The following is a 144,179-nucleotide window of genomic DNA, read 5'->3' as shown; positions in this document are numbered from 1 at the left end:
CAAACCAGTCATTTCATAATTTGCCAGGACAGACTCATAGCCCCACATTGTCTCTCTCTCTCTGTCAATACATCTCGATCTCAATTTGTGCTCGTCCACACTGGTATTTTTTTCCCCTCTGGAAACTTTTGGAAGGTTATAATTCTGCCGGTAGTTCTAGATCCAATCTCAAGGGGGACAATGTCACTCATTTAAAGCACAAACAGCTGTTTGTCACATTGCCCTTTGGGAAGGGATTTCCAGGATTTTAATGACCCAGTGACACCCAGTGATACATTTCTGAGTCAAGATGCTGAGTGGTTTGGAGGGGAATTTAGAGGATTGTGTTTCCATGTATCTGCTGCCTTTGTGCTTTGAGATTGTAGAGGTTGCAGGTTTAGAAGGGGCTGTGGAAGGAACCTGAATGAGCCACTGCATCTTGTAGAATGGACACACCACTACCACTGTGACTTCTTGGAGGTGGTGAACAGACAGATGGCTGCGCTGTGGAATCTTGCTGTTCACAGAATTGGCCACATCCCTTCCTCCAATACAACAGTGACTTTCCTTCGAAAGTGATTGATTGTCTGTAAATCATTTTGGGATGTATCGAATATTGTGTAAGGTAATGGTTCTGAAGGGAAGTCGATAAAGAGTGGAGATGGGAAAAGCACAGCATCAGAGGAGCCGGGGGAGTTGGCCCCTACCTGACCTGCTGTACTTTCTCCAGCTCCACACTTTATCAACTCTGACTTTCCAGCATCTGCAGTGCTCACTATCTCCAATGGGTTCTGAAGGGGTTAATGTTCGAGTTACACAGGCTCCTCCCATTTTCCTGAGCTCTCTCACAATCTGTGGGTGGAGACAAGGAGTTTGACTTGTGCCATTGGAAGGAGCAGGTGTATCAGTAGCAGCTCCCTAAGGTACCAATCATTATACCTAGCCAAATATAATTGTGCTTTTGCTATCATATATAGAACATAGAACATAGAAAAATACAGCACAGTACAGACCCTTCGGCCCTCGATGTTGCGCCGACCGAAGCCTACCTAACCTACACTAGCCCAATAACCTCCATATGCTTATCCAATGCCCGCTTGAATGACCATAAAGAGGGAGAGTCCACCACTGATGCTGGCAGGGCATTCCATGAACTCACAACATGCTGAGTAAAAAATCTACCCCTAACATCTGTCCTATACCAACCTCCCCTTAATTTATAGCTGTGTCCCCTAGTAACAGCTGACTCCATACGCGGAAAAAGGTTCTCACTGTCAACCCTATCTAAACCCCTAATCATCTTGTACACCTCTATCAAATCTCCCCTAAACCTTCTTTTCTCCAATGAGAACAGCCCCATCTAAACCCCTAATCATCTTGTACACCTCTATCAAATCTCCCCTAAACCTTCTTTTCTCCAATGAGAACAGCCCCAAGTGCCTCAGCCTTTCCTCATACGATCTTCCTACATGCCAGGCAACATCCTGGTAAACCTCCTCTGCACCCGTTCCAGTGTCTCCACGTCCTTCCTATAGTATGGCGACCAAAACTGCACACAACACTCCAGATGAGGCCGCACCAGAGTCTCATACAACTGCAACATGACCTCAGGACTCCGGAACTCAATTCCTCTACCAATAAAGCCCAGTATACCATATGCCTTCTTCACAGCACTATTTACCTGGGTGGCAACTTTCAGAGATCTGTGTACATGGACGTCAAGATCCCTCTGCTCATCCACACTACCAAGTAGCCTACCATTAGCCCAGTAATCCATCTTCTTGTTACTCCTACCAAAGTGAATGACTTCACACTTAGCTACGTTGAACTCCATCATGTAACAAACCTTCTTGTTATCTCTCAGAACAACCCTTCAATATCGCAGTGTATCCTTTACCACTAATCCATAGATAGACCCAAGATAAAGCAAAGACAAATGAGGATTGTTGGCAGTGAATGATCTCTAACAACACTCACCCGTTGCCACAGACTGATTCAGGTGGCAAATGTAACAAGGTACCAGAAGTGGTCATCTGGGAAAATATCATGCTGAGGATGTGAAAGGTGTGTGATAAATGCAAGCATCTTTACATGAGAAATCAGTGGAATGTTCTGGCATTCCCAAAAAGATTAATCGCGAGGCTTTCATTGTGTCCAGTTCACTTCCTCTTCATTTCGTTCCCTCCAGAATTTTCCGTGATATCAGAAAAGAGTCACTCACAATTCATTTCAAATCTAAATCTTTATTCAAGTTCAGGAATTACACAGCACAGAAAAAGCCCAAACAGTCTTTGCTGGTGTTTTTTTGTTCCACATGAGTTTCCTCCCAGGAAAGAGACAATGAGTTTTATTTTTCATTCCCAGCTTTCATCAATCATTCCTTTCCCAGATTCCCAGAGGCTCCTCCTCATCCATCCCTTGTCCCAGCGTTCCCAGTTATCACACTGGTACAAGGGTTGGGAGAGAGGGAGCCAGGGTCGGGGTCATGACCTTTGTCTCACCAAGTGGTGCCAGGATTTTTTCAGCAGTTTTTCCCATCGGAAAGGGGATGGAAGGCTACGGGAAAGGTTGGGTCAGGGGTGGATTTGGATTGGAAATTTGCCATTACCAATGGACTCACAGGGTAGAAAGAGCCCCAAAGCCATTTGAAGTTGAACAACAGGCAGGGACCGTGTTCTGATGCTCCATTTACGCAGTCAGCACCAAGACTGGACTATGGGCTGCCCTTAGTGGACTCGAGCAGACCAGGTCGCAGTGAGAGAATGATTTAGTCACCAGGAGCCCACATTATTCATGTTAATCTTTCGATTCAGTATCTGCAACTAAGAGCTGGACGAAAGAGGGACTGTGTGAACAAACACCCTCTATCCACCACAAACCTATTTATGTGGTGGGTTTTCAATTTGATTGCATCCGACACCCCCTGCAAATAGTGACCACTCCCTGGGGACCCCCTGTAAATAATGGCACACTCCCCAAAACCCCTGTAAATACTGACACACTTCTCCCTGAACTCCTGTAAATACTGACACATTCCCCAAGGACCCCCTGAAAATATTGACACATTGCCCCAGGATCCCTTGTCAATGCTGACACTCAGGAAAAATTAAGGTGCTCGCCTGGTTTGTGAAAACTTTGTTGTGCAGTTTTCATTGATCTGCTCTGCTATCTGGTGGTGTATATGCGGCATTACAGATTTACCATGGTGCCGCAGATTTATTCACTTTTGCTCATCTGAGGACCTCGTGTGGCGGTGAGCAATAGTGCGGGGTCGTAATTCCCAGGTTGACCTTAGCAAAATAAACATGAAAATAAGGATCTGAATTTTTTTTTTAAAAAACGTTTTCTTCTTCCGCCCAATTGATCTTTATCCCCTTCTACGTCAATTAGCTCTCCTAGTTATTTCAGCTATTTCCGACCTCTGAAATACGTTTAGATAAAGGGTTTGGTAGATTTTAAATCCGTATCTTTTATCAGAAAATGAGAGGGTAATTTTCCATGGACTATGATAAAACCATCAGCCAACAGATGGGAAACAAACTAACCAGTCACTTCTTGCTTTTTCTGCGATCTTGCTATGCACATAGTGGCCGCTGCACTAGCCTGCAACGCGAAAATCACTCGACTTAATCACAGTATTTGTGAAGTCGTGTAACAAACACCTCCCTGAAAGTCTTACTAAATGTCCTGCTAAATTATTTTGCTCAAAAGAACACAATGGAGGATGAACTGTCCCAGAATGCCTAGAAACAGGGAATACCCTCCATTAAACCTACAGTCCCCATAGATTTAATAGAGGGCTTTCACCATCCCAATGAATGATGGGATGGCTTCCCCTCCATAGCTATTGCCTGCTTTCTGTTAAACTCCAGTGAGCAGCAGCAAGAAAAATGCTTGTAAGTTCTACATAATTTCAATAAAAACAGATTTGTTTCAAAAGAAAAACGAGGGTAGGAAAGAGAAACAGAAATAAAGACCATGAAAATGAAAAGTTCACAATTTGACGACCAGTGACACCTGTGAGCCTTCCCCTATGTTTTGGTTTTTATCACTCTCTCAGGTGTTAAAATGTTACAAAGGAATTTATCCAAACTTGCCAAGAGCTGTTGCTGGACACTGATTCTTCAGAAACCTTTGCCCAGATATTGAATGTTACTTCCTTTCAAACTCCCACTTCTTTCCCAGGCTGGATAGCTTCTTGTCTCACAACGTATCAGCTCTCCTTTCAAATCACTAATTTCTCTATCTCCCTTCCCTCCCATGTGGTCACATTATTGCTATCTGTGGTCAGTTCTTTTACATCCTTGCTTTGTTCCTCCTTAAATCCAGAAAATTAGACCTACAGAACATGGATACAAAAAAAAATGAAAAAGACTAGTGGAATATAGTTACCATTAAAAAGTATAAAAATATACAAGCATATGGTACTGAACAAGGTCATTAGGCCCAACATGTCTGTACGAACTCTCTCCAAGGGATATCCATTAATCCCAATTATCCCAGATATCTGCAATGTTTTGCCCTTCAAGCATTTATACACTTCCTTTTGGAAAGCTCTTTTTGAATCAAAAGAAAACAAAGGACTTTCTTCTTATTCTTTCATAGGATGTGAGCATCATTGGTTAGATCAGCATTTTTTCCCCATTTCTAAATACCCATAAATGGATTGGCTTCCTTTGTCAGTTCACAGAGCAGTCAATAGCCAACAACATGTGGGCCTGGAATCACATGCAGGCCAGACTAGGCAAGGATGGAAGATTTCCTTCCCTAATAGGCATTAGTGAGCCAGATGGAATTTTAAAATCACAGTTAATAGTTATCTCACTAGTACTGAGGCTAGTTTTCAATTTGAAATGTTTTAATTAATTTAACTTAAATCCACCAACTGCTACGTTGAGATTGTACCCAGGTCCCCAGAGCATTAGCCTGGCCCTCTGAATTAATTGCTCATGGAAATTACACAATCTCCTCATTCCTCAAATTTCATAATCAAACCTCATCTTGAGTATTTGTGTTCAGGAATGGGTACAATTGCAGACTCAGAATTGTACCGGTGCGGAAAGGGTTAAATTAGGATGAGTCAATTGGTTAGGAGAGGCTTGTGAACAGATGGTAGGATGATTAAGTTGTAGTGTGTATGGTGACTAAAACGTTTCACAGGGTTGAGAGGGAGAAAGAGAAAAACATAGAGAGATAGATAGCTGGAGCAAGGCAGATTCAGGTGCAATGTCAAGAGGTACTTCTTCAGTTCACACTTCACACTGAGGGGAAATCTGAAAATTTGTCCCCTCAGGTAACTGATGAGGCTGAAGTTCAAATGAAAATTCAAAACCTGAAGTCTATAGACTTTTGTTTGTTAAGTGTTTAAGAGGTAAGGAAGCAAATGAAGGTGCATGGAGTTAGGATTTAATCTAATTAGAGGGTGCAACAGGCTTATGAGCTATGCTCTGACACATCTGATCATGAGAATCCTCCCTCATAGGGCTTACATTAATGTCCTTCCAGGAAGGAAACTTGCTATCCTTACCTGGTCTGGCCTACATGTGACTCCAGACACACAGCATTGGGGTTGGTTCCTAACCACTCTCTGAAATGGTCAAGTAAGACACTCAGTTCAGAAGCAAATAAGGATATGCAACAAATTTTGTCCTTGCCATTAATATCCCTAATATTTAGAAATCCACTGATCACTGTCTTGAACATACTCAGTGACTCAGCCTCCACAGTCCTCTGTGGTAGAGAATTATAACGACACCCTTGGACTATAGATTTCCTTCTCATCTCAATCCTAAATCACCTCGCTCCTACTCTGAGGCTCTATCTCCTTATTCCAGACTCCCTACCTGGCATGGGAAACATCTATCCTGCATCTAACCAGTTGAGCCCTGTAAGAATTTTGTTTCAAGGAGATCACCATTCATTCTTCTAAATCCTGAAGGACACAGGTCCATTCTCCCCAATCCCTCAAAGGAGGTGATGATGAAGAGAGAGAGAGAGGGAGAAAGAGAGAGCGAGCAAGCGCTGATGGAAGGTACAGGTGACAGGAGATTCCGTGACCAATTGAACCGACCAATTTGTGTATTCGAACCAGGACCAAGGCAAGTGTTAGCATATTCCTGGCAAATGGGGAAAAGATTCAGATCAGGAATCCGGCAATTTTTGGGACCACTCGGAATTACTCCAACATCCGATCAGCATCACAGGTAGCTGCAATGTCCTGAGCCCTCTCCAGAATGCAACAGCTGTATAAAAAGATAATTAAAACAAATTGAGATATTTTGTTTTAAATGTGAAAATTCCAGTTCCGGTATTAAGCCAGTGAATGAAGACAACGCCCAGTTCTTCCTCCATGGAAGTTGCTCAATCTTCAGAGGGTTTTCTGTATGAGCTTTGTTTGACGCTCCTGAATGAGTAACTAACAGACTGGGTTGATTTTAAGGTTGCCAGTCCTCCCAGATTGCCCTGAATTCTCTGGGACACTGGTATCAACAGACTGGGAGAAAAAGAATCATGTCATTGAAAACAAAGAACTGCATTTTGTTTTTTGATTGTTTTTGGAACACTTCTTTATTAGCTACATAATTTTGGGAAAGAGGGAAGAAGATAAGGTGGATAGCTGACATCTTTTCCCCAGGTAGGGGAGTCTAAAAGTATCTTAGCCTGCCACTCTCCTCATTCCTGATGAAGGGCTCTGGCCCGAAACGTCGAATTTCCTGTTCCTTGGATGCTGCCTGACCTGCTGTGCTTTAACCAGCAACACATTTTCAGCTCTGATCTCAGCATCTGCAGACTTCACATCTAAAAGTAGATGGCATAGGTTTAAGATGAGAGCGGAGTGATACAAAAGGTCCAGGGGCATTTTTTTCACACAGAGAGTGGTGAATGTCTGAAACAGGCTGCCAGAGATAGTGGTACAGACAAGTATAATTTCAAAATTTAAGAAATATTTAGACAGGTACTTGGATGGGATAGATATGGAGGGATATGGACCAAATGCAGGCAAATGGGACTAGATTAAATGATGAAAACTGGGTGGCATGGAAAAGTTGGGCCAAAGGGTCTGTTTCCATGCTATAGCCCTCTATGACTCTAAAAGGCTTCGGTGGTCCAAGCCAGGACTCAGGTCCAGGTAGAGTTAGCAATGCAAATCAGGTTGGTGATAGGTTAGCTAATTCATTTGCTGAACAAAGAAACATACAGTCAAAAGTTTTGTTTTGCACTCATCAGGACAGTCACAAGAATACCAAATTTCAAATGGAATGATAACTGATATTACATGGGAATTGTTCCTTTGAAATTTGACATTCTTGCACCTTTGAAATTTGGCATCATAACATTTAGCCAAACAAAACTGAAAGAGTAATTCACACGTGTGCACAGAATAGAACTGAGCTTAAATGTTGCTGAGAAACAGAGATGCACTGATGAACAGAAGCAAGAATGCCAAATTTCAAAGAGACTATAAATTATTGTTCCCTTTCAGTATTCCTGCATCTGCTGATGAGTCCAAAATGAAAAGCTTCATTTGTATATCTCTCTTTTTCAGCAATACTGAAGCTCTGTACTATTCTGAGTACTTATGACTTATTCTTTCAATGTTTTTTTGTAAAAAGCAACATTACTCAATTTTGCTTTTTTAGGAAATTAATGTTCAACAACTCATTAACTATTATGTATTCTGTTTTATGTCCATTGATTATTGATCATATTCTGTACATAATTTACAAATCGTCACATTTTACATGATAATTAATCATGTAAATTAAAACGATTATAATGGGCTGCATAGTCCATTTGATTGATTATGGTTATTACATTTTATATCATTAAATAATGCTCATAGAGTTTACTTCATTTTGATCCAAATCCAATTTGTGAATCCAAATGCATTAATTATTGGTCATTATATTTATGTAGTTATTGATTAATATATTATACAGATTTTATTGCCATTATATTTTCTATAATGCAATTATAGATCAGAGCTTTTACATTATTTAAATATTAGTCATTTTCTATGGACATCTTTGGCTAGGCCAGAATTTATTATCCAAACTTTATTGCCCAGATGGTAGTTAAGAGTCAGCAACATTGCTGTGGGTTTGGAGTCACATGAAGGGCAGATTGAGTAAGGACAATAGGTTTCCTTCCCTAAAAGACTTTAGTTGGGTTTTACAAGAACCCCACAGTGGTTACATGGTTACCACTAAGCCAACAATTTTCTTACCAATTCCAGACTTTTAGTGAATCTAGATTTCACCTTGTGCTAAATCCCCAGGCATTGGCCTGGGTCTCTGGATGTGACTAGTTGCCTGACATACTCATTTCACCACCATCTCTCCTAAATTGGCTTCTCTCACTAATTGTATAGCTTTGCATGTGAATTCTATATCATTAGATCTGAAATATTGGAAATGCTATCCATCAATATGATATTGTGCTTAGTCCCATCACAGTAGTCCCTGCCAGTAGTTCCAAATCAGGTTGGCCTGATTTGTAAAACAAGTGTAATCAATCCATTTGCCGACCACTGGGACCTCAGCCCTGACTATTCTGAACCTTGAGCAACTGCTCTCAATCTGAAAGCCTTACATTAGTGGCTAAGAGCTCAAGGTATCTGAGTCTTTTTTATTCATTGGCGGGCAACACCAAATTGTCCTTGAGATAGGGGTAACTTTGGCAGACATTGGTGTAGCGGTAATGTCACTTGACTACAAAGCCTAGAGGGCTGGGCTACTATTCAGGTGACATGGGTTTTGAATCCCACCAGGAGAGCTGGTGGCATTTAAATTCAAGTAACAACCTTGGAATAACTGTGACTATGGCAACTGTCATTGATTGTTGTAAAAATCCATTTGATTTATTAATGTCCTTGAGGAAAGGAAACCTCCCATTTTGACCTAATGAGGCCTACACGTCACTCCAGATCCAAAGAAACATTTGTGACTCTTAAATGTCTTCTGAAATTATCCAGCAAGCCAATCAGGTCAAGGGAAATTAGGGACAGTAAAGGTTGGCCTAGCCACACATGCCACAGTCAAATAAAGGAAAAGCTGCCTTCCTGAATACAACTTAGCACTTTCCGCTCCAGGAGACACATGGCACATGTAGGCGTGACCAGGCAAGGATGGCAAATTTCTTTCCCATTAGTGAACCAGATAGGATTTCTATGACACACACAACCTTAAGTTCACTCAACCAGTGAATATTCAGTGTCACTGTCCAGCGAAGCACAGGATCACCACATCCGAGTCATTGTATAGGCCACTTCCTCCACCTCAGCAATGCAAATATAGCTCCTGGTCAAGAGGCAATTTGACTGCAAGGACAACACATTCGAATCCAATCCTGAACTGAGTGTTCACATATATAACTTATTTTGAACACCATGAATAAGCGTAATTCTATTTGTGTCTCTCTCTTTACTCTGGGGAGTTGATCCCACACGTGGTCCTATCTAGCCCACTGCAGGCTGAGATCAATCAGCCTCACAGAAGCTGAAAACCAGTCCAAACCAGCTCACATGTTTGCAGGTGAAGAGATCTTTGAAGAGTACGTATTGAGAGGGTAATTAGAAAGCAATGTGGGATCTTGGGCTTTCTATATGGAGACCAATTCGTAGAAGCAGTGAGGTTATGTTGAACCATTATAATAGTCTGGTAAGATGAGAAGATGGAGGAGCAGAAATAGTCCATTCAGCCCATTGAGGCTGCGCTGCCATTGATGATAGCCTGGCTGATCTGATGAACTTAGCTCCACTTTCCTGCCTAATCCCATAATTGGATTTTCTTACAAATTAATAATCTATCTCAGCCTTGAAAATGTTTACTAACCCACCTTCTACATTAACAATTCCATGGATTCACTACTATTCGACAGAAGGATTTCCTCCTCATCTCTGTCTTAAATGGGTGAGCCCTTGCACTGAGATTAAGCTGCCAGAGGAAGTGGGAAAGGTTGGTACAACTGCAACATTTAAGAGGCATTTGGATGGGTATATGAATAGGAAGGGATATGGGCCGGGTGCTGGCAGGTGGGACTAAATTGGGTTGGGATACTGGTCGGCACAGCCAGGTTGGACTGAAGGGTCTGTTTTCATGCTGTACATCTCTATGACTCTATGACTATGACACTGGACCTAGACTCTCCCATAAGGGGAAGCAATCTCTCTGCTTCTTTCTTGTCAAGCTTCACTACTTTTTAAAAAATTCATTAGATTTTGGCATGACCCTGGGCACAGTTATGAATCACATAGGCCTGACTGGGTAAGGACAGCAAATTTCTTTCCGTGGAGGGCATAAGTGAACTAGATGGGCTTTTAACAACAACTTACAGTGGTTGCATTGTCACCATTAGGCTAAGGTTTTAGATGTCTGATTTTTATTGAATTCAAATTTCACCAACTGTGGGATTTGAATCCACATTAGCAAAGCATGAGCCTGGGCCTCTGGTTTACAATTCCAATAGACAATAGACAATAGGTGCAGGAGTTGGCCATTCAGCCCTTCGAGCCTGCACCGCCATTATTCCAATGACAATATTGTTCGGTCACCACCTCCTCATGAATCTTGTAGGTTTCAATAAGATTGCGTCTGATTTTTCTAACCTCTGTTGAGTGCAGGCCCAATCTACACAACCTCTTCTTATAAGGAAATCCTATCTTACCCAGGACCGACCTAATGAACCTTCACTGGGCTGCCTCCAAAGCCAATATATATTTCATTAGATAAAGAACCAAAACTGTTCATTGTATTCTAGGCATGATCTAAATAGCACCTTGCGTAGTTTTAGCAAGGTCTCTCTATTGGAGTATTTCATTCCTTTGAAATAAATGACACTCCATTTGCTTCCCGATTATCTGTTGAATGTAGATACTTGATTTTTGTGCGAGGACCCCTCCTTTGATACAGCTTTCTGCTGTCTTTCCACATTTAAATAATATTTAGTTTCTCCATTTTGCTGCTCTCCTCACATTATATTCGATCTGCCAAGTTTTTTTTTGCTCAGTCACATAATCTATCTCTATCTTTTATTACGTTTTTGTGTCATTGTCACCACTTGTCTTCCCATTGCCTTTTATTTTTCTATGTGCTCAACTATTGCATTCTTTATAACAGGCTCTATCACTTTCCCAGTAACAGAAGTTAGTCCAACTGCCCTACAGTTCTTGTCTCTTTCCCTTTTTAACTAAGGGTATTACATTGAGGGTGGCACGGTGGCACAGTGGTTAGCACTGCTGCCTCACAGGGACCTGGGTTCAATTCCCGCCTCAGGCGACTGACTGTGTGGAGTTTGCACATCCTCCCCGTGTCTGCGTGGGTTTCCTCCAGGTGCTCCGGTTTCCTCCCACAGTCCAAAGATGTGCAGGTCAGGTGAATTGGCCATGCTAAATTGCCCGTAGTGTAAGGTAAGGGGTATGTGTAGGGGTATGGGTGGGTTGCGCTTCGGCGGATCGGTGTGGACTTGTTGGGCCGAATGGCCTGTTTCCACACTGTAAGTAATCTAATCTAAAAAAAAATTGGCAGTTTTCCAATCCATTGGGACTTTTCCACAATCTAAGTTTTCTTGGAAGATTACCACCAGTGCATCCATAATCCCTGTAAGTACTTATTTTACATTCCTGGGATGTAATATCCAATTTCCAAGCCAATAACTCGAGTATTGTGTCCAGTTCTGTTCACCATTCATGAAGAAGGTTGCGAGGTTCACTGAGAATGGTAACAGAGATGGAGGGTTATGGTGACAAGGTTATATGGAGAATATCAGGGTTGTTTTCCTTGGACCAAAAAAGATTGAGGAGAGATCTAACAGATCTAATAAGATTCCCACAGGTTCAGATGAAAGGTAGACAAGGACAACTTCTTCTCATTAGCTAGTTGTCTAAGCATTAGGAGACACAGATTTAAGGGTTTGGACAGGAGATGCAGGGGTGAGTATAAGAATGAACATATTTAACACAATCTAAATAATGACCTGGACTGGCTGCCAAAGAGGATGGTGGAAGTTGATACAATCGGCGATTTGAAATGGAAGTTGGAAAGGCATTTGAGGGAAATTAACTTCTGACTTATGGAGCTAGAACAGGAGAAATAGGACTGACTGAATTGCTCTACAGAGAGTGAGCTGTAATGAATTTGTGGCCTCTCTGTGTCCATAGTTAGTCGATGATATTTCTATTTGCAAACTAAAAGTTAGTTTGTCCAGAAAATGATTTTGGAATATCAAACAATTGCCTGAACATCCCTGGGCTTCAGTTCACAGAATCACTGGAGTGTTACAGCACAGTAGTCGGCCATTTTGCCTACATTGGTGCTAGGGGGAGAGAACCAATCTTCTCTGCCTTTTCCCCATATCATTGCATGCCATTTCTATCCAAATAATCATCTAATGTTCCCTTGAATGCTTCAGTTATGCCCACAGTTCCATGCAGTATATTCCATGACAACACTATTGTTCTTTGACCAGTGAATTCCTCATCCTGCTGCATTTCTCCTTGAGGAGAGTGTGCACCATTTTATTGGCATTGAGAAAAGAGCTACATGGACTGAGAAACCCATAGAACTGGGAACTCCAACCAAACCAGCCAACAAGGAAGCCTAGGGATGGGGTACATCACATGATTGAGGGTCAGCTGAAGCCCCTGCATGATCAGAGGTTACACAGAGCCATCAGGGAACTGAAGATCGGGAGAACAAGCTCAAAACCCGCATGTTCCCCTCCAACCCACTCACCATCCTGACCCTCCCTTACACAATCCGTGGGTCTGCCTACAGCACATGGACTGCAGCGGTTAAAGAAGGCAGCTCATCAAGACCTTCTCAAGGGGCAACTAGGGGCGGGCAATAAATATTGAGACCAGTCAGCAAAGCCCGTGCCCCAGAAGTAAATTTACAAAAACCCTTATCAACCAAGGACCCAACTCAACCTTGAACATAGTCAATGAGCCAGTCACCGCTGCTCAAAATCAATGATCCTCAGAGGAAAAAAGGTATCTACTCACCTTCGTATTAAATGGGAAGCACTATGGCCCTAGTTCTAGACTACCTCATGAGGGGTATCGACTTCTCAATATCTCCGCTATCAAGGCCCCTCAGAACCTTCTATGTTTCATTAAGATCAGCTTTCATTTTCTAAACTCCACTGAGTATTGGACCAATCCACTCAACCTTTCCTCATCACTCCAGAGAATTAGCTGAGTGACCTTTCTCTGAACTGCCTCCAATACATGGCTATACCTCACTACATAAGGAGATCAAACCTAATCTGGAGATGTGACCAAACCCCTTTCTCTGTCCTCCCCTCCCGGTGGCAGGGACAGTGTGCAGCCCAGCTGGGTTCAGAACCAGGAGCAGCCACTAAAATGTGTTGTTTGATTGAGTGTCTGAATAGAACTTTTTCAATCTCCTGTCAGGCAGTTGGTTGGCTTGGTTGGCTGATTTGCAATGCAGAGCGACGTCAATGGTGTGGGTTCAATTCCTGTCCTGGCTGAAATCACTATGTAGATTCTAATTCTTGACATCATCTCTTGCCTGAGGTGTGGTTACAATTCACCATCCAGTGTCTTCCCGCAATGAGAGAACAAGTCTAGGGTAGGAGCTGCTGTCACTAATCTCATCAGGGGATCTGCTGACAGGGTCGATCTTGCTCCATGAAGTCATACAGCATGGAAACACACCCTTCGGTCCAACTCATCCATGCAACTGGTATTCGAAACTGAACCAGGTCCATTTGCCTGCGTTTGACCATTTTCCCTTCCTATCTATGCACCTGTCCAAATGTCTTTTGAAAGTTGCAACTGTACCCACCGCTACCACTTAACACACTATAGCTGAAACAGACTTTGCCTCTTGTTTTTTTTCTGACCTATGGTTACAGTCAAAAGGTGTGGTGTTGGAAAATGCACAGCAGGTCAGGCAGCATCCGAGTGACAGGAGAGTCGACGTTTTGGGAGTCAGGAATTAACCCTTCATCACTTTCCTGATGAAGGGCTAATGCCAAAACCTTGATTCTCCTTCTCCTCAGATGCTGCCTGGTCTGCTGTGCTGTTCCAGTGCCACACTTTTCAACTCGGAGTCTCCAGCATGTGCAGTCTTCCCTTTTTCCTGACCTAAGGCGATGCTGTGTATAGCTGTGTTGTAACTTTTTTTGCTTCATTTCTCCGTTCAGTACCTAAGGCCTGTACCTTGGTGCTCTGTACCTAAGGTAGTCCCATGTGGTGGTCACACTGTTATACTGTAACTAATCTTGTAACATAAAAAGCTGCACCTAGGTACCATTAGGTGATGACTTTTAAAATTTTCACTGCACTCATTTGAGTTCATGTGACAATAAAGCTAATTCAATTCAAGAAATTGCTGGAGAAACTCAGCAGGTCTGGCAGCATCTGTGGGGAGAAAACAGAGTCAACAGAAGAAGTGTAACTGAACTCAAAATGTTAATTCTGCTTTCTCACTCCTCAAATACTGCCACCCCTGTTGTGTTTCCCCAGCAATTGCTGTTTTTATCTCAGATCTCCAGCACTATTTGCTTCACTTAACCCCTCTCTGGCTTGTCTGGAACCACCCGATCCAATTATACCCAGGTTCACCCTTCTTCCTGCTGCCCTTGGCTGCAAGAAATCCCCAGGAGAAAGTGAGGATTGCAGAGGCTGGAGATCAGGGTGGAGAGTGTGGTGCTGGGAAAGCACAGCCGGTCAGGTAGCATCCAAGGAGCGGGAGAATCGACGTTTCAGGCAAAAGCCCTTCATCAGGAAATAGCCATTCCTGATGAAGGGCTTATGCCCGAAATGTCGATTCTCCTGCTCCTCGGATGCTGCCTGACCTGCTGTGCTTTTCCAGCACCACACTCTTTGATACAAAGATACAAGAAATATACAAAAATTGATACAAGGAATCTCTGCCATTGTTCAGCTTTGGTCAAATAGTCAAAATATTGACTTTGGCCATCCCATTCCATCTCAAGAGTTTTTTTTTCTAACTTCAAGTACCCCTCTCCACCTTTCTTTTGTCTGTCTATTGAGCGTGTGTCTTAACATCTATATTACAAAGACTTCTACTTTGTTTCACTTGTTATTTTCTCTATTTACTACTCTTATTTCTGAGTTAAAAATCACACAACACCAGGTTATAGTCCAACAGGTCTAATTGGAAGCATACTAGCTTTCAGAGCGACGCTCCTTCATCAGGTGATAGTGGACGCAGGCTAGCAAATAACATTTTGTGAGATTTTATTCTTGCCATTAGTTTGAGTCCTTCCTCTTGTCAATGTCTCCAAGAAACTGCAGCCAGTCGAAGTGCAGGAATAAATCTCAAGTTAGCAAAAAACGCACAATCAAGTTCCAACTTTTCACCGATAAACACCTTCATCTGAATGATTGGAACCTTCAAAGTTCCTCAGGCAAAACTCTGAAAGTGCCTTGCCTTGTTTAAATCAAATTGTGGGACTTTAAAAAAATAAGAAAACATCAGGCCTTAAATTTCTCACAAGGTTTCAAAACAAAACCAGCTCTTGTGTCAGTTCAAAGAGCATTTCTCCCTCCCCAACCCAGCTCTCCCTCATAGTTACACACTCAGAAATTTCTGAAGGAGCTTAGCAGATCTGGCAGCATCTGTGGAGAGAAATCAGAGTTAACGTTTCGGGTCCAGTGACCCTTCCTCAGAACTAATTATACCGGGATCTGATTTATCCTATCATTGTATTTAAAGAGAAAAAAAGTCTTATTACCTGAGTCTGGTGTTTTGCTGCAAGTTCACCCACTGATGTAAAGGGGTTGTTCTTTTTTAAAAAAAGTCTCAGCTTTATCCACGCCTAGAGCTTGAGGTAGGAGACATCTCTTATAAATATATTTTTAAAAGACGCAGTGAGAAAACAAGTCAGACTCGGTGGTAAAGAGCGAGTAAGAGGGAGATGTCAGGAAGCGGTACACTTGAACGCTTCCTGCCTTCAGCGCCCGAGAAAGGAAAGGGGCAGAAACACAAATCCGGCTAAGAGCTGTGGGCAGATGTTTATTCTGAAAATCAAGAGAAAAAAATACAGGCATACAAACTGTTCCGCGCTCATAACAGGAAACCTCTCAGGTCGCACAGGGGTCACCCTTTCCTAATCTAATTAAAATCACTGTTCAACGCTCTGCTGTCCTGAAGTGGCTGTGTCGTCCAGGTTCCTTTCCCCCTGCCCCGTTACAGAAATGTACTTTGCCGTTTTTGAGATTAAATTTAATTTAAAAAAACATTTGCTTTTCTTTCACTGGCAAAGCCAGAAATTGTAGCCTCATCCCCAATTACTCTTTGCATTGGGCGGTACGGTGGTTAGCACTGCTGCCTCACAGCGCCAGAGACCCAGGTTCAATTCCCGACTCAGGTGACTGACTGTGTGGAGTTTGCACGTTCTCCCCATGTCTGCGTGGGTTTCCTCCCACAGTCCAAAGATGTGCAGATCAGGTGAATTGGCCATGCTAAATTGCCCGTAGTGTTAGGTAAGGGGTATAGGTGGGTTGCGCTTCAGTGGGTCGGTGTGGACTTGTTGGGCCGAAGGGCCTGTTTCCACACTGTAAGTAATCTAATCTTATGGTCAGCCCCTTTGTCCCTTCTTACAGTGGGTCTGGAGTCACATGTAGGCCAGAGCTGGTACGGACGGCAGATTTCTGTCCCCAAAGGGCATTGCTGAAACAGTCTTTGAAAAAAATATTAATTCCTGTATCAACCTATCAAGAGGGGGTATGATAGCCTAGTAGTGTTACCACTGGACTATTCATCCAGAGAAAAACCGGAAGAACTACGGCTGGTAGAAACCAAAAACCAAAACAGGAATTGCTGGAAAATTTCAGCAGGTCTGGCAACATCTATGGAGAGAAATCAGAGTTAACATTTCAGGTCGAGTAACCCTTCCTCGGGGCGGCTCTGTGGCTAGCACTGCTGTCTCACAGCACCAGGGACCCGGGTTTGATTCTGTGTGGAGTTTGCACATTCTCCCCGTGTCTGCGTGGGTTTCTTCTGGGTGCTCCGGTTTCCTCCCACAGTCCAAAGATGTGCAGGTTAGGTGAATTGGCCATGCTAAATTGCCAATAGTGTTAGGTGCGTCAGTCAGGGGTAAATATGGGGTAGGGGAATGGGTCTGAGTGGGTTACTCTTTGAAGGGTCGGTGTGGACTTGTTGGGCTGAAGGGCCTGTTTCTCTACTGTAGGGATTCTAATCTATTGATTTGACTCCGATCATGTCTGGGGACTTGGATTTGAATCCTTTGTTTGCAGATGGTGGAATATAAATTCAATAAAACTCTGGAATTAAGTGTCTAATTGTGATGTGACAGTATTGTCATGTGGCGGCTGTACAGGATGTTGGTTAGGCCACTTTTGGAATATTGCATGCAATTCTGGTCTCCTTCCTATAGGAAGGCTGTTGTGAAACTTGAAAGGGTTCAGAAAAGATTTACAAGGATGTTGCCAGGGTTGGAGGATTTGAGCTATAGGGAGAAGTTGAATAGGCTGGGGCTGTTTTCCCTGGAGCATCGGAGGCTGAGGGGTGACCTTATAGAGGTTTATAAAATCATGAGGGGCATGGATAGGATAAATAGACAAAGTCTCTTCTCTGGGGTCGGGGAGTCCAGAACTAGAGGGCATAGGTTTAGGGTGACAGGGGAAAGATATAAAAGAGACCTAAGGGGCAACTTCTTCATGCAGAGGTTGGTGTGTGTATGGAATGAGCAGCCAGAGGAAGTGGTGAGGCTGGTACAATTGAAACATTTAAAAGGCATCTGGATGAGTATATGAATAGGAAGGGTTTGGAGGGATATGGGCCGGGTGCTGGCAGGTGGGACTAGATTGGGTTAGGATATCTGGTTGGCATGGACAAGTTGGACCAAAGGGTCTGTTTTTGTGCTGTACATCTTTATGACTCTATGACTGTAATAGTTGGAAAACCACATCTGGTTCACCAAATGTCCTTCAGGGAAGGACATCTACCATCCTGACCTGTTCTGAACTATATCTGACTCAAGACCCACAATAATGTGGTTAACTCTTAATCACCCTCTGGACAATTAGGGATGGGCAATAAATGCTGGGCTTGCCAGTGACGCTCACATCTGTGAATGAATAAAAAGAAAAAGACACACCTTGTAGCAGTTGAGATTTGAACCCAGGCCTCCTAGCTCAGAGACAGAGACGCTATCACAGTGCCACAAAACCCCTTACCCAATGGGCTAATGCAACTATCAATGATGGTTGTTGTATGTTAGTATTCCAGGCTCAATAATTTAATTTTAAATCGCACTAATGGGGTCTGACTTCTTGTCGTCAGAGCATTAACCAGCTACTAAGTAGTAACCTGGAGTCCCAGGTTAATGCACTGAGGACAAGAGTTCAAATCCCAGTCGTGCTATTTAAAATGTAATGTAACCACCGCAGCTAGAATATCACACTCACAGCAGACCCTTCTGACCTCAGTGTGTTTCAAAGCAATTTGCAACCAATGAGATATCTCTTAAAATGCACACAGCAAGCTCCTATAAACAGCAGTGTACTGATGACATAATATTTTTTTTTTGGTGATTATGTTGAGGCGTTAATGTTGACCTGGACCCTAAGGAGAAGATTACCATGAAATCGTTTTGTTATGTGCACTAGTGTGGGCGGAGAAAACCCTCATTTGAAACACCACCCCTCTGACAATGCAGCATTTGCTCAGCACTGCACCAGCATATTAGTCAAGGTTTCATGTTCAACAAATGCACTTTTCCCTCCCTTTTGAGGTGAGAAGTGAGGCAAGTATGTGGGAAATTGGCATTGCTGATTGAGCATGACCATCTAGCCTACCCAAGCCCAAACTTCACCTGTTTCAAAACCTTATAAGGTCATCCCTCAACCTTCTCCAGTGAAAATGTCCCCAACCTATCCAGTTTCTCCCTATCACTCCAGCCTTCCATTCCCAGCAATATCCTGGAAATTCTTGCCTGAACCCTCTCCAGCTTAATAATATCATTCCTGTAACAGGAAGACCAGTACGCCAGAAGTGGTCTCACTAACATCTTGGCGAAAGTGAGGACTGCAGATGCTGGAAGTTGGAGTCAAGGTTATAGTGGTGCGGCATCCGAGGAGCAGGAAAATCAACGTTTCGGACAGGAGCCCTTCATCAGGAATGGTGAAGGGCAGGATGAAGAGCTCCTGCCCGAAATCTTGATTTTCCTGCTGCTCGGATGCTGCCTGACCTGTTGTGCTTTTTCAGCACCACTCTAATCTTGACTCACCAACATCCTGTACAAGTTGAACATGATGTCCCAACTCCTGTACTCAAAGGTCTGAGCAATGAAGGCACGGGGTGCTAAATGCCTTCTTAGCCACCCTGTCTACATGTGACACAAATTTCAAAGAATTATGTACCTGAACTGCTAAGTCTCTCTGTTCTACATCAGTACCCAAGCTACCCTACTTTCATTGTCACTGTTCACTATACCAACTAACACGTTTGTGAGGCATTGATATCAGTCGACTGCTCCACACGTGATGAGTTGTCATGACCTCACTTGATCCAGACGTCAGGATCTAAGTGAAAGCTTAAAATCCAACCCCCGGGTCTCTGGAATGTTATTTGAACGCACAACACTCTGCTCACTGGGCTGCAGCTGACTGGATATCAAGCTTCATTCTGTCCAATACCTGTCACATAGAGTCATAGAGATGTACAACATAGAAACAGACCCTTCAGCCAACTCATCCTTGCCAACCAGATATTCTAAGCTAATGTAGTCCCATTTGCCAGCACTTGACCCATATCCCTCTAAACCCTTCCTTTTCATGCGCCTAACCTTTTAAATGCTGTAATTGTACCAGCCTCCGCCACTTCCTCTGGCAGCTCATTCTATATAAGCACCACCCTCTGCGTGAAAAAGCTGCACCTGAGATCCCTGTTATAACTTTCCCCTCTCACCCTAAATCTATGCCCTCTAGTTCTGGACTCCCCGACCCCAGGGAAAAGACTCGTCTATTTACCCTATCCATGCCCCTCATGATTTTGTAAACCTCTATAAGGTGACCCCTTCAGCCTCCAGGGAAAACAGCCCCAGCCTATTCAACCTCTCCCTACAGCTCAAATCCTCCAACCCTGGCAACATCCTTGCAAATCTTTTCTGAACCCTTTCAAGTTTCACAACATCCTTCCAATAGGAAGGAGACCGGAATTGCAAGCAATATTCCCAAAAGTGGCCTAACCAATGTCCTGTACAGCCGTAACATGACCTCCCGACTCCTGTACTCAATTTGTGACCAATAAAGGAAAGCATACCAAACGTGTTCTTCACTATCCTATCTACCTGCAACTCCACTTTCAAGGAGCAATGAATCTGCACTCCAAGGTCTCTTTGTTCAGCAACACTCCCTTGGACCTTACTATTAAGTGTATACATCCTCCTCTGATTTTCTTTTCCAAAATGCAGTACCTTGTTTTTATCTAAATTAAACTCCATCTGCCACTCCTCAGCCCATTGGCCCCTCTGATCAAAATCCTGTTGTAATTTGAGGTAACCTTATTCACTGTTCACTACACCTCCAATTTTGGTATCATTTACAAACTTACTAACTATACCTCTTATGCTCACACCCAAATCATTTATATAAATGATGAAAAGTAGTGGACCAGCACTGATCCTTGTGGCACTCCACTGGTCACAGGCCTCCAGTCTGAAAAACAACCCTCCACCACCACCTTCTGTCTTCTACCTTTGAGCCAGTTCTGTATCCAAGTGGCTAGTTCTCCCTGTATTCCATGAGATCTAACCTTGCTAATCAGTCTCCCATGTAGAACTTTGTCGAACGCTTTACTGAAGCCCATATAGATCACATCTTCCGCTCTGCCCTCATCAATCCTCTTTGTTATTTCTTCAAAAAAACTCAATCAAGTTTGTGAGACATGATTTCCCATGCACAAAGCCATGCTGGCAATCCCTCATCAGCCCTTACCTTTCCAAATACATGTAAATCCTGTCCCTCAAGATTCCCTCCAACAACTTGCCCACCACCAAAGTCAGACTCACCAATCTATACTTCCCAGGCTTTTCCTTACCACCTTTCTTAAATAGTGGCACCATGTTAGCCAACCTCCAGTCCTCTGGCACTTCACCTGTGACAGGACAGTAAGCCAGTGTGCTCTTGGCTCCCCAGCCCTGTGTCCCCATCTCATCAGGGGAGCTCAGACCCCACCTGTTCCCAGCAACCCCATTCTTGCCCTAACAGAGGTCAGATTATGTACCGTCAGCTTACCATGACACCACACCACACTGGATATGGTTCATGTGAGCACCACCAAAGGATTCACAACTACGGTGTCAGTTTACAGCAAACATTTGCCAAAGAAAACATCTCATAATTGTGTGCCAATCCTTCAACTAACCCTCCTGAAATAACTCCACAGAGGCTGGTATCCCATCATCCTTTATTTCCAAGTGCATAGTATTTCACACTGGTCTGGCTTCGTCAGAGTGAGCAGAACTTCCGACATTTCTTTTTATATCTGTCAGCTAGGGCTCCCTGATTGGACCAGGTTAACAGCCCCAATCAGGGAACTCATATTCTATGAGGTCCACCTGGCTGACCTCATTCCAATCACTATGCCCCCTGCTGGTACCAACCCATAAGATGCTGTGTGCAACTCCATCTCCTCATTTCACCACCTCCAGCCCTAACCTTGAATTCTGTCCTCACTAGCCCGCCCCGGATCCAGTTATAATGGAGGTTTAATTGCCTTTTCCTTTTTGTCTCCCAAACTTTTCTCTCGCTGCCAATGCCTACCCCACCTTCCTCCCACCGGTCCCTCCTGGGATCTGTAAGCCACTACCTCAGACCCTGACCCCCCCATCCCACCAAGGTCCTTACCCAAGCCATCTCTGTCTGCAGCACCAGTTCCAGGTTTGTGTCGATAGAGGCCGCAATGTGAAACAACTGAGCGGAACCGAGGTTCTGGGAGCTGTCTCCACCTCAGCACAAGCCGAAAACAATCTTCACCTAAACATGAACATAACAGGAAGCAAAAAGTTAATGTTATATCTGAGAGTCAGATTAGATGTCAAGCAACCACAGAAAGAGACATGCATCAGACAGTGCTTAGAGAACCAGCTTCAAGTCCCAAATAAGTGGAACAAAGACCTGTATTTATCTAGCGCCTTTCTACCAAGCTCCAAGGCACTTCACAGTGAATGACGTGCTCTCTGAAGAGTAGTCTCCTTTATAGGAAACAAAGCAGCCATATTTTTTAATACTCATTCACAGGATGTGAGTATCATTGGCTAGGTCAGCATTTATTGCCAACCTTCATGCCCAGAGGGCAGTTATGGGTCAACAAGGCCAGACTTGCCTTTCCTTGAAGGACAGATGGGGTTTCTTTTCTTCTTTATTCATTTGTGGGACGTGGGTGTCGCTGACTAGGCCCAGCAGTTTGTTGTCCGTCCCTAGTTGCCCCTTGAGAAGGTGGTGGTGAGCTGCAGTCCACCTGCTGTGGGTTGATCCACAATGCCTTTAGAGAGGGTATTCCAAGAGTTTGACCCAGTGACAGTAAAGGAATGGCAATTTATTTCAAAGTCAGGGTGGTGAGGGGCTTGGAGGGGAACTTGAAAGGCCATGTATCTTATGCCCATGTCCTTCTAGATGGAAGCGGCCATGGGTTTGGAAGGTGTTGTCTCAGGATCTTTGGTGAATTTCTGACAGTTTCATGGTCATCATTAGACCCTTAATTCCAGACTTTTAATTGATTCCAAATTCCACCATTTGCCATGGTAGGATTTTATACCCAAGTCCCTAGAACATTACCTGGATCTCTGGATTAATAGCAATGATGCCACCATGATATCACCTCCCCTGCAGTTGTGCACAGCAAACTGCAATTATAAATGACAATGTGATAATGACAAGATCATCTGTATCTGTGATGTTCAAAGATAAAATTGCCCAGAACCCTAGAGGAATAGAGGGAGATGGGTCAGGGAGCTAAGAGATGTCGGAGGATCCATGTGGGGAGATATGGAGGAATTTTCCTGCTCTTCATTATAACATTATCATAGGATAGGATCTTTGACTTGAGAAGAAAGATTGTTCTTCAGTTTATCATCTTGCTTCAGCCTCTGTGAAGGTGCAGCACTCTCTTGTCGTCATTGGTGTGCTCCTAAGGTCTCCGAACTGGCAGAGGCGTGTCTATTCTGCTGAGGTAATTCTTACAGGCGATTACAATGTCACAGGTGAAGCAATCTCTCTCCCTTTCACTCTCCTTGCCATAGTCTGAGAGAGATGTGTAGAGACATTGATGCCAATGTTGGTATGGGGAGGGGATGTGCAGTGGGTTGGAGCCAGAGAAAGAGAGCTCAGGGTGGGGAAGGCAGAATAGATGGACTGAAGGAGATTAGGAGGGTCAGAGCCAAAAAGGGAATTAAATGCCAAGCAGAGAATTTTAGATTGTCAATGAGCAAGAGCCAAGAAGCACATTTGAGCAGTTAAAAACCTTGAGAGTTTCGGATCAGTCAACATTGACAAAATTTTGGAGAATGGGGCCCACAGCCATGAGAGGAGCTAGAAACATCAAGATGGGATCATAGCTGTCTTAATGATGGAGAGAATATGGAGGCTGAACAGGGCACCACAGAAACATTCCTGATGAAGGGCTCTGGCCCGAAACGTCGAATTTCCTATTCCTTGGATGCTGCCTAACCTGCTGTGCTTTAACCAGCAACACATTTTCACCACAGAAACAGCCTAGGGGTTTGAATGGGAGTTTGAAGTTAAGATTGTGACTAGTAGTGAAGGTGAGGGTATGTTTTTTGTGACGGTGGTCCATGGTAACATTTTGAGCTGCTCCCAGACAGCCTGGCACCCCTGCAGTCAGCTGAAGGCTTTCACCCTGACACACTAGCTCAGTGCTAGATTAGATTACTTATAGTGTGGAAACAGGCCCTTCGGCCCAACAAGTCCACACCAACCCACCGAAGCGCAACCACCCATACTCCTACATTTACCCCTTACCTAACACTACGGGCAATTTTTAGCATGGCCAATTCACCTGGCCCGCACATCTTTGGACTGTGAGAGGAAACCGGAGCACCCTGAGGAAACCCACGCAGACACGGGGAGAACGTGCAAACTCCACACAGACAGTTGCCTGAGGTGGGAATTGAACCCAGGTCTCTGGAGCTGTGAGGCAGCAGTGCTAACCACTGTGCCACCGTGCCACCCCAATGTCTCTGCAGATTTCCAGTTTCATGCTATTCAACAGCACCGACTCACTGAGAATGCAGCCCAGAACCTCCACTGCATCTGTTCAACTGCTGACCTCAAAGGTCAAGAACAAAGCACGGAAGCAGAGTCAAGCTCCATTCTTGCATTTACTCCAAAGTTGGCAATGGCACCTTTTCTTGCTGAGGCTCTGAGCTCTGGAATTCCCTTCCAAAACCTGTCCGCCTTTAAGATGCTCCATAAAACCTATTATTTAGAGGAGCCGGTGTTGGACTGGGGTGTACAAAGTTAAAAATCAGGAGAGGACTGCAGATGCTGGAAATCAGAGTCGAGAGTGTGTTGCTGGAAAAGCACAGCAGGTCAGGCAGCATCCAAAGAGCAGGAGAATCAATGTTGTGGGCCGGAGGCCTGATGAAGGCTAAAAATCACACAACACCAGGTTATAGTCCAACAGGTTTATTTGGAAGCACTAGCTTTCGGACCGCTGCTCCTTCATTGGGTGGTTGTGGAATATAAGATCTTAACACACAGAATTTATTTCAAAAGTTTAGTGTGAAGTAACTGAAATGGTAAATTGAAAAAGACCTGGATTGTTTGTTAAGTCTCTCATCTTTTAGAATGAACATGTTGGTTTCAGTTCTTTCATATGTAAATCGCAGAACATTTTGAAAGTTCCATTCTCAAGTGAACTATAACAATTGGTGTCATGTTGACCCAGATAATACATTTAAGGTGTGAGGTGCCCTGTGTGAGACTGTCTGTGCCACGATGGTCAGTCTGATTCTAATCTAAAAAACAAATTTACAGAATCTTACATGGATTTTGAGCAAAATAAAATGTAATTCTGCAAGTACAAATTCACCCCACAAACTTACATGGGTGTGTGTGCGCGCGGTGGGAGTGTGGTTATGAGTGTCGGTGAGAGAGTGTGTGACCTCAGACCTGAAGGTGACCATCCTCCAAGTCTGACTTCAGGACAGGTAACAGCGCAAAGTGGGCGAGCAGAGCCTGATAGCCAAATTCAGTACCCATGGGCACAGCCTCAACCGGGACCTTGGGTTCATGTCACACTACAGGTGACCCTACTACACACACACACACACACACACACACACACACACACACACACACACACACACACACACACACACACACACACACACACACACACACTCTTTCACAGATCCTCATAACCCCTCCCCCCGCCACATGTGCACACACCCATATAAGTTTGTGGGGTGAATTTATACTTGCAGGATTACATTTTATTTTGTTCAAAAACTGCATGAATCCTCATACAACCTTCTATATCTCAGATTAAGTGTTGTTTTTGAATGATCCTGTGAATATTTTACCACGTTAAAGACACTCAACAAAAGAAGGCTGTTTATCCATTTGCAAATAGTTTCTAAATTAAATCAGACCTGTAATTCTCTGGAGTGGAACTGACTTCTGACTCAGAGACACAATACTCACTAAACCTTGTACTGACTTAGGTTGATGATTATCCCAGTCATCTGGATTTTGATCCTTTCTGCTCTTAGGTTGCTAGCCTGATAGACTCGAACAGATCTGTGTCCTGTGGACATTTTGGGGCTGTACTCATTGGAGTTTCAAAGAAGAAGAGGTGATTTTATTGTAATATGGAAGATCTTGAGAGAAATTGACTGAGAAAGTGACACATCTCCTCACTCTCCAACACCCTTTAACTCCTCCCCCCCCCACTCCACCTCCCTCCACTACTCAATGTCCTGGGGAATACTTATCTTTGAACATCACTTATACAGGTAATCTTGCCATTTATAATGTATAATGCTTCCTCTTATGAGAGATACTGGAACTAGGAAGTACAGCACAAAAATAAGGGGTCTCGCATTGAAGACAGGGATAAGAGTTGTTTTCTCTCAGAAGGTTGTGAGTCTGTGGAATTCTCCTCCCCAGGCAGCGATGGAAGCTGGGTTATTGGATACTTCTTAAAATTAGAAAAGAAAGTCTCGATTGGGAATTGTCAAAGGATACAGGGAATGGACAGGAGAATCAAGTTGAGGCCTCTATCAGAATCTTATCTGGTACAATATAAATGTAAGTTTTTCTTTTACATAGCCAGTTACAGAGGTGGCAGTAAATGTCAATACTGACATAAATATAGAGAGAGAAAGGAAGCCAGCAGAGAGCCAGGAAAAGTGTTTAATAAGTGAATTTAAAAACACCACAATAGTTATGTTGGGATTTGAGCCTATAGCATTAACTTCTAGATCATGAACCCAGTGATATTACTATCCTCTCCTTGTTGAGTCACATGAGCTCCAACAACTCCAAATGGGCGGCACGGTGGCACAGTGGTTAGCACTGCTGCCTCACAGTGCCAGAGACCCAGGTTCAATTCCCGCCTCAGGCGAGTGACTGTGTGGAGTTTGCACGTTCTCCCCGTGTCTGCGTGGGTTTCGTCCGGGTGCTCTGGTTTCCTCCCACAGTCACAAAGATGTGCAGGTCAGGTGAATTGGCCATGCTAAATTGCCCGTAGTGTTAGGTAAGGCGTAAATGTAGGGGTAGGGGTATGGGTGGGTTGCGCTTCGGCGGGTCGGTGTGGACTTGTTGGGCCGAAGGGCCTGTTTCCACACTGTAAGTAATCTAAAAAAAACTGTGTGAGTAAGAAGAAGGAAGCTTGGCCTAGCAATATATTTGAAAGACTGGACCTTTAGTAGTGTAGCTGTTTCTCAGCACCGCACTGGAGTGTCCATTTTGTTTCAAATGTTGAAGTCCTGGACTGAGATCTGAACCCAGAACCTTATGTGAGTGTGCTGCAGACAAGCCACAGCAGAGACATGAGGAGAGTGTGTAGTTCCCATAGTCGAGAAGCAAAAATGACTGTCATGCCAGGGCTGGTAGTGTATGCACATGGAGACATTGTAACTTCAACAGATCTTTTAATTCCAGCCAATGAACCAAGATTTCTCAGTTCCCTCTTCAAGTTTCATTACAGCCCATTAAATATACAAATACATCTCGGTGCTGCTGGTCATTTTGTATCAACTAGAGACTTTTGCCTTAAAAATTAATCATTTAAAAATACAACAAAGGCTCGTGACCAAAGAACTTGGCATAAACAGAAACAACTGTTTATTATTATTATTACAGTTTACTTTGCTTCTCTGAACTGAAGGAAAAGATTTACATCAAAGTTACTTATTGAGTTAATTGTCAACACCCTGTTTTTCCAACTTCCATAACATTCCTTGACTTTGCCCCTGTCTAAACTCAACTGCTGCTGAAACCCTCAATCATGCCTTCATTACCTCTAGGGTTGTCCAACTCCAGCATATTCCTGGCTGGATCTCCCATCCACTCCCCTCCATAAACCTGAGCTCATCGAAAACTCAACCATCTATGTCTTAACTCGCAGCAGTTTCTGTGATTGCTGACCTACACTGGCAACCAATCAAGCAAAATCTTGCTTTCAAGATGTTTATCTCAGTTTGCAAATCCCTCTATCAATTATCCCTCCAACCTCATATCCCTCATGTGACCATCCCTCCAAACCCACATCCCTCACTCAACTATTTCTCCAACCTCACATCCTGCTTTCAATTATCCATCCAATCCCACATTTCATCCTCAATTATCCCTCAAATACCACATCCCTCACTCAACTATTTCTCCACTGAACACAACCCTCCCTCAGTCATCTCTGCAACATCACATCCCTCACTCAATTATCCCTTCAACCCTACTTCCTTCCCTCAACTATCCTTCCAACTGTACATCCCACCCTCAACTATCCAACCTCACATCCCTCCCTCAATTTCATCTGTTCTCCTCTAATTCTGGCCCCTTGGGAAAACAAGAATATGATTGCTTTCCCATATGTCAGCCACAACTTCAATTACTTAGGTCCTGAGCTCTGGAATTCTCTCTCTAAGCCTTTCTGCTTATAACTCACTAACTTCCTTTAGATAACGCTCTTTAAAACCTTAAACTCTTTGACCAAGCATCTGTAGCTCCACAGAAAAACTAGTAAAATGGGCAAAGGAAACACCATCGTTTGACTAATTTTGTACGAAATACGTCTATCCTGTACATACATTTCCAAATATTACTCATTTTTCCTTCTGGGATCAACATCTTACCTGGTTTTGATAATTTCCCGAAAGAACCTTTGGACATTTCTTTGCAGTAAAGGGACTATATAAACATAAATTATTGTTGTTGTCCTTTGCAGTCAGACTTGACCTCCAATTATCATTACCTCGCCAATAAAAGCAAAATACTGCAAATGCTGGAAATCTGAAAATCACACACAGAAAACGCTGGAGGATCTCAGCAGCTCTGACAGCATCTGTGGAGACAGAAACAGAGTTAATGTTGTGAGTTCAGTATGACTGGAGTTCTTTAGTTCTGAAGAAGAAACTTGAAACATTAGTTTCTGTAACCTTTTCTGTGTTCGCTCCAATTACCATTACCTCTCCTGTAACAGTAGGACAGTACAGGGTAGGGATCTTTCATTTTAGTCCCAACTTATGTTGATCCTCCAAAGACACCCTGGTCCTCGTGTGGGTTGTCATGCAGTGGAAAGGGGACAGTCGATTGAAATTCTGCTGCTTTCTGATAAAATCACAAGAGCTATAATCCAGTAACACACAGCTTGATAGGAGATCTGAGGCCTGTATAGTGGCAAACTGGTTTGAAATAGAAATATAGCAACTCCCGTGGAGTGACATCAACTTTAAAGTCCTGTCCCTCCTCTGCATCCCTTCCCCACAGTGCAATTGATGAAGGTTTTTGTAAGGCAGATACTGTTGACTAACTAGGGAGTTAGACGTTATCAGCGCGGGATAGGTATGGATTTGGGTTGGAGGCCACAATTATATCTGCCTTGGTCTTTTCCATTCCTTTATTCATTCACGGGATGTGGGCATCGCTGGCTAGGCCAGCATTTATTGCCCAGCCCTAATTGCCCAGAGGGCAGTTAAAAGTCACCAGCATTGACTGTGGGTCTGGAGTCACATGTAGGCCAGAACAGGGAAGGATGTCACTTTCCTTCCCTCAAAGATCAGTAAACCATATGGGTTTTGCCCAAAAATCAACAACATTTACGATTCTTAATTTCAGGATTTTATTAATTTCAATTTCTACCATCATCCATACTGTGTTTGGAACAAGCTCTCCTGAATATTACCTGGGTCTCTTGAATAAAAGTCTAGCAATAATATGACTCAACCATCACCTCCCCTTATTGAATGGCAGAGCAGGCTAGAGGAGATAATTCCTGCTCCTAACTCATATATTTGCATGCAAAGCTGAAAGATTTACTGAAACATGATTTAAACCAGTTAAATCCTTTATATCTGACAAAATCCCATCAGGTCTGGCAGCATCTGTGGAGAGAAATCTGATCAAGAACTCTCCAGATTTGAGGAAGGGTCATTGGACCCGAAATGTTAATTCTGATTTCTCTCCACTGATGCCACCAGACCTGCTGAACTTTTGCTGTAATTTCTGTTTTTGCTTCTGGTTTCAGCTTTCAATTCTTTATATCTTACTGGGTACGGTGCTAGACACAGGATGCCTGAGCGACAGGCAACATTAAAAGAAGAAACAGTGAGGAGAAAGTGATGTTGGAGATCAGAGCTGAAAATGTGTTGCTGGAAAAGCGCAGCAGGTCAGGCAGCATCCAAGGAACATGAGATTCGACGTTTCGGGCATAAACCCTTCTTCAGGAAAGGGCTGAAGCCATTCCTGAAGAAGGGCTTATGCCCGAAACGTCGATTCCTGAAGAAGGGCTTATGCCCGAAACGTCGAATCTCCTGTTCCTTGGATGCTGCCTGACCTGCTGCGCTTTTCCAGCAACACATTTTCAGCCAGGAAGAAACAGTGCCAACATAAGGATATTTACACTGAAACTGCCCCGTGACTACAACAGATGATCAACCACAGTTCACAAGATAACACATATGAATAAAATGTATAAAGATCCTTACCTGCTACATGAAACATTCTCAGAGGCAGGAGGCTGGAAGAACACAGCAAGCCAGGCAGCATCAGGAGGTGGAGAAGTCGACATTTCAGGTGAAACCCTTCTTCAGGACTGGTATACGAAACCTTCTCAGCTCGAACATGAATGGAATACACCAATACCCATCACACTAATGTATTGCTTAGGCTGGATCAGTGGTGCTGGAAGAGCACAACAGTTCAGGCAGCATCCAACGAGCAGCGAAATCGACGTTCCGGGCAAAAGCCGTTCATCAGGCTTTTGCCCGAAATGTCGATTTCGCTGCTCGTTGGATGCTGCCTGAATTGCTGTGCTCTTCCAGCACCACTGATCCAGAATCTGGTTTCCAGCATCTGCAGTCATTGTTTTTACCTTATTGCTGAGGCTGACTACTGAGAAAGAAACCCTTTCCAAAAGAAGAGAATAATAATAATGGGTTCATAATCCAAGGGTTAATGCTCTGAAAGCACTGGAGGTGTTCCTACACCCCAAGGACTGCAGCTCTTAACCATTCATTGTGTTTTCATCAGAACATAAGAATAAGGAGTAGGTACAGGCAATTCAGCCTCTCAGGCCTGTACACCATTCAGTATGATCATGGCTGAGCTCATCACAGCCTCAACTCCAGTTTCCTGCCTACTCCCCATTACCCGTTACTAATTAAATATTAGTCTATTTTCTCCTTAAACATATTCAGTATCCCAGCCCACACTCTGAACTTGGAATTTATAACCCTTTAAAAGAAACAATTCCTCCTCACCTCTGTTTTAAATCTGCCCCCACCCTGAAGCTATAATGTCTTGGCCTAGACTTCCCCACAAAGGGAAACACTCTCTATTTTGTTAATCCCCTTCAGTGTCTTATATACCTCAATTAGATCGTCTGTCATCCTTCTGAACTGCAGTGAGCATGTGTCAAAATTACTCAATCTGTCCTCATAAAATAACAGACAATCTATTTTTCAATGTATAATTTCAGTTACATCACACTGTAAATTTTTGCTATAAATTCTGTGTTACGATCGAGCCCTCCACAATCACCTGATGAAGGAGCGTCACTCCGAAAGCTAGTGTGCTTCCAATTAAACCTGTTGGACTATAACCTGGTGTTGTGTGATTTTTAACCTCGTAAAATAAGCCTTTCATCTTTAAAAAACACACAACACCAGGTTATGGTCCAACTGGGTTTAATTGGAAACATTAGCTTTCAGAGCACTGCTCCTTGTTGCAACTACCTGAGGAAGGAACAGTGCTCTGAAAGTTAATGCTTCCAATTAAACCCTGTTGACCTATAACCTAGTGTTGCGTGATTTTGTTTTTAACTTTGTACACCCCAGTCCAATCCCAGCATCTCCAAACCATGCCTTTCATCTTTGGAATTAAGCCAGTGAACCTTCCCTGAACTGCCTCCAATGCAGTTACATCGCTCTTTAAGCAATCCCTGAAACTTTCACCCACTACTCCTGTACCATTAGCCAATGAGAGGTTGCTTTCTTGTCTACCTCATTTTAACCTGTAGACCTCTATCAATCATTTTTTTGTTTCAACAAAAACAACCCTAGGTTCTCCAGTCCAACTTTGTAGCTAAAATCCTCCACCCCTGGAACCATTCTGGTCAATCTTTTCCGCACCCTCTCAAAGACTCTCACTTCCTTCAGAGGATATACCCAATAGTTCACTTGGGGCCACTGATCAGAGCTTTATATGCATTCAGCATAACCTTAAAATAAAACAAATAACTGTGGCTTCTGAAGATCGGAAACAAAACAGGAATTGCTGGAAGAACTCAGCAGGTCTGTCAGCATCTGTGGAGAGAAAGCAGAATTAATTTTTCGACTCCAATTACCCTTCTTCCTCAGTTCTGAAGAAAGGTCACTGGACTCAAAATGTTAACTCTGCTCTCTATTGGTTTCACTATGCATCACAAACCAGCCGTCCAGCCAAGTGAGCTAACCACTCCCCAAGTATGCTGCAGTGTATCTTGTAAATAGCACACACTGCTGCCACTGTGCATCAGTGCTGAGAGGAATGAATGCAGAAGGTGATAGTTGGAGCACCAGATAAATGGGCTGGTTTGTTGAGCTTCGCTAGCGTTGTTGGAGCTGCACTCATCCAGGCAAGAGTGGAGTGATCAGTTACACTCATGATTTGAGCCACGTTGATGGTAGACAGGCTTTGGAGAGACAGGAGATGCTCTACATCAAAGTTTTTGGCCTCTGACCCACTTTTGTAGATGATATTTATATGGTTAGTCCCATTGAGTTTCTGGTCAATGGTAACCCCCAGGATGTTTGTAGTGGGGGATTCAGCAATGGTAATGCAATTGAATATCAAGCTCTCTTCTTGGAGCTATCCACTCTTACCACGGTTGGGTCAGTGGTTAGCACTGCTGCCTCACAATTCCAACCCCAAGTGAGTGACTGTGTGGAGTTTACACAATCTCCCCGTGTCTGCTCTAGTTTCCTTCCGCAGTCCAAAGATGTGCAGGTTAGATGGATTGGCCATGATAAGTTGCCTCACTTTCTCCAAGTTGCCTATAGTGTCCTGGGGGGTTTGTAGACTAAATAGACAAGTCATGGGAAATGCAGGGGGCGGGGGGGATTGTTCTTTGGAGGATTGGTGTGGACTCAATGAGCTGAATGGCCTGCTTCCACTTTGTAGGGATTGTATGACACCATGTTCTATTACACTCTCATTTCCTAATTGTGATCTTTAAGATAAAGTGATGGAATGAAAAGCTAAACTTCCTAAGGGTTGTTTCGGGCAGCATGGTGGCTCAGTAGTTAGCCTTGCTGCCTCATAGTGCCAGGCGCTTGGGTTCGATTCCCACCTCGGGCAACTGTCTGTGTGGAGTTTGGACATTCTCCCTGTGTCTGTGTGGGTTTGCTCTGGTTTCCTCCCACAATCCAAATATGTGCAGGTCAGGTGAATTGGTAATGCCAAATTGCCCGTAGTGTTTGGTGCATAAGTCAGGGATAAATATAAGTTAGGGGTCTGGGTGGGTTACTCTTCAGAGGGTCGGTGTTGACTGGTTGAGCCAAACGGCCTGTTTCCATCTTTTTTTTTTCTTTCTTTTTTTCTTTTTTTTTCTATTTTTTTAAATTTTTTTTTTATGCTGTGTGAAACATTCCTGTTTATTTATTTATTTATTTATTTTCTTTTTTTCTTTTACCCCCACACTACCGCCTAACTGCGGTAGTGCTTATTTTCCCCAGCACCCATGGTGTGTGTGAGTGTAGTTTGTGAGACACAGTGAGAGACGCAAAGTGCACAAATCTTTACTCAATATCCACCACCAGAAAAAGTAGGAAAACACCCGAGTGGCCTGTGACAAGCAGTGCCCTTCACATCAAAAGGGCAATGCTGTGTGAACAAACAGTGAAGGGGAGGGCAGGGACTAAATCAAAATAGAGTTGGAGGGGGAAATGATGCACTCCAATCCCTGCGGCGCCCACCTCTCCCTGAACAACTCCAGGGTGTTGGTGGACACCGCGTGCTCCTTCTCCAAGGACACCCGGGCCCTAACGTAACCGCGGAAGAGGGGCAGGCAGTCGGCCCTAACGACCCCCTCCACGGCCCGCTGCCTGGACCTGTTTATGGCCAGTTTGGCCAGGCCCAGGAGCAGACCCACGAGGAGGTCTTCAGACCTGCCCTCCCTCCTCCGCACCGGGTGCAACGGCCTGTTTCCATACTGTGGGGAATCGAATCAAATTATAAATGATGCAGCTAACCTCCACCTAACCCCATATCCAACTACAGGGAGAATGCGGGTAAGTGGAGTTGAAATGCCCATCAGCCATGATTGAATGGCGGAGTGGACTCGATGGGCCGAATGGCCTTACTTCCACTCCTATGTCTTATGGTCTTATGGTCCAACATCTCCCGGAGCCATATTGGCTCCTGGTCTGAAAACAACTGAGTTTTACAATTTTCATCCTTGTTTTTAAATCCCTCCATGGCCTCACCCCTCTGTCTGTAATCTCCTCCAGTCTCTCAAATCCCTGCAAGGGTCTCATCTAATTCTGACTTCTTGAGCATCCCCACTTTAAACCACACCACCACTAGTGCTAGCATCTTCAGATGAGCCCCTAATCTCTGGAATGTCTTTATTTTCACAGCCATTTATTTCATCCCTCCTTTGTGTTGAATTTGTGCAGAAAATTTTGGAGACCAGCTGTATGCATTGTTGCATGCCAGTTAAATCTTCTTGCCTCAGGGCTTACTATGTTAAAGGCACTACCTAAACACAGGTTACCTGAATTAAAGGCAATATATGAATACAAGATTTTGTTTTGTAGTTTCACATGAAGGTAAGAAATGGAAACTCCTAAGGGGAAAATGATCCATTTTGTTATCGACTGGACTCCGACTGTTTTATTCATTTTAAAACTTGGGACAAAAGCAATTTCAATCTGGCTACCCCCTAGGACATCAGCAGTCATCGCAACCCTCAGCGGTGACCCACATACCTGATCTCGACTGCCTCTCACTCGAGGTTCCCTGAATTCCCATTTTCGTGTTAGACACCCCGTGGTGAGTCTGCAGCTGCAGCTCCCGAGTCAAGCTGAGTCGGTAATGAAAAATAAATAAACAACACAAGCAGGTGGCGGGGAACAGGAGGCTGTGGGTTACTCGGAAGAGAAAAATGTTTGTCTGAGTCTCTGCTGTTTTGTTCGAATGCTTCTGGGACAGAAAGCTCATTAGGTTCCTCGGTGATCGACTAGATTAATACTCCAGTAGATACTACAACCTTTATGGACACAAAAACAGAAATTGCTGGAAAAGCTCAGCAGGTCTGGCAGCAGCTGTGGAGAGAAATCAGAGTTAACATTTTGAATCCAAGGAAGCTTCCTCAGGACTTTTATTGAGGCATGATTTGGAGATGCCTGTGTTGGACTGGGGTGAACAAGGTTAAAAATCCCACGACACCAGGTTATAGTGATGAAGGAGCGACCTGATGAAGGAGCGACGCTCCAAAAGCTAGTGTGCTTCCAATTAAACCTGTTGGACTATAACCTGATGTTGTGTGGTTTTTAAGTTTGTTGAGGCATCAATTTAAATGCCTACCTGCTAAGTACTGTCGACCATAAACAGTCTTCCATAGATATAGCACCCTGTATTGCCTCCCTATGTCTCTAAGTATATTACACTGAAGTGCAGCGTTTTTACTCGTTTGTTAGTAGGATGTGGCATTATAGGCTAGGCCAGCATTTATTGCTCATCCCTAACTGCTCTTGAGAAGGTGGGGGTAAGTTTCCTTCTGCAGTCCATTCGGTGCAGTTACACCTTCAATGCTATCAAATGGGTAAGTTATATTAAGGTTGTACAGTACTTTGGTGAGGCCTCTTTTGGAGTACTGTATCCAGTTCTGGTCTCCATATTGTAGAAAGGATATTGTGAGGCTGTAGAGGGTTCAGAAGAGATTTACCAGGACATCATCAGGAATGGAGCGTTTGAGTTGTCCCGAGAGGTTGGATAGGCTGGGACATTTTTCTCTGGAATGTAGGAGGCTGTTAGTGATCTTATAGAGGTTCATAAAGTAATGAGGGCTATAGGTAGCTATGGTGAATGTCAGGCATCTTTTTCCTAGAGTGGGGAGGAGAGAGATTGAAAAAGGATATGAAGGGCAATTTTTTTTACACAGATAGTGGTTTGCGTGTGGAATGAATTTCCAGAGGAAGTGGTGGATGTGGGTACAGTACAACATTTAAAAGATATTTAGATAAGTATATGAATAAGAAATGTGTAGAGGAATATGAGCCAAGCGCAGGCAGGTGGGACTAACTTAACTTCAGCATGGACTGGTTGGATTGTATGATTCTGTAATGATAGTGAAGGAACAATGATATATTTCCAAGTCATGATGGTGTGCGGCTTGGAGGGGAACTTACATCTGCTGCCATTTGTACATCCAGGTGGTAGAGGTCGCAAGTTTGGAAGGTGCTGTCTTGGCAAGTTGTTGCAATGCATCTTAATGTAGATGGGGCACACTGTTCGCACTGTGCATTGGTGATGGAGGGGGCAAAAGTTTATGGTGATGGATGTGGTGCCAATCAAGCGAGTTGCTTTGTCCTGGATGGTATCAGGCTTCTTGAGTGTTGTTGGAGCTGCACCCATCCAGGCAAGTGGGGAGTATTCCATCACACTCCTGACTTGTGCCTTGTAGATGGTGGACAGGCTTTGGGGCTGTAGTCTCTGTTGGAATGCAAGAAATTCAGCAGTCAATGTGTGCACAGCAAGATCCCACAAACAGCATTATGAAAACAGTCAGATCATCTGTTCTAGGGGTGCTGACTGAAGGATAAATGTTGTCCAAGACATCAGGGTATTCCCCTCCACCTCCATGACACAGTTGCTGTTGGATCTTTCACCTGCACCTGAGATGGAATTTCACTCCAATATCTCATCTGAAAGACAGCACCTCCAATAGTGCAGAGTTCCCTCTGAACTGCACAGAGATTGTTAGCCTCAAGCTGCAGTGGATTTCAGTTCTGTTTCTGTATCTCAGAACGGTGAAAGATCAGAAAGGTCACCACCCAGTATAAGCATGGAACATCGCAAATAACAAAAAAGAAACTTCCTTTTTCTACTGCAACTGTAAACTGCCACAAGTTCAGCCACACATCCATCGTAAAGCACAGCAAGCTCTCACTAATGAGAAGAAAAACGTGCATTCGCTATCCCAGACCTACAGCCAACAATGTAGTTTTACATTTGAAGTATAGTTGCATGGTGGTTCAATGGTCAGCACTGCTGCCTCACAGCACCAGGGACCCTGACTCGATTCCACCCCCTGGGCGACTATCTCTGTGTGGAGTTTGCACGTTCTCTCCGTGCCTGCATGGGTTTCCTCCAAGGGTGCTATGATTTCCTCCCACAGTCCAAAGATGTGCAGATTAGGTGGAATGGCCATGCTAAATTATCCAGGAATGTGCAGGTTAGGTGGGTAAGCCATGGGAAATGCAGGGTGATGGGGTGAGCATGGGTGAGATGTTCTTTGGAGTGTCAGTGTGGACTCAATGGGCTGAATGGCCTGCTCCCACATGGTAGGGTTTCTATGAATCACTGTTGCTGTGTAAGGAATAAGTGCCAATTTGCATGCAGCAAGCTTCCACAATGACCACATAATTTGTTTTTTCTGACGTCGAATGAGGGATACATTTTGGCTGGTCCAACATCAGGGAGAATACTTTTGCTCTTTACATCTATATACCACCGTGGAATCTCTGACAGGGCAGGCACAAGCTTGTTTTAAGACTCGTCTGAATGGCAGTACAGCTAACACTACAGTACACCTTCCACACAGCACTGGATCATCAGTTTGGCTTGTTGCACTGAATGCCCACAGCAGGACTTGAACACATGACTTCCTGGCTCAGACCATACGAGGTGATCAAATGTGCTGTGTGGCCACAAAAGCTGCTGCCCAAGGTGTGCCAGGGTGACACCATGCTATGAAAAAGGCCACAGAATGGCCAGGGGCTGGGAAAATTGCCTCAAGTTGAGCAAGACCCTCTTTACTGGGTATTGCTAAAGAAGCAGTAGTCCAGTGTCAGATTTATCAACAGATAATGAATAAAAAGAGAGACTGACGGACGTGGAGAGAGAAAATGGCACAAGCCTCTCGCTCCTTAGAAACTATTAAAAGTGTTGAAACATGCTCAGACACATATCCCTTCCAGACTATATACAAGGAAGTGCATTACGTTACCTTTTTGAACAGCTCCATTAACCTAATTCAGAAACAAAAAAGTTGCATTCATAAAGCACCTTCGATACAGTGCAAATCCCAAAGCATTTCACAGGAGCCTTATTAATTAATATTTGACAATGAGTCACAAAAGGGGACATTAGCACAAGTGTCCAACTGTTTGTTCATTAGAGATACCTTTCTGAGGAGCTTCTTAGAGGGGAAGAGGGATGTGGAAGATATTTTGGGAGTAGGTTCCAGAGCAGGACGACCACAATGCCCAAAAAGCCAGATTTGGAGGTGAGTGGATCTCTCATAGGTCAAATGGAGTGGAGGGCAATACGGAAACAGAGAAGATGTGGGACCTTAAAGGTATTTGCATAAAGGAGTGAAGGCTTTAACGTCAAGGTATAGTCCACAGGAGCTGAAAATGTGTTGCTGGAAAAGCGCAGCAGGTCAGGCAGCATCCAAGGAGCAGGAGATTCGACGTTTCGGACATCAGCCCTTCTTCAGGAATCAGTAGAGGGAGGAAGAGAGCTTCTTCAAGGAAGGCATCCTTGCCAGAGGATTCGCAGTAGGTTAAAATCTTCTAGGAGAAAGTGAGGACTGCAGATGTCGGAGATCAGAGCTGAAAATGTGTTGCTGGAAAAGCGCAGCAGGTCAGGCAGCATCCAAGGAACAGGGGATGATTCCTGAAGAAGGGCTCATGCCCGAAACGTCGAATCTCCTGTTCCTTGGATGCTGCCTGACCTGCTGCGCTTTTCCAGCAACACATTTTCAGCTCTGATCTCCAGCATCTGCAGACCTCACTTCCTCAAAATCCACAGGAGTCCATGCTTGTTTAGGAAATGCAGACAGTATTTTGCTTCATTTGTTTGTTGCAGGCACAGCCAGTCAGGCTGGAGATTATGAGATTAGATTAGATTCCCGACAGTACGGAAACAGGCCATTTGGCCCAACAAATCGACACCAACCCTCCAAAGAGCAACCCACCCACACCCATTCCCCTCCCTGATATTTACCCCTAACACTATGGGCAATTTAGCATGACCAGTTCACCTAATTTGCACATCTTTGGACTGTGGGAGGAAACTGGAGCACCCAGATGAAATTCACATAGATAAGGGGAAAATGTGCAAACCCCCAGACAGACAGTCACCCAAGGCTGGAATCGAACCCGGGTCCCTGGCTCTGTGAGGCAGCAGTGCTAACCACTGAGCCACCATGCCACCCCAAAGGGAGTTGCTATGCAAAGGGAAGTTGAGTAGATACTTTGCACACCCCCCCCCCCTCCCCAATGTGGTCCCAGTGCATTAGGTGCAACAGTGAAGGTTGGGAGCATTCACATTAGAAACCTTTCACAAAATTCACTTCAGCAAGGAGATGAGAGGGGTGCACTGAGCTGCACGTCTATTCCACACTTTAAGGTAAGGCTGTGTCTCTGCCTGACTCTCGCTCTTTCTGTCTGTCTCAAACTCTCACCAGAACCCATCGCAAGACCAGCCATTGGGAGCACAGCGAAAGAGAATCATTACAGCATGTTAAATTTAGAAACTTCTACGTGAATCCTGGCCACAAGTAAGAAGGTATGTGCAGAACGCTTTGACTCTCTCATGAAATATTTATATCAGTTGTTATCTCTGGTGAGTGCCAGCGAAAGCCTGAGCTCCCAGTGGAAGAAGCTTTTAATTGCTTTCCTGTTTTGTTGTTGATTTGAACTAAAGGCTTCCCATGTTATCACAAGCTTTGGAAACCCTTTTCGCTGGTCCAGCAAAAAAGCAGATAATAGGAGATCAGCAGTATTTTACTCAACAAAGTGACACTGAATGGCACTGGGCAATGTGTCTCTCTTGCTCCTTGAGTACAGATTGTGTGTCTATGCTCCGGGTCTGCATGCTCAGAATTACTTTCACACCGTGATGCTGAGGGAGTGCTGTATAGTTGGAGGTGGTGTCTTTGGATGAGACCTTTATGGTCAGATACAGTGAGATTTCTGTGGCACTATTTCGAGGAAGGGCAGGGGACTTCTCCCTAGTCAAGTTATCCGTTGGTCAGCATCACTAAAACAGATCGGATCATTATCGGGTGGCTCTCTGTGGGATCTTCCTGAGCACAAGCCTCCAGCTGGGTTTCCTACCTTACAGCAATTCGACAATTCAGATTATGTCATTGCCTGTCAGGTGCTTTGGGAATGCCCTGAGGTTAAGAAAGGTGCTATATAAATGCAAGTCCTTTCTTTCTCACTATCCAGTGCAATGGCACACTATACTGAGAAAAGCAGCATCCATAAGTTGATTTTCTGTCACCTAGTGGCTGGGTGCTACAGTTTGAAAGGATGGAGTGTTGGAAGTGGGGTGGAAATGAGGCAGAAGGGTGTGGTTAAACCAAAAGTTCAGATTTTGTTCACTATCCAGTGACCTTCAGGAACTATAGCATTGATGTAAGGTGAAAGGTGGGAGGCATAGAGTTTAAGAGCATGTTAGGCTGAAGCTATATAAAACGTTGGAAATTCGTGATGAAGGACTCCTGCCCGAAACATCGATTTTCCTGCTCCTCGGATGCTGCCCGACCTGCTGCACATTTCCAGCACCACTCTAATCTTATTCCAGCATCTGCAGTCCACACGTTCGCCTATATAAAACATTGGTTGTTCCACAGCGAGAGAATTGTGTGCATTTCTGGAATCCACATTATCAGCAGGATGTGGTTGCACTGGAGAGGATGCGGAGAAGATTCACCAGGAAGTTGTCTGGGTTGGAGGGTTGTAATTACGAAAACTGATTGGATAGACTGAGTTTGTTCTCCTTGGAACAGAGGAGACTGAAACAGAGGAACATGATTGAGATGTATTCAATTACGAGAAACACAGGGTGGGATAGACAAAAAGAAATGCTTCCCAATGTTGGGAGATTTTAATGACCAGGGACATAGATTTAAAATAAGAGGTTTCAAGGAGTTGTGAGAATTCTTTTTCACTCTGAGGGTGTGAGTATCTTGATCTCACTGTCTGAAAATGTGGCAGAAACTGAAACCCTCATAATGTTTAACAAGTATTTAGACATGCACTTGCAATGTCAAGATATGCAAGGTTATGGGTCAAGTGCTGGAAAATGGGAATCCAGTAGTTTGGTGGCCATTTTTGACCGGTGTAGAATCGATGGGCTGAAGGGTGTTTTTCTGTACTGCAGATCTCTGTGATTCTATGAATCTAAATGATGGTCAGATGAGGCCAGTTTGGGATCACCTATAAAACGTATCCTGATCAAATGGTTTGCTGATCCCAATGGGCTAGGATCACACACAAAGAATGGACACTTACACAATCTCTCTGAAGGTTGGACAATGCCCCTATGTCTGGATCCCCAATGCCATCACTCCTGGTCAAACTGAGGGAAAGAACATCGAGTTATGGTGCACCTTCAGCCCTAGCAGTGGAAGGGAATTTGAACTACGTGCATTGTAAAGTACCTGAAGATTAAATTCAGAAGTACGCTTGGCACTGTGCAAGTGTGGTATTCCTACCTTTGGTCCTAATTCTTTCATGAGATGTTGCCACCACTGGGCTGGCCAGCACTTGTTGCCCAGTTACCTTTAGACTGGGTACATTGTTCAGGTTTTGCAAAGGGCAGATAGGAGACAGCTACATAGCTGTGGGCTTTGAATTACAAGTGAGCCAGACCAGATCGGTATCCTTCCCTGATGAGTATTAGTAAACTAAATGGGATCCTCCAACAATAACTTAATCTTTCAGATTTATTAATTGAATATAAAAATCTAACGCAGTAGGATTTGAACACATGTCCCCAAGGTATGAGTTTGGGCTAGTGAATTACCAGCCTGGTGACATTAACATGACTCCAAAAACTCCTACTGCCCACATCAATTAATCTTACAGTTCTCACTGGGATGTCATGACATGCATGTTAGTTATGAACCAATGTATGTGTCTTCGAAATAGGAACAGCGCTGAGCAAACCTATCTCACAGTGGAAACCTGCAAGGAGGAGAGACTTTCTTCACATTAGTGTGGACTGGGTTCAAACACAGAGGAGGAAGAGAACTTTGTAAAGAGTTCAACAAAGTGGATGGCGAAAGGTTGTTTCTGCTCGATGGCTAGGGGAAGGGGGACCTGGATCCGAAGGTACACAGTCTCAAAGGGAGCTCATTTAGGATGGAGATAAAGAGGAATCCTTCATTCAGAGGGTGGTGAATCTTTGGAATTCTATACTTCAGAGAGCTGGAAGCTGAGCTGTTGCGTCGGAAATCATCACGAACACCAAAACCCAACAAAGTCTCCTATTTTTGCAAGTTTTAGTCACATCTCCCCCTCATCCTTCTCAACTCCACCAAGTGAAGGCCAACAGTCTTCGGTTGTTCCTCAAACGACAAGCTCTTCATTCCCAGGATCATTCTTGGACACCTCCTCTGGGCCCCTCTCCAAGGCCAGCACATCCTTCCTTGGATGTGGGACACAAAATTGCTCACAATATACCAAATGCAGTCTGACCAGAGCCTCATATAGCCTTAGCAGTGCATCCCCACTCTTGTATTCTCGCCCCCTTGTAATGAATGCTAACATCACATTTGCCTTCCTAACTGCGAACCGAACCTGCATATTAACCTTAAGAGAATCCTGAACTAGAACTCCTAAGTCCCTTTGTGCTTCAGATTTTTGCAGACCTTTATAAAATAGTCGACACCTCTATTCTTCCTGCCAAAGTGCTCAATGGGTCAAATGGCCTCCACTGGCTCCAATGTTCTATGTCCCAACCAAGCATTTTGAGAGTTCTTCCACAGCAGGATTGAACTGGAAGGGTGACTATCCTGCATTTATATAGCACCTTTCATGGCCTCAGAGTGTCCCAAAGCATTTTGAATACCAGTGAAGTAGCTTCAAAGAAAGGGTTAAAGCCTGTGGCAGGAGGGGTGGGGTGGTGGGGAATAAAAAGAATGGAACGTTTCACAGGAACAACCAGTGTATTTGTACAGTTAGCAAACAGCTTCAGTTGGATCTGGTTTTATGTTATTCTCTGAAGCTGCTTCAATGCCACAAGTTCACCTGCACCTCCACACACATCATCTATTGCATCCGCTGCACCCGATGTGGCCTCCTCTATATTGGGGAGACGGGCCGCTTACTTGCGGAACGCTTCAGAGAACACCTCTGGGATGCCCGGACCAACCAACCCAACCACCCCGTGGCTCAACACTTTAACTCTCCCTCCCACTCCACCGAGGACATGCAGATCTTTGGACTCCTCCACCGGCAGAACATAACAACACGACGGCTGGAGGAGGAGCGCCTCATCTTCCGCCTGGGAACCCTCCAACCACAAGGAATGAACTCAGATTTCTCCAGTTTCCTCATTTCCCCTCCCCCCACCTTGTCTCAGTCGGTTCCCTCAACTCAGCACCGCCCTCCTAACCTGCAATCTTCTTCCTGACCTCTCCGCCCCCACCCCACTCCGGCCTATCACCCTCACCTTGACCTCCTTCCACCTATCACATCTTCATCGCCCCTCCCCCAAGTCCCTCCTCCCTACCTTTTATCTTAGCCTGCTTGGCACACTCTCCTCATTCCTGATGAAGGGCTTATGCCCGAAACGTCGAATTTCCTATTCCTTGGATGCTGCCTGACCTGCTGTGCTTTAACCAGCAACACATTTTCAGTCATGACTAATTCTGCCATTTAACTGGTGTTGCCTCAGGCTCCATTAGGTTTCCCAGTACTGTAGGTCTTCCTTTTCTAGGTTGCAACAAGAGCCATGACATTTAGAAACAAATTCACAAAATGGGGAAAACAAAACAATTATTGATGGGGTGCTTGTAAGACTGAAGCTTGCAGATAATGCTGGATCCCAAAGCATATTAAGCCGAGCTCCTTGATGTCTTCGATGTGGAATTTAACTATCACTGGGAATTGCTTTGAATCATGTGTGCTGCTAGTGCTGAAATTCGCCCTTTAGTTTTGTAAATGTTAAGCAGAAATGCACCACAACCTTTGATGTGAGCCCCAGGCACTGTTATTTGCCTCATAACCTTTACGTTGCTGATCTTCAGAAGCGACAAGCTGACTTTGGGACAGCACTTGTGCATTTATTATTGTTTTCCCCTACCAAGGCTTGGTGTGTGTGTGGGTGTGTGTGTGTGTGTGTAGGGTGCGGGGTGGGGGGTGGGGGAGGGTGGATGTTTCGCTAATCCCACATGAGCGTAAAAATCCCGGCTGACTCTCCCGGTGCAGAGCTGTGAGGGTGCTACATTGTTGGAGGCACAGTCCTTCCAGATGAGTGTTCAGAGCATGGCCATACATGCTCTGTCAGATGCACGCAAAAGAATGCATGGGACTATTTCGAAGGGGCCTCTTTCTCGTGTCCTGGTTAATATTTGTCATCAGCACCACTTGCCCCCACCCAAACCCACAGCCACACCAACCCCTCAGGCATTCAATTGAAAATAAATTATCTGCTTATCATCACTGCTGACTGTGAGATCTTTCTGTGTGCAAACTTGTTGCTACGTTTCTCCCATTATAACAGCAACTGGACTATCATTCAGTAGCAGCAGAGCATGCCATTTACACGATACACTGTAGAAAGATACCAAGGCTCCCTAAATGTGGAGGTGCTGGTGTTAGACTCAGGTGGACGAGGTCAGAGGTTGCATAACTCCTGGGTGGCACAGTGGCTCAGTGGCTAGCACTGCTACCTCAGAGCACCAGGAACCTGGGTTCAATTCTTCCCTCGGGTGACTGTCTGTATAGAGTTTGCACGTGTCTGTGTGGGTTTCCTCTGGGTGCTCCTGTTTCCTCTTACAATCCAAAACTGTGCAGGTTAGGTGAATTGATCATGCTAAATTGCACGTAGTGTTCAGGGGTGTATAGGTTAGGTGCATTAATTAGGGGAATGGGTCTGGGTGGGTTACTCTTCCAAGGATCAGTGTGGATTTGTTGGGCCGAATGGCCTGTTCCCAAACCTCAGGGATTCTATGAGCAGTTTTATTTGAAATCAGAGGCTTTCGTCACAAGCACCACAAATAAACCTGTCGGACTATAACCTGGTGTCATGTGACATCTGACCAAGGCTCCTCAGATAGCACCTTCCAAACCCCCAACAACAAGTTCCGAAAAGGACAAGGGCAGCAGATATATGGGAACACCACCACCCAATCATTCCCCTCTAAGACACTCACAGTCTTAACCTGGAAATACAGCACCATTCCTTCACTATCGCTGGGTCAAACTCCTGGAATTCCTTCCCCAAGGGCATTGTGTGTTAACCTACTGCAGGTGGACAGAAGTGATTCGAAGGCAGGACCTTCTCAAAGGCAGCTAGGGATTTGTAATAAATCGTGTCCCAGACCCAATAAATAAAAATAACTCCTTCAAAAACCCTTAAAGAAATACAACGCTGCAGATGCCAGAAGTCTAACATATAAGCAGAAAGTATGGAAATGCTCAGGGGGTCTGACAGCATTCTGTAGAGAGAGAAATAAAGTTGATGTTTCAGATCTGTGACTTGTTCAACAAATTTGCAGCTCTAGTCCAGGTAAACAATTTGACACAACAACCCCATTTCTCACTCTGCAGAAGCTGCTGAGTATTTCCAGCATTTTCTATTTTTTACTTCCAAAGCCGCTGACTGGCTGTGAATCTCTGCGATGTCTCAGGTAATGAAGGATGCTTTGTCGATGTGGGTTAATAAAACTGTAATACAGCAATTGTATCACATTTTAAGGCAAATGCAAGACTTCAGGGGGTTGTGGCTGAAAGCCTGAACAGGTTTTAGTGCTTAAATATTATAAATAATAGATCAATTTGATATTAAATAATGAATACACTTTGTTACCACTGCACCTCAGGATAAAAACGCCCGAGCTCTGTCTTTGCTTTTTCAGGTTTAGGTTTGTGACAGGAGACACTAGTGTCCCGGAGTAAGGAGGCGGAGGGGGGAAAACAAGGATGGCTGTCAAACCACACGGCTCCCTGCTGAAGAAGCACAGCCAGACTGATCTCGTGAGCCGGCTGAAGAGTAGGAAAATCCTCGGAGTTGGCGGCGAAGATGATGAGGGGGAAGTCCACCGATCAAAGGTAATGCTGCCTTCTTGAAAGCAAAATTGGATTTTGGACATGAGCAATTGGCCCTGCGCAACTTGGGTCTGACCGACGGGTTCGAACTCTTTTTCTCCTTCTCTGTAAGGATCCTATGTGGACTCAGTGTAGCCAGTTTCAGTCCAGTTCCCGGGAGCGTGAGCCCAGAGCACTAAACTATCTCTACTCCACGCTAGACTGCCTCAGATAGGAGTCAAGATTTGAGTGATGTTGGAAAAGCATAGCAGGTCAGGCAGCATCCGAGGAGCAGGAAAGTCGACGTTTCGGATCATCAGGAAACAAATGGGATCACACCTGAGCTCCTCACAGCTTCCCAGAGTGGATGCGGTGCTGACGGAGGCCATTCTGCCCAGCTGTGACTGTGCTGACTCTCCAAATGAGCAATGCCATTCCCCACCTTCTCCCCGTAACCCTGCGCCTTCCTTTTCAGAGAATAGTCCGCTTGAATGTGTCAATTGAGAAAGAAAAGAGCTGGGACTTCAAAGGGCTTGTGGTGCAATAGCAGTGTCCCTACATCAGGGCCAGAGGGTGCAGCTTCATATCCCACCTACCCCAGTCATGTCTGAATTGGGATTTACCTTTAGAGAGAGGTGGGACTCCAGTGCATTATCTCCCCTTCAGTGCCATGTTGTTTGAATCTCTCCCTCGTTTCCCCCATCTTTTTTTGTGTTTTGGCATTTTGGTATTTTAATTTATTAATTTGGTGATGGTCTACGAAAAAACAAAGAGTTGGATCTTTTTCAAAGCTTTCAGAGAGAGGTGGACACTGCAGGAGCTGGGGTTCATTATTTTCCCCATTGATTCCATTTTGATTCAGTCCCTCTCTCATTTCCTCCCCTTTTTGTTTCACTTTCTTTTACTGCTTTTCCTGGTTATGTGGACCTTTCCCAACAAGAGAGTTGGTTTCTAGATAGGTAAAAGATCCAGAAGGGAGAGGGTGAAACTAGGACTTATATTGATCTATATTTTAATAATAAAGCATCTGAATGGGTACATGAATAGGAAGGGGTTAGAGGGATATGGGCCAAATGCTGGCAAATGGGACTAGATTATCTGGTCAGCATGGATGAGTTGGACTGAAGGGTCTGTTTTCATGCTGTATAGTTCTATGACTGCATGACTGCATAATAAAAGGATTGTAAATTTCTGAAAGTCTTCACAAACATCTGTCTAACATCACTGTGAGAAAGCTAACGCTATGTCTCCATTATTTCTTTCACCACATACTTTAAATATGTGGCCTCCCATTAATCCTTGCACCAATGGTAACAGCTTTACTTCTGTCTAACCTGTTACAACCCCTTACTCTGGGTAAACCATTCAGTCCCAGTTCCCTGAGCTTGTTCCATGCCATTTACCAAGATGGTGACTGATTTGCACCCTAAGTTCATACACCCAACGTGGCTCTATCTCCTTTAATATGCTTGAGGTAGCAGACCTCTCATTTAAAATGATTGACTGACTTAATGTTTATTTATCTTTGTGGAAAAGAGTTCCACCCTTCCTGTTTCCTAACCTCTCGCCTTAACAGGCTGACCCCAGTCTTTGTTTTATTTAGATAACTTGCAGTGTGGAAACAGGCCCTTCGGCCAACCAAGTCCACACCAACCCACCGAAGCACAAACCACCCAGACCCATTCCCCTACATTTACCCCTGCCTCTAACACTACGGGCAATTTATCATAGTCAATTTACCTACTGTGGGAGGAAACCCACGCAAACATGGGGAGAACGTGCAAATGCCACACAGTCAGTCGCCTGAGGCAGGAATTGAACCCGGGTCTCTGGCACTGTGAGGCAGTAGTGCAAACCACTGTGCCACCGTGTCACACACTAACTCTGTTTACCAACTCTGTTCTGAGCTGACCCTCATTATTGCAACCGGTCAATACATCGCCCAACAATTCTTACAAAATTTGATAAGCCACAGTCAAATCACCCTTTAAGTATCTACAGGCTAAAGAATAACCCTGGTGTCATTGTTGAATCCTTGGAGAGCCACGGATTTATTCTGATGTATCAATACAGAATCTCCTTCCAAGATTGATAAATCCGTCTAAGACATTTCATTCTGAATCTACATTGCACGCCAGTAGTTGTTGTGTTCTCACCATGATTAAATGCGACTGTAGCAAAAATCTTCTTCTAATTTATATTCCAGCCTTCTAATTAAAAGAGCAAATTGCATTAGCTATTTAAATTGTTCTTGTTTTTATAACCGACTGCTACCGTTGAGTGAATTATACGTGCAGATTCTCGCATTTCTTTAGACTTCCACTGGTTTTTGCTCTTCATTTTTTAATTGACACTCAGATCTATCTCTTATTTTTCATCCAAAATGTAACACCTCATGCTGGTGAAATCCATCTGTCACACATTCGCCCACTCACTTAATCTTTCAAAACCCTATTGCTTCTGTCTGCACTTGTTACTATGTCATTCATTTTAGCATCAGGGCTGAGCCACAGCATTGGGAAATATAGGGGTAGTTTAACTCTGCAACTAACCAAGCTGTACCTTACTTAACATTGATAATTGGGTCACCAAAGAGGACTTTTTCCAGGACTACTAACCCTTGTTACATTGAACACAGCATTTTATATTTACAAAACAAAATGTAAATCCTTAGAATCCCTGCAGTGTAGAAACAGGCCATTCAGCCCAAGAAGTACACACTGACTCTCTAAAGAGCATCACACCTCTACCCTACACATTCCTCAACACCACGGGCAACTTGCTGTGGTCAATCCATCTTACCTGCACCATGGAAGGAAACTAGAGCACCTGGCAGAAACTCATACAGCCATGGAGAGAATGTGCAAACTCCACACTGACAGTTACCTGAGGATGGAATTGAACCTGGGTCTACATGCACAACAAGGTAGCAGTACTAACCACTGAGCCACTGAGCCACCATGCCAACTCCATGCTCGCTATTGGAGATAAAAGCAAAGTTACTTTTGAAAGAGATGAAAGGTGTGTGAGAGAAAGCAATGAACTGGGTGGACGGTGAAATCTGCCCAAAGGGTTTCACAAATAACACAAATTGTTATTCTTTTACTAAAGGCAGCAGTAGGTTATTTGTTTGTGCGAGTTTGGATGGTTTCTGCACGTGCATGTGTGCATGTGTGTCCGCGCCAGTGACTTTGTGAACCTCAGCGAAAGTGAGGACTGCAGATGCTGGAGATCAGAGTCAAGAGTGGTGCTGAAAAAGCACAGCAGGTCAGGCAGCATCCGAGGAGCAGGAAAATCGACCTTTCGGGCAGAAGCTGTTCATCAGGAAAGAATATTGTGTGAACCAACCCTCTTGCTCCTTATATATGTATGGAATGCTTTGGGATTTTCCTTAATCCTGTTGCCAAGGACTTTTCATGGTCCCTTTTAGCCCTCCTAGTGTCTACTTTAAAAGTGATGCTAGCATCCAATTTTAAAGTAGACATGAGGAAGGCTAAAAGAAGCCATGAAGTGTCCTTTGCAAACAAGATGAAGGAAAATCCCAATGTATTCTATACATATTTAAGGAGCAAAAGGGTAGCTAGGGAAAGGGTAGGTCCACTCAAGGACAAATGAGGGAATTTATGCATGGATCCAGAGAAGTGGATCCATGAAGTCCTTAATGACTGTTTTGCATCGATATTCACAAAGGAGAAGGACATCGTGATGATGAGTCTTGGAAGGGGGTTGGTGATATTTTAGGGCATGTCAGTATCAAAAAGGAGATGTAACGTGTTTTGGAAAGCTTTAAGGTAGACAGGTCACCAGGACCTGATAGGATCTAATCCAGAACACTGAGGGAGGCAGGTGAGGGAATTGTTGGGGCTTTGTACAAAGTCTTTGTAAGCTGTTTAATCACAGGTGAGGTCCCAGAGGGTTGGAGAATAGCCAATGTTGTCCCTGTGCTTAAGAAAGGCAACAGGATAATCTGGGAAATTCAGATCAGTGAGCCTATGTCAGTGGTCGGGAGTTTACTGGAGAAGATTGTTCAGGATAGGATTAACTCACTTTTGGAAAAATATACATTTGTAGCAATAGGCAGTATGGCTTTGAGAGTATCCCACAAATGTGATGGAGTTTTTGGAGGAAGTAACAAAGCTGATTGATGAGGGCAGGGTGGTAGATGTTGTCTATATGACTTTAGCAAGGCCTTTGACAAGGTCACTCATGGCAAGCTGATACAAAAGCTGAAGTCACATGGGATCTTTGGTGAGCCAGTGAGATGAATACAGAACTGGCTTAGTCATAGAAGGCAGTGGAAGGGTATTTTTCTGGTCGGAGATCTGTGATCAATGGCATTCTGAAGGGGTCACTGCTGGGACCCTTCATTGTTCTTGGGTTTGCTGTTTGTCTGTAGGTGCTTGTAGGTGTCTGTGGATGACACAAAGATTGAGGGAGCTGCAGATAGTGAGCAGGATTGCCAGAGGATACAGTAGAATAAGACAAGCTGGAGAATTGGGTATCAAAATGGCAGACGGAGTTTAATCTCAACAAATGTGAGGTGATATATTTTGCAAGACCTAATGCCGGAGCTAAGTATACAATAAATGGCAGAACCCATAGTAGCATCAACATACAGAGGGATCTAGGCATACAGATCCACAGGACTGATAGTAGCAACACAACTGGATAAGGTCGTGAAGGAGGCATGTAGCATATTTGCCTTCATCAGCTGGGATATAGAATATAAAAATTGGCAAGTCATGTTGCGGCTGTATAGAGCTGTAGTTAGGCCACATTTGGGATATTGTGTACAGTTCTAGTCACTACGCTACCAGAAGTATATGGAGGTTTTGGAGAGGGTACTAAAATGGTTTACCAGGATATTGTCTGGTCTGAAGGATATTAGCTATGAGGAGAAATTGGATACGCTTGAGTTGTTTTCACTTGAATATCAAAAGACGAAGGGTGACCTGGTAGAAATTTACAAAATTATGAGAGGCATGGATAAAATGGATAGTTGGAACCTTTGACCCAAGGTAGAAAAGTCAATTACTGGGGTCATAGGTTTAAGGTAAAAAGGGGTAAGTCTAAAGAAGAGGAAAGAGGCAGGTTTTTTACACAGATGATGGTACGTGCCTGGAATGCACCACCAGAGGAGCTGGTGGAGGTGGATATATAGCAACATTCAAGAGGCATCTTGGCAGATTGATATGGAAGAGGCAACTGAGGTACATGGACCACTTGGAGGCAAAGAGATTTTAGTTTAGAAAGTCATCATGTAGCAGAATAATCCTGGTGATCCTGTGCTGTACTGTTCTCTGTTCTTACACATTGTTAGAGAGGAGGACACCTACTAAGTTTCCCACCAAGTCCATATCACATCATCACATCATCATTGTGGGTGATGCTTAAAGTACCCCCCTCAGACCCTTATACAACACCTTACAGGATTATACTTTTATAACTATTCTCAAGATATGGGCATTACTGGCAAGGCTGGTATTTATCATTCACGATGGTTCAGTGCTTAGCACTGCTGCCTCATAGCACCAGTGACCCAGGTTCAATTCCAGCCTTGGGTGACTGTCTTTGTGGAGTTTGCACGTTGTCCTTGTGTCTGCGTGGGTTTTCTCTGGGTGCTCTAGTTTCCTCCCACGATCCAAAGATGTGCTGGTTCGGCGGATTGGCCATGGTAGATTGCCCATAGTGTTCAGGGATGTGCATTAGTCAGGGGAAATGTGGAGGAATGGGTCTGGGTGGGATACTCTTCAGAGGGTCTGGTGAGAACTTGTTGGACCAAATGGCTGTTTCCACACTGTAGGGATTCCATGATTCTTGATTGCCCAAAGAGAACTTGGCAATAATCAGCCTTTAATCATACAGCAGTAAGCCATCCACAGTTGTAAACTGCTGTCAGTGCTCAAAACATGTTTTCACGGACAACCTGTAGGGCTTTTGGGTTGGTCAGCCTTCAACACAATACCGATGAATGCTGAGACATATTTGATCTCTCTTCTGCTTCTGTCATAATTGGTTGAGTTGATTATGGCTTCCAGACCACTGTCGCCTGTTGACAGCAAAAAACATACTTCTTTTGGCCAACATGATTAATCTCAATGTGTTCTGCCTTTCATTATGGTTCCATCATGAGGTAGCTCCATGAAATCTTCCACCAGCTATTGCTCCATGACCACTTGATCCTTAACTGAATATTTTTTGATCTGTTATTCCATAATTGCCTGTTCCAGAAATAGTTGGCTCTTGCCTTAACTAATTTGATTCCTTCCACCATTTTAAGAAGATCGAAGTCAAGACAGGCATTCACAAAGTATTATTATTGTTCTTTTATTGTTTATGGAGTTTGCGTAAGTTGTCTGCTATCTGATGCCCTTTGTGTTTCAGAGTAGCTTGTAGCATATCTTAATCTTAAGTGCTATATCTCCCAGATTATATGGTTGCTCTGTGGTCAACTGTAGACAGTATGTGTTCAACCATGGTTCACTATTTGATAGTATCGTGACACTGGCACCAGCATTAAGCTTGGTATCAGTGAGGTGCTCATTGATACAAATAGCCTCTTGTCAAAAGTACTGGTCTAGATCACCTACTTCCTCCTAGGGACACCAGTCATTTCCTCTATTCTCTGTAATAAACCTTTTTGTACTTCTTGCATTATTGACTGTGCCCTACTTCAGCAGATTCTCTGAAAGTAACCTTTTGTTTTGAAGATAAAGCATTATTTTCCAATGCTTTGGCAGCATGCGTGACTGTGAAGTTTTCTTGCTCCATTGCATTGGCAATTACTTAGATTAGATTACTTACAGTGTGGAAACAGGCCCTTCAGCCCAACAAGTCCACACTGACCCATCCAGCCCCAGTCCCCTACATTTACCCCTTCACCTAATACTACGGGCAATTTAGTATGGCCAATTCACCTAACCTGCACATTTTTGGACTGTGGGAGGAAAACCAGAGCATCCGGAGAGAATGTGCAATCTCCACACAGTCACCTGATGCGGGAATTGAACTCGCGTCTCTGACACTGTGAGGTAGTAGTGCTAACCACTGTGCCACTGTTACCTTCAGTACCTGGGCTCTCTCTTACTGATTTTTTATGTGTGTCTATTGTGGCTCTGCGTACGTTAAGAATTGCATGGATCCTGCTGATCTCCTGTGATAAGGATGATCCTTTTCTTTTGATGTTTATCTGTGCTGCTTTCAGATTTTGACTTCACATACCATCAGAAAGGCTTTTGCTCAAATGAAATTTCTTTATGACTGTATTAACTCTGACAAAGAGTCATCAGAAATTCCAACAGCAAGTTGGTCATTTTTAAAATTTTGTTTTTAAGTCACCATTTCTCCATTTATCTTGAGACTATTAATTAAGCTATCCTGAGTGCTGAACTCTTCTTTTTTTAAACTAGCTGTTTCAAGAATTTTACTGCGATTAAAGTAATTGTCAAAGGCTTGCTTCAGAAGTATCTGTTGTTTCATTTATATCTCAGCAAGCTTTATTGTTATTGGCTATGCTCCCAATTGTGTCTCAAAGTGTATTAACTTGTTCAAATTCTGGTATTGAAACACATTTAGAATTTTCTTAAGAAATGGTTTCTCTAAGGTGTCCACCTCAATGTTTTATTTGACCCATCTCTGAAATCCTCCTGGCAATATTGTTTCTGATGCCATACTTTCCTAATTGTTTAATCTCCTTACTTAAAAGGCTTTTAATTTTGCATTAACAGCAGGGCTGCTGATCTCTCTGCTGCTTCAGGAGGGCTTCCCCTCATTTTTCTGGTCAAAATTCCTGCCTTTTTTGTCACTTTGTGGGATGAACCTCATTGTTGTCAGCCTAAGTAAATGATTCCTATTTCCTTAAATTCTTTATTGAATGATTGCCCTTGCCTGCAGCTTTAGTAATAAATTCTGCTTGAATTATAGTTTATTTTTCTGGCTGATTCCTGCTGTCTGCGGCTGTAATGATAATCCCCAATTCTTCCACGGTTTTTCCAAAATGGTTTCTGATGCCTGCTTTCAATTAATGTATCCTGCCCTTGGCACTGTTATAATAATAAATTGCATATCTTTTCTACTGCCTTAATAAAGTCTCCAAAGTTTGTTTTCCTGTTAATCTTAGTCTGTTTAGGCTTTGAATATGCCCTTTATCACTTTAATTGTGGCTTCATGATATCCCTGGGTCCATATAACATCATCATTGTTGGTTGTGCTTAAGGCACACCTCAGTGTTAACCCTTTCAGACCCTTCCATCTCTTATACAACACCTCACAAGATTCTATTTTTAAATTTGTTCTTTGAATGTCAACATTAATAGCAAGTCTGACATTAATTGTCTGACCCTAATTTCTTTGAGAAGTGATATTGAGCCTTCTTAAAATTCTGCAGTGGCAGTAGTTTGATACAACTAAGATCTTTCACTAAGCCCTGAGAGACATTTAGGGGTCGATCATGTCATGTAGATAATGCAACTGGATTAATATTTTTCTTTTTCTGTCACAGATCAGTCAGATGTTGGGAAATGAATTCAAGTTTGCTCTTCATGAGCCTTTTGGCCTCAGGTAATGAATTAAAAATGATCAAACCTCAGCATTTAAATTCCAATGGAAAAATAAATGACTGCATCGCAGAACAGCTCTTCTGAAAGCACAGCTCTCTTGCAGTACAGACCCTCCAATAGTTTGACACTCTCACGACACTGTCCCTCTGACAATGCTGCCTCAATATTCTCCCTCCAACAGTGCAACACTCCCTTGGTATCATTCCTCTGATAATATAATACTGACTTTCTGACAGTGCAGCGCTCCCTCAAAACTGCCTTACAACAATGCAGTGTTTCCTCAGTACTGACTGTCCGAGGGGGAATTCTCTTGCACTACAGACCATCCAACAACGCAGCACTCTTGCCATTACTGATTCTCCAACAGTCAACTGACTGCCTCATTGATAGTGCAGCACTCCCTTACTACTGACTCTCCAACAGTCCAGCATTCCCACAGTGCTGACCTTCCGACACTGCAGCACAATTGAGGTTACCATAAGGACGCTCCTTCTCAATCTCTCCCCTTGCCTGAGGCGTGGTGACTCTTAAGCCAGTCAGCTCTCCCTAAGGAAAGAGTAGCCCTATGGTCTGGTAAGATGATGGCAGCTTTAGTTTTATCTTTACTCTGTCAGTAAATGCAGAGTAGTGTCAGTGTGAGGTGTGTGCCCAAGTAGGGGTGGCACAGTGGTTAGCACTGCTGCCTCACAGCACTAGGGACCCAGGTTCAATTCCTGCCTCAGGCAACTGTCCGTGTGGAATTTGCACATTCTCCCTATCTCTGTGTGGGTTTCTTCTGGGTGCTCTGGTTTCCTTCCACAGTCCAAAGAACTGCAGGTTAGGTGAATTGGCCATGCTAAATTGCCTGTAGTGTTAGGTGCATTAGTCAGGGGTAAATGTAGGGGAACGGATCTGGGTGGGTTGCTTTTCAGAGGGTCAGTGTGGACTTATTGGGCTGAAGGGCCTGTTTCCACACTATAGGGAATCTATTTGGAATGAGATATGTTTCTATCCCATAAGTTTCTGATTCAGATGGAAGTGCAGTACCTACTCAGCCAGACCCAGGTGGGTAAGTGTTTAGATTGTTTTTGTATTGAATTACTGCTTAAGGCATAGTAAGCCTCCTCCAAACAGAAAAATATGCCCTTACATGTTACAGAAATGTTTTTAACAATGAGCCAAGTCTGACACCTTGATCTGTTTACACGTAGTAACAAAAGCAGAGGCAGACACCTCCGATACATTCTCCACACAGTATGTTATAGAAACCCACAGCAGAGAAGGGGACCATTTGACCCATGTGTTTGTGCCTGTTTCACCATCTCTGATACGCAAAGATAAAATGAACGTGCAGCTAACAGCAACCTAGAGTGAAATTTTAAGCCCCCACCAGGAATGAGCTGGAAGTTGTGTTTTGGAGATGGAGGAACAATAGCAAAATGAAGTCCATAGTGACAGCCTATTGTCTCCTCACCTCCACTGGTGAGTTTACCAGACAGGGTGGGTGTCACATCTGATTAATGGCCCACTGTCTGCTAGATCATTATGGGGCCAACTCAGTCACAGCAGATACAGTCCTGAGGTTTCAGGCCAGAAGTGGAGTCACAGCCTCTGCATAAACCTCAAACCCTAGTATCACCTCTAAATATTCGAACAAAAGAAATAGACTTATTACAATATGAAGCATGATGGAACTTCGAGTTCACACTGATGCTACAGAATTAAATAAAAACTCCATACAGTTACCTTCCCTGAAGGACATTAATGAACCAGGTGGGATATTTGCAACAGTTGACTCTAATTGTCATGGTCACTGTGTATTGGGCTCTGGGCAGTTGAGGGAGAGTGCTGCTACTCATTCTCCTATCTACTATTTCAGATAAATAAAACAAGCAACCAAATCAGCATTGAAAGATAAAAAAAAGAGCTGCTAATGCTGAGGATCTGAAACAAAAACAGAACTTGCTGGAAAAACTCTGCATCTGCAAGCAGAGTTAACGTTTCAAGTCTAGAGACATTTAAAAGGGGCCTGACAAGTTTCTCCAGCAATTTCTGCTTTTCTTTTAACATTGTAAGATAATTACTTAAGTCTATCAAGAGCTGGGTATGTCGTGCCTGAACCATTTGGGACTTTGTATCAGGTAGCCTGATTCTCCACTCAAAGACTGGGTGGATCTCATTGCAACTTAACTTTAACTCCTTCAAAGCCATTACCTTATTCAACAGTCATCATTGTCAAACAAAGATTTTTATTCCAAATGTTAATTTAAACCCCAGAGAGGGATTTGAACTTATGCCACCAACCAGAGCCGAGTTTACCATCGGAGGGTCAGTGTGGACTTGTTGGACGAAAGGCCTGTTTCCACACTGTAGAGAATTTAATCTAATCTAAATGTTAGCAGAATATGGGTAACAGTGGGTGATGTTGACGCGCTAAAGCAGAACTGGAATTAGAAGCTCTGACACAGTTAGATCGGGTTACCAATTGAACAATCCTTGCCCTGCTGACCAAATGAAAACCTAGGCCTTGTTGAATTAATGAGTGCAACTGCAGTGAGCAATCTAACCTTGTTCTACATTGCATCTTGTCTTTCAGGTACTGGCAGTTCACCTCTGCAGTCACCTTTTCCGTTGCTGGAATTCTGGTCAGTTCAAATTCTTCTATGCGAACCTTTTGAGTATTACTGTGTGTTGCTAATGCATTCATTGGAACAAATAGAGTCATGCAGTCATGGAGGTGAACAACATGGAAAGAGATCCTTCAGCCCATGTGTCTGTCATGGACATCACACATCTATCTAGAATCACAGAATCCCGACAGTGAAGATCGAAGACATTTGGCTTGCTGAGTTTGCGCCAATTCTCCAAAGAGCATCCCACCCAGACCCACTCTCCACCCTATCCCAATATTCAGACCCACTATCCACCCTTTCCCAATATCTCCATAATCACTTTGGCTAATCCACATAGCCCGCACATCCCTCGACACTATGGGACAACTTAGCATGGCCAATCCTCCTAACCTGCACATCTTTCTCCTTCACTCCAGTCCAATTTTCCAACGATGAGCCTCATGCACTTGAATATTTCTTCAATGTTGTGAGGGATCCCATCACTGCTACCCTTTCAGGCAGTGAAGTCAAGATACAGACCACCTCTGGTTAAAAATATTTCTTCTTTAATTACCTTCCAAACCTCTGGCTTCTTATCTTAAATCTACAGTCCCTGAATATTGATATCTCTGCTGAGGAGAAAAGTTTATTTTTATCTACCCTATCAATGCCCTTCAGACTTTATCAGATGTTAATCGGATTGCCCCCTCAATCTTCTCTATTGAAAGGAAAATAACCCCAGCCAACCTAGCCTCCTGCCCAGGCAACATCCTGGTAAATCTCCTTTCCACCCTATCTAATGCAATCATAACCATCCTACAGTTACTGTTACAATTACTGGTCTAGTGACATTATTGCTACCTTACTGTTCCCCGTAAAATGAGGTGCTTTTGAGACAATACAAAGTTGTGAAAGGCCCTTTATAAATACAATTTATTTTCTTCCAGTAGGAGTTTAAAGATAGAATTTTAGCATTTTCATTTTGCCAGTGTCCTCTGAGGCTGGCCTGCTTGTACAACCTTCCCAGAGACGGACAATTGACATTTTGTTAAAACATTGTTTATTCCTCATTCACGGGATGTGGGTGTTGCTGACAAGACCGGCTTTTATGGCTCATCCTTAATTCCCCTCGAGAAGGTGTGGACAGCTGCCTTCTTGAATTATTGCAATCCATGTGCTGTAGGTTGACCCACAACGCCATTAGGGAGGAGGTTCAGGATTTTCACCCAGCAACACTGAAGGAACGACAATATATTTCCAAGTCAGGATGGGGAGTGACTCAGCGGGGAGCTTCCAAGGGGCGGTGTCCCATGTATCTGCTGCCCTTGACCTTCCAGACAGTAAAGGTCATGGGTTGGAAGGTACTGTCCAAGAAGCCTTGGTGCATTATTGCAATGTATCTTGTAGATGGTACACACCGATGCTACTATGTGTCAGTGGTGGAGAGTGTGAATATTGAAGCAGGTGGATGGGCTGCCAGGCAACTAGGTGTTTCATCCTAGATGATGCTGAGCTTTTTGAGTGTTTTTGGAGTTGCACCCATCCAGGCAGCTGGGGAGTATTCCATCACCCTGCTGACCTGTGCCTTGGTGGATGAAGGAGTCAGGAAGGGGAGTTACTTGCATCCAAACTCCAGCCTCTTGCAGCTACTGTATTTATGTGGCTGCTTCAGTTCAGTTCAGTTTCTCGTCAATGGTAATCCCTAGGATGTTGATGGTGAGGCAATTCAGATAGCAGATAACTATTCAGAAACTAACAAAAACATAAATTGCAAAGAAACTCAGCAGGTCTGGTGGCATCTATGCGGAGAGAAACAAAGCTAATGTTTCAAGGGTGGCACGGTGACTCAGTGGTCAGCACTGCTACCTCACAGCACCAGAGACCAGGTTCGATTATAACCCTCAGGCGACTGTGTGGAGTTTGCACGTTCTCCCCACGTCTGCGCAGATTTCCTCAATGTGCTCCGGTTTCCTCTCACAGTCCAAAGATATGCAGGTTGGTAGAGAGGTCACGGGAAATGCCGGGTTACTGGGATAGGGTTGGAGGTTGGGGTTCTGGATGGGATGCTGTTTGGAGGGTCAGTTTGGACTCGATGGGCCAAATAACCTGCTTCCATGTTGTAGGGATTCTATGCTTCTAAGTCCAGTGATTGTTCTTCAGAACTGACATACTGATACATTACAGTTATATCCAGAGCATTCGATCTGAGGCTTAATATAGCTCAATTCAAATTATCTACATGACTCAGTCAAAAAGACATTTATTAGTAACTGTGTGAGCTTCATGCAGAGCACAAACAGGGGAGTCAAAGACACAGAGGAAAAACATTGGCAATAACCGTAACATCCTCAAAGATAATACAATTAATATCACAAGATGGTTACAAATATATGGTAATAAGAGTGAGTGTGTAATAAAGGGCTTTTCTTCTGCTTATTCATGGGATGGGGGATCGCTGGGTAGGCCAGTATTCATATCCATCCTTCATCACCTTGTTGACAATCTTCTTGGTACTCAGGCCAATTCACAAGACATTTGAGAGTTATTTGATCTGATTCAATTCATTATTGCCAGTGTGCCTTGATTCAGTGAAAAGTTTTGTTTTGCATTCAACACAAGCAGCTCATACCATGCAAAGTGCGTTAGGGTAATAGAACAGAGCTTGGTTCAGTGAATTGGCCATGCTAAATTGCCCGTAGTGATAGGTGCACTAGTCAGGGTGAGTTGCTCCTCGGAGGGTCAGTGTAGACTTGTTGGGGCCAAATGGCCTGTTTCCACACTGTAGGGAATCTAATGTTACAGTTGCAGACAAAGCACAGAGAGCAAGATCATCATAAATTTAAAATTTAAGTTGACTACTCAGAAGTCTAATAACAGCAGGGAAAAGGATGTTGGTATGATTAGATTACTTACAGTGTGGAAACAGGCCTTTTGGCCCAACAAGTCCACACCGACGCGCAACCCACCCATATCCCTACACTTACCTCTTACCTAACACTACAGGCAATTTAGTGTGGCCAATTCACCTGACCCACACATCTTTGGACTGTGGGAAGAAACCGGAGCACTCGGAGGAAACCCACGCAGACACAGGGAGAACGTGCAAACTCCACTCAGTCAGTCGCCTGAGTCGGGAATTGAACCCGGGTCTCAGGTGCTGTGAGACAGCAGTGCTAACCACCGTGCCACCCACGGTGTATATGCTTTTGTATCTTCTGCCAGAAAGCAGAGTTTGTAAAAGGTTATAACTGGGGTGGGAAGGGTCTTTGATTTGTCTGCCGATTATATAGCCAAGGGTCTGAAGGCCAGACCAGGTAAAGATGGTAAAGTTCCTTCCTGAAAGGAAATTTGAAAACCAGATGGGTTTTTAACACCAATTTGGTAGTTTTTTAGTCACCATTTCCCCACACTGGCCTTTTAATCCAGATTTATTTAATCTACTGAATTTGAATTCCTTAGCTGTCATGCCCCCTGAAGGACAGCACCCAAATAGCAACACCAGAGTCCTGAGAACAAGTGTCTAGAAAACACACAGGGACAACAAGATTCAGGAGAGCCAAGTGCCTGGAGTTAGATATTGTCATGAATATTGACACCAATGTTTCAAGGGAGTGGATCTAACAACAGAAGTTACAATCAAAAGTATTTCATAGTAAATAAAATCTATTTAGTCAACAAACAGAGTCCAACAGCTTTTTCTCATGGCAGGGGAATCTAAAACTGGAGGGCATTGGTTTAAGGTGAGAGGGAAGAGATACAAAAGGGTCCAGGGGGGCAATTCTTTCTCACAGTGGGTGATAAGTGTTTGGAACAGGCTGTCAGAGATGGTGGTGGAGCAAATACAATTTTGTAATTTAAGAAATATTTGGACAGGTATGGAGGGATATGGACCAAACACAGACAAATGGGACTAGATTAATTATGAAAACTGGGCGGCAGGAACAAGTTGGGCCAAAGGGCTTGTTTCCATGCTGTAAACCTCTATGACTCTAATAAAACATTGCACTATAGCAGACAGTTTATAAACTCAATGAACAGTGTCTTTTTAAGCAGAGCCTCTATAAACTATATCAAATAGATCTCATGACCAACAAATACAGCAAAGTTTTAGTAAAATATGATCTAGAAACAAGAGTAGGACACCTGGCCCTTTGAGTCTGCTCCACCATTCAATAAGATCATTGTTGATCTAATTTCAATCTCAACATTTACATACCCTGCATATTCCCAATATTGTTTATCTCCTTGATAATCAGGAATCTATCTACCTCCGTTTTAAAAAGTATTGAGAGATTCTGCATCTATTGCCTCTTGAGGAAAGGAATTCCAAAGACTCTTAATCCTCTGAGAGAAAATAATGTTTCCTTGTCTCTGTCTTAATTGGGAACTCCCTTATTGTTAACTCTGACTCCCTAGTTCTAGATTCTCCCACAACAGGAAACATCCCTTCAACATCCACCCAGTCAAGTCTCCTCAGGATCTAATATGTTTCAGTATTACATGTCTTGCAATAAAGGCAATGATATTCTGCAGTAAAACACAGTCAGTGGAGGACTGCACCTTAGGGAATGGAGTGACATAAAACAGTGAGCAAAGGGGATTAAAATTTTTATTATTTTAATAAGGAGAAGCGTGGAGACATTCTGAACTTGAAGCAATTCCTGTCTCTGAACAGCCTGAGATTTAATGCACTGTTTCCTTCCTGCTCTAGGCTTTGGTGTTTCCAAGAATGCTACATGATTGGCTGTTCCAGGGAGAGTATAAGTTGTCCTGCATTGCATCACTTCGACTCCACAGTGGTGCATTACTCAGTATGTTGCAAATTGAATGTTAAAGTGATGGATCCCAAGTCAGTCGATGAAGTATGAAATGACTTTTTTTTGTAGATACAACAGGGGAGGCAATGGTCTAGTGGTATTATCACTGGACTGTTAATCTGGAGATTATGCTCTGGGGATCTGGGTTTGAATCCTGCCATTACAAATGGTAGAATTTGAATTCAATCAAAAAAATTTGGAATTAAGAATCAATAAATGCCTATCTGCACTTTAGCAGCTGATGGGTTATACATCATCTGCAGTTTATAAATTATCCCAAAATCACTTTTAACTTTATAAGCTTCTTTTGGGACTTTACCTTTTGTTATGGTCTCCCCTTCAAGGGGCTATAACCTGTTAATTTGACCCCATTCAGTTTATTTGAATTTCTAAATTCGAGTATAAAGAGACATTGCTGGGGGACAGTGTGAGTAGGCAGGAGAGAGAGATATGGAATGCTGCATGCTGCAAATAAACCAACTCTCAACTAAAGAAAACAAAATAAAGCAAAGAATTACGGATACTGGGAATCTGAAACAAAAACAGAAATTGCTGGAGAAACTCAACAGGTCTGGCAGCATCTGTGGAGAGAGAAAGCAGAGGTAATATTTCGAGCCCAGTGACCCTTCCTCAGAAGTGTTTGTCCAGGGCATGTTCAACCCACAGCTCCACAACATTTGCAGCAGTCAGGGTAAGGAGCTGGATCCTGTGCCCATTTGAACCAGAATGGTAATCCAACTCCATGCTGTTGGCACCAATCTGACCCACATGGACATCCAGCCAACTGGCCCAGCTAAACAGCTGCTGCTTTAACAGACGCTTTTACATGCATGTTGTAATATGGAGCTATGGATAGGGATGGCAGAGCTCCAACTTCCTGAGCATCATTTGAAATTTACATCCATAGGCAAATGACAAGGAGTCCTTCCCAGGCTTGCTATTGGCATGCGTTCGAAAGATTTGCAGGTTGATACTCAGCCTGTTTGCCTGCATTATGAATGCACCTTCCTTCAGCTGTCAAGTCCCAGAGTGGAACTTGAACGCAAAGCTGCTGGCTCAGAGTGGGGTACACTACCCACTGCACCACAACACCTCCTAGCTTAAAGCAAGCATCAAAGGAGACATTACATACATTGTGGTTGACTCAGTATTGGTACATTCTCCGTGCTTCATATTGGGGTGTTTCTACAATTTAACTAAGATGTTTCTTTTTAATTTGCACAAAGGCATTGCTCTGATCCTATGGAATGCCTTTTACACATCTGAGAAGGCGATTATTCGATGGACCCTTCTTTCAGAGACCTGCTATTTTGTTGTGGCGTTTCTAGGTATGTGAATTCAAATACTAACCCCTTATTAACACAATTGGATCAACATGTATCTTGTGAGTCTCTTAATTTAAGTCACATGCTTGCTTGGAAATTATATCATTACTTTACTGGTCCAATTAATTTTCTGACCTCTTTAAAAAAAAGCTACCTTCATAATGTAGAATCCCCATAGTGTGGAAACAAGCAGGACTTATACACTTAATGGTAAGGTCCTAGGGAGTGTTGCTGAACAAAGAGACCTTGGAGTGCAGGTTCGTAGCTCTTTGAAAGTGGAGTCGCAGATGGATAGGATAGTGAAGAAGGCATTTGGTATGCTTTCCTTTACTGGTCAGAATATTGAGTACAGGAGTTGGGAGATCATGTTGTGGCTATACAGGACATTGGTGAGGCCACTGTTGGAATATTGCGTGCAATTCTGGACTCCTTCCTATCAGAAAGATGTTGTAAAACTTGAAAGGGTTCAGAAAAGATTTCCAAAGATTTCCCAGGGTTGGAGGATTTGAGCTATAGGGAGAGGCTGAACAGGCTGGGGCTGTTTTCCCTGGAGCATCAGAGGCTGAGGGGTGACCTTATAGAGGTTTACAAAATTATGAGGGACATGGATAGGGTAAATAGGCAAAGTCTTTTCCCTGGGATCAGGGAGTCCAGAACTTGAGGCCATAGGTTTAGGGTGAGAGGGGAAAGTTATAAAAGAGACCTAAGGGGCAACGTTTTTACGCAGAGGGTGGTACGTGTATGGAATGAGCTGCCAGAGGAGGTGGTGGAGGCTGGTACAATTGCAACATTTAAGAGGCATTTGGATGGGTATGTGAATAGGAAGGGTTTGGAGGGAAATGGGCCGGGTGCTGGCAGGTGGGACTAGATTGGGTTGGAATAACTGGTCGGCATGGACGGGTTGAACCGAAGGGTCTGTTTCCATGCTGTACATCTCTATGACTCTAAGTCCACACCAACCCTCCAAAGAGTATCCCACCCAGACCCATTCCCTTACCCTATTACTCTACATTTCCCATAACTAATGAACCTATCCTACATATCCTTGAGAACTATGGGCAATTTAGCTTGGCCAATCCACCTAACCTGCACATCTTTGGACTGTGGGAGGAAACCCACGCAGACACAGGGAGAATATGCAAATTTCACACAGTTGCCTGAGGCTGGAATCAAACCCAGGTCCCTGGCACTGTGAGGCAGCAGGACTTACCACTGAGCCACCGTGCCACCCATGTGAATTCAAATACTAACCTCTTCTTCACACATTGATTCTAGCTAGAGTAATTCACTCAGAAGGAGGGAAAAGTCACATTGGCCACAGATCAGCATCACGAATTCCCAGTCATTATTGATCAGAACAAATCCAAGCTGGCATTCCTCATGCACTAATGATGGAGTGCTGCTCTGTCAGAGGTGGCATATTGTGTTTTGGATGGGTCATTTAACATAGGCCCCCAGCTGACTTGCCAAAACGATTTCATGGCACTCATTCTGAAGGACAGCAGGGAAATTCTCCCCAGTGTCCTGGATCAATATTTAATCCTCAACCAACTTTGCTAAAATTCATTGCGGTCTCATTGGTGCTTACAGAAGCTTGTTGGATACTGTATTTCCTACAATAACAACACTGACCACACTTCAAAATTATTTCATTGGCTGTAAAGTGCTTTGGGCCATCCTGAGGATGTGAAAGACGATATATAACTGCAGGACAAGGCCCCAGGCTATGACCCTTTAAGAGAGAAGCCACCTCAACAGTGCAGTACTCCTTCCGTACTGAGATCGGAAAATGTGGCCCTGGGAAAGCACAGCCCGTCAAGCAGCATCCGAGGAGCAGGAGTCATAGAGTCATAGAGAGAGTCAACATTTCGGGCATAAGCCCTTCATCAGGAATGTGGGGGTGAAGGGGGCTGAGAGATAGATAGGGAAGCAGAGATGCATTGGGATGATAGCTGAGAAGGTGGTAGGTAGATACAGGTGGGAAGTGGTTGTGATAGGTTGGTGGGGAGGGTGGAGTGGATAGGTGGGAAGGAAGGTAGGTCAGGTCAAGAGGGCAGTGCTGAATTGGATCTAGGATGAGGTGGGGGAGGGGAGATTTGGAAACTAGTGAAATTGATGTTGATGCCGTATGGTTGAAGGATCCCAAGGCAGAAGATGAGGCATTCTTCCTCCAAGCATCGGGTGGCTTGGGTTTGGTGGTGGAGGAGGCCCTGGACTTGCATGTCCTTGGCAGAGTGGGAGGGGGAGTTAAAGTGGTCAGCCACAGAGCAGTGGGGTTGTTTGGTATGTGTGCCCCAGAGATGTTCTCTGAAACGCTCTGAGTTGGTGTCCTGTCTCCCCAGTGACGAGTAGTCCTCACTTTCTGTACTGAGCTGTCAGCCAGGATTTTGTGTTCAAGTCTCTGGAATGGCATAGGAACTCAGAATCTTCTGTCATCTAAGGCATTACAGATTGAGCCTTCTAAAGGTTTATAAAGAATTAAAGCAAAAAAGGAAGTGTTGAAATGCTTTGAGTTTTCAGGGGCAGTCTTAACTATGGTTGGAGAGTTAATTTCATTATAAATGTGCAAAGTATATAACTATCATTTGGAATTTGGATTTTAATGAGGAGGAAATTTAGATTTTGGTTTTTGCTTTGTGAAGATAACTTTTTTCTTAAAGAGGTCAGAAAGTTATTTGGAACAGTGAACTAATGACATAATTTCCAAGCAAGCATGTGACTTCATTTAAGTGCCTAACCAGATACAAGTGGAATCAATTGAAAAAGTGTTTACAATGCTGAGTTTTTATGATGTAAAGGTAAACAAATGGTCAGGGCCCAATAGTAGTTAGGAAGAGTCAGGCTTCAGTTCAAAGGAACAGTTTCATCCCAGCAGAAGAGCAGATTGTTAGTTTGCAGAATCTCCAGGTTGTTAGACCTTAGGGAAATCTCCTGACTATCCTGTACAGCATGGAAACAGAGGGAATCCAGGCTGTCCGAACTGGAAAGAAGTTTGTAATCTATCAAAACTGGGAAATGTCAGTTAAGTAAGAAGTTAAAGAGTTAAAATAAGAGTGATACCTCATTGAATATCTGTGAAGGATACTGGTAGAAAAGGGTGAATCGTTTTGCTGATTATGTTAACATCTTTTCAAGTTGTCTTACAGGTATATAGTGTTATTTGTTTCCTTCTTTTGTGCAGTAAACTTGCTTTTTTTTTGTGAAAGAACACTAGCAGCCTCATAAGAGCACATTCAGGACAGTGGCTAACTACCATGGTAATCAACCTGCAAAAGTAAAAATTACGGTCTATCAAACCTTTCGCTGTGAGATGTGGTTTGTCCAGTATGAACTTGTGACGGATCCAATGTGGACCCATGTGAAGTTGAGGATGTCCTTCGACTGTTAATTCTGTCTGTTTCCTTACAGTGACATTGCTTTCAGCCATGGATCAAGGCTTGTTTTCTCAGGATGTGGGATTCTTGCTCTTGAGTTATGCATTATTTGGGATCATGTCACTTTTCTATTATTTACAAGTTGGACGGAAACCCAAGAAGATCTAGCCCATCGATCAGCAGGAGGGGCCCAGACACAGCTTTCAGTGTGAATGGAAACAATTTGAATCAAGAGGACATATTGACCCACCCTCGCCCCCAACCCTGTGCCACCTTCAGCCAACAGCATCCATTAAGGTGACCACTTTTTAGGGTGAAGAATGAGATATTTTCCAGTGGGTAATCATGGCTATACACTCTCAGTATAGACACGAAGTGAAGGCAAATCCCAACCTCAGAGGAGTAGCTCTACATAAGAGTTGCCAACTCTGGTTAGAGGCAACCCTTGAGGTATGATAGTCAACCATGGGATGGCTGGTCATGCTGATACCTGTAAACGTTGGTCTATTCACTTGATGGAAGTTACAGGTTGTATTTGAGAGCATTGGCTTGTGGTTGCACCTCCTCAGGCGTGGTAATGAGACGCTCCAAGAAATGGCTGACGTAAGATGGTGCCAAGGGAAGGTAAGGGAGGAGAGGGCAAACAGAAAGGAGTAATAGGGGGAAGGGGAGAGGTAAACAGTGGAAGGGGCTAACTAAGGCGAGGGGGGGGGGAAGGAAAACTGAAGATATGTAACTGAGATAGGAGGATTGGAAAACTGAGGGAGAGAGGTATCCAAGGGGGAAACCAAAAGAGAAGGAGAGGGGAGTATTTGAAGTGGAAGGGAATGGCTAGGAAATCTGAAAGAGGGGAAACTGAGGAGGAGAGGAAAGGAAGAAACTGAAGGTGTAAGACAAAGGAGTAACTGAGGAGAGGGAGAGAGGTAACTGATGGAGGGAGAGGGAAAATTAAAGGAGAGGATTAACCAAGGGAGAAATTATGGAAAACTGAAGGAGAGGTGATTTAAGGGAGGGAGAAAGGAAACTGAGGGAGAGAGTTAATCAAGGAAATGTGAAAATTAAGGTAGAAAGTCACCAAGGGAGGGTGAAAACTGAAGAGTGGGCAACTTAAGGAGGTGGAAAACAAAGGGAGAATGGCAATCAAGAGGGGGGAAGATGGGGTACTGAAGGAGCAAGGCAAAGGAGTAACTGGGGTGGAGGCGGGGAGGAAAACTGAGGGAGAAAATGGGTAGAATCGTAAAATGGGGGAATTAATGAATTTGTAACTTGGTGTAAATGTTTCCATACAAAATAAACAAATCTACTAAGAATTGGAACGTCAGCCAAAGCTCAAAATTTCTCCCCACACACAGAATTCTGAATCACTGTGAGAGGGGCTGAATAGAGATTGTGTGGGTTGGGGGTTGGGATGGGGATAAATGTGTATGGGGTAGTGAGCTTCACACAAGGTGTAACCACACTTGTTGCGAGAATGTGGTTTTCAGTTTAACTTGTAAGTGATGATTCTGATAAAAAGTGACATTTTGCTGCACTCTCATATCTTGTTGCAAAGCCAGGTGGCAAACAGTTACTACTGTCCATTTCTCTCTGAGCTTCTATTCTGTACCTGGGTTGAATTCAATAAATAGATGAACTTGTGAGAAGATAATGATCTCCTGCCTTTGAATTTCAAGTCACCATCACTCACAGGAGACGTTACCCATAGCAACCGTTAGGCTAAAATGATCATTGGTCTACACTGAATGTACTGATGTACTGACGATCTTACCAAACTGACCATTCTCATACTTAAAGTAAAATTCAAATATTAACAACTCAGGTAGGGTATTGTATTTTGGGTTCTGATCTCAACTTTAGGGCTACATAGATTTCCTGACAAGCCTGTACAGTGTGAGAGATGTTCCCCAGACACTGACTTCCTTCCATTCTACCAATTGGCTTCCAAAATGGCAGCTTTGTCATCCAGTTGAAGACTAGACTTGCTCTGGAAGCTGTTGGACCAGCAGAGTTGCAGCATAAACAAGTTCCCCTCCAGGTCACACACCAGTCTGAACTCAAACCAAACATCAAGCTAACATCTACAAATGGACTGTGCATTCACCTCAAGATACACAACTCTGGAGTAGGAGAATGTCATTCTCAGTCCTGAGGAGCTTCCTATAAACTAAAAGGAAGATCCTGCCTTGGCAACACATCACCTTTCCTGCAGTGTGGCTGGGTCAATATTCCTGGAATCCCTCCCTAACAGTGTGGTTTGTGCATGTAATTACAGCACAGGGTCTGCAGCAGGTTCAAGAAGGCAGCTCACCACCACCATCTCCAGAGCAATCCAGGATGGTCAATAAATGCTGGTCCAGCCAGCAAAACCTACATCTTACAAACAAATAAAGAAAAAGTCAACAGGATGTTCCCTATCCTACAAGCAGCAGCAACCGAACATTGCCGGCTTCCTTCTTGAGACACTGTCTTGCAACCTTTGTCTAAAATGAAATTAAGGCCTCAGCTCTGAGGCCTCAATGTGGAGAGGGGGCTCCCTGCCCCTTCCAGACAGGAGCCTTTCCTCAATTCCATCTTTGTGTAAATGGCTCACTGGATTTAATTTTTTTTGTTTTGCATTACTTGTTACTGGCATGTGGGCATTCACTGTCCATGTCTAATTTCCCTTTGAGGAGGTGTTGGTTGAATCACAGCAGTCCATGTTTGTAAATAGACCCTTTTTGCTGTAAGACAGGAAGTTCCAGCTTTTGACCCAGTGACACTGGATGAACAGCAATATATCTCCAAGTCAGGATGTTGGGTTCCTGGGCTGCGTTTGTTCTTCTAGATGGTAGAGGTCCTGGGTTTGGAAGGTGCTGTCTAAGGAGCCTTCATGAGGTACTGTATGCATTTATTGGATGGTTCGCTCTCCTGGGACTGTGCAATGGTGATTCAAGGTGTCCGTGTTTCAACTGGTAAAGGTGGAGCCACTCAAATGGGCTGCTGTCTCTTGGATGGTATTGTGTTATTGGAGCAGCACTGATCCATGCAAGTGGGAACCATTCCATCATATTCCTGGTTTGTAACCTGTAGATGTTGGACAGGCTTTGGGGGGACAGGAGGTGAGTTATTGTCTATACAGCTCCTAGCCTCTGATCTGCACTTGTAGCCACTATGTGAATATAAAGTCTATTGCAGCTTCAGGTCAACGATAGCCACTAGGATGTTAATGGTGGGGGGAGATACTTAACAACTGAATGTCAAGGAGAAATAGTTGGATTCGCTTTTGTGACTTGCGTGGTCTGAGCGTTGCTTATTACATATCTTCCCAAACCTGGATGTTTTTGCAATGTATGGACACAGACTGTGTTACATCATTAGATTCACCCTATTTCAGACTTAGAGTGAAACCACGGGTGCTGACAACTTCCTTGGGTGGATGCTCCGGTTCATGATCAGGCCATTCAGCCCAGCCAGTCTACACCAGTGTTTATAATCCAGACAAGTCTCCTCTTCTTCATCTAAACGCTTCAATGTGGGATGCAAAAGATTCCAGGACACTATTTTGAAGAATGTTATCCAGGTCAATATATATCCATTAAGCAACTCCACCATAAACAAATTATTGGTAAGGTGATTAACTTTTCTGAACGCAAGTTTAGGCTTTCGTTCAACCAGAGTTGGGACTCATTGAGGACTGAATTTGTGTGAACTCAAGATGTGGTGCAAAGTCGATTTTAGACACTGATTCTCTTTAAATTCAATGACATCAAGATCATTTCCTCACTACACCACCAGAGGTCAATGCTCACAACACAACTCTGTGTGAAATAACAAACTCTTATTGGATAAATCTTTGCAACACTGGAATATTTGAGGATAGCATTAGGTGGTCATTCCACAGGTAAAGAGTGCATAGGCAGAAAGAGAATAGATGACTCCAGACAGATTAAAGCATCAGGCAAGATCTCCTTGGGCCATCTCTCAGATTTTCTATTTTGGATACTGCTTGAGGCGATGATTTCTCAGGGTATTGCAATGTGAACCAGATGTGTGGAAACAGGAGTAGAGTGAGAGATTAATTATAATAGAGGTTTCCATTGGAAGGGGTAGGTTCAACAGTTCTTTCATCACGGATGTGACACCAGGATGGTGACCTCTTTGGTGACAGAATCTAATATGTCACTGAGTGACTGCAGTACATTGTGAAGGGAGAGACAGAACAGCCAGAATTGGTGCTGAAGTCTGTATTAATGACCTAGGTAATAAAAAAGTTCACAAGAGGCAGAATATACGGAGCTAGGAAAGTATTTAAAAGGCAGGACCTCAACAGTGGTAATCTCAGGATCACTCCCAATCCCAGGAAGATCAGGAATGGCAGAATAGACTAACTGAATGTGTCGCTTGAGGGATGGTGCAGGAGGGAGGGACTTAGACTCTGGAATCATTGGAACTGACTCTGGGGAAGGTGGGATCTGTAGCAGCTGGACAGGTTGCACCCCAGCAGGACAAGGATCTATATAGCAGGGGTGTTTGCTAGTACAATGAGGAAGGGTTTAAACTAGAGTGGCAGGGAAATGGGAACCTGAGCAGAGAGACAAGAGTGAGAGAACCAAAAACGCAAACAAAGGATGAAAAGATGGGGGAAAATGTAGAAGGCAGAGGAAACAAAGGCAAACATCAAATAGAACAGGAGTACATCAAAATTGTGTAAATTTGTCAAAAAGACAAGTCTAAAGGCACTGCATCTGAATGCATAGAGCATTTGCAATAAGGTAGAGAACAGCACAAATAGTTGTAAACGAGTACAATATGATTGAGAATGAAGAGCGAGGGATGTGGGGTGAACAAGGCTGGGTATATCCAAGGGTTAGGGGAGAAAGTAAGGACTGCAGATGTTGGAGGTTAGAGCTGAAACTGTGTTGCTGGAAAAACGCAGCAGGTCAGGCAGCATCCAAGGAGCAGGAGAATCGACGTTTCGGGCATGAACCCTTCTTCAGGGGCTCATGGGTTTTCAATCATTAGGAAAAAACGGCATAACAGAAAATTCGGTGGGAGTGGCATTGTTCATGAAAGATGAAATTGGTGCAAAAGTGAGAAAGGATTTTGGTGTAGGAAACCGGGATCACAAAGGCCTCTGGGAGGAGACAGCATCTCCACATTCAGTCACCCTCAGAAGGTAGGAGATTTCCCAGTGACAGGTAGGCCCCAGAAATCAAAACGGTGATACCCTTCAGCATTGGTAAGGGACATCAGGGTGGGGGTGTGCATGATGGAAAACGGAGTCTCCAGAAGTCATGGTCACCCATCACTTCATCCCCCACCCCACCACCCCCACAGTGAAGCCTCCTCAAAGATAGCTAGGCCTTTCTCTCAACATCTTCTGCCTTCACTATTTCACCAGTCTTCCTGGCTCCAAGCCCATCTCTTAATTTTCTGAAATTAAATGTTTTGGAACTGTATCCCCTCTTCCCTCCTATTCCAAGTGAGACCATAAGACAGTCCATTCAGCCCATCAAGTCTGTTCCACCATTCAATCATGGCTGATATATTTCTCAACCCCATTACCCTACCTTATCCCCACAACCCCTGGTTCTTTACTAATTAAGAACCGATCTGTTGCTGTCTTAAATACACTCCAGACTTAACCTCCACAACCGTCTGTAGCAATGAGTTCCACAGATTCATCATCTTCTGGTTGAAGAAATTTCTCCTCATCTCAGTTCTAAAGGGTCATCCCTTCACTCTGAGGTTGCGCCCTCAGGTCCTGGTCTCTGCTACTGTTGGAAACATCTTCTCCACGTCCACTCTATCCAGGCCTCTCAGTATTCCATAAGTTTCAATCAGATCCCCCTTCACCCTTCTAAACTCCATTGAGTACAGACTCAGAGTCCTTAACTGCTCCTCAAAAGACAAGCTCTTCATCCCTGGGATCATTCCTTGTAAACTTCCTCTCACCCCCTTCAAAGCCAGCACAGCCTTCCTTAGAGACCAGGCCTGAAACTGCTCACAATATTCCAAATGTGGTCTGACCAGACCCTTATACAGTCTCATCAGTATATCTATGCTCTTGTATTCTAGCCCTCCTGAAATACACTTGCATTTGCCTTCCTCACTGCCAACTGAACCTGCCTGTTAGCCTGAAGAGAATTCTGAATTGGGACTCCGAAGTCCCTTTGTGCTTCAGATTTTTGAAGCCGTTGTCCATTTATAAAATAATGTACACTTCTTCTTCCCACCAAACCTCACACTTTCCCACATGGTATTCCATCTACTACTTCTTTGCTCATTCTGAACAAAAAAGGAAGCTATCTAAAGGTTTGGGGAAAAGAGTAGACTTTCAGTTGTAAGGGTGGCACAGTGGTTAGTACTGCTGCCTCACAGCACCATGGTCCCAGGTTCAATTCCAGCCTTGGATGACTGTCTGTCGGTGTGATGTTTGGACTTTCTCCCTGTGTCTGTGTGGGTTTGCTCTGGTTTCCTCCCACAAGTCACAAAGATGTGCAGGCCAGATTAATTGGCCATACTATTAGGTGCGTTAGCCAGAGGGAAATGGGATTGGGTGGGTTATTCTTTGGAGGTCGGTGTGGACCTGTTGGGCCGAAGGACCTGTTTCCCCACTGTAGGGAATCTAATCTAATCTCAAAAGAGGAATGTGAGGTGTAGAGGTGTGAAGATTAGGTATTAAGTCTGGACCCTTTGTTAATCAAAGTTCATCTTGAAGGATTCCATAAATTACTTTGAAGAAGAGCACAGGCTTGTCCTGGTGACCAAGCCAATTTGTACCCTTCAATCAATACTAAGTAAACAGGTTATCTGGTCATTACCATTTGTGGGATCATGCTGTTCACAAATTGGCTGCTACATTTTCCTTGTGATGATGCTGCTTTTTTAACAAGGTTATCGTTGTCCTTGGTTTTCTTTTCAGAGACATTGTAACAGAAGCGATTCCAAAAAATCTGGCTTGGATGGGTTTTAGGGCCAATTTGATTATAGCTAACAGATATTTGGAAGTATTTGGAACAGCATCATTAAATTGGTAAAATCTGTTGGGTTTTTGGATAGCTTAAGTTTTTCTGTATTCTGTTCTCTTTTGTTTGTGTTTCATTCGGTAACCTTGTAAATAACTTCTGTTTTGTTTGAAACTAAACGGTTTGACTATTCTCTCCTGGAATATCCACTTCATGATTGCTTAAAGCAAAGTTAGGGTCTGGGCTACCTCCTCGAAACATTTTCAGGGGACCTGACCTGGTCCATAACACCCTACATCAAGAACTGCCTTTCAGAAGTGCCTCAATGGCTGTGAAGCTCTTTGGGCACGTTCTCAACGCATGAAGGACGCCACATAAATGCAAGTTATTACACTATTACCTTGGCCTTGCCCAGTTTATTTTTCCAGTTTGAAGAACGGGTAACTGCAATCTGCGAGCGAATCAAGGGAAGATCAAAGCAGCTTTAGGCGAGGCTCAGTGTCTGTACGTGTGCCCTAACATAGTGTAGGTAAACTATCTGCTGCTTCTTCTTGAGTCTCTTCCTCTCCCCTCCCCCACCCTCACAGCAGGCTGCTCCGAACCGATGTGTTTGAGCCTTACAGTTTATGACAGCTCAGTTCCCTCTGCACCGCCCGTGGTGCATGTTTCAATTCTCTTCGCCTCAACCTCGGTTCCGACCGCTGCTGATTCTCTCTCCACCACCTCCCCCCCACCACCTCCTCAACACAACTAGGAGGTTTTTTTTCCCTTTCTCTCTTACTTTTATTTTTAACAAACGACCTTTTCTGTGGCTGTGAAAGGCAGGCCCGCAAGCGATGACACAAAATATACTGCACTTCGCTCTGATCCATCCACAGTGTTGCTCTCCCAAGTCTTTTAACTCTTTGGGCAAAGTGATTCAAACGTTGCTTTCCACAGCCAAACAGGTGGGCGGCACGGTGGCACAGTGGTTAGCACTGCTGCCTCACAGCGCCTGTAGACCCGGGTTCAATTCCCGACTCAGGCGACTGACTGTGTGGAGTTTGCACGTTCTCTCCGTGTCTGCGTGGGTTTCCTCCGGGTGCTCCGGTTTCCTCCCACAGTCACAAAGATGTGCGGGTCAGGTGAATTGGTCAAGCTAAATTGCCCGTAGTGTTAGGTAAGGGGTAAATGTAGGAGTATGGGTGGGTTGTGCTTCGGCGGGTCGATGTGGGCTTGTTGGGCCAAAGGGCCTGTTTCCACACTGTAAGTCTAATCGGAAGGCAGAGGGGTGTACTGTCTATTGGTCCATAAAATCCTTCCACCTTGCATTCTCCAGGTTGCTCAGGTGTCCCCATGTCCTTGGGGTCATGACATTCATGGGTCATTCCTTCATATGTGAAAGTTGGTGGGTATAATTGGCAAGTCATAGAACATAGAACATAGAAAAATACAGCGCAGTACAGGCCCTTCAGCCCTCGATGTTGCGCCGACCGAAGCCTACCTAACCTACACTAGCCCAATAACCTCCAATGTCCGCTTAAATGACCATAAAGAGGGAGAGTCCACCACTGCTACTGGCAGGGCATTCCATGAACTCACAACCCGCTGAGTAAAAAATCTACCCCTAACATCTGTCCTATACCTACCACCCCTTAATTTAAAGCTGTGTCCCCTAGTAACAGCTGACTCCATACGCGGAAAAAGGTTCTCACTGTCAACCCTATCTAAGCCCCTAATCATCTTGTACACCTCTATCAAATCTCCCCTAAACCTTCTTTTCTCCAATGAGAAAAGCCCTAAGTGCCTCAGCCTTTCCTCATACGATCTTCCTACCATGCCAGGCAACATCCTGGTAAACCTCCTTTGCACTCGTTCTAATGCCTCCACATCCTTCCTATAGTATGGCGACCAAAACTGCACACAATACTCCAGATGAGGCCGCACCAGAGTCTTATACAACGGCACCATGACCTCAGGACTCCGGAACTCAATTCCTCTACCAATAAAGCCCAGTACACCATATGCCTTCTTCACAGCACTACTTACCTGGGTGGTAACTTTCAGAGATCTTTGTACATGGACACCAAGATCCCTCTGCTCATCCACACTACCAAGTCGTTTGACCCTGACTGGCATCGCCTTCTGAGTATGGTCTATGAAGACCACCATGTGAAGAGGAGAAAGCTCATAGATGTTGTCTGGTCCTTCAGAAGGCTGAGGCTAGGAGGCAGCTTTGGAGACACAGAGTCATTGAGTATCTTACAGAAGGACATAAATGTGTTGGAGATGGTTCAAAGGATTAGATTAATGCTTGGAATGCACAGGTTGTTTTACAAGGAGGAGTTGGATGGGTTTGTTTCTACTAGTATTTCTACTAGTATTTGTGGGCGGCATGGTGGCACAGTGGTTGGCACTGTTGCCTCACAGCGCGAGAGACCCGGGTTAAATTCCCACCTCAGGCAACTCTCTGTGTGGAGTTTGCACAATCTCCCCGTGTCTGCGTGGGTTTCCTCCGGGTGCTCCAGTTTCCTCCCACAATCCAAAAATGTGCAGGTTAGGTGAATTGGCCATGCTAAATTGCCCGTAGTGTTAGGTGAAGGGGTAAATGTAGGGGAATGGGTGGGTTGCGCTTCGGCGGGTGGGTTGCGCTTCGGCGGGTCGGTGTGGACTTGTTGGGCCGAAGGGCTTGTTTCCACACTGTAAGTAATCTAATCTAATCTAAAAAAAGTGAACAGTGACACGATTGAAGCACATAAGATCCTGAATGGTCTTAACAAGGTGGATGTGGAAAGGCTGTTTCCGGTTATGTGTGGTTTCCTGTTATGAACAAGATTTGTCTCTTTCAGGGCAGTGATGCAGAGAAAGCCATTCTCTCAGAGATTTGTGCAACATTGGGACACTCATCCCCTGAAGGGCATTGGAGATGAGATCATTAAATATTTTTAAGGCAGAGATAGATAAATTCCTGTGAGACAAGGGAGTTAGAGGTTATCAGGAATAGTGGAATTCAAAACACAAACAGATCATCCATGTGCCAGTGTTGGATTGGGTTGGGCAAGGTCAAAAATCACACCACATCAGGTTACAGTCCAACAGGTTTATTTGAAAACAATCACTTTCAGAGTGCTGCTGCTTCATCAGGAGCTCCGAAAGCCCATGTTTTCAAATAAACTCATTGGACTGTAACCAGGTGTCATAGAATCCCTACAATGTGGAAACAGGCCATTTGGCCCAACAAGTCCACACCGACCCTCTGAAGAGTAACCCACCCATTTCCTGTGACTAAGCACCAAACACTATAGGCAATTTAGCATGGCCAATTCACCTAACCTACACATCTTTGGATTGTGGGAGGAAACCAGACCACCCAGAGGAAACCTATGCAGACTTGGAGAGAATGTGCAAACTCCACATAGACAGTCGCCCAACGCTGGATTTGAACCTGGGTCCCTGGCGCTGTGAGGCAGCAGTGCTAGCCACTGAGCCACTGTGCTGCACCGTGTAATTTTTTGAACCATAACCGTAATAAGTAGTGGAGTAGGATCAAGGAGCTGAATAACCTACTTCCACCCCTACCATTTATACAAATGTTCCTGTATATATTAAAGACATCATGGGAAAAGAGCATAATACAGGAAAATGGTATTGAGGGAGAAGATCCAGTCATGACCTTATTGAGTGGCAGAGTAGGCTTGAAGAGATAGATATCGTCTCTGATAGGCACAGGGTACTCTACAGGGATACAAACCCCAAGCTTGTCCACTAAGTCATCAGCCTTTGCAGGTGGGGGTCTCTTCTGTCATGGTGGCAGCAGGACAAGGCCAAGAAGTGGACATTAGTTGACAACTCATGGGCCTGACTTAGCCTATTGGGCAGACCAACTGGCTCACTACTTGTCACACTGTGAGTGATGTACTGGTAGGAACAAGGGGGAAGGTTACTGCTATGGCAGGCACTGCTGGCACCCTATTTGACACACCTCCTCCACTAACCAACCATCCAGCTCCCAGTGGGGCGGGGGAGGGGGGGGGGGTCAGGAGTCAAATTCTGATGGGGCTCCGTGTGGAGAAGTAAGAAGACATCGGCTTTGCATCCTAGCAAAATGGATCAGAATATCTTGTAAGTGGAAGAAATATGAGGTAGTGAAGCAGTTGTGATTTAGGAATCCATGCACTGAAAGCTGGTGCCACTGGTACAAAAAACAATTCTAAAGACAAGAGTGGTGGCATTAGAATGGAGGAAGATGGAGGTGGAGCAGTAATGTCACTGGATTAGAAACTTAGCCAGTGCTCGAGAGATGTGGGGTTCAAATGCCGCCACGGTAGCTGGTGAATTTTGTATTCCATTAATAATTGTGGAATGTAAAGTTAGTCTTAGTGACAGACAATATCAGCAATAGTCATAAAAACCCATTTGGTTCATGAATGTTGTTTAGGGAAGGAAACCTGCCATCCTTACCGAGTCTGGCGTCTCTGTAACCGTCGTCCCTCTCATTATGTTTTTTGCTGTGCACACAACAGTAGCTTTAGGAAATCAATGCTTGAAATGGTGTTGACACACCAATTGGATCGGGCCCACTGCATGTGACTCGAGATCCACACCAAGTTAATTGCCCACTGAAGTGATACTAGCAATCTTACTAAATAGTGGGCCAGTCTCAACGGGCTGAATGGTCTCCTCCTACTCCTGTTATCTCATGTTCCTTTGCTTCAGTTGTACAGTACCATGGTCCAACCCCATCAAGAGCACCACATTCAGTTTTTAATGCCATATCTCAGAAAACATACAACCTTGGATGGGTTCAGACCACATTTGCAAGAATAGTACTGGATATGAGGGGTGAATTATGAAAACAGTTTGAACAAAGTTGGTTTGCATTTCCTTGAATTTGGAAAGTTTTGAAGGAATTGAATAAAGGACTAATGATCCAATTATTCCATTATCTATAGCCTGCTTCCAAATTTTAAGATCTTGCCCTGAAATCTCCCCATCAATAGGATAGATTCCCCCTTGATAGGGAGATTTCAGGCCAAACTCTTTAAATTAGAAGCATAGATAATGGAATAATTGGGTCATTGTTAAACAAATATACCAAGGCATTTAGGAACATGGGTAATTGGAACAAGAGTTGTCCATTCGGCCCTTCAAGTTTGTGTTGCTATCCAAATAGATCATGACTGATATTAATCAATGCTGGAAAATAGGTTTGAGTTAGAGATCGACCATGATCTAACAACAGAACAGAACAAACCCAAGGAGCAGAATGGCCTACTGACAATCATTTCCTTTAGGTAACAAGAGCAACAGCTGAGCTGCCAGCAATAAGGGAATGATTAAGGGCAGTAATAAGGATCTACTGAACACACATACCAGCTTCTAGAGGAGAGACAAGAAGATCAAATCAACTGCATTTGAATAAATTAAAATAAATGTACCAAAGACTTTGTGAGGTCTTTATAAAAGGGGTGAAAGAACTAATTCAGGTCATTTACTTAATAATGATTTTATTACTTTGTGAAGTAAAATGCTGCCATTGTCTAATTTCCACATATTATTTATTCACAGACATATATTGGTATCAAACACAAAATCGGTCAATTTATTGATTCAGAAGAGACAACACATTGATGTGTATTTGCTGTAAATATGTTTTCATGCATCACAACTAGAAGAAAAAGAATCTGTCTGGAACTTTCCATTGTTTCAATATGTGGGCCATATTGTTCAAAATGCTGGCCCCAGACACTTGACAATCCTTCAGCAGAATTGTCACAGCTCCTTTGTGGTCACACTGTGTGAACCTAACCCTTTATTGGGACCTTGACCCTTTATCAGGAGGAATACCTGTCTTTTTTTTTATCATATCTGGTCTGGACCTTCCCACATCTCCACTATGGACACTCTGTGTCTGGGTCAAGAGTTGGTGCTGAAAACTGGAACTTGCCATCCTCAGTAAAAAGAATCTCCAAACTTAGCTCTGGAAAGTTCCATTCCATGGAGAGCAACTTGAATGTGACAATCAACCAAAACTGGGACTCAAATTCACCCCCGATGTTGTGTTGAACCATTCTCACACACTATAGACAGGTGCCCAATGACTGTATTACCAGCTCCTCCTAGATCCCATCTACTGTCTGCTTCATTCATGTTGGCATCTGACGCTCTCAAAGAGAGTTCAGAAATTGTGTTGGTATAGTAGTCAAGCCCCTGAGCAAAGTCTACTGCTTACAAATTTTTAGTTGCCAAGCCAGCATCATTGCACAATATTATTTACTCTCCTCCTTTCTGCGGGTGTCTGATAAGTGATCATTTTCACTAGTGAACCAATTTCAATTAACAAAAACGACTTCCTATGTACATTAACTGTATTTGAACCTAAATGACTGAGTGGGTAATTCCTGTTAAGTGAATATATCATTATAGAATTAAAACTTTCTTTTGTAGGAATGATGTTAAACTTTAAAGGATTCAGGAAAGATTACAAGGATGTTGCTGGAGAGGTTGAACTGTAGGGTGAGGCTGAATAGGCTGGCATTTTTTTCCCTGGAGCATCTGAGGTTGAGGGGTGGCCTTATAGAGCTTTATAGAATCATGAGGGGCATGGATAGGATGAATGGTCAAGGTCGTTTTCCTGGGATAAGGGGAGTCAAAACTAGAGGGCATAGGTTTACGGTGAGAGGGGAAAGTTTTAAAAGGACTCTGAGGGGCATCTTTTTCATACAGAGGATGGTACATGTATTGAACAAGCTGTCACAGGAAATAGTGGAGGCTGGTACAATTAGAACATTTAAAAGGCATCTGGATAGATACATGATTAGGAAGAGTTTAGTGGGATATGGGCCGATTGCTGGCAAACAGGATAGATCGGTTTAGGATATCTGATTGGCGTGTACAAGTTGGACCAAAGGGTCTGTTTCCACATTGTATAACTCTGTGCCTCTATATAATGTATGGATTCCTTTCTAAGGATACTGTGATGTAACAGAATGATAACACACCTAATAAACTGACAATTAAATCATCAACTTTCTCACATCCCCTCCATCCAGCATTCTGTTACTTGCAGGGGAAAACTGAATGAATTTCACTGTCTTTGGGATCTGATTGTAAATGATACAGCTCCCCTGGACCAGTGCACTCTCAGGGGGTTCTGGTCTAGAGGATTCATCAAGCCTCACTTCGCAACCTGGTCTGTCGTGTCTGGTAAACAATGCTTTCCAAAACAGCCACTGACCGAATTCGGTGGATATTCCCTCGACCCCGCTACAAAGGGATCATTACAAAAACACTTTGAACCTCTCTTCGAAGTGTGGCATCAATGACATGAATGACTGGGAACAGCTTCCTACCAATTCTTCACTGCAGTGATAACTTGTATATTGAACTACATTCTTCCAATTTCTCCGTATCTATTGCATCTGCTCTGACAATTCTGCAAACACAGTGGTATTTACAATTCTCAGTCTCCCGGCCCACAACTCTCATTCCTGATGAAGGGCTTATACCCGAAACATTGAGTTTCCTGCTCCTCAGATGCTGCCTGACCGGCTGTGCTTTTCCAACACCACACTCTCGACTCTGATCTCCAGCTTCTGCAATCCTCACTTTCTCATTTACAACATGATTCCCTTTTCCTCAACTGAGAACAGACTCTACTGTGATTGACAGGGTCCTCGATCTATTTCCTACCTAGCAGTTCTTACCCCTTTCCCTCCCTCTCAGAACCCTCTTGTCCTCACTTTCCACCCCACCAGCCTCCATATTCGAAGGTTTATCCTCCGCCATCTGCCATCACCTTCAGCACAATGCTAGAACCAGACTCATCAGTCCCTTCCCTGTCAACATTCTAATGGGATAGTTCCCTTTACGACACCATGGTCCACTCCCAGGTCAACTCCAATATCTCGTCCCCTTGCATTGGCACCTTCCCATGTAATCATAGAAGGTGTACCTCTCCTCTCCTCAACGTTCGTGGCCCCAAATACTCTTTCGAGATGTAAAAGAGATCATAGGGCTGCTCTCTCATTAGAAAGAGAGAGACAACTGATGGTGGTTTAGCCTGAAGGTCACCACACCTCAGGTGAGGTCGAGAAGTTGGGACTGTCATGGTAGCCTCAGTCAGTTCGGGAATTGAACCTGTAGCATTAGTGTACAATACAAACCAGGCATTCAACCAACTGAGCTATCCAACTCCCAATGTAACCACAGTGTGTGTGTACTTCTTCCAATTTAGTTGACTGTTTTCACTGCTCATATCACAAATCGGAAGGGATCTAAACATAGACTGAGTGATCACTTTGCAGAACACCTCCACTGCATCCTCAAGCATGACCCTGATTGCTTCCTATTTCAGTTTAAAATCTTGCTCCAATGCTTACATTTCTGTCTTAGACCTGATGCAAGGCCCCAGTGAAGACAATCCAAGGTGGAGGGACAGCACTTCATCTTCCAATCAGGCACTTGGCAGCCTCTTGGCTCAACAGGGAATTCAACAAATTCAGAGACTGAACACTGCCGTCTTTGAAATTTCTTTCTCTACATGTGCTAGTCTATCTTCTCCCATGTGTTTGCTTTCAGACAGAGCTGATATTTACTTTGCTGTTACCACGAACCTTAGACCAATGCTTTGCTTCTTTACTGCAACCATTACCATTCCTTTTGCTTATTGTTCCAAGATAGCTTTGGTGTTTAATCTCCCCTGCCCTGCTTCCTAACCCTAACCATCCCTATTATTCTACCGGACCCTGCCCATCTTCAGCAGCACCAAATCCATCACATTCCCACCTTTCTTCATTTCTAAAGAGTCACTTCAGCCTAAAAAGGTTAAGTCTGTGCTTTTCTCTCTCTGCAGAGGCTGCCATGTTCTGTTTTTATTTCAGAACTCCAGCATCTGCAGTGTTTTGCTTTCATTTTAATGCTGAGGCAGAAGAGGAAAGGATGTAATCCTACTCTCCAGATCCCACAATCCCACTGGGATATCCTGCTGTCTGAGCCCAAAGGATCTTGGGTTGAAGATCAGCCCAATCAGTCACATGAAGGTTTGTCCCGTGTGAAGATAGCTTCCAACCAAGAGTCAACCAGCTACAGAGAGGTTGAGTTGCCCTTCAGAGGGTCAGTGTGGGCTGAATTACCTGCTTTCACACTGTAGGGGTTTCATGAGATGGTAATAAAACAGTTGGATTCATTTGTAGGATTATGCATCTCTTAGTTAGTGAAGTTATAATCTACTTTGGTAACTGATTCAACTGCAGTTAGAATGTTGTACATTGTTTTGGTTCCCATATCATGAGGGTGGTACAGTGGCTCAGTGGTTAGCACTGCTGCCTCACAGTTACAGGAACCTGGGTTCGATTCCAGCCTCAGGTGTGGAGTTTGCACATTCTTTCCGTGTCTGAATAGGTTTCCTCTAGGTGGTCTGGCTTCCTCCCACAGTCCACAGATGCTAAATTGCCCCATAGTGATCAATGATGTGTAGGATAAGTGTATTAGCCTTGAGAAATACAGGGGGATGGGTCTGGGTGGGGTACTCTTCAGAGGGTCGGTGTGGACTTGGTGGGCCAAATGGCCGGTTTCCACACTGTTGGGATTCTATGAGACAACTGCACCACGATGTAACCTCTAACTTAGTCCAGTCAGCCAGCCTAAATCAGTGGCAAATTAACCAGGTGACTCTTACTCTTCTGAGAGATCTTTATCTCAGTGCATTCAGTTATCATAAGATCATAAGAAATAAAAACAGCAGTAGGACATTCAACCCCTCAAACCTACTCTGCCATTCAATAAGATCATGGCTGATCAAACTGTGACTTTCACTCTATATTCCCCCATAACTCTTGATTAAAAAGAACTGTATCTGAACCTTGGATATGTCAAATGCCCCAGCCTCCACAACTCTCAGGAATGAAGAATTCCAAAATTTGATGACCCTTTGGGTGAATAAAACCCAACTCATCTCTTTCACAACTGGGTGTCCCTTTATTCTGTTTTTGTCCCATATTTCCGTCACCTCCTCTCAGTACCTACCCTGGAAAACTCCCTCAGAATCTTATAGCATTTTAATCTCTCAATCGTTGCCTCTCATTCTTCGAAATCCCAATGAATATAGGCTCAACCTTTCTCCAATGCAAATAAAAACAGGAGTGGGCCGTTCACCCTCTCACATCTACTTCATCCCAGGAATTAGCTCGAGCGAACCTGTTCTGAACTACATTTAATGCATGTATATCACTGCCCCACCCCCATCCTTAATCAAGGAAACCAAAACTGCACACAGTTCTCCAGATGTTGTCTCACCAGTGCCTGCAGAGGTGTAGCAAGACTACCTGTCTTTATTCTTCAAATGTCTTGTTTAGATTAGATTAGATTACTGACAGTGTGGAAACAGGCCCTTCGGCCCACCAAGTCCACACCGACCCACCGAAGCGCAACCCACCCAGACCCATTCCCCAACATTTCCCCCTTCACCAAACAGTACGGGCAATCTAGCATGGCCAATTCACCTAACCTGCACATTTTTGGACTGTGGGAGGAAACCGGAACACCTGGAGGAAACCCACGCAGACACAGGGAGAATGTGCAACCTCCACACAGATAGTCACCTGAGGCGGGAATTGAACCCAGGTCTCTGGCGCTGTGAAACAGTTTAATTTGGGGTTATTCCCTGGAGTGGCGGAGTCTGAGGAATGACCTTACAGAGGTTTATAAAATCATGAGGGGCATGGATAGGGTGAATAGCCAAAGTAGGGAAGTCCAAAACTAGAGGGCATAGATTTATGGTGAGAGGGGAAAGAAACAAACGGGATCTATGGAGCAACTTTTCCACGCAGAGGTTGGCGTATGTATGAAATTAACTGCCAGAGGAAGAGGTGGAGGCTGGTGCAATTACAACATTTAAAAGGCATCTGGATGGGCATATGAATAGGAAGGGTTTAGAGGGACATGGGCCAAATGTCATCAAATGGGACTGGATGAATTTAGGATATCTGGTCAGCATGGATGAGTTAGACCGAAGGTCTGTTTCTGTGCTGTACATTTCTGTGATTCTTTGACTCAAATTCATGCTACTTTTGATAACGCTATGGGCAACAGAGAGAGAACGGCTTACCTGAGTGACTGTGACTCCAACAAACCTCAAGAAACTCAATACCTCCGGGACAAAGTGCCTACTTGACTGTATTCCACTCAGTACCTTCAATATTCAGTTAAAAATGAGGTCTGCAGATGCTGGAGATCACAGTTGAAAATGTGTTGCTGGTTAAAGCACAGCAGGTCAGGCAGCATCCAAGGAATAGGAAATTTGACGTTTCGGGCATAAGCCCTTCATCAGGAATGAGGAGAGGGTGCCAGGCAGGCTAAGATAAAAGGTAGGGAGGAGGGACTTGGGGGAGGGGCGATGGAGATGTGATAGGTGGAAGGAGGTCAAGGTGAGGGTGATAGGCCGGAGTGGGGTGGGGGTGGAGAGGTTAGGAAGAAGATTGCAGGTTAGGAGGGCGGTGCTGAGTTGAGGGAACCGACTGAGACAAGGTGGGGGGAGGGGAAATGAGGAAACTGGAGAAATCTGAGTTCATCCCTTGTGGTTGGAGGGTTCCCAGGCGGAAGATGAGGCGTTCTTCCTCCAACCGTCGTGTTGTTATGTTTTGCCGGTGGAGGAGTCACACCCCCCACCAACCCAACCTCCACTCCCGGCACCTTCCCCTGCAACCGCAGGAAATGTAAAACTTGCGCCCACACCTCCTCCCTCACTTCCCTCCAAGGCCCCAAGGGATCCTTCCATATCCGCCACAAGTTCACCTGTACCTCCACACACATCATCTATTGCATCCGCTGCACCCGATGTGGCCTCCTCTACATTGGGGAGACGGGCCGCTTACTTGCGGAGCACTTCAGAGAACACCTCAGGGACGCCCGGACCAACCAACCCAACCACCCCATGGCTCAACACTTTAACTCTCCCTCCCACTCCACCGAGGACATGCAGGTCCTTGGACTCCTCCACCGGCAAAACATAACAACACGACGGTTGGAGGAAGAACGCCTCATCTTCCGCTTGGGAACCCTCCAACCACAAGGGATGAACTCAGATTTCTCCAGTTTCCTCATTTCCCCTCCCCCCACCTTGTCTCAGTCGGTTCCCTCAACTCAGCACCGCCCTCCTAACCTGCAATCTTCTTCCTAACCTCTCCGCCCCCACCCCACTCCGGCCTATCACCCTCACCTTGACCTCCTTCCACCTATCACATCTCCATCGCCCCTCCCCCAAGTCCCTCCTCCCTACCTTTTATCTTAGCCTGCCTGGCACCCTCTCCTCATTCCTGATGAAGGGCTTATGCCCGAAACGTCGAATTTCCTATTCCTTGGATACTGCCTGACCTGCTGTGCTTTAACCAGCAACACATTTTCAACCTTCAATATTCACTCCTTTCACCACCAATGCACAGTGGCAGCAGTGTATACCATCGACAAGATGGAATGCAGTACCTCTCCAAGGCTGTTCTGATAGTGCCTGGTAAACACACAACCTCTAACACTTGGAAGGACAAGGGCAGCAGACGAGGGTACCACCCACTATGTGTTTCCACTCCAAGCCAGAGATGAGGGGTTTGCTTTATGAAGAGAGATCGAGCAGTTTTGGCCTATACTCTCTAGAGTTTAGAATAACAAGATCCATTTGTGTATATAATGTGTTAAACGGGATTGCCAATGTAGATTAAGAGAGGATGTTTCCTCATATAGAATGAGAAATTTTAGAATAAAGGGGTAGCAGATTTTTAAACAGAGATGAGGAGAAATTGCTTCTCTCAAAGGGTCATGAATGTGTGGAATTCCCTGTCACAGAACGTGATGGCTGCCAGGCTAGTGAGTGAATTTAAGGAGGAGATAGACAGATTTTTAATTAGTGATTAGATTAGATTAGATTACTTACAGTGTGGAAACAGGCCCTTCGGCCCAACAAGTCCACACCGACCCGCCGAAGCGCAACCCACCCATACCCCTACATTTACCCCTTACCTAACACTACGGGCAATTTAGCATGGCCAATTCACCTGACCCGCACATCTTTGGACTGTGGGAGGAAACCGGAGTACCCGGAGGAAACCCACGCAGACACGGGGAGAACGTGCAAACTCCACACAGTCAGTCACCTGAGGTGGGAATTGAACCCAGGTCTCTGGCGCTGTGAGGCAGCAGTGCTAACCACTGTGCCACCGTAAAAGGGAGACATGTCAGGAGTGGGATTTGAACCCACGCCCCTAGAAAGGGACCAGAATTCACAAGCCCAGATGCAGAGCAAGGATTAACGCTCCTTGAGTCTGGCGCCTTAGACCACTAGGCCATGCTGATGAGACGGTTAAAGAGTTATGGAGAACAGGCAGGAAAGTAAAGTTGAGGCTGAGATGACATCAGCCATGACTGCAAATGGGACAGCAGGCTCGAGGGGCTGAATTGCCTACTCCTACGCCTGGCTCTTATGCTGTTATATTCTAAGCCACACACCATCCTGACTTGGAAATACATCACCATTCCTACACTGTCTTTAGATCAAAGTCCTGAACTTCCCTCATGTCTGACAACACTGCAAGTGTTCCTGCAGTATGTGAACTGCGGAGGTTCAAGGAAGTGGCTCACCACCACTCTCTCAAGGGAAACTGGAGATGTCCAATAAATACTAACTTAGCCAACAATGTCCGCACCTTTTGATCGACTACATAAAAAATGTCTAGTCTGAGGATGTTTGCCAGATATACCAGATTATAACTTACCTCAGGTCCCACAAAGTTTAGATTATCCCAAACCTTTCAATTATACCACAAAATATAACCAGTTAAAGAAACATTGAAATGCTGAGTTTGCAACTGGAGGATGAGCTGGAAGACTGGTATGTCCAGAGATAGTATGTCTGGCTTGTTTGTAATTGTCCTTTAACCAATAAATCAATGAATGCAGCAACCTAACCCTAATTTCACATGTAATTCCATTGTGAAATTTTATTTCAATGATTGGCAAATACCCAACAATTTGGAATTCAAAACTTTTTACATACCGGATATTCAACATTGAAAACCATTCGACCAGACTTTAGGCAATTTGAAATCATCCGGTGTGCACTGGGATTGGATTAGTCTCTGAAAATCACTGGCTGGTTTCTGTCAAGGTGTTCGGTTTTGTGCTTTTGAGTGGGGTTATCTCTTTAATCAAGGTTTTGTACAAACTGAAGCTGTTTGTTCAATCCTGCAAGGGAGGGTCAAGGTCCCAAGAGTGAACTTCAGTCAGAAATAAACTGAGACATCAGTGACTAAATAAATCCCAAACTTTGTCCAGGCAGTTTCCATGGTCAGGCTGGTAGACTACAGAAAGGGGTTGAGAGTGGTCAGGTTTGTCTGGGGAATGGGTGGGGGCCTGGTTTAGCATGGGTGTCTGTCGGGCATAGGTAGGATCTTTCCCCTCCCATCCCATGGCAACAAAAAGGCCACTTGCCTTGGGCACCTCTCAGTAGTAGTAGGAGACAGTGCATTAGTGACCATTAATTGGACACTCACTAGGTCCCAAAGGTGATCAAGCCACCTGATGTCTCCCCTACCGTGGACAAAAGATTATAGGTACACTGTGCTGTCACCACAGCATCACATTTTACACTCTGCTGCTTGCCAAATGTCCTAAATGGGTAGGTTGAGGGAGACCTGGGGGAGGCATGGAGCTCCATAGTGTCGAGTTATGAAGTGAAGATGACTCAATGCACTTTGACTTATGGGTTCTGCAATAACGTACTGCATATGGTGATTTATTTCAAATTTGAAGAAACAAACTAGAACTAGCTCCAGATGTGTCCTTGACATGTATAATGTTGCTCTTATGTTTAACTATTACCAGTCCACCAATTAGACTTCAGCTAGACTATGGTATATAATGGCAGCATCCAAGGAACAGGAGATTCGACGTTTCGGGCCTAAGCCCTACTTCAGGAATGAAGAAGGGCTTATGCCCGAAACGTCGAATCTCCTGTTCCTTGGATGCTGCCTGACCTGCTGCGCTTTTCCAGCAACACATTTTCAGCTCCGATCTCCAGCATCTGCGGTCCTCACTTTCTCCTATGGTACATAATGCTAGGCACCATAGTTTAGCAAGAAGTCAAGGCCTTAGACAGGGTGCAATGGAGATTCACTGTAATGGTACTTCAGTGATGTGGAGGCATGAAAGAAGCTGGGATTATTATCTTTAAAGCAGGGAAGGTTAGGGTGTTGAAGATTATAGTCATGATTTGGAGACATCGATGTTAGACTGAGGTATACAAAGTTAAAAATCACACCACACCAGGTTATAGTCCAACAGGTTTATTTGGAAGCACTAGCTTTCGGAGCACGACTCCTTCATCAGGTAGTTGTGGAGAATATTCTCCACAACCACCTGATGAAGGAACAGCGCTCCAAAAGCTAGTGCTTCCAAATAAACCTGTTGGACTATAACCTGGTGTGGTGTGATTTTTAACTTTGAAGATTATAAATAGCTTTGGTAAGAATGTACAGGGAGAAGCTGTTTCTTCTAGCAGGATGGTGGGTAAGCAGAGGATCCCCATTGAAAGTAATTACCAGAGGGAGGGATACAGACATGATATGCTGCTCTGATCTGAGTGCACTGCCTGAAAGGGTAATGAAAGCAAATTCAATTGTAACATTAGAAAGGGAACTGCATAAGGGGAAAAGAATTGCAGAGGGAGTGTAACTTATTGAATAACTCTTCCCTCAAAGATCTGCATCACCTTGCTATCACAATTCAAACTAGCATCTTGTCCATTGAGTGACACTATGCTTTGAGTTACAGCATCTTAAGGCAGAACAGTGCCAGAAAAGAGGCAGAAATAGAAGCAAGTCCTGCCCTTCAGGTTTCAGTGATTCATGGGCCATCCTGTTCCATGTGACCAAAGTTCTGCAGGTCATTCATCCACAACCTCAATGACCTTTAAAGACCTGGTGCAGTACTTGGGCTTAATGGCTGCATGATTCCATCCCATTACAAAGTTTCCACATGAAGACCATAAATTCAGTATACATCAGGAGAAAGTACCTGGATCAGAGGTTCAAATACTGACTGATATCTTTGACTTGTGAGCCAGTCAAAATTTGTAAAACCTTTCTTATAAAATCAAGTTGTTCTTGAAAACGGCTTTGTTTTTGGTTTTACCAAAGCTCTAGTAAAATTTACGGAATTCAACGTCAACAAATTTCTACATTTAATGAGGTTTGCAGAGGGGAATATTCCAAAATATCAGCCTGCCCATCAATATTGATACGGTTACTTACTTTGGGTGTACATGTGCTTATGTCATTGAAAATGGTCAGCTGAGAGAGTAGTTAATAAAATGTATACTATCCTTGGCTTTCTTCAGTGTGCTGTGGACTAAAAGCACATGGAGGTTATGTTAAACCTGTGAGAGAGACTGATTCAGCCTCAAGTCCAGTTCTGGACACCACATTTTCAGAAAGACATGAAGGCATTGATGAGGGTGCAGGAAAGATTCATGAGAATGGATCCAGGCACGAGGACCACCCATTATGTAGAAGGATTAGAGCAATTTTCCTTGGAGAATTTGAGAAGAGATTTGATTGAGATCTTCAAAATCCTGTCTGGACACAGTACGTTGAGAGAAACTGTTCCCAGCGGTGGTAGGCTTGGGTGGACGGAGAGGAGTTGGTGATGCAGATTTGAGATAATTGGTGAAAGAAGTGATGGTGACGTGAGGGCTTCACATAGCAAGTGGTTAGGATCTGGAATGGGCTGTCTGATAGTGTGGTGTAGACAGATTCAGTCGAGATATTCAAGAGGGAATTGGATTGTTAACTGACAAAGAAGAATGTGCAGGAGAGGAGGCGGGAGACTGGCGCTCAGTTCACCAGTCTTTTGGAGAGCCAGCACACAGAGACGATAGACTGAATGGCCTCTTTCTTTGCTGTTACCATTCTGTGATGAATTAATATGATTAGCAACACCGTGCTGGAACATCAAGTTTATGAGTGACTAATGACATTGGTCCAATCACACAAACCCTTCAGTTCCCTCTGTCTTATGATGTGGGGGCATTAGTTATTAAGGATTTCAATGAATTCTCACCAATGCTAATGAAAGCAACAACTCAACCATAGTCCCTCCTTCAACAATATCTATCTTTCCCGGTATATTTTTCAGCTTGGCATAATATGGGAATCCCCTATATTTACATAACTACAACTCTGACGGCTTTATATTGAAGATTCAAGATTGTCCATATGCATAGCAACAGGCTGTAATCAAATACCCCTTCTATTAAAAAAAAGCAAAAATATCAGAAATGTTAGCACAATTTTACAGGCTGTCAGTCATCGCTTATATACCCACTGAGCCCTACTTAATTCAACAGGGTGGATTTATGTTACACTGGCACCTCCGAGACATCATAAGCAGAATCTGGCTTCATGTCAAATGTGGTGGACTCTTTCCTGTTCCTTGTCCCTGTTCCCCTCTTTACTGCAGCCTAGGCCAGTACTGGGCCATGTCCTGATCACCTCCAGGAACCTGAACTGGAACCGACACTCCAGGGGAAATAAGTCCTGTGGAAAAAAAGATAACAGAATGGAAAATGCAATTGCTGCTGACATTGACATGTGTGAGGGTATTACATTCAAACTTGACCCTTTGGTTTTGAGAGACAGCCCTGAAGAAAGTCCCATTCCATTGACCCACGAATAGCATCTTTTACTATCTCTCATCTCAAATGCTTGATTTTGAGAATTTCTGTTAGCTTCCCCTGCTTAAACATTCTCTGATCCAGTGAAAGCAATCACAGTTTTTGAGCCAGTCTTCTGCCTAGGTTATCGTGATTCCTGGAGATCACAGCGGGTCAGGCAGCAGCTTCCCTCAGAAGAGTAACCCACCCAGACCCATTCCCCTACCCTATGTTTGCCCCTGACTAATGCACCTAACACTATGGGCAATTCACCTGGCCTGCACACCTTTGGATTGTGGGAGACACGGACTCGGGGAGAACATGCAAACTCCACACAGACAGTCACACAAGGGCAGGAATTGAACCCAGGTCCCTGGCCCTGTGAGGCAGCAGTGCTAACTACTGAGCCATCATGCTGCCCCAAATAGTTACACTGACTGCAGTATGCACCATTTACAAGATGCATTGTAGCAATTTTGCCAAGTCTTTTTTCATAGAATCCCTACACTGTGGAAACAGGCCATTTGGCCCATCAAGTCCACACCAATCCATGGAGGGAAAGTGAGCAAACATTTAGAGTCTAGATAACTCTAATGAAGCATTTTTTGTTTACAGGTCAGATTCCAGATCTGCAGTAATTTCCTCCTATTTATAGTGAATCCTGCTGGTCCCCTTAAATGGGCTCAATATTCTTCCTCTAAGACTTGTACACCTTTACGACACTGGGTCCTGAATATCATCCTCTCTGCTGTATTTACCAGAAGATAAGACGGTCTTGTGTTAAATGCTTATCCTCTACTTACCGCAAAGAGTATTGCTGGAAAATGCATCCTGCTTTTAGCAGGAAATTTTGCTGTAGTTCCAGTCACAGGGCCTGCTTGCTGTAGTTTATAGGGAATTTTCAAACAGACTTTGAAGGCGTTTTGATGTAAAACACTGTTTAAATAGCTTCTGGTTACTGCTTGCAGTGGTATGTTGTTTAAATAAGACACTCTTTAAGCTGTTTAAATAGACATTCTATATTGTTTGCAGTGTCGTATTGGAACTGCAGACCATTTGCTGTGGTGTATTGTTGAAACAGACAGTGTTTGCTGAGTAATTTGAATTTCTTTGCTGCAAAATAGACTTTTCACTGTGGGGGTCAAGGGTTTGTAAGCACTGATTAGATTCCCTACAGTATGGAAACAGGCCCTTCAGCCCAACAAGTTCACAGAAGAGTAACCCACCCAGACCTATTCCCCTATCCTATGTTTACCCCTGACTTTGTGGGCGGCACAGTGGTTAGCACTGCTGTCTCACAGCGCTTGAGACCCGGGTTCAATTCCCGGCTCAGGCGACTGACTGTGTAGAGTTTGCACGTTCTCCCCGTGTCTGTGTGGGTTTCCTCCCACAGTCCAAAGATGTGCAGGTCAGGTGAATTGGCCATGCTAAATTGCCCATAGTGTTAGGTAAGGGTTACCTATGTGGGGGTATGGGTAGGTTGCGTTTCGGCGGGTTGGTGTGGACTTGTTGGGCCGAAGGGCCTATTTCCACACTGTAAGTAATCTAACCTAATCTAATACACCTAACACTATGGGCAATTCGCCTGGCCTGCACATCAATGTGCAAACTCTACATAGACAGTCACACAAGGGCAGGAATTGTGAGGCAGCAGTGCTAACTACTGAGCCACCATGCTGCCCCAAATAGTTGCACTGACTGCAGTACGCACCATTTACAAGATGCAATGTAGCAATTTTGCCAAGTCTTTTTTCATAGAATCCCTACAGTGTGGTAACAGGCCATTTGGCCCATCAAGTCCATACCAACCCTCTGAACAGCATCGTGCTCAGACCCACCCCAATCACTCTACATTTCCCATCACTAATCCACCTAACCTTCACATCTTTGGACTGTGGGAGGAAACCGGAGCCCCTGGAAGAAACCCAGGGGGACACGGGGAGAATGAGCAAACTCCACACAGACACCCAAGGGTGGAATTGAACCCAAATTCCCAAAATTCCAAAACCTCTGGAGTGAAGAAATTTCTCATCATGATCCTAAAACACAGTCCTTTATCATGAAACTGTGCCCTTTTGATCTAGATTCCACAGCCACAGGATACAGCTTGGACAGAAGCAGAAATTGCTGGAAAAGCTCAGCAGATCTGGCAGCCTCTGAGGAGAGAAATCCGAGTTAACATTTCAGGTCGAGTGAAGGGTCGCTCAACAGATCTGCAGAGGATTTCCAGCAATTTCTGATTTTGTTTCTGATTTACAAATCTTTCAGTTTTTATTTTGGGTACATTTCAGAGCCCTCTGTGTCAAGCCCTTTGAGATTCCTGAACGTCTTATGAGATTTCCTTTCATCCTTCTAAACTCCAGAGAATATATATCCAATTTCGCTCAGCCTCTCATCAAGTATGATGCCCCTTTCATGAGACAATGTTGACTAGTTTGAATTATTCTCTGCTTTTCTAAGTGCATTGATAAGATTTTCTTGACCACAGATTTCAGCATTTCCCAATGGCTGATGCCAGAATTACTGGCCTGTTACTCCTGTGTACTTTTTCCCTCTTTTCTTGAATAGAGCTTTTACATTTTATAACTTGCAAACTGGAAGAGCCCACAGACACTTGCCATCTCAGTTAACACATAATACAAACAGCATCTTGGGTGGAAGGGCCAGCAGCACAGAACTGAACGCTGGCACAGCTTTTGACAACTGAGTCAAATGTGAATCAATTACAAATGTTCTCTGCATTGGAGCCATGGGTCTCACCTGTAGAGGAAGCCCCTGTTGAAGCCAGCGGCTGTGAACTCATGTGAGGCTGCATGTGTTGAGGAGTGTATGTGTCATAGCTCCGCACGCTGACAGCTGGGCTGGCTGGAATCATGCAAGAGTACGAGGAGGTTTGACCCGGAACTGGTTGGACAGGTTGCTGAAAAGGCAGAACATAGCAAACATTACCATCTGGAAATAGCCAACAACAGCTTGTATACAGAAATGCTACAGTGTGGAAGGAGGCATGTTGTGGCTGTGTGGGATCTCCAATCAAACAATTCCCCTCACGCTATTCTCAGGAGCATTCTTCCTTTACAGATAATAATCCAATTTGCTCCTGAATTGAACCTGCCTCCATCACATTCTCAGGCAGCACGTTTCAGATCCTAACAGTCATTGCATTAAAAGGTTTTCTCTTGGTGCAGCTTTTGTCAATTATCTTAAACCTGTGTGCTCTGGTTCTTGACCAGACCACCCGTGAGGATGTTTCCCCTCCCCCCCCAAGTCTTCATGATTTTGAACAGTTCCATCAAATAAATCTCTTCTTAACCTTCACTCCACCAAGGAGAATAGTCTTAACTTGCCCAACCCATCCACATAACTGAAGTTCCTCAGCCCTGAAACCTTTCCCATGAATATTTGCTGCATCCTGTCTAACATCTTCACATCTTTTCTAAAGTGCAGTGCCGAGAATTGGACACAATATTCCAGCTGAGGCCAAACCAATGTTCTAAACACATTTGGCATAACCATTGTGCTTTATTAACTGCTCCTGCCATTGACTTATGAACACATAGACCAAGGTCCCTCTGCTCCCGCACCCCTTTTAGAATAGTAACTTTAGTTTATATTGTCCCTCTGGCGTTCTTCCGAGCAAAAAGAATCGCTTCACACCTCTGTGTAATGATCTGACACAGTAAAATGACCCAAGTCACTACACAGGAATGGTGTGAGACAAAACTTGACACCAAGCCACATAAGGCAATATGAGATGTTAAGGACATGACCAAATTCTTGTTCAAAGTGGTTGGTGTTAAGGAGCATTGAAGAAACAAAGAGGCAAAAAGGTTAAGGGAAGGAACTGCAAAGCTTAAAACTTTGTCAGCTGAGGATGTGGCCATCAAAGGTGGAACAAAGAACAAAGAAAATTTACAGCCCAGGAACAGGCCCTTCGGCCCTCCAAGCCTGAGCCAATCCATATCCACTGTCTAAACCTATCACCCAATTCCTAAGCATCTGTATATCCCTCTGATCTCCACCTACTCCTGCATCTGTCCAGATGCACCTTAAATGAATCTACCGTGCCTGCCTCTACTACCTCTGCTGGATACGTATTCCAGGCACATACCACCCTCTTTGTAAAGTATTTTGCACATGTATCCTCCTTAAACCTTTGACCTCTCACCTTGGACGTGTGACCTCTCGTTATTGAATCCCTCACCCTGGGAAAAAGCTTATCTCTATCTACCTTGTCTATACCCTTCATGGTTTTGCAGACCTCAATCAGGTCCCCCCTCAATCTCCTTGTTTCTAATGAAAACCATCCTAACCTACTCAACCTCTCTTCATTGCTAGCACCTTCCATACCAGGCAACATCCTTGTAAGCCTTCTCTGCACCCTCTCCAAAGCGTCCACATTCATTTGGTAATGTGACGACCAGAACTGTACACAGTATTCTAAATGTGGCTGAACCAAAATCTTGTACAATTTTAACATGACCTGCCAGCTCTTATAGGAGAAGGGCTTATGCCCGAAACGTCGAATCTCCTGTTCCTTGGATGCTGCCTGACCTGCTGCGCTTTTCCAGCAACACATTTTCAGCTCTGCCAGCTCTTATACTCAATCTCCCGTCTGATGAAGGCAAGCATACCATATGCCATCTTAACCAGTCTATCCACCTATGCAGCAACCTTCAGGGTACAATGGACCTGCACTCCCAGATCTCTCTGCTCATCATCTTTCCGTTTACAGTGGAATCATCAGGTTTGGAGGAGCAGAGATGTTTTGGAGCTTGTTGCGTTACCAGTAAGAAGGATCTCATCTTTGGCTAGAGATAAACTCTTACAGATCCAAAATGAACTGTTGCAGAGTGGTTGAGGTAAATTGCACTCAGTTGTGGAAAACTATATACATTCACAAAGATTAAAGGAATGGAAGGGTAGAGTTAGGTGAAGTAGGACGGCTGGGATTTACATGGAAAACCAACAGCAGCCGTGACCTGAAACTGACAGTCCCAATGGTTCGACTTTCTGTTCCCACTACTACCGTTACCACAAACCCCCCAACTCCCACTGCACCTCCATCTCCCAAAATCAAATCCAGAATTTGTGATTTGCGGAGAATCTGTCAGACAGCTGATTTTGTTTTACAATGAGAAAGGAAAGTGCAAGATGAGGCTGCTAATACAACAGGATAGCAAGGTTAAAAAGTGTAAGAGACCAGACCGGGTGAGCTAGGAAATGCAAGGTAACCAAACTCAAGCTTGAAAAGCCTTCTAGGAATGAAAACCTTCGACAGAATGATTGTAGAAAGAATGAATGAAAGTGAGAAGGAGGGAAAAGAAAAGAACAGGAAATAGTTTGTGAAATGTACTCACTTACATAAGAATGTGACAGGACTAGAGAGAGAGAGAGAGACAGGATTTTGGTCTCATCTCAAAACAGTGGAACCTCCTTCACAGATGCCCCTAGGTTTGACTCATGTCAGCCACCACCACCCAGGAATCTGCCAATCATCTAATTGAACACCAGACCGTCATCTGATTTCCCCAGTGAAAGCAAGTAAGTGGTCATTTTCACTTATCTGCATTGTTTCTCCAGGAGAGATGGTATGTTGCTGTTCATTTAGGGAATCTGGGTTCTCCATACCTGCTGTAGTCTGGGGCTATAGATAATTAAGGTAGAGGCTCCAACATTCTTTCTATTGTATGGCTGACATAGGAAGTCTCCCGTTCTTACCACCTGCCATCAGTGTGAGTCAGGTGGATTTATAAGTTGATACTCAAGCTCTTTGGCCGTGTAATGAACACACCTTCCTTGGCCATCAAGTCTGGAGTGGGACCCAAAACTGAAGCCCTGGTTCAGAGGCAGGAACATTACCTACTGCACCACAAGACAGGAGATGCAAAGATTCCCCAAGAAAGAGAAAGAAACATGGTCCTCATACAACATGGTGTCATGTCTTGAGGACTAGAAAGGATACAATGACTTGATTATCACACAGGACACAGGCACATCCTGATCAATATATACAGCTTTATGTCTTCCAATTATTATAACGGTCAATGATATCCTCAAGATTTCCCAAACCATTTCAGTCAGCCATAAGTTGCTTTTCAAGTCAGTGGCGAGTACACAGGAAAACATAGGATCCTACTTTATGGAGTCACAGACTCATGGAGCCATACATCACAGAAACAGACATTTTGGTCCAACTCATCCATGCCAACCGTGTTTCCCAAACTGAACTTATCCCACCTGTCTGCGTTTGGACTATATTCCTCTAAACCTTTCCTATCCATGTACCTATCCAAATGTCTTTTAAATGTTGCAACTGTACCTACATCTATCACTTCCTTTGGCAGTTCATTCCACATATGAACCACTGTCTGTGCTCCTTAGATCCCTTTTAAATCTTTTTCCTCTCACTTTAAAAATATGCCCCCTAGTTTTGAACTCCCCTACCCTGGGGAAAAGACCTTTGCTAGTCACCTTATCCATACCTCTCATGATTTTATAAACCTCAATATGGCCACCCCTCAACCTTCTGAGCTCCAGTGAAAAGGTCCAATCGTTTCCATCCTCTCTTTATACTTCAAACCCTCCAGCAATTTAATAATATCCTTCCTATAGCAGGGTGGCCAGCACTGTGCCTAGTACTCCAAAAGCTTTTTGCTTTCTATCTTCTACCTGCTGAAGAAAATAATTATATTCACTATCTCCCAATTTAATTGAGCCATTCCTGAATTGAGTGTTTTGGAAAATTGGAACTAATGCATCAACTACCTCATGAGCCACTTCTGTTAAGACTCTAAGATCAAGTCCATCCAGACCCATGCATGTGTCAGCCAACGAAGCACTTCATAAATGTACTTCATCCCACTTCTCTGATGACTGTGGTTTTCTTATGTTCCTCGTTCTCTTCCACTTTCCAATTTCCCATTCCTTCTGGAATGTTATTTGTATCCTTTGTGCTGAAGACTGATGCAAAATACCTGTTCAACCTGTCTGGCAATTTTTAATTTCCATTATTGACTTTCCCATCTTTCATTCTATAGGACTAATCCTTACTGTGTTAACTCTTTTCCTCTTCAAATATTTACAGAAATTCTTACCATCTGTTTTGTGCTTGGTTAGCTCTCTGTCATACTTTCATTCATTTTCCTCTTTTTTGATTTTGTGGTCATTCTTTGCTGTCAAATTAATCACTTTGCAGCTCTCGATCTGTTGCCTTTCAAGTCCATATCTAAGTACTTTCTTTAACAGTGAGGAGTGTTTTGGCCCCTATCATTCTTTCAGGCTGGGAGTTCCAGACTTCCATCAACGTCTGGGAGGAAACTACCCCTTAATTTCCCAAGATTCCAGTGTTGTGCTCTATCTACTGTTTCTAGTTAAATGATATCTCAAAGAAGCTGGAGGGCAAGGGAGAGGGAAGATGAGGGGGGGAAAGCCAGTTAATGTGATTCACATTAGGACCAAAGTTGAAAAACAAAGGAAGAAAGTCCTGCTTAGGGAATATCAGAAGTCAGGAACTAAATTCAACAATCAGGTCTCATTATTGTTATCCCAAACCATGTGCTAATTGACAAAGGAATAATTAACTCAAGGAGGTGAATGCTTGGCTGAAAGACTGGTGTGTGAGAACAAAGGGTTCCATTTCATGGGTCAACATAGAACATGGAACAGAGAACATTACAGCACAGTACAGGCCCTTCGACCATCAATGTTGTGCTGACTAATGAAACCAATTTGAAGCCCATATAACCCATATTTTTCCATTTTCATTCATATGTTTATCCAATGATCATTTAGATGCCCTTAAAGTTGACGAATCTGCTACTGCTGCAAGCAGGGCGTTCCACACCCCCCACTACTCCCTGAGTAAAGAAACTACCTCTGACATCTGTCCTACATCTATCATCCCTCAATTTGAAGCTATGTCCCCTCGTGCCAGCCATTACTATCCAATGAAAAAGGCTCTCCCTGTCCACCCTATCTAATCCTCTGATTATATTATATGTCTCTATTTAAAGTCAACTCCCAACCTTTTTCTCTCTAACAAAAACAGTTTCAAGTCCCTCAGCCTTTCCTCATCAGACCTTCCCTCCATACCAGGCAACATTCTAGTACACCTCCTCTGAGCCCTTGCCAAAGCTTCCACATCCTTCTTATAATGTGGTAACCAGGACTGTACAATACTCCAAGTGCAGCCGCACCAGAGTTTTGTACAGCTGCAGCATGACCTCATGGCTCCGAAACTCAATCCCTCTACCAATAAAAACTAACACACTGTATGCCTTCTTAACAACCCTATCAACCTGGGTGGGAACTTTCAAGGATCAATGCATATGGACACTGAGATCGCTCTGCTCACCTACACTACCAAGAATCTTACCATTAGCCCAGTACTCTGTATTCCTGTTGATCCTTCTAAAGTGAAGCACCTCACACTTTTCCACTTTAATCTCCATTTGCCACTTCTCAGACCAGCTCTGCAGCTTATCCATGTCGTTCTGTAACCTGCAACATCTTTCGGCACTATCCACAACTCCACCTACCTTAAGTGTCACCTGCAAATTTATTAACCCATCCTTCTACGCCCTCATCTAGATCATTTATAAAAATGACAAACAGCAGTGGCCCCAAAACAGATCCTTGTGGTACACCACTAGTAACTGAACTCCAGGATGAACATTTCCCATCAACCACCATCTTCTTTCAGCTAGTCAATTTCTGATCCAAATCACACTCAATCTTATGCTTCCGTACTTTCTGCAATAGCCTACTGTGGGAAACCTTATCAAACGCCTTACTAAAGTCCATATCCAAATCAAGAGCCCTAGTAATGGAGCAGGAAGAACCTGTATTGCTGTGCAAGGCTGCATCTGAACCAGATGAGAGCAAATATGGGGGACAAATATGGCAAAAATAACAGTAGCCAGAAGATAACAGAATAATTGATGACAGCAACAGATAAACCAAGGAAAGCAACAAAACAAAGCTGACATGACAAGTCATTAAACTATTATAATAATAAAAGGGACTATTGAAGACAAATTAAACTACATGTACATAGCATGAAAATAAAATTGAGGAGCTCAAGGCAAGGAGTAATGAATTAGGCACAGAAGGAATAATTGAAAAAGCTAAAAGTAAAGGACTAACTAAGGTTTATGATAATTATTGCAGCTTTTCATCAGAAAGGATAGACAAGGAGGGGGAGTGTGTAGTTGATCTGCCAAACTATATGTCAATAGAAAAAAACAGCAAACTAACCAAAGACTAAAACAAAAACCAAATGAACTGAATGAAGAGATAAGGGAAACACTGCAAACCATCTAAAGGTGAAAAAGAATTTTAGGGAGAATTAGGTTTGCAATTGTCACAGAACATAGAACAGCCATAGTAAATTTTAACTACCCTAAACTAAACTGGCAAGATGGTTTGACAAAAAGCAACAAGGAATAAAGTTATCATAAATATGTGCAGGATTCCTTTTCTTCTTTAATGTAAGTACTGCAGGTTTTCACTCAAGAGTCATTCCACTTAAAGTTGGTTGATTGTAAAATTGGTATGTTGGCGAGAGCTCATTAAGTGCAGTCAGATTCACTTTAACGTAATTTACCTAAACTTGATTTGCAACATCTCGGCAAGGCCACTCTCGCTCACCATGCCCAGACTTCCAAAGTGTGACATCCTTATCCGTTCAACCATCTGACTTGCAGTATCTCCATGTGTTTGACTTTCCAAGATGTGGCCTTTGTCTGTGTTCAACATTCCCGAGAGTGGAACCAAGGCACCACTGCCTGAGTTCTACATGCAGCAAAGTCACATAAATAGCACGATAAATAGTAACAATGTTTGTTTTTGGTAGTATTCTTTAAGGTAGGCTACCAGTAGAACTACCTACACAACCTAAAGTGGGTCAAATAATATTTTTTATATCTTACTTGAACCACAGGCATAATTAAATATTTAAAATTTCACTCATGGAACCAAATTCCTGATAATGAAGCAATCTCCGTATTGTACTCAGACGCTGGTCAAGATTATACATTACATTGAGAAAGGGGCTCCATCACTTTCACTTGTGAGCCACCATTGTCACCTATTGGCACCGCCTGCAACATGGAGAAATCAGTGGGTCAAACCATTGCCAACCCATTCCCGTCTTTGGTGACCATACCTGCAAAGGGAGGTTATTTGCCATGGCAAAAGCTGGCATGGGTGGAAGCGCACTGTAACTGTTTGCAAGCGAGGTCTCGTTTCTGCCCAGGATTGGTCCTGAAGAGAGAAAATGGAACACAACAATGTCAACGATATCTCACTTCTTAAACTGATCGAGCTCGTTTCAGCCTGGACAGGAATTGTTGTGGCACAAATGGCATCACCAGTCCTGGACTATGGAGGGAAAGAGTCACCTTGGATTCCTGTGCCATGCTGTAGAAGGTTGCACACATTTGTACGTTGGGCATAGACAAAGTATGTGTTGTCTGTGATGCTCCCACACCCCCAAGGTCAAATAGGCTATTGTCCACCACTGCTTATGCTTCTATATTTGGTCATGGTTGCCAGGATTACCAGACAAGCAGGAGGCTGGAAAAACACAGCAAGCCAGGACTGAAGAAGGGTTACACCCAAAAAGTTGACTTCGCCATCTTCTGATGCTGCCTGATTTGCTGTTCTCTTCCAGTCCCCTGTTTTTCTAGCTTGAATTCCAGCATCTGCAGTTTTTTTTGTCTCTAACCAGAATTACCCGCAAGCAGTTTAAGACGGTTTTGATAAACTTTTTCCAGTTTATTCCATCTTTGTTTGGAAGTTTAGGGCAACAGTTCCTAAAACCATTTATCCATAATATGGTCTATAGCCAATTATGAGATGACGGTGTTATTGTGGCAATTTCATTCCATTGGTCATCTGGAGATGCAGCCTAATGGTCTGTTGATTAGATTAGATTCCCTACAGTGTGGAAACAGGCCCTATGGCCCAACAAGTCCAAACCGACCCGCCAAAGAGTAACCCATCCAGACCCATTTCCTCTGACTAATGCACCTAATACAATGGGCAATTCACCTAACCTCACATTTTTGGACTGTGGGAGGAAACTGGAGCACCCAGAGGAAACCCACAGAGACACAGGGAGAATGTGCAAACTCCACACAGTCGCCTGAGGCTGGAATCGAATGCTGTTCCCTGGTGCTGTGAGGCAGCAGTGCTAACCACTGAGCCACAACGCTGCCCATGTGGTTTTAAATTCTACCAGGGCAGCTGTTGGAACTTAAGCTCAATTTATAAAGCTGGAAGCTGGTTTCAGTAATAAAACTATCACCACTTATTGTAAACAGCCATCTGGTTCACTAGTGTTCGAAAGGAAAAGAAATCTACAATCCTTACACGTAACTCCAGACTCATAGCAATGTATCTGGAAAATGAATCAGCTCAAGGTCAATTAAGGTCTATTAAGGCTGGGCAATAAAAGATGCCCTTGCAGCAGTGCCCACATGCCAATGAAGTATAATGAGTGGCACACTGGCTCAGTGGCTAGCATTGCTGCCTCACAGCGCCAGGGACCCAGGTTCGATCCCAGCCTTGGGTGACTGTCTGTGTGAAGTTTACACATTCTCCCCGTGTCTGCAAGGGTGTCCTCCGGGTGCTCTGGTTTCCTCCCACAGTCCAAAGAAATGCAGGGCAGGTGAACTGGCCATGCTAAATTGCCCATAGTGTTAGGTGCATTAGTCAGAGGGAAATGGGTCTGGGTGGGTTACTCTTTGGAGGGTCGGTGTGGACTTGTTGGGCTGAAGGGGCTGTTTCCACACTGTCGATAATCTAATCTAGCCTAATGATAAAAGTGACATTATCATGGTCCTGAAGGGCTGTTCTCTTGGAAGAGAGATATGGCTGGTGGTGGTTTAACCTGATGGTCTCCACACCTTAGGGGAGAGGTTGAGAAGGAGGGCCTCTTAAGTAAGCTCAGCCTGTACAGGAACTGAACCAATCCTGATTCACAGAACAAGGCTAGAATGTCAGTATCCGAGCTCAAATTCAAGGCCAAGCCAACAGCAGTGGGGCAATGGCACAGAGAGATAAAGGAAGCAGTGGTCCAGAGGAAACAATAATGCGAGGGTCAAGAGTTCATAGGGACGTGATTGGGACAGGTGAAGACAGAGTACAATCTCATAGTACCCATTGTGTGCATCTGAACCCAAGCAGAAGACGAGAGCACATTGGAGAGCGAAAGCGAAATCATTTGAATTTACATAGCATCCTCCCCAAGCTCAAAATATCTCAAAGCACTTTTACAACAAATTAAGTAATTTTTGAAGTGTAATCACCATTTTAATGTAGGAAACATAGTAACCAATGTTGTGAACAGTAAGATCCCACAAATAACAATACCGTAAGATGCAGATCAGCTGCTTTTAGTGGGTGGGGAAATATTTGGCTAGGCCACTGAGGAGAGCGCCCCTCGTTCCTTCTCAACGGAGTACCTTGGGACCTACTACATCCACGTGAGTTGAGAGGGTCTCAGCTTAAGATTTCATTTAAAGATGAGGCAAAAATAGAGGTGTCAAAAGGAGGGGTCAGGCAAAATGTTCAGTGTTATACGGGAGCATTCAGTATGGGCTAATAGAGTGACCAGTTGTGGGATACTGACCTGACGTAGCAGGCTGTGGGATTGATTGATACAGAGTAGGCGAGAAGCTGCTGTTGATGGGGACGTGACTCGGACCACTGCACGCCTGCCTCCTCTGATTGCGGAGTTTCTCTTCTCTCCTCCACTTGGCACGTCGATTTGAAAACCATACCTTGAGGTGAGAAAGACAAAATAAAAACAAACATCCCGCAAAGTTAGGTTGGCAAGCCTCAAGGGTTTTAAAGGATAATAATAATGCAAAATGCCACAACATTCAAATGCAAAAGTCATTTGAGAAATGATATGTTGCGAACAGTAGGAAATTGAATACAATTGGCCTCTTAATAAGGGAACAGTTATCAGGAACAGTGCAGCAAATCAGTCAATCCAAATCAAGAAAGCATTGCATTTATATTGAGGGCGTCACAAAACACTTTGCGGGGAAGGAAGTATTTTTGAATTGCATTCACTGCTACTACACAGAGTGTGTGGAAGGAAATTTGTGCACAGCAAGACTCCACAAACATCAATGAGTTAATGATCAGATCATCTGACTTGAATAATGCTGGTCCATCTTTGGACCATGTGTTCTCCTAGTGTAATGGTAATGTCACTGACTCTGAGCCAAAAGGTCTAGGTTCAAGTCCCACCTTCTCCACATGAATGCAATATTGAAGAGAATGTAAAACAATTTTGGGTGAGGAGATCTGACCTGCTCGTCAGTGAGCAGTGCTATGAAATGTTTTTACATCTGACTGACAGCACAGATTAGATGAACATTTCATCTGAAAGTTGGCATCTCCAACACTGCAGCCCTCCCCGGTTTTTCACAGCTTCATCAGCTTCAATTATACCCTCAAATCTCCAGAGTGGAGCTGGAACCCATAGACACCTGACTTAGAAACAGGTATGCTCCAGTAAACCAAGGCTGGCAAATGATTAAGGCAGAATTCAACAGCCAGCTCTAGACTGTTGAGCTTCAGCTCTTTTATAGCTGGTGATCTTGTGATAAGGTGTCCCTGGGAAGAAATGTTCAATAGAAAGAATAAAGAACCTCACTTTCCTCATGGTCATAGATGTTGCCAGAGCTCCACTTAAAGGCCACTGGCATTCCAGAGTGCTGCTGCTACACAGACCACTCTGGCATTACAGCTGTTAGTTCACTGACATAGTAACAGAAGTGTTAAGCTCAACTCCTTACAATAGGACTTCCCATCCTGAGAGCATCAAGACCCAGTATACAATTGCTACGTGTCCACTCAGGATGGCAAACCAGCAAGAGAACTGTGTTAGCAACAAAAACAGAAGATGCTGGGAAGGCTCAGCAGGTCTGGCAGTATCTGTGAAGAGAAATCAGTTAACGTTTCGGGTCCAGTGACCCTTCCTCAGAACCCGACTCAAAATGTTAACTCTGATTTCTCCAGCATTTTCTGTTTTTGTTTCTGATTTACAGCATCCGTGGTTCTTACAGTTGTTAGTTGGTAAGAGAACTGTCTCCCCTTTTTTTAGAAAGGCTTACCAGCTGAAGTGCCAGTCTGCTCTTAACCAGCCTTTCACGGGATCAAAGACCCTGAGGGTTGGAGGAAGGTGGGATGAAGGTCTCACCAGATTTGTATTTGCAGATACATTCTATTTTGTTCAAACTGTAGGCAGTCAGTCCATGTGACGTTTTATTAATTCTTACTTAGAACCAGTCTGACTCACGGATGGGATACAGACAGAACTCTAACCTCACACCTTTAATGCATTGTCTGAGCTGAGATGTCACCTTTTTTTTATATAAAACGTTAAGTTGTCTCAGGACTGTGACTTGAAAGAGGTTCTGGGATTTACATATTAATCACTTGAAACCTGCATCCCCATTCTAAGAGATTAAAGAGTTAACAGTAATCTAGATTTGTTCAATATTTCACATTAGTTGTATGACACTTTGATCTTTTACTATAAACTCTGTGTCCTATGATCCTGCCTCACTAGCTACCTGACAAAGGAGCAGCGCTCTGAAAGCTGGTACTTCCAAATAAACCTGTTGGACTATAACCTGTCCATTACCGGCACCTCTACACCATGGCTGCCATGAGTTGCCAGGCAAACACCAGTAGCTCCAACGAATGGCACCATCACCGGGGAGGTGGTGGCTGCTGCCAATGATACCCCAGGCCCCAAGGCTGAGGATTGCCAGTGGAACCTAGACCACTGGTGAGTGAGAGCTGGATTGGCAGAATTGCAGCACGGGAGTCACAGGGAGTGGGCAGAAAGGCGTCGGCAGCAAAGGCAGATTCTCAGCAGATGCACCCTTCTCGATGCCAACTCCCTCAGTCAGGCCTGTTCAGATTTTCTCATTGTGTTCCCCACATGGCGAATGCCCTGCCAGTTTCTGAGTTAATGCTAGCAATGGTAGGATGATGCCCCTAAGTGGGCATTCATTGCTCACTCAAGATCTTCATTGATGGTGGTCAGGGTGGCTACTCATGGGCCTTGCTGTCACAGACCCCAGCACAATGGAGATGGGAAGGTGCGGTGAACTATGTCAGTGAACGAACAGCTGGAGTACTTTCCTCCACCAAATTCACCATTGAGGGGATGGGAATTAAATACCTTCCTCATTTAAGCCTGTCAGCCCTGGTAACAGTGGGGATTGTGTACAATGTGAATTCAGAAGTCAAACCAATAGTAAAGCAACCAAAATGGAAATTGTGTTGTGACATCCTTAGGACTGAAACCTGTTCAGCTAGAGACATTTAGAATTAAAATTGTGCACGCTGTTAATCATAAACACTCTTATATTTGTCCTTCACTTCTTCTTCAATTCCCTCGGCTGGTTTACGTACATGTGGTAACCTCAAGTGGGCAAAATGTACAATGCAATTTTCAAGACACACAGGTACTCGGCAGATTGGTACTCGGAGGGTTGAAGAAACCCTCCTTTCTTGAGGCTATTTGATTGCCTCTCCTGTAGAGAAGCCCAGACACCTCTTATAGCTGTGTTCAACCAGTCATCTAAACCCAAACATCACTGTATACTTTGTAAACCTTTTTGTGTCACACTTTACATTGTAGACAGCTTGCATTTTTGCATTATCCACACCATTTCATACTAACATAGGTAGATCTTACTCAGTTACCTGTATTCTGGCTTCAGGAAGATCGATTTTTGCTGCTAATCTTTCTCTGGCAAAGACATCTGGATAATGTGTGCGTTCAAATTCTTTTGAAGACAAATACAAGAAGTTTAAACTTATAAAATGTGCATGGCTGGAATGCTGACACTGTTTGTTATCTTAAGAGAAGTGAATGTGAAAAGTTAAATCAAGCCAGGCAAACTCATTCCTCTACTGCCCAGCTCTCACATCATACCATCCAGGTATAGGCCAGGCACCACTGCAATGACAGATGCAAAGTAGACCATGGCCTATTTACCGAAGTATTACTGATGCTGGGAAATCTGAAATGAAAACAGAAAATGCTGGAAATTCTCAGTAGGTCAGGCAGCATCTGTGGAGAAAGAAGATAGAGTTAACTCTTCAGGTCAACAGCCTTTCGCCATGTTCCAGAGCTTGGTGTCTCTCTGCTTAAAAATAAGCGGTCACCCATTAAAGATGGGGGAGATGAGAATTGAGAGTTTTTGGAATTCTCTGCCTCAAAAGGGATTGTAAGCAGAGTCTTTTGAACCTTTCTAAGGCACATGTCGATGGATTCTTAATAAGCAAGTGTTTGAAAGATTACCAGGGGTAGGTAAGAATGTAGAATCACTACAGTGCAGACTGACATCATTCAAGTCGGGACTGACCCTCCAAAGAGTATCCCACCCTATTCTCATAACCCTGTATTTACCACAGTTAACCCATCTACATGAACACAACAGGGCAACTTAGCTTGGCCAATCCATCTAACCTGCATATCTTTGGACTGCAGGAGGAAACCAAAGCACCCAGAGAAACCCACACAGACATGAAGAGAGCATGTAAAGTCCCCACAGCCAGTCACCCAAGGTTGGAATTGAACCCAGGTCTCTTGTGACTGTGAGGCAGCAGTGCTAAATACTGAGCGACTGTTTCCCTCATATCCATCCTTAACCTCCTGCCCCTCATCTTGAACTTGTGTCCCTTCATGACTGACCCTTTAACTAAGGGGAACAGCTGCTCCTTATCTGTCCCATCATAATCTTGTACACCTCCATCAGATTTTCTCTCAGTCTTCTCTGCTCCAACACAAACAACATGAACCTGTCCAATCTATCCTCATAACCTAAATGTTCCATAGCAGGTGGCATCCTGGTGAATATAATGTGAAGTGTGAGGTTATGCATTTTGGTAGGTAGATTAGAGACATATGTGGAGCATTTGGATCTTACTGAATGGCAGGGCAGGCTCAAATGGCCTATTCCTGCTCCGAATTCATATGTCCATTTGGTAATCACTTTCTATGAAGTGGATTATGGATAAATATTGCTCAGATACCAAGAACAATTTCCCTGCTCTTCCTCAGAACAGTGGCATAGAATCTTCTACATCCACCACAAAGCCATCTTGCTTTAGTGTCTCCTCTGGGAAATGGCACCACTGCTGGTGCAGCACAGGCTCAGCACTGTGCTGATACATCAGTTTTCATTGTGTGTTCAGGCCCTGGAGTAGGTCTTGAACGCAGAGGCCTGAGTGCTATCAACTGGAAATCAGGCCATAATGAACAGTGTAAACCAAGGTGACTAACCATCCCAGATTTTCCAGGACCCTAATTTAGCTGTTGGTCCTGAAACCTAGGACAGGTTTTTCTGGGAATACAGTTTGACCTGGATTTCCTGACCTGCAGGCCTTATTCCTGTGCATCCAACAGGCCGGGCAATTGTATGGCTGTCCGTGAGGTCAAGTTCCAGGGTGGTAAAAGAGTGTGGTTGCTGCCTGTCTCCTCCACTGCTGTCATGAACAATCCTGACCTTCCCCAAATCTCAAACTCTGGTCAATGGTACAAAGGTGTGAAAGTTAGGTGGATTGGCCATGCTAAGTTGCCCATAGTGTTCATCGATGTGCAGGCTGGGTGGTTAGCCATGGTAACTGCAGGGTTAGAGGGATGTTGGAGAGAAGGTGGGTCTGGGTGGATGATCCTCGAAGGATTGATGTAGACTTGATGGGCTAATTGGCCATCTGCACTACAGGTATTCTATGATTCTATGGTAACCCCCAGAGTGCTGATAGGGAAGCATTCAGCGATAGTAATGCTGTTGAACATCAAGGAGAAAAACAGTTAGGTTGTTTGAGATGGTCATTGTCCGCCACTTGCATGGCATGAATGCTATAAGTCACTTGTCAGCCCAAGTGTGAACATTGCCCAGGTCTTGTTGTATTTGGTCACAGACAGTTTAAGTACCTGAGGAGTCACGAATGGTATTGAACGTTGTGCAGTCATCACTGATAAAGCAGCTGAAGATGGTCAGACTTCAGTCTTTACCCTGAGGAACTTCTGCAAAGATGCTCTGGAGTTGAGATGACTGATCTCCAACAAACACAACCTTTGTACTTTGTACTGGACATTACTCCAATCAGCATGAGCTTTCCTCTGATTCCCATCACTTCTAGTATTGCTCGGTCTCCTTGATGCCACACACAGTCAAATTGTCCTTGGTGTCACACACAGTCACTCTCACCTTCCCTTTTGCAGTTCACAGAATCATACAATGCAGAAGAGGCCCTTTGGCCCATTGAGTCTGCACGGACATGCAATGAACACCTGACCTACAATCTAATTCCGTTTGCCAGCACTTGGCCCATAGATTTGAATGTTGTGGTGTGATTAGTGCTCATCCTGGTACTATTTAAGGAATCTGAGGTCATTTGTCCCTACCACCAGGCAGCACATTCCAGACCATCACGAACCTTTAGGTAAAACAGTTTTCCCTCATATTCACCCTTAACCTCCTGCCCCTCACCTTAAACTTGTGTCCTTTCAAGACTGACCCTTGAACTAAGGGGTACAGCTGCTCCTTATCCTCTCTGTCCATGTCCCATCATAATCTTGCCTCTCAGTCTTCTCTACTCCAACAAAAACAACCGAACCTGTCCAACCCTACACTCATCACTTAAATTTTCCATCACAGGCAGCATCCTGGTGAATGTCCTCTGCACTACTTTCAGTGCAATCACATCCTTCCTGTAATGTGGACATCAGAACTGCACACAGTACTCTGGCTGTAGTCCAAAGCTCTACACAATTTCAATATGACATCCCTGCTTTTGTAATCTATACTTCGATTGATAAAGGCAAGTGTCTCATATGCCTTTTTTACCACCTACTAACTGTCTTCAGAGATCTATGCTCAAACACTCCAAGGTCTCTTTGTCCCACAGAACTTCCTAGACTCATGCCATTCATTGAATACTTCCTTGTCAAATAACTCCTTCCAAATTGTATCACCTCACACTTTTCAAGATTAAGTTCCATCTGTCCACTTAACCATTCCATTTTTTTTAAGATTAGATTACTTACAGTGTGGAAACAGGCGCTTCAGCGCGACAAGTCCACACCGACCCACTGAAGCGCAACCCACCCATACCCCTACATTTACCCCTTACCTAACACTATGGGCAATTTAGCATGGCCAATTCACCTGGCCTGCACATCTTTGGACTGTGGGAGGAAACCGGAGCACCCGGAGGAAACCCACGCAGACACGGGGGGAACGTGCAAACTCCACACAGTCGCCTGAGGCGGGAATTGAACCCAGATCTCTGGCGCTGTGAGGCAGCAGTGCTAACCACTGTGCCACCGTGCCACCCATATCTAACAGCATATATCTTCCTGAAGCCCAAGACACTCAACCTCACTGTTAGCCGCCCAACCAATCTTTATGCCATAGAACATAGAACATTACAGCATAATACAGGCCCTTTGGCCCTCGATGTTACTCCGACTTATGGAACCAATCTTGAATCCTATTTATTCGACACTGTTCCATTTTCATTCACATGTCTATCCAATGACCATTTAAATGCTCTTAAAGTTGGGGAGTCTACTACTGTTGCAGGCAATGAGTCCCATGCCCCTACTACTCTCTGAATAAAGAAACTACCTCTGACATCTGACCTATATCTATCGCCCTTCAATTTATAGCTCTGTCCCTTCATGCTAGCCATCACCATCCAAGGAAAAGGGCTTTGCAGTGTCATCTGCAAACTTACTAATCCAACCCCACACAGTCATCTATGTCATTCACATAAATGAAGATTAATAGGGGACCCAGTACACTAGCCTCAAGTCAATAAAGCAGCCTTCTGGAATCACCCTCTGATCTCATACAAGTGAGTCAATTTTAAATCCACTTTATCAAATTATCCACGTGCATTTGCCTTCTTGATAAGTCTTTTATGTGGGACCTTGTCAAAAAAAAACGATTTTCTCATCAATCTGCTCAGAGATGTTATTACACACCTCTGGAACAGGGAGTACTTGAACCCAGTCCTCCTGATTCAAAGATAAGGATACTACCACTGCACCACAAAAGCTCCATCTGCATCGTGGCTCAGTGGTTAGCATGCTGTGTCTGTGTGGAGTTTGTACATTCTCCCTGTGTCTGTGTGGTTTCGTCTGGGTGCTCTAGTTTCCTCCCACAATCCAAAGATGTGCAGATTAGGGTGAATTGGCCATTCTAAATTGCCCATAGTGTTCAACGATGTGCAGGTTAGATGCGTTAGTCAGGGGTAAATATAGGATAAGAGAATAGGGGATTTGGTCTGGGTGAGTTACTGTTCGGAGGGTCAGTGTGGACTTGTTGGGCTGGAGGGCCTGTTTCCACACTGTGGGGATTCTATGAAACTACATCAACTGTACTGTAGTTTAGCCCATTGTCTGTTTTTGCTCGAAGGCTGTAAAGAGCCATTGACCATTCTAATTTGGAAATATACAACTGTTCCTTCATAGTTGCTGGGTCACAATCCTGGAACTCCCACTCTAACAGCATCAATACATCTGCACCAAATGGACAGTGATGGTTCAAGAAAGCAGTTCACCATCACCTTCTCCTGGGCAATTAAAGATGGACAATAAAGGCTGGCCTAGCCACTGATGCCCTCATGACACCCAAAAAGTGTTATGAAGACGTGGGTGTACTATATCTTTAAGAGAGTAAAAGCTAGCAGTGACAGCACCAAGTGTTCTCAATAAGACACAATGTAACATGTGCTCCAGCTACTGGGATAGCTGGTTGCCTGGAAATGACAAAACAGATTCAAATTAGGCCAATCAGTTTAAATTATACCCCAAAAATACCGAATTCCAATCAAGTTTGATTGAGGATATTGACAATCTGAAAGACAGTGACACAATCCGATGCTTTGGGATATAAGACCAGGGAGAATTGAACAGTTGGGAGGAGAACTGCCACCAGACCAACAGCTGTAGACTGGTAGCAAGAACTCTCTGAAAGGCACCTGTCTAGAGAAAGAGTTTACACAAGAAAAACTTCAACACTGACCTGGAGAGCCAATCTACTGACAAAGATAAAGAGAAGATTCAACCACTGGCTAGTTATAAAATTTGAATTTTCCTGTAAATCTTAATCAGGAATTTAATCCAGCTAGTATTATAGAAGGGAAGGTGACAGATAGGTTGGAGGAAGGAGTTGACAATAGTTGTTAGTTAATTATTCTCTGTAATACTATAAGAAATTAAGGTGTTAATTTTTACTTTAAATAGTTCCTGCCACTCAAATGTTTACAGATCACTGCACAGGATAATTTTTTTCTGAGTTCCTGGTTTTAAATTAACAGGAGGATTTACCCCGTGTTGTAACTAAAGCAACGGTGATACAAGGAGAAACATTTGTGAATAGTTGTGGTCTGGAACGTGCTGCTGAGACAATGATGAAGCAGGTCCAACTAAGTCTTTCAGGATGGTATTGGCTTACTATTGGCAAAGGAGGAATGTGCAGGGTTATGGAGAGAAGGTGAGTGAATGATGACCATTGACTTGCTCATTCAGAAAGTTTACACAGATGTGAAGGACCAAAAGATCTCATTTTGCATCAATCTGTGATTCAGAGACTACTTGAGGGAAGTGGGGGTTACAGTAAGGCATATTGGCCTTCCTGCACTCCCAATATATATAAGTTATCTGGTCATTTTCACAGACTAAAGTGCCCAGGGAATGTGATGTGGGAAGTGCAACTGGGAGAAAAAGTCAGAGGAGTTAACAGTAGGCGCGAGATTTTGAAATAATATCAGATGCAGCAGTTGCGTCTTTAGTAGAGCAAGGAAGATGGGAGAGATGGGGAAGGAGAGCAACTGAAGAACAGAGGAATAGATTAGACAGCCATAGCACAGACAGGTAAAACACAGCAGGAAAAAGCTAAGGAAAAATAAAAATAAAGCAGGGCTTATGCCCGAAACATTTGTTCTCCTGCTCCTCAGATGCTGCCTGACCTGCTGTGCTTTTCCAGCACCTCACTCTCGACTCTGATCTCCAGCATCTGCAGTCCTCACTTTCTCCCAAGATTTTAAAGAACAGGAAAAGCAAACATCCATCATTATGACAAAAGTTTGCTGGAAAACTTAGCAGATCAGGCAGTATCTGGGTAGAGAAGCAGAGTTAATGTCTCAGATTGATGACCTGTTTGTATTCAGCATTATGACTTTGAATGCGTGTTTGTGTGTGAATTTTCTCAGAGTCCTCCGGATTTGTGCTGTCCTTTCGCTAATAAAATGTGAAGAGCAGGGGATGTAGCCCCCAAGGAGGTTCCTGGGCTTCATTCACACTTGGGTTGGCGGTACCTTTTTCCAAAGCCTCAATCTGATCCTGTGTGAACGACGTGCGGTTCCGTTGGAGCTTCCTCTTAAGTTGCAGGCGGATCTGGGATTCATCGGAATCGTCTCCGTTCACATGAACCCCACTGCCGTTTTCACCTCTGACCTCCAGCTGCTGGCAGCCTTCTGCTGGAGTAAAAACAGGGACACGAAGCCAGTTTCATTACCACCACCCAGATCCCACACAAACAACCCTCAGCATCGACAAAACAGCTCACTTGAAGTAGATTAGACTTGCGTGCAAGACTGTCAGGAGAGGAGACAGCAAGACCAATAACTGAGCACGGAGACTAGTAAACCAGTAGGCCCAGGCTTAATGAGGGCTTGGATTCAAATGGAATTTGAATGCAATTATTAAACCTGGAATATAAAGTTAGAACATAGAAAAGTACAGCACAGAACAGGCCCTAAGGCCCACGATGTTGTGCCAAGATTTAATCCTAGTGTAAGATATAGTAACTTAACCTACACACCCCTCAACTCAATGCTATCCTTGTGCATGTTCAGCAGTCGTTTAAATGTCCCCAATGACTTTGCTTCCACCACCACCGCTGGCAATGCATTCCATGCATTCACAACTCTCTGTCTCAGTAATGATGACCATCACAACTATCACCAATTGTTGCTAAAAGAAAAACCCATCTGGTTCACTCGTGCCCATTAGGAAAAAAAATCCTTACTTGATCTGGCCCTATGTGTGACTCCTGGTCCACAGGGATATGGGCCGGGTGCTGGCAGGTGGGACTAGATTGGGTTGGGATATTTGGTCAGCATGGACAGGTTGGACCGAAGGGTCTGTTTCCATGCTGTACATCTCTGTGACTCTAAATGCATACAGCAATGTGGTTGATTTTTAACCACCCTCTGGAGTGGCTCAGGCAGGCCATCCTGTTCAAGGGAGATTAGGGGTAGGTGACAAAGGTTGACCTTTCACTTGTGCCCATGTCCCCAGAACGAATCAAATAAATTAATCTGACACCTGAAATGCAAGACACCATTGTTGCAACTTTAACCTAGCATCAAACAAATTTGCATATTTCTGACATTTTCTGTTAAGCTGCTCCTTTCTCCTCTCTTGAACAATTCAGATGTTACTGTGAGCTGAAAAAAAATGACCATCAAAAGTGAACTAACGCAGAGAATGCAGGTGCAAGGAATAATTCAGTTTGCACATTACAACAGTAGGGGGCTGGGTACATCTGTTGCTAGAATGTGATTTAAAATAATGCTAACAGCACAGGTTCAATTCCTTGTGTGGTCAACACAGGGCCCCTCTCCTTGATTACCCATTGCAGAGTCATGCCTGTTAAATTAAATTGCCAATTGTCTCTCTCATAGAGACCGCTGCCTCGGGTCCCTTGTAAGGAACGGGTAATTACTTGTCGAACATCCTTTCAGCAAGTAAACTTCCTGTGGCTTTGTTCACTGTGAGTCAAGAATCATAATCAGACCAAAAGGAAAGCCTTGCATTTATATAGCACCACTCTGAACCTCAAAACATTATTACGTGTTTTATAGCAATGAAATAGACTTCACCATCGCACCGTCCTAATGCAGTAGCAAACCTGAACACAGTCAGAGGTCACACAACATGAGGTTATAGTCCAACAGACTTATTCAAAATTGCAGGCTTACATCTTCACCTGATTCAGGAGCAGTGCTCCGAAAGCTTGTGATTTCCAATAAACCTGTTGGACTGTAACCCGCTGTCACGTGATTTCTGACTGTGTTCAGATTTGCTACTGCATTAGTACGGTGCAATGGTGAAGTCTACTTCATTTGCTATAAAACATGTTATAATGTTTTGAGATTCAGAATAGTGCTATATAAATTCAAGGCTTTCTTTTTGGTCCACCCCAGCCCAACAGCAGCACCTCCACATCAAACCTGAGCACAGCAAGGTTCTGCAAGCAACTGGATAATAGATTTTGAATAATAAGTATTGCCCTGGACACTGGACAGAATACCCTCACTCTTCCTCAAAACTTTGACATAGGGTCTTTTGATTTAACTTGAGAAGGTTGGTGGGACCTCGACTTAATATTTCCTCCAAAAGCCATCACCTTATGTGTGATGTGGTGGAGAATCAGCCTAGATTTTAATGCTCAAGGCTTCAGATCAGAGATATTATCGGCCATTAGAGACAGTATATGCCAGCATCTACATCAATTACATTCTTGGTTGCAAAACAGATGGCTTCACATGATGTGCCATTTAGTTCACCTGTGCTCCCTTGCCCTGGTACTGAGCTTCCCTGGTACCAACTTGGCCTCCCTCCCCAGCTCCCTGTCTGGACGTTCAACATCCGTAACTTATCGTACATCCCATCAGCTCCCATTGGATGTTCTTCAGTGGCCAGGGTGCACAAGGCTCCACTTGCAGACAGAACCTGAAAAAACAAAGCAGACAAGACAGTCCAGCATAAATCTCCCCAGAGCACTCTGAACACGAAAGGCCTGAATCTGATCAACAGTTTCTATACATAGAATAAAGGGTATCCACGAGCAAATTAAAATTCAGTATCTAATCAAGGAGTCCAGATGCTTTTTAAAATATAGTTTTGTTGAGGGGATCTGTTTGATGAGAGGGTCATGATGTTTTTTGAACAGCTACACCAGAAATTTGGACTACCTAATGGAGACTTCTTTCAATACTTCCAAATTCGAGATTACGTACAGAAGACTATGTTATTAGATAGACTTTATAAATCAGATAGGGAACAAAGAGTGTCGTGGCCAATGGGTTTACCCTCGGTCAGCACTTTCTATCATTTACTACATAATGAAGTTTCGGAAGACATGGGACAATTGCTTAGAACATGGGATCAGGAATTGGGGTTGGAAATATCCACAGAAATGTGGGACGACATCTGGGAAAGTGCCAGAAAAATCTCCATCTGTAATAGAACCCAAGCTATTCAGTTAAAGATACTCCATAGGACTCATACAGCACCGGAACGATTGGCAAATTTTAGGGCAGGAGCATCTCCAATGTGTCCCAAATGTAAAATAGTGGTGGGCACTCTCACACACTGCTTATGGACATGTCATAAGATCTGCAAATACTGGGTCAGAGTAGCAAATGCTTTGACAGAAATCTTGGGAGCGGAAATTAGAGTAGATCCAGTATCTCTTCTCCTGGTCTTCTCAAGCTTGCTTTCCCCGGATGTGCACAGGAAGAAATCATTCTCCATTCTTTCCTTTTGTGCAAGGAAAAATATCTTAGTAAACTGGGTAGCTGAGGGCCCTCCAGGACTTTCGAATTAGTAAGGTTGGTCATGGAATGTATTTCCCTTGACTTTCTTAGAAATATGGTGCACCAAAAATCTGAATTATTCTATAAAATATGGCAGCCCTTCCTGAATTATATAGATACAGATATTTCGGCCATTTTGTAAGGGCTTTCAGCTAGTTGTGGTAGCGGTTCTGACTGGTCCGAGGGCCTTTGGGGGGAGGAATCCTGTATGAATACAAGTTTTATTATGACTTGATGTTAGTTCGTTCTGAGCATGTACTTCACAAATTAATTACTATGTTATCCTTTTTTTTCTCGAGTAATGTAAGATATTTTATTATACGCTCTGGTTAGTTATAGGTTAGATTAGTAGTTAGTTGAGTTTTGTTTTCTTTTTTTTCTTTATCTCTTCTTTTTTTTTGTTAGGTTTTGGTTATTATTTAGTTAATATTTCATTGTATATTAATGTTTGTATTTGTGTGTATTATTTTGTAAGTTTGTAAAAACATGTTAAATTTTCAATAAAAATATCTATTAAAAAATAGTTTAATGTATATCTCGAGAGCATGTAACTGGCTGAATTGTAAAGGAGGAGAAAGTGAGGACTGCAGATGCTGGAGATCAGGGTGGAAAAGCACAGCAGAGCAGGCAGCATCTGAGGAGCAGGAGAGTTGACGTATCGAGCATAAGCTCTTCATTAGCTCTTCCTAATGAAGAGCTTATGCTGGACCCATCGACCCTCCTGCTCCTCAGAAGCTGCCTGACTGGCTGTGCTTTTCCAGCACCACACTTTTTGAGTTGTAAAGCTGCAGATTAATGATTGTCCTACAGAACAGCCAACACTCAGAGTGTATTACAGGCTGGAGTACAAGTGAAAGATTCAGCTGTCAGGACTAGTCTCACTGAAGATACTGTCAACTTTAAAAACGAAGCTCATGTCATTTCATCATTAAAAGGAAACAACTGACTTGAAATAATCTCACTACTGGTAAACTGCAATGTAAGGTCATTGGAAAATGAAAAAGAAGGGAAATGAGAGAGAAAGATGCTAACACAGCAAACTACTGTAAGTTGGAGCACACACCCTGAAAGGAAGCAAGTAACTTTGAAAATGGAATCGCATTGTAGAATTATAGAATGATACCGTACAGAAGAAGCCTTTCAGCCCATCGAGACTACACGGACAAAACTTACTCTAGGTTTACACTAATCCCACTTACCAGAACTTGGCCCAAAGTTTTGAATGTTAGGACATTTCGAGTGCTTATCCATGTACTTTTTAAAGGTTGTGAGGTTTCCCACCTCAACTTCCATTTCAGGCAGTTCATTCCAGACCCCTCTCATCCCGTAAGGGAAAACATTTTCCTCAAATCCCCTCTAAACCTCCCGCCTTTCACTTTTAAAATTATATCTCGGTGTTTCTTTTATTGCAGACGGTCATATTGCAGGTGCTGGCACTTATGCAATACCAATGTTAAATGTCACTTTCGGCTGAAACCTGGATGTTGTTTAGGTCTGGTTGCGTTTTGACATTGACATCTTCACGATCTGAAGACCTGCCCTTCATGCTGAATATTGTTCAACTTTTAACAAAAATCCCCACTTCTGACCTTGTGATGGTCAATGCTGAAGCAGTGATGTCCAGTGGCTGAACTGATTGAACTCCAACAATTACAGCGATATTCACTTGCGCCAGTATGACTCCACCTAGTGGAGATCATTTCCTCTGACACTCATTGACTCTTGTTTTGCTAGGTCCCTTTGATGCTACACTCAGTCAAATGTTGCTTTGATATCAAGGGTGGTCACCCTTCTCTTCTTGAATTCAGGCATTGTCCATGTTTGAACCAAGTAATAAGGTGACAAACTAAGTGGGTGGCACAACCCACACTAGACATTAGTGAGCAGGTTACACCCCTGTTGTGCAAGTGCTGTCTAATAGAACTGTCAATGACTTCTTCCATTTCTGATGATTAAAAAGTAGACAGAGGGAGCGAATATTTTCTGGTTTTTATGTGTAGAATGTACATAAGCAACTGTCCATGTTGCTGATTAGATGTCAGTGTTGTAATACAGGAACAGCTTGGCTAGAGGCATGGCCAGGAGCATGAGTCTTCAGTACCTTCAGACATTCAGTACCTGAATGTTGTCAGGCCCAGAGCCTTTGCAGTCTCTAGTACCTTCAGACATTTTGTGATATTGCATAGAGTGAACCAAATCGCTTTAAGTCTACTATTTGTGATCCTGGGGATTTCAGGAGGATGCTGAGATGGATCAACCACTCATCACTTCTGGTTGAATATACATCCAAATGCTTCAGCCTTGTATTTTGCACTGATTGGCTGGATTCCTTCAGATTTGAAGATGCAGCTATTTGTGGAGCCTCCTTCTCCAGTGGGGCTAGGATGGGTGCGGATGGCAGAATTTTCTTTCTAAAGGGCAATGGGAGGTAATGCCTTGTGGACTTATCGCTTGGTCATTAATCCAGAAACTCAGTTAATGTTTAGAGGACTTGGGTTCAAATCCCGCCAGAGCAGATGGAGGAATTTGAATTGAATTTTAAAAATCTGGAATTAAGGGTTGAATGATGACCATGAAACCATTGTCATAAAAATCCATCTGGTTCACTACTGTCCTTTAGGGATGACAATCTGCCATCCTTACCTGATCTGGCCTACACGTGGCTCTAGACCCACAACAATGTGGTTGACTCTTAGTGTGGGTTGTGCCACCCACTTAGTTTGTCGCCTCATTACTTGGTTCAAACATGGACAATGCCTGAATTCAAGAAGAGAAGGGTGACCACCCTTGATATCAAAGCAACATTTGACTGAGTGGAGCATCAAAGGGCAATTAGGGAGGGGCAGTAAATGCTAGCCTAGCCAGAGACATCCACATCCAGTGAATGAATGAATAGTGAACCAGATTGGGGGTTACAACAGACAACAATGGTTTCATCATCATCATTACACCGGCTTTTTTTTAATTGCAGATTTTCATTTCCAGTATTGAATTCATCTATATATCTGCTGTGTTAGGATTCAAACTCACAATCCCAGAGCATTACATTGGATCTCCAGCCCTCTGATAATGTGGCACGGTGGCTCAGTAGTTAGCACTGCTGCCTCACAGCACCAAGGTCCCAGGTTTAATTCCAGCCTTGGGCAACTGTCTGTGTGGAGTTTGCACGTTCTCCCCGTGTCTGCGTGGATTTCCCCCGGGTGCTCCATTTTCCTCCCACAGTCCAAAGATGTGCAGGTCAGGTGAACTGGCCATGCTAAATTGCCCATAGTGTTAGGTGCATTAGTCAGAGGGAAATGGGTCTGGGAGGGTTCCTCTTCGGAGGGTCGGTGTGGACTTGTTGGGTTGGAGGACCTGTTTCCACACTGTAGGGAACCTAATCTATATATAAACAGGGGATAGTTAACATGGGATTTGTCTCCATTTTCCAGTGAATTGGTTGTATGGAGGTGTTTGGGCTTTGGCTTTGTCACCCCCTTCCCCTGTACGTTGCCATTTATTGTAAACTGCGGTTTATTGTTGACTGTTGACTGTATTTTATAAATAAAAACCATATAAACAGGGGATTTAGAATTTCCTCAGTTCAGGGGACTGACTATGTGCAATCAGTCACAGCCAATGTACTGTACAGAAATAAATAAAGGGAAACCTGGTGACAGGATACCAGCCTCTGTGCAGTTATTTCAGTTTTCTTTGCCTTTTATTCATTCTAGAGTCTTAATGAACTATGATATATTTACTATGGCTGTACTGTGCCAAAATTAAAACCCATTGCATATAGTTTCTTTTATATAATTTACAATTATCACTATCTCATCACTTCTCCTTGAATTCTTTCAACGTGTTTCTGTCTCTTTTCAACATTGGTGAAGTCCTGTACCAGGGTCCATGGCCCCTTTGCTCAATGATTATGCAGCATACCTTAACTTTGCGGCTGGATGTGGAACTGGTTGATTTAGCTATATTTTATTAAAGCTGTCACTCCTGCCATGTACACTTCTAATGGCAGACTTCCCCTGGCAAGTTTAAGACTAATAATCAGCATTTAGGTATCAGGAAGATCTTGCCTTTAAATGGTTCATTTCTCAAAGTGCTTTTCAGCCAATAAAGTACTTTTTGATGTGGTCAGCCACATTGTCAGGACTTTGGCATCAATTGTGTGCACAGGAAACTCCTACAAACACCAATGTGATGATTGACATATTGGCCAGGGCATAAAGGATATCTCCTCTGCTCTTCACACAGTATCATATAGAAGATTCAGCACAGAACAGGCCATTCAGCCCAACTAATCCATGCCAGTGTTTATGCTTCACTTGCACTTTCTCTAAGTTCACAATTGAACCCCTTCCCCCTCTCTAAATTTAGATCAGATTCCCTACAGTGTGGAAACAAGCCCTTTGGCCCAACAAGTCCACACCGACCCTCCAAAGAGTAACCCACCCAGTCCCATTTTCCCTCTTGAACCACTGCAGACCATTTGGTGTAGACACACCCAGAAGGCTGTTAGGAAGGGACATCCAGGATTTTGACCCAGCAATAGGGAAGGAATGGCAATATGGATAATTTAGAATGGCCAATTCACCTGCACATCTTTCTGACTGTGAGAGGAAACCGGAGCATCGGTAGGAAACTCATGCAGCCACTGGGAGAATGTACAAACTCCACACAGACAGTTGCCCGAGACAGGAATTGAACCTGGGTCCCTGGTGCTGTGAGGCAACAGTGCTAACAACTGAGCCACTGTATCTTTTCTCACAGGATGCGGGTGTGATTAGCTAGGCCAGTGTTTGTTGACTATTTTTAGTTTAAAATCTGATTGAAGATTTGTAGCTCGGGTGTCCGTTGTTGTGGTTCTGCTCGCCGAGCTGGAAGTTTTTGCTGCAAACGTTTCGTTCCCTGGCTAGGGAACATCATCAGTGCTGTTGGAGCCTCGTGTGAAGCGCTGCTTTGATGTTTCTTCCTGTATTTATATTGGTTTGTTCTTGCCGCTTCCGGGTGTCAGTTTCAGCTGCAGTGATTTGTATGTGGGGTCCAGGTCGATGTGTCTGTTGATGGATGTTCTTGCCGTTTCCGGGTGTCAGTTTCAGCTGTAGTGGTTTGTATATGGTGTCCAGGTCAATGTGTCTGCTGATGGAGTTTGGGGATGAATGCCATGCTTCTAGGAATTCTCTGGCTGTTCTCTGTCTGGCTTGTCCTATGATAGTGGTGTTTTCCCAGTCAAATTCATGTTGCTGGTTGTCTGAGTGTATGGCTACTAGAGATAGCTGGTCGTGTCGTTTTGTGGCTAGCTGATGTTCATGGATGCGGATTGTTAGCTGTCTTCCTGTTTGTCCTATATAGTGTTTTGTGCAATCCTTGCATGGTATGGACCATGCAAGGACTGCACAAAACACTATATAGGACAAACAGGAAGACAGCTAACAATCCGCATCCATGAACATCAGCTAGCCACAAAACGACACGACCAGCTATCTCTAGTAGCCATACACTCAGACAACCAGCAACATGAATTTGACTGGGAAAACACCACTATCATAGGACAAGCCAGACAGAGAACAGCCAGAGAATTCCTAGAAGCATGGCATTCATCCCCAAACTCCATCAACAGACACATTGACCTGGACACCATATACAAACCACTACAGCTGAAACTGACACCCGGAAACGGCAAGAACATCCATCAACAGACACATCGACCTGGACCCCACATACAAATCACTGCAGCTGAAACTGACACCCGGAAGCGGCAAGAACAAACCAATATAAATACCGGAAGAAACATCAAAGCAGCGCTTCACACGAGGCTCCAACAGCACTGATGATGTTCCCTAGCCAGGGAACGAAACGTTTGCAGCAAAAACTTCCAGCTCGGCGAGCAGAACCACAACAACTATTTTTAGTGCCTTTGAGAAGGGGGTGGTGAGCTGTGTTCTTGAACCATTATAATCTATGAGGTGTAGGTAGGCCCACAATGTTTTTAAGGTGCAGGCTCCAGGAGGCTGTTAGGAAGGGACATCCAGGATTTTGACCCAGCAATAGGGAAGGAATGGCAATACATTTCCAAGTCAGGATGGTGAGGGGGTCTGGCAAGTGGTGGTGTTCACTTACATGGAGAAAGTGAAGTCACATGGTGTGCAGGGTGTCCTAGCTAGGTGGATAAAGAACTGGTTGAGCAACAGGAGACAGAGAGTAGTAGTTGAAGGGAGTTTCTCGAAATGGAGAAAGGTGACCAGTGGTGTTCCACAGGGGTCAATATTGGGGCCACTGTTTGTAATATACATAAATGATCTAGAAGAGGGCACTGTTGGTATGATCAGCAAGTTTACAGATGACACAAAGATTGGTGGAGTGGCAGAAAGCATAAAGGACTGTCAGAGAATACAGGAGGATATACATAGACTGGAGAGTTGGTTGGAAAAGTGGCAGATGGCTTTCAATCCAGACAAATGTGAGGTGATGCATTTAGGCAAGTCTAATTCTAGAACGAATTATACAATGAATGGAAGATCCTTGGGAAATATTGATGGGCAGAGAGATCTAGGAGTACAGGTTCATTGTACCCTGAAGGTTGCTGCACAGGTGGATATAGTGGTCAAGAAGGCATATAGTATGCTTGCCTTCATCGAATGAGGTATTGAGTATAAGAGCTGGCAAGTCATGTTAGAATTGTACAAGACATTGGTTCGGCCGCATTTAGAATACTGTGTACAGTTCTGGTCGCCACATTACCAAAAGGATGTGGATGCTTTGGAGAGGGTGCAGAGAAGGTTTGCAAGGAAGTTGCCTGGTATGGAAGGTGCTCGTTATGAAGAAAGGTTGAGTAGGTTAGGTTTATTTTCATTAGAAAAAAGGAGTTTGAGTGGGGACCTGATTGAGGTTTACAAAATCATGAAGGGTATAGACAGGGTTGATAGAGACAAGCTTTTTCCAAGGGTGAAAGATTCCATAACGAGAGGTCATGCTTTCAAAGTGAGAGGTGGAATGTTTAAGGGGGATACACACGGCAGGTACTTCACACAGAGGGTGGTGGGCATTTGGAACACGTTGCCAGCAGAGATGGTCGAAGCAGGCACGGTAGATTCATTTAAGATGCGTCTGGACAGATGCATGAGTAGGTGGGGAGCAGAGGGATACAGATGCTTAGGAATTAACTGACAGGTTTAGACAGTACATTTGGATCGGCTCAGCTTAGAGGGCCGAAGGGCTGTAAATTTTCTTTGTTCTTTGTTCTATATCTGCTGCCCTTCATTCTGGATTGTAGTGGTCATGGGATTTGGACGGTTTAAGTTTCTGAGGGGTTGCTACCAGGAAGGGAGAGAAGAGGAGATATCAAACCAAACATTGATAATGCACAACAAGGAATGCTTATTTACCTCAGTCATGAGATCAGTGAGAATATTTACAAGCAGAAGATGAGATGATGCAGCAGCCTCAGTGATATTAACCTCAGCAGACAACCATAAGGAAGAGTACTGTTCCCAACCAACTTCGGACTCTGTTTTGTGAGGTTACATGAATGAGTGGCTGCTGGGACCTTTAAAGCTGGAGACAGATAAACATTTAATATTAGTATTGTTTCTTATTCCTTCAAACTATTACTTTTTAACAACCATAGATCATTTTTAAACTGTTGTCATCTTGCCCTCTTCTGTTCAACAGCTGATGTTTACAGATTTTAAATATCTTACTTAAGAAGATCATTTTCATGTGTAAATCAAGAAAGAGTGAAAGACTATTCGACCAAAATATCTTGGGTTTCCAACGTAGGACATTAAACGGTGACCCTTGCTCATCGACAACAGGGTGTAGTGCTGCCCTCACATCCCCATCTAGCCCTCAAACCCCTCAGTGTGATCAATGTATTAATCACAGGGAATGGACGAAGGTTTGCTGTGGTTGGGGGTGAGATGCCGTGAAACTCATATTCAGAGGTAACGTATATTCTGGGAATTATGGTAATCAAAACACCACAACATGTCGCTTAGATAGTGGTGAGAAAGGCCTTTCCTATCAGGTCCTTCCTATACACCTGGAGTCTTAGCCTCTCTGCAAATTGACCTCAAGGTGGATGCAATGGTCCACCTCCTTCTAGTTCATGCCTTTGCAAGAAAGAAGGTCCAGAAAGACACCCAGTGGGCTTTGTGGAGGCTCATCCTGAGCAGTACCATTCCACAACCTGTTCCCAGACATTTACATCAAGACAAATATCAATTTTATTTGATTATCTTACGGGATATGGTCTTTCTTGGCCAGGCCAGCATTTATTGCTCATCCCTACTGACCCTTGAGAATGTGACACTTAGCTGCCATTTTGAAACACTGTAGAGTTTTTCTTGTAGGTAAACCCACAGTCCAGTTAAGGAGGGAATACCAGGATTTTGCCCCAGCAATATTGAAGGAATGGTCTTCTTCTTCCAAGTCAGGTTGGTGAGTGACTTGGAGGGGAACCAGCAGGGGGCAGTGTTCCCTGGTATCTGTTGCCCCCCTTCTGAATGACAATAGTCATGGGTTTGGAATATTTCTGCAGTGCATCTTGTAGGTGATTTGGAGATGCCAATGTTGGACTAGGGTGTACAAAGTTAAAAATCACACAACACCAGGTTAAAGTCCAACAGGTTTATTTGGAAGCTTCCAAATAAACCTGTTGGACTATAACCTGGTGTTGTGAGACTTTTGATCTTGTAGATGATACACACTGCTGCTACTGAGTACTGGTGGTGGAGCGAGTGGGTATTTGTGATGTGGTGCCAATCAAGTGGGCCACTTTGTCCTGAATAGTGGCAAGTTTCCTGTTATGCTCCTGACATGTGCCTGGTAGGCTTTGTGGAGTCAGGAAGTAAGTCACTTGCTGCAGAAGTTGTAGAGTCATACATCATGGAAACAGGCCCTTTGGCCCAACTCGTCCATGCCGACCAGATTTCCGAATCTGAACTAATCCCATTTGCCTGAACTTGACCCATAATGCCCTAAACCTTTCCTATCCATGTACCTGCCCAAATGTCTTTTAAATGTTGTCACTGTACCTGCATCTACCACTTCCTCCAGCAGCTCATTCCATGCACACACTACCCTATGTTGAAAAGGTTGCCACTCAGGTCCTTTTCAAATCTTTGCCCTCTCACCTTAAACCTATGCCCTCTGGTTTTGGACTCCCCCACACTGGGGAAAAGACCTTGACTATTCACCTTATATATGCCTCTCATGATTGTATAAAACTCTATAAGGTCACTCCTTTGGCTTAAATAACATTATCTAGATATCTGATATAAATTTGTACTCACATCACACACTGCTTCCTGGCTTAATGTTGAAAGGGTGTACTTAAGGCTGGGCTGCCTTACCTAGACTGCCTTGGGTAATGATGGACAACATTGGGAGGGTGTGTCATGTCTGGATTGAACACTGTCTATTTCAGCTATCAAGGTGGATTGGCAATTGGAATGCCTTCTCAGCAGCTGGTGCAGATGAATACCATTTGCCCAAAGTTGACTACGATTTTTTTTCCTTCCAATGGGCAGTCTTGTCCACCATTCATTAATCCTCACCGTCTCCTTACCCTTCCTGGCTGTATCTCTCCAGGCATTTATAGCCAGCAGCAAAGACTTTCTTGGTCAACTAGAGGTCTTGCTTGTATATGCCCTTATATCGAAGACCCAGGCAATCTGTTAGTCAATTGCAAACTCTTTGGAGGGTAGGTCTTTCAATAGAGGTCATCATCCATTGGGCTCACATCACCCAGCCAATGGAGACAATTTAGAGTGTAGGTTTGCTCGCTGAGCTGTAGGTTTGATATCCAGACGTTTCATTACCTGGCTCGGTAACATCATCAGTGGCCACCTCCAAGTGAAGCGAAGCTGTTGTCTCCTGCTTTCTATTTATATGTTTGTCCTGGATGGGGTCCCTGGGGTTTGTGGTGATGTCATTTCTTGTTCGTTTCTGAGGGGTTGATAGATGGTATATAGATCTATGTGTTTGTTTCTGGCGTTGTGGTTGGAGTGCCAGGCCTCGAGGAATTCTCTGGCATGTCTTTGCTTAGCGTGTCCCAGGATAGATGTGTTGTCCCAGTCGAATTGGTGGGTTTTTTTCATCCGTGTGTAGGGCCAAAAGCGACCCTCTCTCCCTCATAGCCCCACACATGGATGACAAAAAAACACCAATTTGACTGGAACAACACATCTATACTGAGACAGCCTAAGCAAAGACATGCCAGAGATTTCCTAGAGGTCTGGCACTCCAATCACAACGCCATAAACAAACACATAGATCTATATACCATCTATCAACCCTTCAGAAACGAACAGGAAATGACATCACCACAAACCCCAGGAACCCCATCCAGTACAAACATATAAATAGAAAGCAGGAGACAACAGCTTCGCTTCACTTGGAGGTGGCCACTGATGATGTTACCGAGCCAGGTAATGAAACGTCTGGATATCAAACCTACAGCTCAGCGAGCAAATATACACCCTAAACCTCAACATGAGCTACAAACCTGCACGAACCTTGCAATGGAGATGATGTTGATACAAGAGGCCAAACATGCTGGGTGTGCATGTGTGTGTGTGCCTACACACTGGTCTACACCATATTAAGCACACTGTCCTGTCAGGAGATAACCAATGTTCATACAGTCATAGAGTCATACAGCACAGAAACAGACTCTTTGATCCAACCAGTCCATGCTGAACATAATCCAAACTAAACTAGACCCACCTGCCTGCTCCTGGACCATATTCCTCCAAACCTTTCCTATTTATGTACTTATCCAAATGTCCTTTAAATGTTATAATTCTGAGAACTTCACTTTGATTTAGCATACAGGACTGGTTAAGGTAAAGTCACCACAGTCCCAGAGGGCTGCTCTTTCACTAGGTGCAGGAATTGAATCCACACTGTTGGTATCACTTCACATTTCAAACAAGCTGTCTAGCCAACTGAGCTACCCCTGATTTTGTCATATCCTAATACAGGGCATCTGCATTCAAGGTATTGTCTTGCATCAGATAAATAAATTTACTCTTATAAACTTTAGCTCCAGCACCTCATTGCAACAAAAGAAAATCAAAGAATTGCAGATGGTGGAAATCTGACTTGTCATCTGAATGTATGGTTTCAGGCCACGTTGGCCTATTGGAGACAGGTAGACTGTCTGTTCCCATGTCGAGATTAGAGTGATGCTGGAAAAGCACAGCAGGTCAGGCAGCATCCGAAGAACAGGAAAATCAATGTTTCAGACAGGAGCCCTTCATCCTGCCCTTCACCAATCCTGATGAAGGGCTTTTGCCCGAAACATTGATTTTTCTGCTCCTCAGATGCTGCCTGACCTGCTGTGCTTTTCCTGCACCATTCTAATCTTGACTCTGATCTCCAGCTTCTGCAGTCTTCACATTTGCCTGTCTGTTCCAATGATTCACGAGACTATTAATGATGCCCAGTGGTACTTTTCAAAGCACAGCAGGAATATCTCCTGATGCACTGGCCAATTCTGATTTTAAAAAGCACAGGTAAACCACTTACTCATCTCACCTGCAGAGGACGTTAAAATTGCACAAAATGAATATTGCATGCCATTCTGGTCTCCTTCCTATCAGGAGGATGTTGTGAAACTTGAAAGGGTTTAAAAAAGATTTACAAGGACGTTGCCAGGATTGGAGGATTTGACCCATAGCGAGAGGTTGAATAGGCTAGGGCTGTTTTCCCTGGAGCGTTGGAGGCTGAGGGGTGACCATATAGAGGTTTATAAAATCATGAGGGGCACGGACAGGATCAATAGACAAAGTCTTTTCCCTGGGGTGGGAGAGTCCAGAAACTAGAGGGCATACTTAGGGTGAGAGGGGAAAGACATAAGAGACCTAAGAGACAACTTTTTCACGCAGAGGTGTATGGTATGAGCGGCCAGGGGAAGTGGTGGAGGCTAGTACAATTGCAACATTTAAAAGGCATCTGGATGGGTATATGAATAGGAACGGTTTGGAGAGATATGGGCTGGGTGCTGGCAGGTGGGACTAGATTGGGTTGGGATATTGGTTGGCATGGCCGGGTTGGACAGAAGGTTTGTTTCCATGCTGTACATCTCTATGACTCTATGCTGTATTTGATTATGTAACAGTTGAGCCTGGATTCAGAACTGGCCCCTCTGAGGTGAGGAGTGATTCAGAGTGCCCCAACCTATTTCTGGCCCCTTTGAGGTGAGGAGTGTCTCAGAGTGCCCCAACCTATTTCTTTGTTTCTCCAATGTAAAACTAACCTCAGAATTCCTCACTGTGTCAAAATAGTTGCTGTCCTTCATTTGTATGCTCTGAAGGTTTGCCCACGGATCCACGATTTGCCAAAATATATTTAGCTCTTTGTTCTTGGAAAATACTGGACAACAAATCCCTTCATTGGCTCAGTGGGGTTTCAGGTCAGCTTAGTATGGAACAGCACCAGAGGATTGAAGAATGTGTTTAGATATGGAAGGCAGGCTTAGAACTGTCTCCAGACAAGAACCAGAAACAGCAGCGTACCGGGAGACAGACCACAATTGACTGTATGTTGGATTATCCCTCTAAGAGTTAAAAAGGGATTTCATATCCTCTTAGTAAAACCAAAAGAGGCAGAATTGTCTAGATCAGCCTTCTACAACAGGGCTGAGAACAGCAGAACCCTCCAGAAAGGCCTTGGGAATCCTAAAGGATTAATTGATTAGCAAACAGTAGAAGAATGAGGAAGAACAGTTAAGAGTTAAGGGTTAAAGAAAACAGTACCAGGGATAGAGCCAGGCAAGGACAACAACCCTGTTGGGTGAGTAAAGATGTGTACCTGGGACTGGAGATATCTGCTTATAACGTGATCACTTACTGACAAAATTGGAATTTGAATAATGAACTGTGACTAGCCGTTTGTGAAAAGATGGTATGTCTGTAATCATCAAGAGTTTTGCTTTAGCCAGCCTAAGACAGACTCTCCCTGCATTCACTTGAATAGACAATTGTTAACCTGTACCTGAGTCCCCTGTGCCCGACCCTTTGAAACAACCCATAAAGTCACAATTTGCATGTAGATACAGCAAACAATCAGAAGGTATATGCCTTGTTGCTTCATATTACTAGAGGATTTGGAACCAAGAATAAGGAAATCCTAACCTCTGAGCAGATCTTGCAGCCACAGTATTTATGTGGTGAGTCCAGTTTAGTTTCTGGCAGATGGTAATCCCCATGATGTTGATATGATAGGACATTCAGTGATGATAATGGCATTGAATGTGAAGGGAGATAGATTGATTCTGTGTGTTGGAGATAGTTGTTGCCTGGAACTTAGGCAATGTGAATAGTACTTGACATTTGTCAACCCGAACCAGGATATTGTCCAGTTCTTGCTACATTTGTACAAAGATTGCTTTAATTTCTGAGGAGACATGGATGTTGCTGAATATTGTACAATCATCAGCAAACATTGCCATATCTGTCTCTTATTATGGAGAGAAAGCCATTGAAGCAACTGAGATGGCAACAGCTAGGACATTACCCTGAAGAACTCCTGCAAAGATGTTCTAGAGCTGAGATGACTGACATCCAACTACAACCATCTTCCTTCACACTGGGTATGACTCTAATCAATGGAGAGTTTTCCCCCAGAATCCCAATGAATCTAGCTGGACCAGGGTTCATCGATTCCACACTCAGTCAAATGCCTTGATGTCAAGGGCCATCGTTGTCACTTTACCTCTGGAGTTCAGCTTTGGTCTCCATGTTTGAGCCAATATTGTAATAAGGTACTGGCCATGACTGAATCTAAACTGAATGTCACTGACTGGGTACTTGCTAAGCAAGTGCTGCTCGAGAGCACTATTGATAACCCTTTCATTATTTCACTGATAATCAAATGGAGATTGGTGGGACGATGATTGGTTGCATTGGATTTTCCTATCTTCTGTATGCAGAACAAACCTGGGAAATGCTTTACACTGTTGAGTAGATGCTTGTGTTGTAGCTCTGTTAGAGCAGTTTGGCCAGAGGTGTGGCACATTAGGGAGCACAAGTCTTCAGTACTATAGCCAGAATGTTGGAGCTCATAGCTTTTTGCAGACCTAATGCCTCCAGTCATTTCTTGACATCGTGTGGAATGAATCGAATTGACTAAAGACTGGCATCTGTGATGCTGGGGACCTCTGATGGAACCAACAGTGGATCATAAGTGCATCACTGCTGGTTACATTTTGTTGCAAATGTCTTTTGCATTGAGGTGGATGGGCTAGGCTATCTTTGAGGAAGGGATTACTAGTGCAGTCTCCTCCTCAAATGAGTCGTTGAATTGTCCTGAACCAATGATGACTGGATGTGGCAGGACTTCAGAGCTTAGATCTGATCCACTTGTTGTGGAGTGGTTTAGCTGTATCACCTGCTCCACGCCCTCCCAGACTCTTTTTTTGAACCAGGGTTGATCTGGCTTGATGGAAATGGTAGAATGGAGATGTGTGGGCCATGAGTTGGCAGTTTGTATTGGAATACATTCTGTTGTTGCTTAAGTTATGAGGAGGGGTTACATAAATTGGGCCTGTTTTTTCTAGAATTCAGAAGGTTAAGGGGTGATCTGATCGGAGTCTGCAAGATAATAACTGGTAGTTAAAGATAAACTATTTCAGTTGGCTAGGGATTCTAGAACTCGGGGTATAGTCTAAAAATTAGGGCCAGACCATTCAGCAGAGATATTACAAAAAGGCTTGTTGACACAAAAGATGATAAAGGTTTGGAACTCTCTTTCACAGATGGCAACTGATGCTAGACCAGTCGTTCATTTAAAATATGACATAGATAAGTTTTGTTAAGCAAAGGTGTTAAGAGCTACGGACCAAAGGCAGATATGTGGAGTTAGGCCACATATCAGCCATAATCTCATTGAATTGCTTGAGGGGCTGAATGGCCTACCTCTGTACCTATGTTGCCGACTGCCCACAGCGCCTCATGGATAGCCCACAGGACCTTGAGTTGCTAGATCTGTTCAAAACTATCTCATTTAGCATGGTGGTAAAACACATTGGAAAATATCCTCAACTTGAAGACAGAACTTTGTCTCGACACGGACTGTATGGTGGTCACTACCAATACTTTCTGCATCTGCTATAGACAGATTGGCGAGGAAGAAACTAATTCTGTTCTTCCTTCTAATTGGTTCCTTCTCCACCTAGTGCAGACCCCCAGTGTAGCAAATATATCCTTTAGAACTCAACCAGCTCAGTCAGTATTGGTGCTGCTGAGTCACTCTTGGTGATGGACAATTACATTTCCACCCAGAATACATTCTGCACCTTTGCTGGTATTCAACATTGAAGAGCACTGATTTGTCAGTTTGGAGAAGTTGGTTTTTTTGTCCATGGTTCATTGGATTCCATGAGAATTCATGGGCTCTGGAATGGTTTTTGAGGATTCCTGGAGTAACTCCATCCCCACTATATGCCATAGTGCCACCATCTCTGTGGGCCTGTCCTGCCAGTAGAACGGGACACACGCTATGACGATGTTGTCCAGGGCATTGCCGGTAAGCTATGGTTCTGTGAACGTACCTAAGTCAGGTTTAATTTGCTTGTGAGGCAGATCTCCAAATTTTGGCCTTAGGTCCTAAATGTTGATAAGGAGGGTTGGCAGAGCTATGTTTTCTGCTGTCTGGGTCAATGCCAGACAGTCAGAGAGATCTACAGCACAGGAAAGCGCTTTTCAGTCCTTCGATTCTGCGCCAATCAGCTCACTATTTGAACCCAATTTACAGGCATTTGGCTCACAGCTTTGTCTGCCTTGGTGTTGGAAGTGCAGACCTTAAATATTATGAAGGTTTCTGGCTCTACCACCTTCCAGGCAGTGACTTCTAGATTCACACCATCCTGGAGGGTGAAAACAATTGCCCTCACATCCCTCTAAACATGAAGTCTATGCCCCCTGGTCATTGATCTCTCCATCAAATGGGAACCATTTCTTCCTGTCTACACACGCCCTGACGATATTGTCCAGGACATTGTCGGTAAACTATGGTTCTGTGAACATACCTATATCAGGTTTAATTTGCCTGTGCTCCTCAGAATTTTGTACATCTCAGGAGAGAGTGATGCTGGAGATCAGAGTTGAGAGTGTGGTGCTGGAAAAGTACAACCAGTCAGGCAGCATTCAAGGAGCAGGAGAATCGATGTTCCGGGCCTTTCATCAGGAATGTTGGGGGGTAAGGGGGCTGAGAGATGAATAGGAAGGCAGGGGTGGGGTGTACTAAAACTGTATATCCCAGTAATGTTCCCCCGCACTCTCTGTGCCGAGAAAAACAGCCACGGTCTATCCAATGTCTCTTCTCAACTGAAACTCTCCAGCGCAGGCAACTACCTATAAATCTCCTCTGTGCCCTCTCCTCTGCTAGTCTTATGACAAAATAGGTCGGAACTCTACTCACTGGAGTTGAGAAGAACATAGAACGTTACAGCGCAGTACAGGCCCTTCAATCTTCGATATTACTCCGACCTGTGGAACCAATCTGAAGCCTATCTATCCTACATTATTCCATTTTCATCCATATGTCTATCCAATGACCATTTAAATGCCCTGAAAGTTGGCGAGTCTATTACTGTTGCAGGCAGGGCATTCTATGCCCCCACTACTCTCTGAATAAAGAAACTACCTCTGACATCTGTCCTTTGTCTATCACCCCTCAATTTAAAGCTATGTCCCCTCGTGCTAGCCATCACCATCCAAGGGAAAAGGCTCTCACTGTCCACCCTATCTAACCCTCCGATTATCTTAAGTGTCTCAATTAAGTCACCTCTCAACGTTCTTCTCTCCAACGAAAACAACCTCAAGCCCCTCAGCCTTTCCTCATAAGACCTTCGCTCCATACCAGGCAACTGGAATTAGAGGTTTTCTCAAGGGAACATTTAGGATTCTTAAGGTGTTTGTCAGGGTAGATGCTGAGAGAGTGTTTCCCTTAAGGGAGAGTCTAGGACTGAGCGCATAGATTCAGAATAAAGGGGCGTCGATTTAAGAATGAGCTGAGAAGGAATTTCTTCTCTCAGTGGATTGTGAGTTTTTGGAACTCCTTGCCTCAGAGAGTTGTAGGGTCTTTGTGTATACTTAAGGCTGAGATAGATGGCTTCTTGATCAGTCTGGAATCAAGGATTAGAGAGAAAAACACAGGAATGTGGACATGAGGAATGTCGGATCAGCCATGATTCTTTTGAATGGCACAGCAGGCTCGAGGGGCTGAATAGCCTACTCCTGTTCTATTTCTAATGGTCCTGGTGTCAATCATATCCCTTCAATAATGTGGGTTCCAAAATTGCACACAAGATATACCTAAACCATAAGCAACTTTTTATACAGTTCCAGCATATAAACTCTACATCTCGGCCAAAGGCAAGTGTCCCATATCCCTTTTTAACCAATTTATCCACCTATTCTGCTACCTTAAGGGATCACTGGACATGCACACCAAGGTCCCTCTGATCCTCAGTGCTTCCCAGAGTCTATTGCTCAGCATGTATTCCCTTGCCTTGTTTGTCCTGCTCAAGTGCTTCACCTCACATTTATCTGGATTGAATTTCATTTGCCACTGTTCAGTACATCTGACCAGCCTCCTCGAGTCTGCACTAACCTCCCTTCACTGGCCTCCAGTCTGCAACTCGCCTCCGGGACTCCCCTCCTTGCATCGTCCTCCAGTTTGGGACTTGCCTCCAGGTGTCCCCTCCCCGCACTGTCCTCCAGTCCTAGACTCCCTTCCCCTCACCAGCCTCCATTCCAGGACTCCCGTCCCCACACCAGCCCCAAGTCAGTGACTCCTCTCCTCATGATGGTCTCCAGTTCGGGACCCCCCTCCTTACAATGGTCTCAAGTCCAGCACTCCCATCCCCATACCAGCCTCCACTCCAGGACTCACCTCTGGGACTCCCCTCCCCACACCAGCCTCCAGTCCGGGATCCCGTCCCCACACCAGCCCCCAGTTAGGGACTCCCCTCCTCATGATGGTCTCCAGTTCGGGACCCCCCTCCCCACAATGGTCTCCAGTTCAAGATTCCCATCCCCATACCAGCCTCCAGTCTAGGACTCCCCTCTCCACAATGGTCTCCAGCTCAGGACTCCCATCCCCACGATGGTCTCCAGTTTGGCACTCCCATCCCCATACCAGCTTCCACTCCGGGACTCACATCTGCGACTCCCATCCTCACAATGGTCTCCAGTTCGGGACTCCCATTCCCATACCAGCCTCCACTCCAGGTCTCATCTCCGGGACGCCCCTCCCCACACCAGCCTCCAGTCCAGGACTCCCAACCCCACAATGGTCTCCAGTTCGGGACTCTCCACCCCATGATGGTCTCCAGTTTGGGACTTCCATCCCCATGCCAGCCTTCACTCCGGGACTCACCTCTGGTACTCCCATCCCCACAATGGTCTCCAGTTCGGGACCCCCCACCCTACGATGGTCTCCAGTTCAGGACTCCCATCCCCATACCAGTCTCCAGTCTGGCACTCGCCTCCAAGACTCCTATCTTCGCATAGTCCTCCAGTCCAAGACTCCTCTCCCCAGGCTGGCCTCCATTGAGGGACTCCCCTCCCCATACATTTTGTTATTATTTTTGCAGAATTTATGAATAAAGAATCTTTTAGGAGAAAAATGTGGTAATCAAAACAAGTTAGTCTCAATCCCCTACTGAATTTCCTTCTTTGCAAATGACAATATGGGAATTCATGTAATTTCTCTTACTCTAGACATTAAATGCAACAAATGTTAATTAAAATGAACATTAAACTAAACGCGAATGGAATGTTAGCCTTTATCTCAAAGTATCTGGGATATAAAAGGGAGAAAATAATACTTCAGTCACACAGACCCTTCGAAAGATCCCACACGGGGACCCCTGTTGAACTTTGAACACCAGACGATTTTTGAGAATATTTGTAGCTCATGTTGGGGTTCAGGTTGTAAGTTTGCTTGCTGAGTTGGTAGGTTTGTTCGTTGACGGTTCATCACCATGCTAAGCTCACTGATGGTGGCGAAACGTTTGTGACCAATCCTACCAGCTCCGGGCAAACTTACAAGTTGAACACCATACCTCAGGCAGGATTTAGTGATGACATAGGGGACATAAAATCATCTGTATAATGCCTGAGTTTGGAGGACAAAGTTACCAGGACATGTCTCGTTAACTGACTTGCGTATAAGATTGAGGGATGTTCTGACTAAATGTTTTAAAATGGTGAATGAATTTGGTAGAGTAGATATGGGAAAACCCATTACTCTGGTGGGGAAGATTTAATTTTATATTTTATCACGAAATGGGACACAGTGTGAACAGTAAGTCAAGACCAGCACATAATCCTGACCAAAATAAATTCATACGTCAGTCTCTAGTTGGAAAGGAGAGGTTATTAAATCCTCAGTCCCTAGGATATCAGAGCAACCATAGTTGCTTTATGCCAAAGTTTTTTGCCTGTTCTTTGCCTCTGAGTAAGCGACAGGCTGAATTAGGCATCCATTCGATTTCCTACACAACTTGTGACTCAGTGTCTATACCGGAGCCCATTTTCTCATTATTCTCACAGAGGATGTGGGCTGCACTGATGGGGCCAGTTTTTATTGGCTATCCCCGGATGCTCTTGAGAAAGTGGTGGTGACCTACCTTCTTGAACCACTGCGGTCCACTCTCAATTATCATAACAACCCATCTCATTCACAAGTGTCCTTGAGAGAAGGAAATCCTTACCTGGCCTGGCCTACACGTGACTTCTAACCCACAGCAATGCGATCGACTCTGAAAACCATCATCTCCCAAATCATCCACAAACTCATCACCTCAGGGGATCTCCCATCTACAGCCTCCAATCTCACAGACCAGGAATCCTGCACCACCCGATTCTATCTCCTATCCAAAATTCACAAACCTGACTGCCCCGGTCAACCCATCGCCTTGGCCTGCTTCTGCCCCACCAAACTCATCTCAGCATACCTTGTCTCCCTTGGTCCAGGAACTTCCTACCTACATTTAGGACACCACCCACACCCCCCACCTCCGCCATGACTTCTGTTTCGTCGGCCCCCAATGCCTCATCTTTACTATGGATGTCCAGTCCCTGTGCACATCTATTCACCATGACGAAGGCCTCCAAGACCTCTGTTTCTTCTTCTCACGCTGAGCCAACCAGGACCCTTCCACTGACACTCTCATTTGATTGGCTGAACTGGTCCTCACCCTCAACAATTGCTCCTTTGAATCCTCCCACTTTGTCCAGATGAAAGGGTAGCCATGGGCACTCGCATGGGCCCCAGCTATGCCTGTCTCCTCAGCGGATACATAGGATAGTCTATCTTCTGCAGCTACACCGGCACCATTCCCCACCTTTTCCTCTGCTACATTGATGACTGTATCGGCATTACCTCGTGCTCCCACGAGGAGGTTGAACAGTTCATCAACTTCACTAACACCTTCCACCTGACCTCAAGTTCACCTGGACCATCTAAGACACCTCCCTCCTTCTCCTGGACCTCTCTGTCTCCATTTCCAGCGACTGACTCAACCTGGACATCTACTACAAACCCGACTCCCACAGCCACCTGGACTACACCTCCTTCCACCCTGCCTCCTGTGAAAATGCAATCCCTTATTCCCAATTCCTCCGCATCTGCTCCTAGGAAGACCAGTCCCACCATAGAACATCTCAGATGGTCTCCTCCTTCAAAGACCGCAATTTCCCCCCCAACATTGTTGACGATGCCCTCCAGTGCATTTCATCCACTTCCCGCACCTCTGTCCTTGAATCCCACCCATCCAATCGCAACAATGACAGAAGCCCCCGGTCCTCACCTTCCACCCCACCAACCTCTGGATACATCGCATTATCCTCCACCATTTCCGCCATCTACAAACGGACCCCACCACTAGAGATATATCTCCCTTCCCTCCCCTACCTATGTCCCAGAAAGACCATTGCCTCCGCGACTCCCTTGTTAGATACACGCCCAGCCCAAACCACACTCCCCTCCCGGAACCTTCCTCTGCCACTGCAAGAAGTGCAAAACCTGCACCCACACCTGCCCCCTCACCTCCATCCAAGGCCCCAAAGGACCTTCCACATCCGACAGAAATATACCTGCACTTCCACACACATCATCTACTGTGTCCGATGTAGTCTCCTCTACACTGGGGAGACAGCATGCCAACTTGCAGAATGTTTCAGAGAACATCTCTGGGACACCTGCACTAAACAACCCCACTGCTCCTTGGCCAAACACTTTAACTCCCTCTCCCACTCCACCAAGGACATACAAGTCCTAGGTCTCCTCCACTGCCAAACCCTAACCAGCCGACGCCTGGAGGAAGAACGCCTCATCTTCCACTTTGGGACGCTCCAACCACACGGGTCAATGTGGATTTCAACAATTTCCTCATTTCCCCTCCCCCCCAACATATCCCAATCCCAAGCCTCCAAATTTGAACTGCCCTCTTGACCTGTCCATCGTCTTTCCCATCTATCCATACCACCCTCCTCTCTGACCTATCCCCTTCACCCCCCAACTTCATCTACCTATCGCATTCCCAGCTACCTTCACCCTGGTCCCACCCTTCTCCCATTTATCTCTCAACCCTTCGGCCCACAAGCCTCATTCCTGATGAAGGGTTTATGCCCAAAACATCGATTCTTCTGCTCCTCGGATGCTGCCTGACTGACTGTGCTTTACGAGCACAACACTTTTCGACTCTGAAATGGCAGTGGAAGCTACTCCATTGCATTAACTGCAAGGAAGTGTTAAAAGAATACTGAAGCCAGACCACCTAGCATCTATTTGGCATCACAACAGTTAGCATAGTCCTGTTGGCCCTGCAAAGTCCTCCTTACTAACACAGAGTCATAGAGATGCACAGCACAGATCCAACTCGTCCATGCTGACTAGACATCCCAACCTAATCTAGTCCCATTTGCCAGCACTTGGCCTATATCCCTCTAAACCCCTCCTATTCATATACCATCATCTGGAGGCTAGTGTTAAAATTGACAGAACTTTCTCACAGCCTCAACCAGCATCAGTCTGGCATAGTCATACTCTCAGAATCATACTTTACAATGCCCCAGACATCCTCGTCACCATCTCTGGGTATGCCCTGACCCAACAGAGCCGGTGACACAGTGGTGGAGTCAGGTGGGAGTTGCCTTGGGAATCATGAAGTCAAATGGTATCAGGTCAGAGATGGGCGAGGAAACTTCCTACTGATGATGACTTACCACCCTCCCTTAGCTGATGAATCAATGGTCCCGAATTTGGAGGAGGAGCTGAAGGTGGCAAAGACACAGCATGTGCTCTGGGCGGGGTCTTCAATACCTTCCTCCAACAGAAACTTGGTCACTCAAATTGGTCGGGTTCTTAAGGACATAGCTGCTAGACTGGTTCTGTGGCAGGTGGTGAGGGAACCAACAAGAGGGAAAAACATACTTGACCTCATTCTCACCAATCTGCCTGTATCTGTCCATTACAGTAGGAGTGACCACTGCTTTTGGAGATGAAGTCCTATCTTCAGATTGAGAATACTCTCCATTGTATGGCATGACATTATCACTAAATGGGAAAGAGTTTGAACATATTCAGTAACTGAAGACTAGGCATCCATGAGGCACTATGAGCTATAGCAGCTGTAAAATTGTACTCCAATAAAAACTGCAACCTCATGGCCCAGCATATCCCTGATTCAATCATTACAATCAAGCCATGGGATCAACCATTATAAAAATAGTATAGAATATGTTTTATCCTTTATTGTCACATGTACTCCAGCACAGAAGTACAGGAGCACAGTGAAAAGTTTTTACAATGGCTGCCTCTAATGGTTTAAAATCTGATTGAAGATTTGTAGCTCGGGTATCCGTTGTTGTGGTTCTGCTCGCCGAGCTGGAAGTTTTTGCTGCAAACGTTTCGTTCCCTGGCTAGGGAACATCATCAGTGCTGTTGGAGCCTCGTGTGAAGCGCTGCTTTGATGTTTCTTCCGGTATTTATATTGGTTTGTTCTTGCCGCTTCCGGGTGTCAGTTTCAGCTGCAGTGATTTGTATGTGGGGTCCAGGTCGATGTGTCTGTTGATGGATGTTCTTGACCTGGACACCATATACAAACCACTACAGCTGAAACTGACACCCGGAAACGGCAAGAACATCCATCAACAGACACATCGACCTGGACCTCACATACAAACTACTACAGCTGAAACTGACACCCGGAAGCGGCAAGAACAAACCAATATAAATACCGGAAGAAACGTCAAAGCAGCGCTTCACACGAGGCTCCAACAGCACTGATGATGTTCCCTAGCCAGGGAACGAAACATTTGCAGCAAAAACTTCCAGCTCGGCGAGCAGAACCACAACAACTGCCTCTAATGGTGCTAACTCAGGTACAAATACCCAGATACAAATCTTGGATACTAAAGAGGAATACCACCAGCATTACTTACAGTATCTAAAAAATAAGGTAGAAGTAAGATAGCTATGACATAGTTAAAGGATTGACTTTACAGTCTGGTCAAGAATTTCAGATCAACATTGGACAAGTGTGAGGTGATACACTTTGGACGGAGTAATCAGAATGCAAAGTACTGGGCTAATGGTAAGATTCTTGGGAGTGCAGATGAGCAGAGAGATCTTGGTGTCCACGTACACAAATCCCTGAAAGTTGCCACTCAGGTTGACAGGGTTGTTAAGAAGGCATACAGTGTTTTGGCCTTTATTAATAGAGGGATTGAATTCCAGAACCAGGAGGTTATGCTGCAGCTGTACAAAGCTCTGGTACGGCCACACTTGGAGTACTGCGTACAGTTCTGGTCACCACATTATAAGAAGGATGTGGAAGCTTTGGAAAGGGTGCAGAGGAGATTTACTAGGATGTTGCTTGGTATGGAAGGAAAGGCTGAGGGCCTTGAAGCTGTTCTCGTTAGAGGGAAGAAGGTTGAGAGGTAACTTAATAGAGACATACAAGATAATCAGAGGGTTAGATAGGGTGGACAGGGAGAGCCTTTTTCCAAGTATGGGAACACGAGGGAACACAACTTTTAACTGAGGGGAGATAGGTATAAGACAGATGTCAGAGGTAGTTTCTTTACTCAGAGAGTAGTAAGGGTATGGAATGCTTTGCCTGCAACGGTAGTAGATTCGCCAAGTTTAAGTACATTTAAGTTGTCATTGGACAGGCATATGGACGTACATGGAATAGTGTAGGTGGGATGGGCTTCAGATTGGTATGATAGGGCGGCGCAACATCGAGGGCCGAGGGGCCTGTCCTGCGCTGTAATGTTCGATGTTCTATGTTCTACGTTCTATTACAGCAGCTCAGCAAGCAAGGACGTTATTAAACTGGAAAGGGTGCAAAAAAGACTCACGAGGATGTTACTGAGACTGGAAGGTATGAGTTATCAGGGAGATGCTGGATAGGCTGGGACTTTTTTCCCTGGAGTGTCGAAGACTGAGGGTGACCTTATAGAAGTTTATAAAATCATGACAGGCATAGATAAGGCGAATAGCCAAAGGTAGGGGAGCCCAAAACTAGAGGGCATAGGTTTAAGGTGGGAGGCGAAATATTTAAGAAAGGAGCTGAGGAACAATTCCTTCACACGTAGCGTGGTGCGTATTTGGATCAAGCTGCCAGAGAAAGTGGCAAGTTCAGTTACAATATTTCAAAGGCATTTGGACAGGTACATGGATAGGAAATGTTTAGAGGGATATGGGCCAAACTCAGACAAATGGGTCTAGTTTAGCTTAAGAAACCTGGTCAGCATGGATGGATTGGGCCAAAGGGCCTGCTTCAGTGCTGTGTGACTCTATGACTCTAACCCTGGTTCAATAGTCTAGGAGGGCATGCTAGGAGTAGCATCAGGTATATTCAAGATGAGGTGCCTACCCTGTGAAGCTACAACCCAGGACAACCTGTGTGCCAAACAGGATTAGCAGCAAATGATAAACAGAGCTAACTGATTCCACAACCAACAAATCAGACCTCGGCTCTGCAGTTCTGCCTACATCCAGTCATGAATAGTGGTGGACAATTAAACAACTCGCAGGAGGAGGAGGAGGCTCCACAAACATCCCAATCCTTAATAATAGTGCAAAGTTAAGACTGAAGCATTTGCAAAAGTCTTCAGCCAGAAGTGCTGAGTAGATGAACCTTGACGGTGTCATTCTGAGGTGTTTAGGATCAAAGATGCTACTCTTCAGTGAATTTGATCACTCCACGAGATATCAAGAAACAGTTGTGTGGCACTGGATACTGCAAAGGCTCTGGCCAGGTACACCACTAGCCAGTAGTTCCAGTACTGCTCCAACACTGGACATTTACCCATCAATATAGAAAATTGCCAGTCATGTCCTGTGCACTAAATGCAGGACAAATCTGACCCAACTAAGTTACCACCTCATCGGTCTGCTCTTGATCATCAATAGCGTGATAGAAGAAGTCATCAACAGTGCTATCAAGGGACACTTAGTAATATTTTGGACACTAACACTCAGTTTGGGTTCCATCAGAAGGCCTCAGCACCTGGTCTCATTTCAGCCTTGGTCCAAACACGAAAATAAAGGAGAAAATTCCAGGGGTGAGATGGGAATGATTGCCTTTTACATTCAGGTTGCATTTGACTAAATGTGGCATCAAGTGGAGCCTGAGCAAAGTCAGAGTCAATGAGAAGTAAAGGGACAACTCTCCACCTGGCACACAGGAGGATGGTCATGGTTGTTGAAGATCAGTCATCACAGCTCCTGGTTGAAATAACTCCAGAGAGGCCGATATCCCATCACCAAGTCACACTTTATTTACAGGTGCATGGTATTTGACACTGGTCCAGCTCTGTCAGAGCCGGTTCTCAGAGTGAACACAACCTTTGGCAAATCTGTTTATATCTGTCAGCCAGGGCTCCCTGATTGGACCAGGTTAACAGCCCCAATCGGGGAACTCATATTCTATGAGGTCCACCTGCCTGACCTCATTACAAGTTGAGCGTGTGTTGCTGGAAAAGCACAGCAGGTCAGGCAGCATCCAAGAAGCAGGAAAAATGACAAAACTCCTTCATCAGGAATCATTAGGCATGACATCATTACAATCACCACACAGGACACCTCTGCAGAAGTTCTTCAGGCGATTGAAGTTCAACCATGTTTAGTTGTTTCATCAATGATCTTCCCTCCACCATTAGGTCAGAATGAGGATGTTCACCGATGGCTGCACATTCATGATTCTTCAGACACAGAAAGAGTCCATATCCAAATACAGCAAGCTGAGAGGAGGCAGTGACTGCCAATCTTTAAGATCTAGGGAGATGCTGCCAAATTTCAATAGTAGAACAGCAGATGGATCACAAAGTTGCAGACTGTGCATTCTCAAGATTTAAAAGGTTGAATCACTGGACAAATGGCATCCTGGCTTCAATAAATCCCAGGATCAAGGATAACTGCCCCAGACACGGTTTAGTCTCATAAAATCCTGGATGATTAGTTTCCCTGCTACCCCTTATCCCTAGCTCCTTCAGGATTTAATTATATAATCCCTATACTATGGAAAGAGGCAATTCAGCCCATAGAGTCTGCACCAACCCTCTCTCCCAAACCCAGCCCCCTACCCTATCCCCGTAACCTAATATTTACCATGACAAATCCACCTGGCCTGCATACTACTGGACAATTCAGCATGGCAAACTCACCTCACCTGGAAAACTTCCAACAATGTGGTGCTGGAAAAGCACAGCAGGTCAGGCAGCATCCGAGGAGCAGGAGAATCAATGTTTCAGGCATAAGTTGTTCATCAGGAATGAAGGCCTGATGTCCGAAACGTCGGTTCTCCTGCTCCTCCGATGTTGCCTGACCTGCTATGCTTTTCCAGTACCATACTCTCAACTCTGATCTCCAGCATCAGCACTTTCCACTCCCTGCAAATCTTTCAGGCATGGGAGGAAACTGCAGCACCTGGAGGAAACCCATGCAGATACGGGAGAATGTGCAAACCACACACAGACAGTCACCCGAGGCTGGAATCGAACCTGATTCCCTGGTGCTGTGAGGTAGCAGTGCTAACCTCTGAGCCATCATCCTGCCCTGAGGCAGCACGGCTACTCCTTTTATTTTTTACATTCTTTATAATAATTTACCAGGATGTCTGTAAGTGAGACCTCAAGTAGACCAGGATCAGGATTGGTGCATGGGAAGCCTTCACTACCAACCTCAGCATCTGGAGATAAGGTACTCTGCTAACCTGAGAGGTCATCCATTTTGGTAGGAATAGCATCAAAATGGACTATTATTTAAATGGTGAAGAATTGCAACA

The 144,179-nt window shown here is 44.2% G+C and overlaps 2 protein-coding genes and 1 non-coding gene across 5 annotated transcripts; 1 reads left to right on the top strand and 2 right to left on the bottom strand.

The window, feature by feature from the left end:
* The first annotated feature begins 39,230 nt into the window (after positions 1-39,230).
* On the top strand, positions 39,231-67,271 carry LOC132831294 (tumor protein p53-inducible protein 11-like). Of its 2 annotated transcripts, none has more exons than XM_060849342.1 (7): positions 39,231-39,292; positions 45,759-45,951; positions 54,428-54,486; positions 57,061-57,109; positions 61,788-61,887; positions 63,120-63,221; positions 66,627-67,271. In XM_060849342.1, the coding sequence occupies exons 2-7, from the start codon at positions 45,823-45,825 to the stop codon at positions 66,758-66,760; spliced, it is 573 nt and encodes a 190-aa protein (XP_060705325.1). In that variant the 5' UTR covers positions 39,231-39,292; positions 45,759-45,822; the 3' UTR covers positions 66,761-67,271. The 2 variants fall into 2 exon arrangements, with proteins under 2 accessions (XP_060705325.1, XP_060705324.1); XM_060849341.1 differs by lacking the exon at positions 39,231-39,292 and adding an exon at positions 39,323-39,451.
* A 19,471-nt stretch (positions 67,272-86,742) lies between these two features.
* Positions 86,743-86,862, bottom strand: trnal-caa (transfer RNA leucine (anticodon CAA)). The gene is made up of 2 exons: positions 86,825-86,862; positions 86,743-86,788 (listed from the first exon to the last, which is right to left on the bottom strand). It is a non-coding gene; the product is annotated as a tRNA-Leu (tRNA).
* Positions 86,863-91,014: 4,152 nt separating this feature from the next.
* Positions 91,015-115,976, bottom strand: LOC132831291 (paired box protein Pax-6-like). Of its 2 annotated transcripts, none has more exons than XM_060849336.1 (7): positions 115,847-115,976; positions 113,591-113,752; positions 106,958-107,040; positions 103,836-104,004; positions 101,385-101,482; positions 93,977-94,136; positions 91,015-91,100 (listed from the first exon to the last, which is right to left on the bottom strand). In XM_060849336.1, the coding sequence occupies exons 1-7, from the start codon at positions 115,959-115,961 to the stop codon at positions 91,015-91,017; spliced, it is 873 nt and encodes a 290-aa protein (XP_060705319.1). In that variant the 5' UTR covers positions 115,962-115,976. The 2 variants fall into 2 exon arrangements, with proteins under 2 accessions (XP_060705319.1, XP_060705320.1); XM_060849337.1 differs by having other exon boundaries at positions 113,591-113,749.
* Between the last annotated feature and the right edge of the window lie 28,203 nt (positions 115,977-144,179).

Source organism: Hemiscyllium ocellatum, chromosome 33 (assembly GCF_020745735.1).
Source record: "Hemiscyllium ocellatum isolate sHemOce1 chromosome 33, sHemOce1.pat.X.cur, whole genome shotgun sequence".
Classification (NCBI taxonomy): Eukaryota; Metazoa; Chordata; class Chondrichthyes; order Orectolobiformes; family Hemiscylliidae; genus Hemiscyllium; species Hemiscyllium ocellatum.
This window is presented reverse-complemented; position numbering and strand designations above follow the sequence as displayed.

Bases quoted from the DNA above. Each gene is read 5' to 3' on its own strand.
- LOC132831291 (XM_060849336.1), bottom strand. From the start codon at position 115,961: ATGGGAGCTGATGGGATGTACGATAAGTTACGGATGTTGAACGTCCAG. The intron at 107,041-113,590 runs GTACCGCCAACC...TGTCTTCAAAAG, and splicing joins GATTGAGGCTTTGGAAAAAG to AATTTGAACGCACACATTAT. The intron at 101,483-103,835 runs GTCACTCTATTA...TTCTCTCTTCAG, and splicing joins AGGTCAGTATCCCACAACTG to GACCAATCCTGGGCAGAAAC.
- LOC132831294 (XM_060849342.1), top strand. From the start codon at position 45,823: ATGGCTGTCAAACCACACGGCTCCCTGCTGAAGAAGCACAGCCAGACT. The intron at 57,110-61,787 runs GTCAGTTCAAAT...TTCCTGCTCTAG, and splicing joins TTTCCGTTGCTGGAATTCTG to GCTTTGGTGTTTCCAAGAAT. The intron at 61,888-63,119 runs GTATGTTGCAAA...ATTTGCACAAAG, and splicing joins CCACAGTGGTGCATTACTCA to GCATTGCTCTGATCCTATGG.